General features: G+C 34.9%; 7 protein-coding genes, 1 long non-coding RNA gene and 1 other non-coding gene across 16 annotated transcripts; 4 read left to right on the top strand and 5 right to left on the bottom strand.

The window, feature by feature from the left end:
- Positions 1-12,341: 12,341 nt before the first annotated feature.
- LOC120283981 (uncharacterized mitochondrial protein AtMg00810-like) lies at positions 12,342-12,777 on the bottom strand. Its single transcript, XM_039290806.1, has 2 exons — positions 12,465-12,777; positions 12,342-12,412 (listed from the first exon to the last, which is right to left on the bottom strand). The coding sequence occupies exons 1-2, from the start codon at positions 12,775-12,777 to the stop codon at positions 12,342-12,344; spliced, it is 384 nt and encodes a 127-aa protein (XP_039146740.1).
- Positions 12,778-20,383: 7,606 nt separating this feature from the next.
- LOC120250297 (U-box domain-containing protein 8) lies at positions 20,384-21,899 on the bottom strand. Its single transcript, XM_039259096.1, has one exon. It carries the CDS (start codon positions 21,719-21,721, stop codon positions 20,648-20,650), a length of 1,074 nt encoding a protein of 357 aa, XP_039115030.1. The 5' UTR covers positions 21,722-21,899; the 3' UTR covers positions 20,384-20,647.
- A 5,424-nt stretch (positions 21,900-27,323) lies between these two features.
- Positions 27,324-41,804, bottom strand: LOC120250510 (receptor-like serine/threonine-protein kinase SD1-8). 2 transcript variants are annotated; one of them, XM_039259331.1, is made up of 9 exons: positions 41,367-41,804; positions 40,024-40,938; positions 39,790-39,933; positions 39,554-39,711; positions 39,259-39,466; positions 38,939-39,176; positions 38,697-38,838; positions 38,304-38,585; positions 27,324-27,350 (listed from the first exon to the last, which is right to left on the bottom strand). In XM_039259331.1, exons 1-9 carry the CDS (start codon positions 41,770-41,772, stop codon positions 27,339-27,341), a joined length of 2,505 nt encoding a protein of 834 aa, XP_039115265.1. In that variant the 5' UTR covers positions 41,773-41,804; the 3' UTR covers positions 27,324-27,338. The 2 variants fall into 2 exon arrangements, with proteins under 2 accessions (XP_039115265.1, XP_039115264.1); XM_039259330.1 differs by lacking the exon at positions 27,324-27,350 and having other exon boundaries at positions 38,115-38,585.
- Positions 41,805-43,205: 1,401 nt separating this feature from the next.
- On the top strand, positions 43,206-43,287 carry TRNAS-UGA. Its single transcript has one exon. It is a non-coding gene; the product is annotated as a tRNA-Ser (tRNA).
- A 25,071-nt stretch (positions 43,288-68,358) lies between these two features.
- Positions 68,359-71,652, top strand: LOC120250377 (myelin transcription factor 1-like protein). Of its 4 annotated transcripts, none has more exons than XM_039259185.1 (3): positions 68,362-69,016; positions 69,277-69,459; positions 71,358-71,652. In XM_039259185.1, exons 1-2 carry the CDS (start codon positions 68,495-68,497, stop codon positions 69,457-69,459), a joined length of 705 nt encoding a protein of 234 aa, XP_039115119.1. In that variant the 5' UTR covers positions 68,362-68,494; the 3' UTR covers positions 71,358-71,652. The 4 variants fall into 4 exon arrangements, with proteins under 4 accessions (XP_039115121.1, XP_039115119.1, XP_039115120.1 ...); XM_039259186.1 differs by lacking the exon at positions 71,358-71,652 and adding an exon at positions 69,546-69,815; XM_039259184.1 differs by having other exon boundaries at positions 68,363-69,016; positions 71,399-71,652.
- A 1,812-nt stretch (positions 71,653-73,464) lies between these two features.
- LOC120249660 (universal stress protein PHOS32-like) lies at positions 73,465-80,615 on the bottom strand. 3 transcript variants are annotated; one of them, XM_039258242.1, is made up of 3 exons: positions 79,748-80,615; positions 75,236-75,280; positions 73,465-73,792 (listed from the first exon to the last, which is right to left on the bottom strand). In XM_039258242.1, the coding sequence occupies exons 1-2, from the start codon at positions 80,538-80,540 to the stop codon at positions 75,273-75,275; spliced, it is 801 nt and encodes a 266-aa protein (XP_039114176.1). In that variant the 5' UTR covers positions 80,541-80,615; the 3' UTR covers positions 73,465-73,792; positions 75,236-75,272. The 3 variants fall into 3 exon arrangements, with proteins under 3 accessions (XP_039114176.1, XP_039114175.1, XP_039114177.1); XM_039258241.1 differs by having other exon boundaries at positions 73,465-73,767; XM_039258243.1 differs by lacking the exon at positions 73,465-73,792 and adding an exon at positions 74,675-74,976.
- Positions 80,616-87,871: 7,256 nt separating this feature from the next.
- Positions 87,872-88,839, top strand: LOC120250178 (beta-amylase 2, chloroplastic-like). 2 transcript variants are annotated; one of them, XM_039258964.1, is made up of 2 exons: positions 87,872-88,181; positions 88,266-88,839. In XM_039258964.1, exons 1-2 carry the CDS (start codon positions 87,973-87,975, stop codon positions 88,342-88,344), a joined length of 288 nt encoding a protein of 95 aa, XP_039114898.1. In that variant the 5' UTR covers positions 87,872-87,972; the 3' UTR covers positions 88,345-88,839. The 2 variants fall into 2 exon arrangements, with proteins under 2 accessions (XP_039114898.1, XP_039114899.1); XM_039258965.1 differs by having other exon boundaries at positions 88,258-88,839.
- Positions 88,840-102,831: 13,992 nt separating this feature from the next.
- On the top strand, positions 102,832-104,541 carry LOC120283979 (cytochrome P450 71A1-like). Its single transcript, XM_039290805.1, has 2 exons — positions 102,832-103,764; positions 103,996-104,541. The coding sequence occupies exons 1-2, from the start codon at positions 102,832-102,834 to the stop codon at positions 104,539-104,541; spliced, it is 1,479 nt and encodes a 492-aa protein (XP_039146739.1).
- Positions 104,542-106,051: 1,510 nt separating this feature from the next.
- On the bottom strand, positions 106,052-106,937 carry LOC120250592. The gene is made up of 3 exons (XR_005533043.1): positions 106,492-106,937; positions 106,244-106,396; positions 106,052-106,108 (listed from the first exon to the last, which is right to left on the bottom strand). It is a non-coding gene; the product is annotated as an uncharacterized LOC120250592 (long non-coding RNA).
- Positions 106,938-137,217: the final 30,280 nt, after the last annotated feature.

Raw genomic sequence — 137,217 nt, 5'->3', positions numbered from 1 at the left:
TGCAGAGGATTCTCCAGTGGACGATTTGAGCAAGCAATTAAGCGGGCATTTCGACTTGGGTAAGAAAAGAAAGTTTTCACTTATTACGTGATTGCGGAGGATTCTCTAGAGGAGGAAGATCATGAAACATCCTTTAAGACGGAGTTGATATTTATCACTGAGAATTGTTCTTACCGCTTAAGAACCTTTCGCATGCGAGTACAAATATTACTTTCGTGTTTAACTCTCATGATTTTCGCTAAGTCGGACCACGACACATCGACTAATAGATGTTTTTTTATGAATGTGTTTGCTTAACCTTTTTTAATGTGTTGCGTTCTACATTGTGCAGGTTTAAGTTGATGCACATGTTATGCAACCGCAGTGAGCATTCGAACGTCATGATACTTTATGAGAGTCAAACCGAAATCTTAATAGATCGAACGAGGGTCGACTCACGCAAGCGTCCAAGGTCCGAGAAGATGTTGTAAATGTTGTAAATGTTGTAAATGTTTTATTTTTAAATGAAACAAGTTTATTTGAGTGTGAACTTCCGATATTTAATCGATTCTCCATTGTAAACGCTTTAAATTTTTAAACAAACAAACTTATTTGAGTGTCAACTTGTGATAACTTGTGAAATTTAAACAGAGACATAGTAAAAAAATAATTTGAGAAACAAAAATGGCATTATCAAAACAAAACAAAAAGTTAAACAATAATCGATTTACTCTTTAAACAATCGACAACGGTGTTTAGCAAATACATAAAGATGTTTAAACAAGAACTCCGAGAGGTACTCCATCTTCAACGCGATGTCGGTGAAAGCATTCAATTTAAACAATAACATATATTTTAAAAATAGTTAAATCACTATATTTAAAGCGGTTTTACATATTATTTAAAATGATATAGAATTTATTTAAACAGTTAACTTATTTTTAAACACTATATGTATCGGTTTAAACATAAAAAGCTCGACGTTTAAACAGAGACTCATGATAAGGTGAGAACTTTCATTCGAGCGATGACAATATGGCTTCCTCGCGACAGTGACATATATTTCCTTTTTTGCCCTTAGGATGGAGGGAAAAATATCGTCCAATCACATCACGTCTAGTCTAACCTCTGTGCATACAACTGTACACTTTTTTGTTTGCCTTTTTGATTGTTGTTTGTTCTTTACATCTTCTTCTTCTTCTTCTTCTTTATGTTCTTCTTTTCAATTGGTTTGTACGATTTGGTTTTCGCCCGATTTATTATGGAGAGTTTTTGTGGTATTGCTAGATACAACGGGGAGGGAAGAGTGCTAATGTTCACGGCTCAGACTTCTTGGGAGTTGGTGTTAGCTGAGATATGTGAGCGATAGGGTCTCGAAGTTTCCCTTGTCAGGATGAAATTTATCACACCCGATGGATATAAAACGGTTTGTCCAATAGAAAACGATGTTGACTTTCAGCGGATGTGTCACGTGCACTCCATCTTCAAATGCGCTGTAGTTGATATTGTTGTCGAGACGCATAACGCAGATTGTCAAATCCTAATGAAAACGAAGTTTTACTCGTCAGTGAAGTTCCTTCTCTTTATTCGATCCAGTTGTATAGGTTCATTATTGTTTAAGTATGTCAGTCACTGGTTAAAATCTTGTACTATTCGTTTAAGTTAATTGTTCATTGTTTAACTATTTACTTTATCACTTAAACAGTCTATTCTCTGCTTAACATATTGATCTTTTCATTTAACTGCAAGTGCCGGGAGAATTCGATTCTCGAGCGCTCCCTGCTCAACCCCATAGTGACCACTGGACGGTGTGGGATGTCTTCTTTCCTCGTCGATCATTACGCAAGCGTCAGTATGGATATCGGACAACGCTTTTGACGTGTTGAATATTTCAGGGACGTGCTTGAAATTTTGCAATCAAACGGAATTTCTGACTTCAAATTCATAAAAGAACGAAAAATATTGTTCGATCTGGAATCGCTACCGCCAATGGTTGTCATCAGGCGCCTTCACGCATCAAAAGAGTATAATAAAAAAATACTTTTCAAAAATCAAGACAATCAACCCATCACACACTTGCGGTGGTGGGAATAGGTTCTGCGCCACATCCAAAAAGCGTCCCAAAAACGGGTAAGCGCATCGCGAGTATCTGAAGCTCGCGACCGCCAGTACGAGGCCATCGACATTCGAAGGACATATTGCGGGAACATGGTGTCCACATACCATACAAGCAAGCTTGGTTGGGAAAAAGAGCATGATCGGGTGGTCCTCGAGTCAGCTGACATCTCGAGCTACGACTTGTTGCTTTGGTATGCGGATAAGGTGGCCGAGACAAAACCCCCAGTATCGCCATGCGATCGTGGAAAGAGACGGTGATCGTTTTAAGCGTGCATTCTTTTCTTTTCGGTAGCGTGTATTGTAGGATTCAAGAGGGCTTGCAAGTCATCTGCTTTTCTCGATGGTACCCACCTCCTTGGAAAGTATCGTGGACACTCTCGGGTGCCACGAGGGAAAGATAGAAACAATGAGTTTTTCCATCGCCTTCGATATAGTCGACAACGAGACCGACGCCTAATTGACTTGGTTCATATCCAAGTTAGGCGATGCTTTATACGAGGAAGGAGATTATAATGAGATAATTACCTTCATGTCGAGACGAGTCCAAGGGGCCTTGTAAACGCAATTGCGAGAGTCTTCCTTCTTCGCCACACGCATACCGCCTTCGACATTTTGAGGCCAATTTTTACGAAAGCCAATGTCGGACTTGGGAAGGCATTGAGGGAGAGTCGTCGAGTCTATATGCTTTCGCATTGCGTGGGCATCCACCCGCTAAAGAATTCGATGATACCGCTGAATGAACTACAAGCCACATCACCCAAGCCCATCAATCGTTGATTAATAAATCGGATATGGCACATTAGTCGAATTATCCTGCTCGAGGTAATCGTTGGGGTGAGATGTATTCAAATGTCGCGAGTCGCTCAATGCTTGGATCAAAGAAGCTCGTCATTTACCCGTCGACTGAAAATGGTCGACTCCATAAGGTCTGCGAATGTTGATTTGTACTTAACATTTAGTGTTACCCTTTAAACATTTCCATATTTGTTTATTTAAAAATCGTTCTGACTTTTTAAATATTAATTTAATCGTTTAAATATTTACCATACTTGCTTTAAAACAAGTTTACTCAATTATTTAACCATCACCGTCTTTGTTTAACCTTATTTGCCAAGTTCAAGTTGATGCGCATGTTATGTAAACCGGCAGTGAGCAAGCGAACAAATAGAGACCTACTTACGCCCGACATACATTCGAAGGTAGAGATAATTGTCGAGGATAGCCGAAATCTTCGTGTTGGTCATTGTGTCGATGATCGCTTACGAAGCGATCGACCAGCAGTAGCAACTCGTGAGATCTTGCCATCGTAACTTGTTCATGTCGAGGTGGCAAGTTTATGGTATCCTTTTGCAGAACACGCTTGCCTGCAGAATAACGCATGCATGACACCAACGCTCATCGATTTATTAGCTTCTATTTCACCGTCGACAATTACAAGTCGGGCGTATAAGGAAGCTATATTCCTCATACCCGACGATGACAAGCCTTGCGACGGAAATCGCTCGCCTTCGCTTTTGCATCGACTCGCGACGAGAAGGCACCAAGGCCCTAGACGAAAGAGGATCGAGTCGCAAGCTGCTTGATGTCCACGAGTTACATTCACTGGCCGCCATGGATCCGTCCTCACAATCGTAGATCTTGCAATGAAACTGTATTGTAAATAAACTGTAGACTCGGCATTGTAAATAAGCTGACTTCTAAAGAGAAACAATCTGAATTGAGTGGCAACTGTTCATATTTAAACTCTTATTCTTTATAGTGTTATCATTTATTTAAACAGTAGACGAGTGTTATTTTAAATGAAAAAACTGTAATTTTAAATATTTCAAACCCGATATTTAAACGGTAAATAATAAATTTAAACAATTAAACTGAAATGTAAACAATGACATCAGAATTAAACAATGAAATAAAACGAATCGAATTTAACTCGCTTTACAATTGAAAAACAAACAAAATTTACATTTACATATACAAGTCATGTACTTCGAAAAAACAAAAAAACAATGAATTGAATTTGTCCTGGGTTTTACATTCGAAAACAAAATTGACATTGACATATACAAGTCCTCGTTCTTCGACAACAAAAATTTAACCCTCTTCCCGACGACCCCTTTCTCATGGACGCCGTGCCGCCTCCCCACCTTAAGTATGCGGGAAATATACTTTAATCTCAGGTAAGGAACATCTGTCTGTGGTAGCCGTAACTTCTCACCCCAAAGTAATTGCTCGATAAACCGCATGACATAGACGGCGCAATCGACGATTCCTTATTTTTGGCGTGGGGTTTCCATGTCGTGAATCTAGTGGGTACTTTGCGTCGCCGACTCGCCGAACTCCATATCGACACAACTGGCCGAATAGATTCCACTGCTCGAGATATGCAAGTTGAGATTAAAAATACCGATTAAATAACAAACACTATTAATCGGACATAATTAAAGAACTTACCATGTCCAACGCGTCTTTTTCGTACTCCCGTGCATGAAGAATAACGCCCTCAGATTCTTGTTTATCATTGTCAAGGACGACGACTACATGGAAGTGGCCATTCATGATTATCGAGAGGGACGACAATTTGAACTTCATGCAAGTCTGCGACAAAGATCTCCGATCATAGCCATAGTTGTTTCATGCAAGGCTCATCCTACTTTTGACATAAACAGTCGCCGATGATCTTGGCTCAGGACGGAGGCTTCTTGTAAGGATATGGCACTTTGCTCAGTGACTTTTGTATTATGCATACGAAAGCGTCCATCACATCATCTGTGACCATCTCCTTCCCCTCAAGAAGAGTATATAATTTGTCCCGTGTGGTGCTGACAACGTCATTCTCTTACACGACAGTGCTGAGGTTAAACAATAACATATATAATTAGACCATATTCTAAATATTTAAATGATATTATCAATTTTCAAATGATATTATAAATAATTAAACGTTAGGTAGATAAATTAAATGATAATATATAAACATTTAAACACTATCATAAAAACTTTAAACACTATCATAAAAAATTTAAACATTATCATAAAAACTTTAAACTTACCTGTCCATACGGCAGTTGAGGAAGATCATCATCAACTCCCTCGTCAGTATTTGTTAAGACGCCGATTGCCAACCCATTTTTTTCTTCTTCGAACAAAGACTTTCTCGAGCCGCCTCGTCCCATTGTTGATCTGGGCCTCGATCATCTCTCTCGCTGCTCGATCGGGTCTTCATGGGCACCGCTCGCTGAGCCTCGACGGTGTTCAAAGACCAGCAGAAGATCTTCCTTCGATGCTGGGGATCGGCGACAAGATCAACCGCAGACACATCCTTACATGGTTGTTGTTGTTGTGGGATTGTGTCCGGCTTCGACGCGGGACGACGGTGACAAAGATCAACCGCGATCACATCCTTACATGGTTGTTGTTGTTGTGGGATTGTGTCCGGGTTCGACGCGGGAAGATGACAAAGATCAACCGCAGTATATACCCTTACATGCTTCTTCTTGTTGCAGGGATTGTGTCCTACTTTGATGCGATCGTCTGGCCACGGCCACTGCAAGAATAGAGATCAACCCGGGAGACACACCCTTAGCTTGTTCTTGTTCTTCGTGGATTGTGTCCATCTTTGATCGTCGCGACTTCGGCGTAGCACTTTTGCCCACCGGGTCGGGGATTTCGTTAACAAGAGAGTAAACGATCTTCTTAACCATAGCAACGGCCACATCATCTACGATGTCCTCTATCGTCATGGCCATGTCATCAACGGCGACAAACTCGAGAATAAAGATCGACCCGCCAATGGTATTGCTATTGTTTCATCGTCACCCGTAGAGCTGGAGACAGAGGCGATTGTTCTTCTCTTTTTGCAAGTCTCTTCGAATGTGGCCGTCTTGGAACGGCCACCCCGATGACGATGCGTCGCTCGCCAAATTCCGACGCCTTGTTCATCCCAGGTGCTTCATGTCTTTGGGGGGACGGCGCAGTCGATTGTGAACGTTCTTACAGTGCCTCAACACGAGCGACAAGCTGAAGAAACTCGGTCATCAATATCTAGCACGCCTGCATAAGAGTTGCAATGACATCTTCGCCTAATGTCATCCGGGTGGGGTCGCCACTGCCGAGGGGCTGCCATGGTCGGGGCCGCCATAATCGGGGGACCGCCGTTGTCGTCAGTAGGGGGTTGTTGCAATCGGCGGGGTAGGGGAGGGCTTCTCCCGGCGCCGAGGGAACGCGCGCGCAGTGGGGTCGGAAGTAGGAGAACGACGCTGAGCGCCAAGACGATGAGGGTCGCCCTCTCATCTCGCCTTTCCCGAGCAAGTGGTTCCTGAGCAATAGCATCCATCCGCTCGGTCTGCCCCAACAAATATTTCTTCTTCAAAGATTCACGGAATCCACATTTCAGAAACTAACATATGTAAACCAAAACAATTTCAGTGAAAATCATTCAGCTTTAAACTATAAAAACTATATTTAAACAGAGGTTTTTATATATTTAAACATTATAGAATATATTTAAACGGAGAACAAAAATATTTAAACCTTTATGAATAAATTTTTAAACTCTAGAATAATAAAGTTAAACGCTAAATAATATGTTTAAACATTAAAGACTTCGTTAAACATTGTCCATGATTTATTACCTCTTTTCCTTCGAGCTGACGATAAGTCTGGTTTCTACCGTCGCTTGCTTCCGGTAACTACTTTTACCGTAGCACATCATCCTTGGGATCTTGCCGAAACGGACTTTTTTTCCCGTTTTGGTCAGCTCGTAAAACCAGGCATTAAGCGCGACCGAGCAACCCTTAATATACCCTGTGTTGGTCTTCTTCCCGGCGCATCTATCTTGCAGACTCGAACGGTCGCTGTGGAATGTCCTCCATAAGCCACTTGATGCATCGCTCGCGACCACGCGTGATCGCCCCACGACGGGTAGATCATCGACATAATCAACGATCCGCTCGAACCGAGCATGATATATTTTTGGAAGAGGATCGCACTCCACGAGGTACACCATCAGGAGTTTGACAAAATTTTCTTCTTCCCCCCTTTGTCGAACAAGTTGCACAAGAGTGCTCTTGATGGAGTCTCTGTATCTCTCGTAGGGTTTTGATAAATACCTCCCTTCGAACACTGAGCGGGTTTTATTCTTCTTAAACACGACTGCGTCGCCATCACAATGCAGACCAAGAACGAGGGCCACATCTTGAGGCCTGAAACTGAGCAGGATTTCCCCGATCCTGAATTTATTGGTGCGACTATCGTATCTTTGCAATAGAGAATCAAGAAGGGCGCTCTCTTGGTATATAGCTTCCAGCTCAGTGAATGCTGCAAACGGTATCCTTCGGATGATCTCCCAATGTCGAGGGGTCATGTTATCTTTCAATTCAGCTAAGGTCTCCACTACCGGTGTCAAATAGCACCGCCCATTAACTAGGTTGACCGCCATAGTCACAAGCCTGCGACAATAACAACACATTCAACATGCAGTATTCATAAATGTTTAAGCGGAAATATAAGATTTTAAACGGTAACCTTCAGTTCTTAAACAGAGACATCAATTGTTAAACAGAGACCTAGTTTATTAAACAGAGACAACAATACTTAAAAAGAGACAACAAAATTTAAACTGTAACATCTCATTTCTTAAACGTAAACCTCATTTGTAAAACTGCAACCATATCAAATGAAAGGGGAAATGTACATTATAAATATTACACAAATCATAACAATCGAAAAAACTATTTTGATAGTGTATACAGACAAAAATGCAAAACAAAACAAAACCCTAGCCGAGAAATTACCCTGCAGCCTAACAAAACCCCAACCGAGAAATCCCCCTGCAAACTTCAATATCTTCCAACAAAAACAAGAGCACAAAACAAAACCGAAAAATCTTTCTTTGTAACAGAATAGTTAACATAAAACCATACTCAATACCTTAGATTGCAAACTGATGAAATGCCAACTACTTGCTCGGGACTTCTCCTTCGAGATACCGGTGGAAAGGGAAAAGCTGCAATTACAGAGGTCGTACGTGAGAGACAACTTCGGAGACGACTTGAAATGGAAAAGTCAAGACGCGAGTTGAGAAAAAAACAAGTAAACGGCTCCGATAGAATTGTCTCTTGGGGTTACCCTACTGAAACCCCCACTTCCTCTCATATCACTGAAATGGTCGTACCACGACTCCCCATGCAAGGGCATTTTCGTCCATAAAATTTGAAAAATCACCCACTGCTCACATCCGTTATATGCTTTGGGGGTTTGAAAAAAATATAGAGTTTAAAAAGGAAGGGGTTTTTTTGGGGATTGCAAAACTAACGGGGTGTTTTTGGTAATATTGCAAACTTAGAGGGTTTTTTTGGCAATTTCCACTATTTTAATTCATAGCATAATAATTATGTTGAATTAGATAATTATTAGTTTTTTTTCTAACTCAAAGAAAATTTTAATTTTATTTGTACTTTTAATAAAATTTGGATATTAAAGAATTCTATTGAAATAAATTCTTCTATGAATGAATTGACAAATAAAAAACACAACATAAACAAGTAAAAAAGCAAATAAAAAAAAACATATAAATAAGGATATGGGATGAGTGTCTTGTAAATGCTTGATTAAAATAAAATTAAATTGAAAAAAAAAGTAAAAGAAGAAACTTATGAAGTGGCATTATCTAATTAATTTAAAAAATGAAGGATATTAAGGTTTTTTTGAAAAAATTAAAATTTTTAGAGGGTTCCCTCTCCCCGGCACTTCAAACAAGGGACTCTGACCCTCCAAAACCCTTGTTTTACTTTACTTTTCTTAGTCAGCTCCCAATCAAAACATATATATTTTATATTTTTAATAATAAGTGAAAAATCAAAATAATATTTTTTAAAATATTAAAAAAAAGCTATTACAAATCTCAACTAAAAATAATATTTTTAAAGAATATAATCAACAAGCTATTTTACCTTTAAATATTTGTTAGTTTTTTCAAAATAAGATTTAAAGATAATCTTAAAATCTTTTATATCCACAAAATATACCTACTTTACAATAAGACCTTTATATGATAGTAGATCCCATGAACATGGTTTTGTAGGAGTTGCGATAGAACTGAATCCATTGATTGCCTCAATTTAGTGATTTTTAAAATAAATGTCAACAATTTTTTAAATTTATAAACCCATAGCTAAGAATAAGCCACATGTTGATTATGTGATAATTATCAAGAAACTAAGCCTACTGAATTATTTTTCAGGTGAATATATTATTATTATTATTATTATTATTATTATTATTATTATTATTATTATTATAGGTTCAAATGGTCTTAACTAGTTTTGTTGGCCAACCATTTGCATCATTTGGTCAGCTCTGGTCACTTGAAGATAGGACCCACCGTGATTTCAAGTTCTATTCATAAATAATACAAGAAGTATTATTTTCTCATTTGGATTATAATTAGTTTGATCATGGTTGATAATTTTTAAATATTATATTTTAGCTTGTTATTTTATAGAAACATTAATTTAATTGATTCTCCATTAATATTGTTTTTTTTAAAAAGAAAAAAAAAAGATGAGGATGACCTTGATCTTGTTTGGTACACATCTTTTATAACATGCATGTAGGAGGGGTGTTCTCTGCTCATAATATTATATGATGGATCTAATATGAAATTATTTGCGATAATAACAAGCTTGACTATGGTCGGGCAAAACCCAAGTTTTGCTTCATGATAGCTTACTTAGGTAGTGTTTGTTTCAAGGGATTTGAAGTTACATGTAACTCCAAATCCCTTATCTTTTTAAACTCAAGCGTTTGTTTTGAAATATTTCATTTTTCATGTGTTTTTGAAATCCCATCATTAAGTGATTTTGTATTACGGTCAAAATGACCTTAAAACCAAATCCCGGGAGTTCAAAACCAATGTATATGCATATATATATATATATACATACATACATACATACATATATAAATATATACATATACACATACACATACACATACACATGCATATATACACACATACATATACATATATATATTTATATAAACATATATAGGTATTTTTACATACATACATACATACATGTATGTATATACACTCTCTAGATATATCTATACATAGTAAGTTTACATATACAAATATACATATACAGGTATGTATATATATATATGCATATATGCATATATGCACAGATACACACATATATATATACTTATATACATATATATATACTCATATATATATATATATGCATATTTACAGACATATACATACATATGTGTTTTCCAATTCCAGATTTACAAATTCTTCCAAACAAACATAAAATCTTATAATACAGTAATTCCAGTTACATCCAACCAAACACAAGATTTGACTGCACTGTATTTTGAAAACCAAGTATTTCCAATTATATTGTAACTAGAAATCCACTATATTTAGAATTACATCCAATTAAACGCTACTTTAGTGTATCACTAGACCTGTCCAAGGGCCGGGCTATTAGCTCAAGGTCGAAAGCCCGACCGAAATTTGGGAGGACGTGGACAAATATATGAGACCCGATGACCAGGCTTGGACAAAATATGGAGCTTGTTTTTAAAAATGGGCCAGGTCTAGTTTTTATTGTTAAAAACTCGACCCGGCCAGTCCCGAGTTATACAATATATTTATTAATTGATTTAAAAACAGGTTATAATAGTTTGAATTATAGTTGTTGTGACTGAACAAAAATATACATTTGGTATTTTGATTTTAATTTGTTTTGTAGAATAATATTTAATAGTGTTCACAAATTAATATTATTGTTAATTTTTTTTATAATTTATTTATTATTTAATGAAAAAATCTATTTGTGCGGACTTGAGCAGGCCTTGGTTAAAGACCATAAAATTCATAAGAGCTTTGACAAAAGTGAAGGCCCGGCTGGGCTTGAGCAAGCTTGAATTTTATTAATTACGGACTTGCCTAACCCAGACTCAGCCCGGTCGGTTCATGGATAGGTATATGTATCACTACTAAATTTGGTTAGTCTTCCATGTTCTCTCGCACAAAGTTAAAGTATTAGTAATTCATGTTACCCTGACTCGGCCTGGCCGGTTCATGGATAGGTATATGTATCACTACTAAATTTGGTTAGTCTTCCATGTTCTCCTGCACAAAGTTAAAATATTAGTAATTCATGTTATTGTTTATATTATTTGTATGGTATCAAAACTATTACTTTTTTTTAATAGTGAAATAAATTCGGAATATAAATTAACTTGATAATTGTAACACCCAAAGCAGAGGCTCAGGTAGATTGAGGCCTTGCCGAAGATGGCCAAGGGTGACCTAAAGCATGAGGCGACCAAGTTGATCAGGGTGTACAGGCATGGTGCTGCTTTGTTACATTTTCAATTTAATTTTCTTAATTTAAAAAGAAAAAGAATCGTGCAGAGACTTAAAAAATAAGAGAGAGATAAAGAGTCTATTTGGGTGATTAAATCTATTAACTTTAATTTTTTTTTATTATATTTTTAATAAAAAAAAAACCATGTCGGTAAAATTACATTGCCTCATTAACTCGTGTTATATCAACCCTCAGTTATATTTTGGACTTAATTTTCTTAATTTAAAAAATAAAAAATGACTAAAAATATCAAAATCTGGAATATGAGTTCTATTTTGGTGATTAAATTTTTTTCACAAACTAAAATTTTGAACCATTGTATAGCATAGTCAACTCAACGATGAGTAGACAGACACATGGTCAAAACTCTGCACCTATAGATTAGAATAGAGTACTGTTCACTAGATCCTGGTTCATTAGAATAATGTTTATTCAAGTCCTCTTATGTGAGGAGTCATATTTTCCACCCTTAAGAGTTGTACGGTGGAAATTTACTGTTGAGTAGAGAGAGAATATATGAAACTTAATTTTATAATTACTTGAAATATTTTACAAGACACTCTCTTTCTCTCACTCTAATTTTTCTCCCACTATGCACTCACACTTACTTTTACTTGTAGCTTCACTCACTCACTCAAGTTGCTTCTTGTGCTTTGCTTGGTTAGCAATGACACTAATTTATAGGCTAGCAAGTCGGTTGATGGAAGGATCTATGAAATTTCTAATATGTAAGGAGTTTTCTGGATGCTTAAGTCGTTTGTGAGAAGCTTCAAGGAAGGTTGAAGTCGGTGGTGATATTTAGTAGTTTCAAGCTTCACCTTTAAGATATAGAATACCGTAATTCACAGTTCCTTTCAAGTATCATAGTATCTGTCGAACTGCTTCCAAGTGTGGCTTCTTTGGATTTTGCATGTAACGGCTTGCTACTCCAACTGCATATGCCAAGTCAGGACGAGTAAGGGTTAGATAGATAAGGCTACCTACCAGTTGTCAATACATCCTTGGATCTTAAGTCTTTCCCCTCTTCTGCACGAAGCTTAATGTTTGGCTCCATTGGTGTAAATAGTGGCTTGCACTCCAGCATCCCATATGTTTCTAGTAGATCCTTTGCATACTTTTGTTGACATAGGAATATACCTTCCTTTATCTTCTCAACTTCGAGCCCTAGGAAATGCTTCAATTCTCCAAGCTCCTTCATCTGAAACCAGATTGAAAGATTTTCCTTCATGCGCTGGATTTCTTCAGTGAGATCTCCGGTTAAGATAAGGTCGTCAATGTACACCAGTACTATAGCCATCTTGCCTCATGTGTGCTTGATGAATAGGCTTGAATCTGATGTTGTCAACCTGTAGCCACTTTGTACGAGAAATTTTGCAATTTTCCCGTACCATGCTCTTGGAGCCTGCTTCAAGCCATATAATGCCTTATTGAGCTTGCACACATACTCTGGATGAGCCTTGCTCTCAAATCCTTGTGGTTGATCCATGTAGATGTCTCTATCAAGCTCTCCATGCACAAAGGCATTCTTCACATCCATCTGCCAAAGCTTCCACCCTTTGCTTGCAGCTAGTGCCAATAGTACTCGCACCGTTGTTATCTTTACTACTGGGCTGAATGTCTCATCATAGTCTATTCCATACTATTGCGAGAATCCTCGTACCACAAGTCGAGCTTTGTACCTTTCGACTATTTCATCTGCTCGAGTTTTCACCTTATACACCCACTTACACGAGATTGGTTTTGCTTCTTCTGGCCTTGGTACCAACTCCCACGTCTGATTTTGCTTGAGAGCAGCTATCTCTTCCTCCATTGGTTTCTTCCATTTATCACTTTTAACTGCCTCTTGATAGGATGTTGGTTCTTTAACTTCCATGATTAGTGCAACATTTGCATACTTAGGATTGGGATGTCTTACCCTGGATGATCTCCTTAAGGGTGGAGGCATTTCTTCAGGTAAATATGCAAGGTCTTCTTCAAGTTCCCCATGTACTCCTGTCTTCTATGGGCTCTTGGTCTTTGATGATCTTGGACTTCTGTCTTCTTCAGCTGTTGTTGGTACCTCTTGAGCCTGGTCTTCTAACTGTTCTTCTACTATTGGCTCAGTCTCCTTTATATTTGGTTGAACTGAGTCTGTTGAAGGCCACCAAGCTGAAGCTTCATCAAAGACCACATTTCTGGATGTGTGGATGCGTCCAGATGTCGGGTCATAGCATCTCCATCCTTTTCTCTCATCATCATAGCCGATAAAGATGTATCGTACCGCCTTCTTATTGAATTTGGTACGAAGATGGTCTGGCACAAAAACATAACACACACATCCAAAGACTTTGAAATGACTTACTGTGGGTTTGATTTTCCATAGTCTTTAGAATGGAGAGAGAAAGCTCATCTTCTCCTGCGGAAGCCGGTTGATGATGTAAGCTGTCGTTCTCATGCATTCAGCCCAAAATCTCCCTAGCACATTCTTGGTATGTAACATACTTCTGCATATTTCTGCTATATGCCGATTCTTCCTTTCAGCAACACCATTTTGCTGTGGAGTGTTGGGGCAGGTCAGTTGTCTTCGAATCCTATGCTCCTTCAGATAGGCATTAAACTCTTGAGAGAGATACTCTCTTCCATTGTCAGTACGAAGACACCGTACTTTCTTGTTGAGCTCATTCTCCACCTTCTCCTTAAACTCCTTAAACTTGGAAAATGCTTCAGATTTTTCTTTCATGAAGAACACCCATGCGTACCTTGAGAAGTCGTCGATAAAGGTCACCATGTATTTGGCACTACTTATAGATGCTTGTTTGACTAAGCCAAATACGTCAGAGTGCACCAACTCTAAAGGCTCCTTAGCTCTAAATTTAGATTGCTGGAAGGGAAATTGATGAGCCTTACTGAATTGACACCCAGCGCGTATTGTGTCAGTTTGTACTTCTATGTCGGACAGGCCTTTGACCATTGACTTCTCCACCATCAACTTTAACTTGTGGTAGCTCACATGCCCCAGTCTTGCGTGCCAGAGATCAGACGTCTCGTTCTTTCGGGTCTTGTCCACATAGGCTGATTCCGCAGACATCATCACATAGATAGACTCCAGTTTGCGGCCCTCTATTACTGGTGTGCTTGATGCCTGTAGATTGCGATACACCTTAACTTCTTGTGGCCCAAATACCACATAGTTTCCTTGTGCTGTCAGTTGTGAGACTGACAACAGGTTCTTCTTCATCCCGGGAACGCGATAGACGTCCTGCAGCTTAATTTGATTTGAATTAAAGCGTGGAGAGATGAGTGTCTTCCCGATGTGGGTGATGGGCAGCTTGGAGTTGTTAGTTGTCACAATCACCTGCTTCCCCTTGTACTTCTCCAGGCCCTCTAATTTCTTGATGTCACCTGTTATGTGGTTGGAGCAGCCAGAGTCGATGATCCAATCACTTTCATAATTGATCTTCTTCTGCTTTGTTAATGCTGTTAGAGCTACCTCCTCTTTCTCTTCTTACTCCTCCACTTTGGTGGTGACCATTGCAAATGCTGCTTCAACATCCCACTCTTCTTCGCTATCATACCTTCCTTGATGTTTGATATCTTGGAAGCTTCTTGATGTTGCTGTATTTCCTTGGCCTTTCTTCTTATGCCAACAGTCTCATGCATAGTGCCCTTTCTTTCCACAGTTGTAGCAGCGATCATCTCGACTGTCGCCCTGAAAAGTTGGTCTTCTCCTTCAATCTTGTTTGCTGATTGGGTTTGTTCTCCGATGTGGGCTTTTGACCTTTTCTCCGGTTGCTAAACAATGCCTCTTCTTCCTGCTTTAGCGAGACACCAGCCATCTGCTTCGCTAAAGCTTCTTGATTAGCGAGCATATTTTCTAATTCCAACAAGGTTGGTTGAGTTGGCCAACCTCGAATGGCAGCCATAAACCCACTATACTCAGGTTTAAGGCCATTGATAATTATCCTCTTCATTCGCTGCTCACTAATCTTCTCTTCAGGGGCGACTTGTGCAATCTCACTACATAGGGACTTTACCTTAGTGAAGTATTGACTAATCATCATACTCCATTGCGAGATTGTCATCAGCTCACTTTCAAGTAATTGGAGACGGGCATCATTCTTCTTGGAGAATAGTGTAGCGAGAGTGTCCCATGTAACTTTTGGTGTAGCAGCATCTCTGATATACTCCAACAGCTCATCTTCAATAGCTGTTCTCAGAACAAACATTGCCTTACCGGCCTTGATGCGTTATTTTCGCAAAGTCTCATCTTTTGACTTCTCTGCCACAAGAGCCTTCTTCTCCTTTGATTTAGTATCACCAGCAGCATCTGTCACTTCTTCAAAAGTGACATCTGGTGGAGTCATTTCCGACCCAGCTACGACCTCCCATAGGTCCCGTTCTTGTAGATAGGACTCTATACAGGCCTTCTAATTTATATAATTATTATTGTTTAATTTTTTTAAACCACCAGCCGTACCTGTGAACTCCATCGCTATGTCTAGGTCACCTGACGTCCAGCAAGCCTCCTCGGTAGAATACCGGTACTTCACTTACTTCGACTGGCGAACTTCTTGCAGCACTAGTGAACTCCTGATACTATGCTCGACCACTCATCGCCGATCTGACAGAATCGTCCCGGCAACCTGGTTCTGGTACCAGAATTGTTGAGTAGAGAGAGAATATATGAAACTTAATTTTATTAATTATTTGAAATATTTTACAAGACACTGTCTTTCTCTCACTCTAATTTTTCTCTCACTATGCACTCACACTTACTCTTACTTGTAGCTTCACTCACTCACTCAAGTTGCTTTCTGGTGCTTTGCTTGGTTAGCAATGACACTAATTTATAGGCTGGCAAGTCGATTGATGGAAGGATCTATGAAATTTCTAATATGTAAGGAGTTTTCTGGATGCTTAAGTTGGTTGTGAGAAGCTTCAAGGAAGGTTGAAGTCGGTGGTGATATTTAGTAGTTTCAAGCTTCTTCTAAAAGCTTTACACTTTATCATTTACTATTATGGGGTTGTGGTCGGTCTCTGATATATTATCTTGAGTACACATTGTAAATTCTAATTGCCTACATGTTAACTTATTTCATATAATAAATTTGTAGGGGGTCGTTAAACCACCGTAACTAGTGCACCTCTGTAGTTATCTATTTTTTTTATGGTGTTTGTCGAATTTGTAAAAATAAAATAAAATAAAATTCTGAGATGATAATGATACAATAGCCTTTTAATTTAAGTTATCGATTTGTCTGTGGTTGTAATGGATCTTAAAGGATCTTCATTGTCTTGGTTTGATTGTGTGTTTATGTCCTTGCATGGCTTGATCATCTTGCATTATTTATTTATTTTGACACATGATTGTTTGCAACTTGGAATTTTATACTTTTGCATTAGATTTTGATCTATAAGTAACATTTTGTGTGTACATAGATTTGCGTATTAATATTGTAAATATATGGTACATTTAATTAAGAAATAGTCAAACAAATAATGATGTGATTTAGACTTATTTTAGCCACTATTTGAGGTTTTTAAACTAACTTAGAATTAAATGATGCATGATTATAATCTAATGATGATAAAGTATGTAAAATCCATACATTTAATCACAATTTACACACCTTAAAATCAAATATGCATTAAAATTTTAAAATATTTATAAATTACCACGTCAAACTTTTTTAGATGGCTGTAACTTTGTTTTACTGTATATATATATATATATATAATGAAGCCATCTTGCATAGCTTGTTAATATATTCAAATTTAGGTATTTTAATAAATAGAGTAAATTAAAATAAATTTAATAGATAACAAGGAACAAGTATATCATCAATTGAAATCAATTGCTTTATTTTAAGATCTTGTTGGTCATGAGCACTTTATTAAAACATCAATTAAAAAATAAACACTGATATTAAAAACTTTATAAAAAGAAGGGGACCAAATACATTGGAGAGGAATGAGACAAATGGCCACAAATAAACCACCTTTCCTTCCGTTTTTATTTTTTAATTTTCACATCTTCAACTTTTTTTATCTTCATGGTGGCTCCTTCTACTTTTTATTTGGCCACTATCCAATTGATTTTATATATTTTTAAAATTAATTATTTTTTCTTTTGATAGTGATAAGGAAGAATATTTACTATATTTGAGTCATGTGAACTAGAAAAATCATTTCCTAACTTTAATTATTTACTTTAGTGACGGTGTCATGAGGTGGATGGAAATCAGTATGAGAACAATAAAATAATGAGTTTATTGGAAAAATAATGGTGTGATTATGCCAAAAACTCATGATTTAGAAGACTAGTTTATTGCAATTAAAGGGCATTTAAAAGAATATGATTTTTATTTAAAAACTTCAGAAAATTTACCACTTATTTTAGTGTAATTATTTCTTTTTATCATTTTAAAAAAAATTTGTTAACTAACATGTTATTAGAATACATTTTAAAGCTTAATATAGGAAACACAATCTTCACCCTTAACACACACACACACACACACACACACACACAAGCATTCTAATAGTAATTACAAACAAGTTTGTAATAATTCCCCATATTTTAAAAAAAATTTCACTTAGAAAATATACATTTTCTAATTAACTGGAGTATTTCCATATTAATTGAGATCTTCAAAATTTTATTATGGATTAAGGTATAGGAGCAAATATCACTTTTTATAATTATAAAATCTAATTAATTAAAAAAAATTAGTAAGAACACACATAGATACATGCACACACTATCTACTATACTAATCCAATGGCTTAGCGCAATAAACAAAGTTTAATTCTTATCCATTAATTTCTATCAAAATTTAAGTGACTATATATATGGCTATACCTTTCCTTACCTTTCTCTACCGACATTCAAAAGTAAGAGAGAGAAACATAGACAAAAGTGAAGAATAGTACTAAAAATTGTACTCGATTCCGAGGATGAGTTGCTTCATTAGTTTTATATAAATTTTTCCCACCCTGATAGTAAATCAGATTTAACAACTATGATTAACAGATCAGATGATTGAACGGTTATAATACAATCATTGTTTATTACACTTTTATTTACTATTCATTTCACTGTTCACATTGAAAGATGATATGCGACTGTTGAATTCAAATCCAAATCCAATAACTGATATAAGAACATATGTAGAATCCAGACGTCCCTAGAAGGGTCCTCTATATATATATATATATATATCCCTACAATAGGTAAATTGATATTTCATTTCTGTCTCAAACATGGCTTGCTTACATTATTCAAATATATCTATATAAATAGATATAAGAAAGAAAGGTTTTGGAAAGGCTTAAGCTAAAAGACATGGACAAGTGGAGATTCCTACAATAATGTTTTGAAGATGTCCCTAACTATGCTTGATAGCTACACAATTGTTTTAGATTTATGGAACCCAAACAAAAAGAGGAAAAAGTCATACCAAAAGGGGGGCCAACACGGTTCATGCATCACTTCAAAACAAAAACAATCCATTGGTCCAAAAACCCTTTAATTTCAGCAAGAAGAACCCTAATTTTTGGTCATCAAACATCCAGTTTATCAGGCAAGCAACAGCACGATTTTCATCCATTCAGTCTTAAGCCTGCCGTCCAGCATCCAAATAATTTAAAAAATCACATAGATTTCGGTTTCAAAATAACTTTCATGAGATTTATTATGACATTTCTAAGATGAAGATATAATCATGTACGCAACATGGATTTTCATCTTTGTTCTGTAATCAGTTTGATTCAATTACTGAATCAAATAATTGAACAGAAAACATTAATTTGCAGTTTCATACAATATTATACAGTACTGAGCATTCTTGTATTTTTGCATATCATACATTATGATTCTTCAATGAAACTGACAATAAGCAAATTCTTGAATAAGAGAAACTATTACTGTTACAAGTGTCAACATTCAGAAATCAGATCTTTACCATTCTTTGGTGAGAGAAAACACTAGATCAATGAATCTCACCTAAAATTCTCAATTTTTCACGTAATCCAAACATTAGTAAGTGAATTAAGTGAAAGTAAGCATTGAATGAACATTCTTGTATTTTTGCATATCATATATTATAATTCTTTGATGAAATTGACAAGCAAATTCCTGAACAAGCAAAACCATTGCTGTCACAAGTGATGACATTCAGAAAGCAGATCTTGATCTTTCCTTAGTGAGAGAAAAGACTAGAGCAATCTCACCTAAAATTATCATTTTTTTTTTCATGTAGCTCAAACATTAGTATATGAATTAAGTGAAAGTAAACATGGAATGATAAGTAAGAATCTAACAGGACATTCTTCCTCACAATTCTCATGTTTAGAAAGTTCATAATATGATGGTGACATTGTAGTAAAATAAAACAAAAAAATCAAAGCAAATATAGAATGACACATCTACTATTAACTTAAAGCCTTCTAAAGGTGTTTCTGCAAAGAAATTAGCTTGAGTATTATGTGCTAATTTGGAAGTTCATCGTTTATGCCTACCACACCTACGAAGTTTAAAGTTCATGATATGGCAGAGGAAACAGTATTCAAAGACCTAAATGAACAAAGAGACGCAAATACGGTATCAAATATCTTCACTATTAAAGCTTTCTATACATATTTCTCTCTTGTTCTCCAAACTATAGCTCACCAATCAAATTGAACTTACCTTTGTTTCTATCTGCATGGAAACCACGAGAGAAACATGCTGAAAACCAACCCTTTTTTCATTGGCACAGTCTTCTCTCTCCTCTTTTTTTTCACATCATACTGAATCTAATAATAATGCTTAAAGCATTCAAGCAACATTTCTAGATTGAAATAAACAAGACAAGCAGAACTTTCAGACAGAACTAATCACACATTTCAAAGAGAACAATGGATGCAGTAACAACAAGAATCAGTGATGAAAAACTATTAAACTATTAGAACTTCATTTCAAAGAGAAAGAGTTACAAATTAAGTTAACAAAGTTGCAGACCTTTTTTTAATTTTTCCTTCTTCTTCTTCTCTATATCAACAAGACTAGTTATTTCAAATTATACAGACCTAGGAAACTCTCAAAAACAAAATAAACAAGGAAAGCAAGAACATCATCATCATTAACATGATCACCTATTTTTACAGAAAACAAAAGGAACTTACCTAGGAATGCCCAGCAATGGAGTTCACATTTCCATAGTTCTCACAAATTCCACAGCATTCTCCCTGATCTTTCCTGTTTCCTCATTCATCAAATTGATGCAAATCTCCACCAATCCTTGTTTTCTAACCTCCAAGATGATGTTTTTATCGTCACAGCATAGGAAATTGAGAATCACAAGAGCATGCTCCGTGGCCCTCAAGCTCCCACCTTTGATGATTCCAATTATAAATTCTACAAACCCTTTAATTCTTTTCATCGCTTCTCTTCCTTCCGAGCACTTCACCAGCATGCCCAGAACCTCCACTGCCCTATCAGAACCCAAAGAAGCCAAGGAAGCCAGAGCCGGCACCGCGCCGGAGATCGCAGCGCGTTTGCGGTTCTCCGGCAGGGAGCAGAGCACGAAGAGAGCCGTGGCGGCCTCGCGGCGTTCCCGGCCCTTGCCGTCACGGAGGACGGCGACGAGGGAGGGGATGGCGGAAGGGTGGGCACCGATGGAGCACTTGTTCACGTCGACGACAGCGAGGCTGGTGAGAGTTGTAGCGGCGAGGGCGGCGACGGAGCCACCGCAGCGGAGGGCGGGGAGGAGGAGATCAACAGCGCCGTCAGCAGCAAGGCCGACGCGGGCATGGTCGCCGTCGAGGCTCAAGAGGAGGAGAACGCGGAGGGAGAGTTCCTGGAGGTCGGGAGGGTCGGGGGAGGCAGCATGGCGGAGGAGGACAGACGAGGCAGCGCCGGAGTCGGCGAGGTAGCGGCGGAAGGCGGCGTCGAGCTTGGCCCGGCGGAAGGCAGCGGAGAGGGTGGCGGCGTCGGAGGGGAAGGAGAGCAACTGGGGATCGGCGGCGGAGTGGCAGGATGGTAGTTTCGAAGGGGGATCAGGGGCAAAATTGGAAATTAGGTTTCGGAGGGCGTGGTTGGGGATGAGGCGTGGGTGTGGTGGGAGAGGGAGTTTGGTCACCGGGCAGGTGCGGTTACCGGAGTCCAACCAACGTTGGATCGATGAACGGTCGAAGGTGTGACCCGAGGTTAAGATCACCGGGTCCGACATCACTTCCAACGAGATCGGGCACCGGAAATCGTCCGGGAACTCCACTTCCATATTTTATCTCTCTACTTCTCTAACAAACTATCTGTGAACGACGACGACGAGGAGGAGAGGGAATAGTTTGATGGGTTTTGAGGGGGTTTCTCGGAAGAAAGAGGAAGGGGAAAATATCTTTCCCGGAATGCCCCTGAAAACGGGTGGTGAGGATTGGTGTTGGATTCTCTGGGCTTTTGTTGTAGATGATCTTTATCTAGAGCCTCTGATGGTTCTGGTCACCGGTAGGTGAATGTATGACTATATATCTAATATGGTTGTGTGTGTATTTTTAAATGACAAGCACTATATACAACAGATCCTGTATTCATGGGTTAGAAATTAATTAATCATCTAACCTGCACACTCTCAGTTAAGAATCACCCAAAACAAGCGATTCATTATTATTATTATTATTTTCAACAAGTTTTGAATTCAAATTTTTTTTAATATTTCACTTTTATTTTTCACAGTAAAACCAAATATCACTAAGTTATAAAACTTTTGGTTTTAAAATTATATTAATTTTTTATATTATTTTTATTTAAAATATATTTTAAATATATATAATTAAATATAATTTAATGAAAATTATAAAAATATATTAAATATAAAAAATAATATTTAATACTGAATAAAATTTTTATTGTGAAAAATAAAAAAAATTGAGAAAATTTTCAAAACGTGACAAAGTAAAAACGTAACCTTTGAAATAATTTTTAAAAATTTGGAAATTTTTTTTAAGAATGTGGAAATTAGGGGTAAGGTTACCTGGGAGTACGGTATTGATTTGATTCATGGTGGGGGACACGTGGCGTGAATGCGTAGAAGGGTTGGTTGGTAATTTGGTGAAGGGGAGGAGTGAATGGTTATATTTGGAAGTTTTGAGGGGCTACTTCATAAATGTAGTCCTCTTGTGCTGTGAATTTTGGGTCTTTTGAATTTATGAGAGATGATGACAGAGTTATTATTATTTTATTTTTTTAGAATTTATATACTGTAATTATTTTTAAAATAAAAAAAATTGTTTTTTATTTGTATATGTGCATGTTATTTATAAAATTAATAAATAATTTGAAGTAAAATACATAAATTCTTCATCTACTCATTGTTCTTTTTCTGATTTTTAAAGTGTGCTGACCTAACTCAGCCTATAAAAATATAAAACAATACAAATCAAACTTTTGCAGAGTCTATCTTTTATTTTAGTATATCTACCTCATGTTTTTCTTGAGGACAAATATTATTCCCCAACCAAATGTCTTCTAATATTTTATAAATTATAAAAAATTTTATTTAATATTGTATAATTAATATTTATTATCATTTCAACTAAAATTTGAATTTGAGAATATTTAATTTTGATTGGTATTAACTAAATCAAATCCTATAATTTTTTTTTAACTACTTTAATAGTTAAAGAGATTTCTTTCAATCCAGTACTTTTATTCTAACAAATATCTTGATTATATATATATATATATATATTTTAACAAAGTGAATAAGCACAACAGAGACACAAATATAGAGTTAATATTTCAACAAAACTCTATATGAACTAAAGTTTGAACTTAGTTTTTTAAAAAAATAAGATCACCTATGCATGAAACCAGTGTCAATGAATCAAAAATTTTAATAAAATCAAATAAAGCAAACACAAAAAAATCTAATAAAACTAACGAAAATAATATATATAAATATATTCCAATAAACAGTGGCCAATGTAGACATGCACTAGATTTTCTCCATGAGAATTTAAGTCTATAATTGGGGTTTGCGGTAGTTGAAATAAAAGAAAACAAAAAAGTCAGAGTTTGACATTAAATGTTAGAGGTCATGAATTTGAACACAGACTCTAATATTAAATTCCCAAATTCAAACATTTCACCCCCATGTGAATATTTTTATTAATATGTAACTTTCATAAATATTAATATATAGTACCATAAAAGCAAATTAAACTATACTTTTTAGTCTTTATTATTATTATTATTATTATTATTATTATTATTATAAGATAGATAAATTACCCAAAACAACCAATATTATTGTTATGCCTCAACTATACATCAGGAGGACAACTTCTCATATATATATGTATATATATATATATATATAAGTCAAGTGTCTTAATAACTAAACTATTACTATTTTTTTATATATATAATTTTTTTTTGCATATTAAAAAAATATTAATTTATATCAAGTTAATGACTTTCTCATTCTTTTAGTCTAACTTCAGCAAATTTATTTCAACTTACATGTTAAACATGATTGCATTTGTATTATAACATTTTATAAGCAAAATTCACAAGATTTATATTTAAAATTAGTGTTTTCTATGGAATTGTATCAAAATAGAACTACATAATTCATCGAAAAATCCGGCAACATCTGAATCAAATGAGAGGCTAGGCCACTAAATAAAGTAGTGAAAACACAATCCTTAGGCGGGAATTAAACCCTCATCCTTCGATTTGTAGGGAAATCAAATGCCAACTTTTCATTGTTGGAGTGGTCACTCAGAGGAACTTGATTTCTTGATTCTATTTCTATTAATGTAACTAAAGCTGAATTAACCATTTGTAGATCTCAATTCCTCTCAGCTGCAAATGCATGTTGTTTGGGTGATTAAAAAGTTTTTTCTCTCTCCCCAAAACATTGAAATAACTCCATACATTGTTGGAATTAGCTCATTAAGTTATTTTTGTGTTTTACTAGTCTTCAAATCAGCTAGAGAAGCATATTTGGCAAGACAGTATTATTAAGCTCATGGAAATTTTGCCATAAATGTAATTTTTTTTTTTTTTTGAAGTACAAAATTGCTTTGTCTTTATTAAAAATAGAAAATATGAACTAGATTAATGAGAAGGAATGTGAATGTTCAAGCTACCAGTCTAGGTGGTTGAGAAGATAGATAAAATACAACAGGAATTTCTCTGGAAAGGCCTTGAACTAGGCCCAAGAGGCATCGGCCTTGTGGCATGGCATAAGATATGCGAACCATGTAAGGTGGGTGGGTAAAGTATTCTAAACCTCCAGGATTTCAATAAGGCTTTACTTTGTAGATAGTGGTGAAAAATTTGTACTAGCCAAAAAGGTTGCTTGTCCAAAATCATCCAGTTTAACTATTTAAACAGAGACCTCCATGGCCCTGTCTGATTCACCATTCAAGAAGAACTCTTTTTTTTTAGGTAGTATTACCCCTATCTCTTGGCTTTTTGAGCCTATCTTTCTCAAATTATCAAGGATGGCACCTTTACCTAGTTGTGGCATGATAAATGGCAAGAGGGTAGTGCCCCTAAAGATATCTAGCCCTATCTCTATCATGATTGCACCACCCTGTGGATCTCGATAAATGCAGTTTGTCTAGAGTTCTTCTTTCTTAGAGACTTTATTCAGAATTATTTCTTTCCCTTAAATCATGCTTCTCTTGTCTTCCATTTCTGGATCGCGTCAGCAACTAGGAAGACACGAAGATATGGACACTAGAAAGTAATAGGATCTTCACTGTATGTTCTTTCTACTAGTTTCTCTCTAATGGGGAGGCTTCATAGTTCATTGAGCCCTCAATTCTATTAAGTTAGTTGCCCGAGTAAGATAACCTAGTTTTGTTGGTTGGCTTAGAATAATAAAATCCTCGTCCTTGTAACTTGGCAATGAAAGATTGTAACATTTAATGCCACTAACACGTGTCCTTTGTCATTGGGCTTCCAAATCAATAGACCACCTCTTCTTTAAGTGTAACTTTAAATAGCGCATTTGGGATTTCTTTAGGCAAACCTTAGGTTTGCATTCTTACCGACAGGCCCTATGCAAGGTCTGGACTCCTTGGCTCTCTACTATGGAAGCCCATCAACGTTTTTGAAGGGATTCACTTTTAAGAGTCATTTGTTGGAACATTAGGCTTGAATGAAATAGAAGAATCTTCAAATTGCAAGTGCTTCCCCTTTATCCTATCATCTTTAAAATTATTTTTATGCTTCCATCTTGAATCTCTACAGCTCGAGCCCCTTAGTAGCACTTCCCAGGAGACTTGCTCCAAAACTTCAAAGGCTCGTTGGATTTCCTGAGCATTAAACTAGAAAATTTCACCAACATCTCGACTTCACAACCTCCCTCGGAGTGAGCCACTCTACCTCGACAACTTGAGCATGCCTCTTGTTACAGTACAGTGGATTTTGCATGTTCAGTTGTGTTTCCTTTTTGTATTTCTGCTAATCTTTTTTTTGTTTGTATAAGAGAGTTTCACCTCTAGTGATTGCCTTCTAGTTTCTATGTTGTTCTATTTTTTATTTAATTTCTTTTTTTTTGTTGTTCTTTTTCTTCATTGTTTTATGTTTTTCGATTTTGATTGCTTCGTTATTTTGTTATTTATTTTGTAGTATAATTTGACTTTCTATTTAATAAAGTAGTCTATTTTTTTATAAAAAAATATATTAATGCAACTATAAGAGAAAAAAATTATATAAAAGTAGTTTATCTATTTTTCTAACTGAACTCCATACTTTATAAAAATTAACTATTTAAATAAGTTATTATGTCTAAAACTAGTCACATAACCCGAGTATAACAGAAGAGATCAAACTGAAAAATTTTGAGTTAATTAACAAAAATAAATGTTTCAATTAACAAAAATAAATGTTTCAATATCGTTAAAAGTAATTTTTTTTACTGTCGCTTTTTTATAACTTTAATAGCTAATTAACTATCAATATTGCTTAGAAAAACATGTCATATTATTTGATCATTAATGTCGGCAAATTTAAATGTGCATAGAGTTTGACTAGGACCTTTTTCCCAAAAAAAAAAAAGTTTGAGTAGGACTTGAGATAAATGGAAGCTAAGAAAGTCAAACAGTTTGACCTTGGAGTTATACTTATTGCATTTGAACACTAACTTACCGTTTCTTAGAAATTTCCCTACTCTAATGTTTCAACTCATGTGATTATGCCCGTTATTATAAAACTTAATGAAACATTAAACTTATATTATAAAAATTTAAGCATTATTAATTTGGCTCCACAAAGCACAAATGAGTTACATATCTCCACAGTCTAGCCCTCCCCAAATTTATATTCTTATATTAACAAAAATAGATAAATAACATAATATTAAAAAAAATAAAGAAATAAAGAATACATATAACAGACTTCTCAAATGAATAATGCATATTGTCAAATATATAGACACATAAAACCCATGGTGTTGGACTATGTCTCCAATTTTGATTGATCGAACTCTAATTTTGCGCTCTTTTTATAGTGAACTTGATGGTTGTTGAGGCAGTAATTCAATCTAGATTGTCTTCTTGAATTTTAGTTGTATTTTTGCCTTGTTTCTTTAACTAATTTAATTCTTTTTTTGCAAGAAAAAAAAGGAAAAGAAATATATAAATGACAAGCTCATTTATGTCTACTTCATCTAAGTAACATCAAGTTGCAGAAGATACATGCCTAAATTAAGATACCATTGGGTTTGGGATTGTAATGATTGCAAATGAACTAACCCTTTTAGTCCCACATCGGCTATGAGATGGACCCGTTGTGTGCATATAAGTGGGGGGCAACCTTCCCTACTAGGCCGGTCTTTTGGGGTCCGCTCTTCCCTCCACTTGTGTGCATTACAGGGATCCATCTCATATGATTACCTATTGACTCACAATTAACTAAGTCACTTAGATTTAAGGGAAAAAAAAATACAAATACAAATAATAATAAAAAAAAAAAAAGTTTATGTGAACAAGAGACTAAAAGAGAAATAGGAGAATATGAGAAAAATAAACCAAAGAAAGAGAGTTTTGTATCATTGATCAATGGTCATTTAATGTTTGATCTTAAGAAAATTTTAGCTACATAATCCTCTCAACAAGCTCTACACATTTACATATTCCGATTTTCAAATATATCTTCTATTGGTGAATTCTTTTCAAACCTATTTCATTTCTAAGTTAAAGTTTGGGGGGAAAGAAATTCAATGTTGATGTTTTTATTATCTAGTGAGCCAGAGAGAACTATGTATTCTTATTATTTTCACAGTGGATTTAGATGAAGTCCCATGGTTTTCCTTGTTGGATTCATTGTTGATTATTAATATTGTTCCCCAACCCATTTATTAGGTGTAATTTATCAAGAGTAAAAAATAATAATAAATCATGGTATTTTTTTTTTGAGGTAAATGTGGATAAACCACCGATTTTTTGAAAAACTAAAGGACAACAGAATAGAAGGAAACAGTATAGAGACCCCTTCACCAGAAGTGAGAAAAGACAAATATTACAAAACAGAGGAGCAGCAAAGAACAATACTGAAAATAAACACTGGACCGACGAAGGTGCCGTCTGGAGCTATAGGTCCGTCCAGGTTAGAAAAGAAGGAGGATTACTCCTGTGCAATGTCAGGCGACGAGTTGCCGATCTGGTGGGAAATTCTTTCGTTAAGGAAGTTGAGTGAGCGCTTGATTTTCTGTGAAGCATCGGTGTTGGATTGCAGATGACTGTCTGAATTTGTAGATAACCATGAGAGAAGCATGTTAGCAGATCTAAAGATGACAATGTAAGACGGTAAAGCTTTTAGCTGAAATATGAGGGAATTTCGTTCTAGCCAAATGTTCCACAAAATAGTTCAGGAGATGAGATCCCAGATGTGTCTGGAAGGGGAATCAAGAGATTGTAACCAGGATGTCCAAAGGTTTTGTATTGAATGAGGTGTGGTAAAAGGATTAAAAATGTGTGAAAAAAATTCCCAAAAATGACTAGAGTAGGGGCACTCAAGAAAAATATGATTTAGATTCTCTGAGGCTTGATGACATAGGACACAGGTATCAATGGAATTTTGGAAGTTGCAACCTCTCTTGAAAAGGTTATTTAAAGTGAGAATTTTATCCTCCCCAGCAAGCCAGCAGAAAAGAGTGATTTTGTTAGGACAGTGGGATTTCCAGAAAAGTTTGTGAAGGGGACTTCGAGTACCACCGTCAATAAGGAATTTGTAGAAGGATTTGACTGTGAACTTGCCATGTTTATCTTGGGACCAGGAAGGGGAATTATCCTGATTAAGGGTGATGCGGGATCGAAAGAGGTGCAATGTGGAGTTCACTCCTGCCCAAAAGAATGATTTATTTCTGGGTGGAATGTGAGAGAGCACACCATTTGGGCTCCCAATTAGGTAGTTGATGTGAATGATTTTGGCCCAACCACAATTAGGATTGCAAAGAAGTTTCCACCACCATTTCCCGAGGAGAGCTTTGTTGAATTCTTGGAGATTGATAATCCCCCAGCCTCCCATGTTTCTAGGTCTGGTGATTCTGTTCCAAGCAACCAGTCTGCTGCCTTTGGAACGCAAATCAGGTCCTTTCCACAAAAAATCACAGTGAATTTTGTCAATTTCTTTGATTACCCAGACGGGAAGTTTGAACACTGACATCCAGAGACTGGAACAGTAGAGAGCACAGAATTAATGAGAGTTAATCGACCACCAAGGGATAAGTAGTTTGCTCTCTAGGGAGTGAGTCTAGAACGGACCATTTGGATGAGTTTAGCCCAATCTACTCTTCTAGGTCTTTTTCCAGATAATGGGACCCCTAAGTAGGTGAGAGGGAGACAATTCCTGGAACAGTTTAAAATTTTGGCAGAAGAAGGGTGAGGTTGGAATCCAAGATTTGTGGAGTAAAGGCAACTTTTCGAAAAATTAATGGTTAGACCTGAAGACCCTTCAAAAATGTAGAGAATTAGTTTGATAATTCGGAGGTCTTCATGTCCACCGGCAGAGAAGATTAAAAGGTCATCTGCATATTGAAGATGACAGATGCTATCTGAATGGTCAAGTGAAACTCCCACAATAACTTTGGATCTAAGGGCGTGTGTGAACATAGCGTTCCAAGTGTCAGCAGCCAAAGCGAAAAGAAAGGGAGAAAGGGGGTCACCTTGACGGAGACTAGGGGTGGCAATAATCTGTCCGGACCCGCCGGCCCGATTTTATCCGGCCCGGAATAAAAAGGGTTTGGACATAAGGTTTGCAAATGCGGGCCGGGTCCGGACATGGCTTGGTTGTCCGGATTTAAATCCGGGCCGGGTCCGGACATAGAAATTCGGACAACCGGGCCCTTTTAACCCCTAAAACTTTAAAAGCCCACAACCTTAGGCCCATTTGTTTTAAGGCTATTCTTCTAAAAACTTTAAACATATATTGTTTTTTCTATTAAGACTTAGATTTTTCTATAATTTGAGTTGAGTTTTGGATTATTGATGTTTTTTTTTTGCATTTAATGTGAATTAAATTATTTTTGTATAATTTAATATTTGAGCGAACTTAAAAATAGCTTATAGAATTCGGACAAATTTGGACATCCGGACAACCCGGTTTTAAAATAAACCGGGTTTGGACATGCCAAGTTTGTCCGGATTTAAAACCGGGCCGGGTTCGGACACAAGTTTTTCTATTTATATTAGTAGTTGTCCGAACCCGGTTTTGTCCTGACCCGAATTTTTGCCACCCCTAACGGAGACCCCTTTTGCAACGAATATATCCTTATGTGGTCCCATTAATGATGAATTGTGCCTTCGCAGAACAGAGAATAGTATGGATCCAGGATATCCATCTAGGTCCAAAGCCTCTAGCAGCAAGAACTTCCAGTAGGAAGTTCCAGTCAAGAGAGTAAAAAGCTTTGGCAAAATCCACTTTGAAAACATATCCAAGGGATTTCTGTTAACTTGAAAATAACTTCTTGAGCCCCAATGATATTGTCTGCAATGCATCTACCCTTGATAAAACCAGATTGAGCCTCATCAACCAGATCACTAATCAAGGTGCTTAGGCGGGATGCAAGGATCTTGGATATAATCTTACATGTGGAGTTGATTAAACTTATGGGGCGAAAATCGGAGACCAACCCTGGATTATTGTTTTTGGCAATGAGAGCTATGTGAATCCAGTTTAGTCACTCAAAGTTGAGGGATCCATCATGGAAATCCTCGCAAAGTTTGACCAAAGAGTCCTTAATGGTGGTCCAGTGTTTTTGAAAAAAGAAGATTGGAAATCCATCTGGGCCAGGAGCTTTATCTGAATTTAAATCGAAGACAGCTTGTTTTATCTCTTCAATGGAAAATGGGTTTTCAAGCTGAGAAAGGTCAAAATGATCCTTATAGACGAATAAATGTTGCCTATCCAGAAGGAATCTGTTGGTTAAAGGGGTGCCGAAAAGGGATTGATAAAATTCATTGAAAGATTTCCCTATTTGCTCATCACCTTCAACCCAAATGTCATTATGAAGAATTCGAGGGATGTGGTTTTTATTTTTCCTAGCATTTGCGAATAGATGAAAGAATCTGGTGTTTGAGTCCCTCTCTTTGAGCCAAGTAATTCTGGATCTCTGTTTCCAGTAAACTTCTTCTTGGTTTAGGATAGAGTAAAGATTAGCGCGGATTTGGGATAAACGACTGGATTCATCCTCGGATAAAGGTCTACTATCTCCGATAATGTCAAGGGAGTTTAAGTCTGAAAGGAGACTTTACTTATGTGAATTGAAGTTGTTGAAAGTGTTCTTGGACTAGGTCCGCAGTTTAGCTTTAACATGCGCTAGTTTTTTGGAGAAGATAAACGCACCGCAACCTACGGGATTAGATTCCATCCACCAATCTCAAATTAGCGAATCCAGTTGAGAGTTGGTGTACCAGAATTTCTCCACACGGAAAAGTCGAGAACGAGGGGAATGATCCCCAAAATCTAGACAGATAGGGGAGTGATCCGAACCAAGTCTAGGAAGTGCAAATTGAGTGGATCTAGGAAATAAGGATGGCCAGTTGTGGGAATAAAGGAAACGGTCTAATCGAATACAAATGGGATCATTTTGACCGTTGGTCCAGGTGTATTTTCTCCCGTTAATGGGTGGATCAATAAAGTTTAAATCACTTAAGATCTTTTGGGAGATGGAGATGTCCCTTGAGTTGAAAGTACCTTTGTTTTTGTCTTCGAGGGTGAACAGAGTATTTAAATCACCACAAATAACCCATGGAGATGAGATGAGATTACTTAGGAGGCGGATTTCATTCCAGAAGTCAGCTCTGAGGGGTCTAGAGTTTGGTCCATAAACACTGGAACAAACCCAGACAGAGTTGGATAATCTATATATTGGAAAATCTGATAGAGATGGAAAAAGAACCTATATGGATTAAGGTTCCAGAGACTAGAGAACTGTCCGAAGCAGTAATAATGCCACCGGCAGTTCCAAGCGCAGGTAAGAATTCGAAAGAATCAAGGCGCTTCCCGCCAATTGATCTCCAAATGGAGTTATGAAGATCTTGAATTTTGGATTCCTGAAAGCAAACAATGTCTATATACGAGGAAAGTATAAAATCTTTAACTAGATAACGTTTAGAGGGTCTGCCAAGACCACGAACGTTCCAACTTAGGATTTTCATAAAAATAAATGAGTCTAACAAGTGGATCTCGAAGGAGACCCAGTGACAATAGTGGGATTAGTGTCACGTTCTTTTTCAATAGATCGAATTTTATTTAGGCATTTAAGTTTATGATTGGGAGATACTAGGAATTTAATGCCGCAAGAATTGCTATAATTAATCATTTGAGCATCAGTCCAGGAAGAAAATACATAAATAACAAGGTTAGGGATACCTTCTCGAGGGTCCTCTATGATTTTCTTCTTTGAGGATCTGGGAGGATGTGGGACGAAACCAGCATCTTCATTCCAGCGCCCGGAGGGTTTCTTGGGCCTGTCATTGCTTCTTATTTGCTTCGGGACAGTGGGGTTCATGTCTGGGATTTGCTTTGAAGTTCCTGGGCCCATCAGATCTGCGCCAGAGATGGTGGAGTCCGGGAGAGTATCAAGCATCAAGTCAATATCAGCTACCTGATCAGGTAGAGGAACGTCATGATCCGGCTGATTGATGTTTTCATTATCTAGAAAAGTGTCATCATCTATCATGTCATTATCTGAAAGGTTCTCATCCTCACCCCAGTCAAGGAGTTCTTCATCAGAGGGATCATCAGTGTGTTCTTTTTGTGGTAAAGGATCCTGTGCATAAAATTTTTCCGAGTTGACACTTGGAATTAGAGTCCAACCTCCATAAATAAATATCCATTTATACCCATCAAGAATTGGTATGGTTGGAGGGAGGAGTTTCAGGTGATTGGGAAGTTTCCCTTGTGATAGAGGATCATTTAGATTGGTAGACTTAGCATCCAAGTCTGAAGGAGTAGAAATAATTCCCTGAGTAATAGAGTCAGTTGATGGAATAGAATTACTGGTTTTAATGGGATTCTTTGAATGTAAGGAAGAGTGTGCATCACCAGGTACTTTGATGGGTATGGATTGCTTATCACGAGGCATAGATTCTATAGAAATAGAGGGATTAAATGAATCAGGAGAGGGCTGATCTCGGAGCATTAAGTCATCATCTGTTGAACGATCAGTAGGAGGATGATCACAAGGCAAGGATCCTGATTTTGGAGTGTCATTTGGATCGGGATGCTGATCACGAGGCAGTGAAATATCAGAAATAGTCTCATCGAGAGGACTAATCCGGGATTTACAAGAATCTCGGGGAGCCTACATGCGAAGCATGCACGACGTCTGCATGGATCCAAAATGGAGTTCCGGATACTCATCCCGAGGCAAATGGTCGGCCGCATAGTTACCAGATTCGTTAATCCCCCCACCGATCTTTGATCTAGATCGCTCGTACCCAATCGGAGTTCGTTTTCGTTCTGAATCGGTTGGGTACGCGATCTGAGTCGATGATAAGGGTGTATCAAAATTATTTAAGTTTAATAAAAATCTATCTAACAGATTTTTTTTTAAAAAAAATAGTTATAGATAACATTACAATTTATTAGTTTTTAAAAGTTGTTATAGATAGAATCGCTATCTATTTTTAAATAGTGTATATTTTTTAAACCCGATGCATTATCGATGAAAGAGCATCTAACCAACTACTAAAGTTAATATCACATCGGAAATAAAACAAATCATTAAATTACTTTACCTTAACCGAAATTACATTAATTAGACAAATGGTTGCTATAACCTAGGCTGAATTAATAAGAATTCTAAAAGATAAAAGAAACTCTTTTAAGTAATGTCTCCAAAATCAAACCAACATCCCAAAGTTTATCTCCAAGTCTCCAACCAACATTTCAGCTGGTTCATCGTAGGTTTTCTCTTAGTCTCAATTCTCAATATTTTTTATTCATTTTTCTAGTCATCTAAGTCTCAATTTTTTCCTTTTGTAATAAGGTTTTTCAAGTTATTAAACATGGTGTTTGGCAAAAGGAAACATGGGTTTTTGCAAGAATCACAAGATTCACAACACTATCAGGCGACTAATGTGCAAGAAGATTCATGTGATGAGATTGAAGAAGTTGATGTTACTTCAACGATATCACAACGGGAAAAGACTCAAACATCTTCAACAGCAAATTCAAAACAAAAGCCACTACTCAATGAGGTCTCTATCACAAGCGCAACTGTAGCACAAGGAAAAAGTTCAAGAGGTTCAAAACGTTGGACTTGTAAACATTGCAAACAAGTCTTCACTAGTTCATACACTAGAATTCATGCTTACTTCTTTGGTCCGAGCACGGGAAAAGATGTGAAATCAACACTGTCCAATTATGCTAAAAGATAGAAAAGAGATGGAAAAAAATTACGAAAAAAAGAGTCCAAGAAGCGAGAAAGCGAGGGGTGTCATCTTCTTTAAAAAGTTCTACCATCACCAAAAGATTGACCAAGTACCTATAATGAAACCTATTGGAGATGCTTTTTGGTATTATGGAGAAAATGATGTTGACTTGAAAGTGATAAGAGGGCTAACTACTAACGGAATCCCATTCAATGTTTTGAGAAATCCTCAGTTTAATGAGATGGTGGCGGCAATCAATAAGGGTCCAAAAAGGTTATAAAAGCTCCTTCATTTGAAAAAAAGCAAGAACTACTTTACTTGATGAATGCAAAAGAAGTGTTGAAAAGGACTTAATACCAATCAAAGACACTTGGTACACTCAAGGGGTTTCAATTGTCACAGATGGGTGGACGAATGTTAAGAACATGCCATTAATCAATGTCATTGCAGACAAGCGATCGTGGAGCGATGTTCATGTATCTTTGAAGACTTCTCGAGAATTGAAAAAAAGCAGGGGCTGCCATTGCGAATTTTTGCTAAAAGGCTATTGAAGAAATTGGTGCATCAAATGTTCTACAAATTATAGCCCGACAATGCTGCAAATTGCAAGCTTGCTGGGAAGGAAATAGAAAAGGTACACAAGCATATTTTTTGGACTCTTTGCGTTGTGCATACTCTAAATTTGATATTCAAAGATTTTGCTAGAAGTTATGAGTGGTTGAGTAGCACATATAAAAGGGGGAAAAATATTGTGAAGTATATACTCAACCACACACATGCTTTAGCAATGTTTAGAGCTCATTCAAATATGGAGTTGTTAAAAGTGGCTAAAACCAGATTTGCTTCTCATTATATTCTGTGGAAACGATTACTTGATTGTAGAGAAGCTCTTGCCATGATCACTATTCTTAAGACATGGAAAGAATGGGTAAAAACAGGGGATGAGAATAATAGAAAGGTGGGGGCTTTAGTAAGCTGAGACAATAGCCGATGAAGAGTTTTGGGATGAAGTTGAAAAATGTAATTAAGATTACCAAGCCCATTTTATTTGTTAGTCAAATTTCTTTGATGGAGAAGGTGCCAAAATGGGGGAGATTTATGAAAGGATGGACAACATGTTGGGAGAGCTAAGAGATATAATGAGCTGCAACAAGTATAGTGCACATTATCCTACAATGGAGGAAATTATAATAACTAGGTGGGAGAAAAATGAACATTCCCATGCATTGCCTTGGGTTTTGCACTAACTCCACGATTTTATGACCCTCATTATCTTGCTATACCAGCTCCTGGAGGGACTACAAGGAAGGCTCCAAACTTGGGACGAGGGAGGTTATCATGGGTGTTCTAACAGCCTTTGAAAAAATTGCAGAAAATGATGAAGAAATGAAGCTTTTGCGTGAACAGTTTGCAAATTTTTCACATGAGAAAGGGTGTTTATGCAATGGCGGCACTCAAAGCGATGCATTTTCAATGGATTCAATTGATTGGTGGTCAACATATGGGTCAGAAACTCCAGAGCTAGCAGAGGTGGCAAAGAAGATTTTATCCCAACCAATCAGTAGCTCTTCAGCTGAAAGAAATTGGAGTACTTACTCTTATATTCACAATGTCAAGAGAAACAGGCTGAATTGTACAAAGGCTGATAAGCTTGTCTTTATCCACTCAAATATTCGTCTACAAGCACGTTTTAGTGAAAGCTACAAACATGGGCCTTATAGGAAGTGGGATATCAATCCAGACAATACAAATTTGGAAGATTCTACCATGAAACTTGTTGACATGACATGGAGCTCATTGGAGGAAGATGGTTTTGAATTTGCCAAGACTAATGTTGTTGATGAATGATAATCTATTTAGTTACTTAATAACTTTAATGTTTCCGCTTTTTTATATGTTATGTAGCCAAACATTTACATTTTTGGATCTATTTGGTATCTAAGAACATCTTTTTCTTTTGAATTAGCATTAAAGTTTTATAATGTTGTATGTATTTTATATAACCGACTCGGATGAAATTTTGAATCGTATCTTGACTCGAACTAATCGTACCAACTAAGCCTACCCCCCACCGTATCGGATACAATACAAGTATCATTTCTCGTATGCGTACCCGTCTCGCGACTCGAAGCGTACCGCGTTTCAGGTAACTATGGTCGGCCGTGGAATGGCCTGTCTTCTTGTTGCCACTGCTTGGCAACAGTTTGTCGCCAACCTCGGAAACCACACGAGGATCTGGCTAAGAACCGACGACTCCGGCCAGCTGCCGGTCGCCGGGAAGCTGGGGAGTAGCTTCCGAAGAAAACATGCATTCAATCTTCGTTGTATGGCCAGTACCGGAGCTACGCTCAACAGTGCTGCCTGGAATTTCATCAACGATAGATTGAGAAAGAACCTTTTTACCTTTGTCCACCTTGTTAAAGTTCAAAAGAGAGGGCCTGTCCTTGGATCTGAGCACATGAATGCCGTCGTCCACTAGCTTAACTATGAAACTTCGGACTCCGACGTCCATCGTGACCTCCAGTGGGAAGTTGATCGGGTTTTTTAGCCTGACCAGGGTTCGAAGATGTTCAAGAGAGACATGTTCTTTTTGTTGAACATAAATGAGGTCTCCGATAGGCCTGAGCACATCAACAGTCGAGTCCTAATTCCAACAATGAAGAGGTAAATTTGAGAGTCTGATCCAATTGTAATTCCCGGCGGTAACTGCATGCGAGCCAAATTCGGCTGTCCAAAGGGAAAGACTGAGCTTACAAACACCAAGATTGGTGTTAAGAGATAAAGGACTTCTCTTGATTGCGGTTGCTGCATCTCATTATCGGAGGTGAGGAAGTGAATCGTGGAGAGATCAAACACTGGCGTTGCCGTTCAAGACTCGGATGGTGATCATTTTTTTGAGTTCTTCTTTAGATTTTAGGATGGCTTTAGTAATGGGCAGAGAAACACGGTAAGAGGATGATGAGTGTCTGGTTGGTATACGGAGGAGGGGTTTGAGCTCTGAGCAGCTTGCTGGTGGGGTGTTCTTTGTTCTGACTCTTGGCTTCTTGTTTTCAGGATGATGAGGAGTTCTCATAGGACAACGGGCTGCAAGGTGGCCAACTCCAGAACATCGCCGACAATTAAGTTGATGTCTACACTCTTCGATCTTGTGACCAGGTCTTAAGCATTTTTTGCAGACACTACCGGAGTCTGGTGAGTGGCGACGCTTGAGAGGTGGATGATCTGCCAAGGCGGGGCGGTGGGATTCCACAACAGGAGGAGATCGGACTACCTCAGCGAAAGTTACACCATCCCTCACCGGAGAGTCTTTGGGAGCCGATCTCTCCGGTGGAAACTCATGGAAGGTGCGAGGATTAAGATTCTGGTGTCTAGAAGTAGCGATGAGAGGACGAGAAAGTCTAATATGAGCACCACGGTAGCCACCACAAAATCCTCCACGAGTTTGCCGAGAGTTGCCGGCGCCATTATGTGAAACTCCGAAGCTATCACGGGAGCTATTGAGAAACCTCATTCCGAAACAGTCAAACACCGGAACAGTCAAACCTCATTCCGATCATCCTTCCTAACCCAGCTTCTACCCACATTCTAGACACCATCCCTCACAACTTCCCAAATTCAATCTCACTGGGATACCCGCGTCCATTTGGTATTTTTTATATTGTTGTTTTATATTGTAAATAACAAACTCATGTCAAAACTAACCTAATATAACTCAGATATATATATATATATATATGTAACAATAACAATGTTGAAGCAGTCCACATTAAGCTTAGTTGACTTTTCTTATTCTTTTATTTAATAAGCAGCTAATTCAGCCTAATTACATATTCTTAACTGCATTTCTATTCCAAAACTTCATAATCACAGATTCACATCTAAGAAATCACATTGAAATTCATGTTTCTGCAGAATTCCAACAGATTAAAACTACAAAAATTACCGTGCATCAACAACACTCAAAGTTACCTCATTTACAGATTCTATTGATGCAATTGAAGCTGAATTCACACTTTCTGGATCTGGATGCCTCCCAACTGCAAATGCAGGTTGTTTGGGTGAAGGAAGTGTAATGTTATCATTGGTCAACATTGAAATAACAGCAGACATTGCTGGCCTATCTGCAGAATTTTCCTGAATGCACAACAATCCAATTTGAATGCATCTCATCACTTCAGAAGCACACAATGAGCTCCCTAATTCGTTGTCGAGAAGCTGGAGACCTCTGCCTTCTTCCCACAATTGCCAAGCCTGCAATGATATTTCAGTTGCCAACTTGAATATATGTATATATAGTTGTATTCCTCTGTTCTACGTAATTATGTACTAGAGCTATTGATTTTTTCTAGTCTTAATACTTACATAGCCAAGAAGGTTATTGTTTGCATAAAACCCAGTACTTCTTTTTCCGGAGACAATCTCAAGAACTATTACTCCGAAGCTGAAAACATCGGATTTCTCTGAGAAAACACCATCAAAAGCGTACTCCGGTGACATATATCCACTGCAAGTGATCATCCACAGAAATTTTTACCATTTTTCTTGTGATGAACTTTTTTTTGGATACAAATACAACTGTGAAACTGAAAGCATAGATCACTTACTATGTTCCGACCACTCTTTTAGTATTAGCTTCTGTTTGATTTCCTCCGAAGATCCTTGCCAAACCAAAGTCGGAGATTTTGGGGTTTAATGCACCATCCAAGAGTATGTTACTGGTCTTCAGATCTCTGTGAATTATGCGCAGCCTCGAGTACCGGTGAAGGTAGAGGAGCCCTTGTGCGATGCCTTCGATGATTTGATACCGTTTCCGCCAATCTAAGCTTGCGGATTTGGCTGTATCTGATGAAGAACTCCGTATAAATATACATGAATTAGTCACAACTCAATGAGGGAATTCAGATTGAGTGTTGCAGAATCAAACCAAATAAGAACTTGTCCAAGCTTTTGTTCGGCAGATATTCATAGATGAGTAGTTTTTCATCCTCATCCATGCACCAACCCATAAGGCGAACAAGATTTGTGTGTTGGAGTCTAGCAATGAGTTCAACTTCATTCTTGAACTCTTCATAGCCTTGTCCTGAACTCTTAGACAGTTTTTTTACTGCTATCTCTTGTCCTTGCAAGTTTCCCTTAATTGATTACTAAAAGTGTTAGATAAGCTCAATACATTATTGACTTTGATAACATGTTAAATGAGTTCGATATAAATACTCTACCTTGTAGACAGGGCCAAAGCCACCTTCTCCGAGCTTGTTTACAAAGGCGAAGTTATTGGTGGCAGCCATTATTGTGTTGTAGTCTAACAGAGGAATCTCCATTTCATTCTTGCCACTTAAATCACCAAACAACAATCCCTTCTTTGCTTCTTTCTTTCCTGTTTTTTCAAGCATTCACTCAATTAGACTCAATTCAATTCATTTAAATCCAAACTAGTAATAGAACAGATACATACCTTTAATGTACATCCTTCTTCTCCAAAGAAAACAACACAAACACCCAAAAATGAGAATCAAACCAGCAACAATTGGCAATACAATGACAAGTAAACTCCGACTCTTCTTCTCATTATTGTTCAACTCTGTTGAGTTAGTAAACACTACAAAACAACAACAACAACAACAACTCATAAATAAACATTCATGTACTAAGGAAAATCAAACAACAAAATGAACAAAACAAATCATACCAAGTTCAGAAGCCACAAGACGAACATTTAGATCTTCTCCACCATTAGAGACATGCTCAAGGTCCATCAACTCATCTACCCAAACTAAACACCTCTGGCTACTCCCACCTCCAGTCACAGAAGAATAAGCATAAGCAGTACAAGTGCATGAAGTCAAACACTCAGATTGGCATTCCATCAAACTCTTGTTGCTCAACAATGTCAATCTATCAGGCAATTTCATCCTCTCCATCTTCCAAAACTTATCTCCATTATCACAACTCAATGCCACTCTCCTCACACACCCTTGAGAATAATTCCCAAGCTTCCACTCCTCCTCATCTCTTGGCTTAAATCCTGGAAAACATTTACACTGAGGCAACAAAGACAGCACACTACTATCACAGTACCCAGAAGGACCACAAACATCATAAGAATCACAAGGCTTGCTTGGCCTAGACCAAACCAAACTCCAATTCTTCACAGGTTCATTCCACACCACCATCTTCAGTGTACCAGTTGGTTCAAGCACATATCTTGCTTGAGCTGTCCCTTGTGTAGGACTAAACATGATAGAGATCACATTGTTGTCCACTGCCACCTTGAGAACATACTGTGAAGTTGCATTTGTCTCACGAGTTCCACTCAATGACTTCCCATTCCATACATGGCTTCTCCAATGAGGAGTGTTTGATCCTTGCCATATAACTATTTGAAGAGAATTCTTTGGATCAATGCCGAAAGAGAAGTTCCCTGGTGCCGGGTTATCAAAGCTCATCCATGAACTTATCCTCTGCGCTTCTCCGGTCTTCATGTTCGACCGGAGAAGCATGTTCGGTAAGAAAGTATCGGTGGGCATGTCGAAACTCTGCCATATATATGTGCTATTTTGTTGGAGCACAAAGTTTCCAGAGTCCAACAGCACCGCATTTATTTCTGTTAAGAATAGAGAAGACAAACTATGAAAATACAGAGAATACATGATCAAACTAAGTAAATTATTAGTAAACCAAATTTTATAATGAAATCTCTGCTACAAGAGAGTGAGAAAAAAAAAACTTTTTCTTTGTCATTGGCTCAAAGAGCGGGATGATAAGATTTGAACTTGAAGTGATTAAAATTTCTACTGTCATTGGTAAAAATATATGTTTCTTTTTATTCTCTGAAATATAATTATATATTCCTTTTGGCCAAGAGAAACTAGCTAATTTGGTTTCTATGAATCAAAATGAATTCAGCTACCTAATTCTTAAAAATAAACATAAGCTTACCAAGACATACTTGAACATATATATATATATATATATATAAAAGATGACTTTGTCAGAAAAAAAAAAATATATAAAATAAAGATGAGAGAGTACCATTTGAAAGAGAAGAAGGATTGACTCTGGATGACCAGAGAATGTCACCATTGCCATCTACTACAGCAAGGTTACCATCTTTGATGAATGTGAGTTTCCCTCTTGAGTTTTTGAGAGGCTTATCTCTGTTTGCCACCCAAACAATGGTTCTGACTGGGAGATTATGGTACCAAATGCCAAGGTAGTAAAGAGGTTGATGATCAATGGTGGTTGAGTTTGAAGAAGAGAAGAAACCAAGCTCAAAGACTCCTCCATGTGAGACTAGAGTTTGGTTCACTGTGATTGATTGGCTTGGTGCTATTAATCTATCATCAATTGCAACAACTCTAAGAAGAAGAAGAAGATGATGATGCTGAGATGATAATAACAAGAAGAAAAGAGAAAAGAAGAGCTTTGATTTGTTCATTGGAGTTTAAAGAGATCTCTCAAAACCATTAAAAAAAAAAAAACTTTGCACATAGAAAAAGGAATGGGGGGATGAATGAGGGAGTACTACAAGTACAAGGGGAATGTGCAAGGAAAATGAGGGTGTTGACTTGTTAACTGTAAAAGTTGTATTCAAAGTCTTAAAGGAGCAAATGTGGACAAGTGGATGTTGGAATGTAGCAAACGTCTACGAGCAGTTAATTGAAAACAACTCATGACGCGGTTTTGAATGTCTATTTATTTATTTATTTATTTATTTATTTTTAATATGTTGGAATATTAAGCAGATTTTAATATTAAATATATTTTTTTTTAAATTTCAATTATATTTTTTTAATATATATTTTGAAAGAATCGTTGTATTTTACACAATAAAATGCAAGTTGGAATAAGATCCGAGACCTTTGCATGTGAAAGAACCTAGTATTTTGCATGGTGAGATGCTAGTTGGAATAGGAATAATTTTTTGAAGGTTTGAGATGGGTGAGGATGAAATCAAATTAATAACTCCCACATATATATATATATATATAGTATTAAGTGGAGAATAATGGAAGGTTTTTCTTTTATAAAGTGTACATTATATTTTTTATATGAAAAATATCAAATTCTTGGTGTCTAAAAAACCATAAAACATATTTATTATTAAAGAAAATAGCTTTGTGAAAAAAAAGAAATATCACAAAACCTTCAAAAAAAAAGAAAAAAAAACTTATAAGTCACAATGAACACATGATAAACATATTTGCATGTGTTTTTCAACCAAAAAAAAAAGTATAAAATCCCATCAAATAAAATGCATTCAAAATGGCTAATTCTTGAAAGAATCAAAGAAGCAGAGTGTGAGAAGCCTGTTGACCATTAGAGTCTAGTGCCATGTCAGATTGGTTGTTTACTGTTTTGTTTGCCCAAACATGTCAGCATGGTTGTTACAAAGCTGTTAGCCATGTCAACATTTCTATTAGACAGTTATAATTGAGCACTGTATAAATAGAAGTTATTTTTTTTCATTAAATATTGTCAATATTCTGATTACAATAAAAAATAAGAAACAAGTTTTTTTTCTTCTTCATCTTCTTCATTTCATTAGATGGAAGCCATGGGATTTGAATGTTTTTCTCTACAGTTCTCTTTCAAGATTGCAGATTCAGAATTGAAGAAGGCGCAGTTGTTGTCTATCAAAGTTGGAGGTTCAGAATTGGAGTAGAAGGTGTTCTTTTGCTGCTGTTTTGTTGGTTTTATTGAGCTGATTTCAAGAGAATTTTCCAGTTTCAGTCAAGCAATTGGATTTTCTTGGGCTTAAATGATGTTCACGTTCATGATAATTCGTGCTATGATTTGAATATGGAAAATATAAATACTGTTTTTTTATATATGTATAAGACAATTATATTGGTTACCTGCCTAACAATGGTCGATATGTCCGAGTGGTTAAGGAGACAGACTTGAAATCTGTTGGGCTACGCCCGCGCAGGTTCGAACCCTGCTGTCGACGAAATCTTTTTTTTTTTAAATTTTAAAACGTATTACAAATTAAAAATATAATTTAAATGACAAACTAAAGTTGCACAAAACTTTTTCCTAATAGTAAAAGAAAATAGCAATAAAATAATTTTGGGATTTTATAATGATATATATATATATATATATAATTAATCAATTAATTAATTAATTTTTTAACAACCTGAATAAGCCGTTAATAGAGATAGCAACTTGTAGGATATATCAAAACCCTTATCCTTATCTGTAACCCGTACCCTCCAGAGAAAAAAATATCATACCTTTACCCGTTATTTAAACTACCGAATTAAATTTAAATAATAATAATAATAATAAATTCATTAATACAACTTTCATGAGATAATCTTATGTAAGAAAGAAAAGTCAACTTCACTGAGGATAATATTTAATAATGTTTAACTTTTTAAATTTAATTATGATTCTCAATATAAATCTAAAATTCAATTTTGATAATATTACACTCTATTAAATATAAATATAAAAATTAAATAAAATCTAAAATAATATATTAAAAAAATTTAAAATATTATTTTCAAATTAATTACCATAAAAATAGATTTTGGATAAATTGTGGGTAAATATTTAGCTTATATATATATATATATATGTGGGCTCCTTTCTTTCCACCCGGCCTTTAATTAGGATATGATCGGTTAAAAAACATGGATCACAAATCAAATTTTAATATTTTGTAGACTTCAAGGATTGTGGGTTCATGACTTCCATTAGGGGCAAGCCCCTAATGTTAATTACCTGAACATTATCACAGAAACCTCCGATTAAGAAAATAAGTGTGAAGAAAGAAACAGATTTTGACAAATAAATTTTATTCATGAATTCATAGACTTCGTTGAAAGTACAAGAAGTTTGGAATTTAATCATCTTGACGCAACAATGATGGTAGCATTTCATTCCCTTCCGACTATTTTGCCGAAAAGCGCTTTGACTTTTGTTGACTTTTAGTCTTCGTCAACGGTTGAAATATGCATCTTAACATGATTTAGAAACTTATGAAGTTGTATCTTGGATATTTGGATTTGTATCTTAGACTTGATTTGGAACTTGATTTGATTCTTTATAAACTTCGGCCTTCAGGCTTATGAAACGTTTTTGCAACTTGTGAACTCTCCAACACTTTAACTTTGAGGTTGTTGAGCTCATTTGTTGATTTATTTGGAACTTGGAACTTGGAACTTGGACTTTGAACTTGCATCTTGGATTTGATTTGAAACTTGATTTGACTTTTCATAAGCTTCGGCCTTCAGGCTTGTGAAACTTTTTGCAACTTATGAACTCTTCAACGCTTTAGTCTTGTGGTTGTCGAGCTCATTTGTTGATTTGTTTGAAACTTGGAACTTGGACTTTGAACTTGCATCTTGGATTTGATTTGAAACTTGATTTGATTTTTTTATAAGCTTCGACCTTCAGGCTTTGCGAGGCTTTTTGCAACTTGTGAACTCTTCAACACTTTATCTTTGCTGTTGTTGAGCTCATTTGTTGATTCATCATTTTTTCAATGCCTTGATTTTGATTTGATTTTTTTCCTCTCTCTTTTTTTTGTTTTAGAATGCTTGGCTTTTGAAGATCTTGAAATTTCTTCATCACTCTTAAGAGAGTCAATGGCCTCAAACAGGGTCCATGAGCTCAAAAAGAGTTTTATGGATTTTTGAAATTTTTTTTCATCACTCCTAAGTGAGTCAATGACTTCAAATAGGGTCCATGAGCTCAAAGAGAGTTTTATGGTTTTTTTTTTAGAATTTTTCATCACTCCTAAAAGAGGCAATGAGCTCAAATAGGGCCCATGAGCTCAAAAGGAGTTTTATGGGTTTTGGAATTTTTCATCACTCGAAAGAGAGTCAATGACCTCAAACAAGGTCCATGAGCTCAAAGAGAGTTTTATGAGTTTTTTTTTGTTGGAATTTTTCATCACTCCTGAGAGAGTCAATGACCTTAAACATGGTCCATGAGAAGAGTTTTATGGGTTTTGGAATTTTTCATCACTCCAAAGTGAGTCAATGGCCTCAAATAGGGTCCATGAGCTCAAAGGGAGTTTTATGGTTTTTTTTAGAATTTTTCATCACTCCTAAGAGAGGCAATGAACTCAAATAGGGTCCATGAGCTCAAAAAGAGTTTTATGGGTTTTGGAATTTTTCATCACTCGAAAGGGAGTCAATGGCCTCATACAGGGTTCATGAGCTCAAAGAGAGTTTTAAAAGGATCTTCAATAGCCCATCCGCTTCCGTGACTGTTAAGAGGCAATGAAGAGGCCCTTCAAAAGAGAGCAATCGACATATATTAGACATCACGGTAAGCTTAAGAGGGTCTTGTGAAATTACCAAAATACCCCTCATCTTCGCTTAAAAATCCTTTTTTTCTTTTTTTCTTTTTTTTTCATTTAAATCCTCTAACTTTTCATTTTTTTCCACATTTTATCAAATTTTGCAAATAAACCCCCAAACTTTCACATTTTCATTTTTTTTCATGGCTTTCGCCGTTAAACCCTCGAGCTTTCATATTTTCACACATTTTCACATTTTTGCATATATGTCCTCAATTGTTTCATCATTTTTTTTCTCAATGGATTTTGCATAAAAGCCCAACTTTCTACAAATGTATTTTTTACCACGACAGAGCCCTCTTTTTTTTCTTCTCTTTTTTTTTCAAATAACGAACAATTACATTTCTAAGCATTTTTGAACTAAACATGTTAAAAGTTCAAAAAAAACTAACTAGAGGAAAATCTACGAGCCAAGGCATGAGATGGAGATTTTGATTGAGAAAACATGCCACTATGGATACATAAAAGCATGTTGCCAAAAATACAATTCATTACTCACTTAATCAAAGAGTGCATGGTTAGTAAAAGCAATCCAAGTTACGGATCCTACCATGGCATGGATTGACATGGGAGTGAATGAAGATTTTTTGTTTTTTGTAAAATAAAATCCAGACATTTTTTCTTTATAGCATAGATGCAACCAGAACATGTATAAGTATATATATTTTGGATGGAACTCTATAAGAGCATCTACCTCTTTCAAGCTATAAGCACTTGATGAGCTTCTCAAGCATGCCTCGAGATTTGTGCTAGGGTTATGAACATCATCTTGCTTGCCGTGGTGGAGCAATTGATCTTTTTCTTTTGGGAAACATCAAAATGCCAACAAGTCAATTTGATGAAGAACTTCATCGATGATCTTTTTATGATTGAATGTTGTCTCTCACCATTGATCTTCTCATTGCCTCAGGATGGAGATCGAGATTTGGGATCGGAGAAGAGAACAAGCAACAAGACTTCTTAGGTTCTGCGAGGGTGGTGACGGCGGCAGAAGCCGTATATATCGTCACCACCACCACTAAGTTGTCCTCTGTCTTTGTGGTAGTGTTTGGAGAAAGAAAGAGAGAGTGGGAGAGGAACTAATAGAGCCGAAGGACCATTATCAGACTCCGACGATGTTTGGATTCTCAAGTTTCTCTTCACAAGAATCGGTCATTATTGATCTCCTCAATGCCTTAGAATGAAGATCGGAACCTGGAAATTGAGAAAAGAGATAAAGACGAGGAGGAGCAAAGTCTCCGATGAAGCCACGACCATCACCACGCCAATTCTCTTAGTCTTCTTCTCTTTCTTTCTCTTCTTCTTCTTTCCTTTTTTCTTCTTTCTCAGTCTCTCTTCCTTCTCTTCTTTTCTTTTCTCTGTCTCTCTTGTTTTTTTCCTTTTTGTTCTCTCCGTTTTTTTTTCTTTTTCTCTTCTTTTTTTCCACAAATCCTCAACTTCCCCCCAAAAATCCTCAACCCCCGAGAGATTTTTTTTTTATTCCTTTTTTTTTAAATTTCAAATTTTATTTCAAAATCCCTTCTTATCCATTTCTTTTTATTTCTTTTTTTATTCTCACTCATTTCTTTTAAATTTTGATTTTAATTTATTTTATTATTATTATTTTTTTCACGTGACAATTTGTTTTTTTAATTTTTTTTCATTTTAGCCCTCATATATCTTTTTTATTTGATTTTTTTCTAATTTTTTTCATCTATTTCTTCTTTTTTTTTAAAGTCTATATAAACAATATATATGAGGGTACGGTTTACGAATACCTTCTTTAATGGGTAAAGGTACAAGTAAGGGTATGAGCATACCCTTACCCGATTTGTGTCTGTTTAAAAAATAATAAATAATATCTTTACCCGTACCCGTACTTATTAAAGAGGATAATATCCTCTTTGACAGAGTACGACTATGGGTTAACTGCCGAGTAATATACAGATTACCATCTCTAGCCACTAACACATATCCTAAATTTTTAACTATGTTTTGAAAAAAAAAAAATTGAATCTTCAATTTTGAGCATAAAAATTAACGATAACATTACTCATTTATTGTAATTACCAAAAAAAGTTATGTTATTTATATAACATGTAAGTCAAATCATCAAAAAAATAAATAAATAAATAAATAAATATTAAAGATGAGATGAACGGGACGTTATGGAAGTTTGATGTAGACCATGCATAGATAGATAAATAAGATGGTTGGAGTCACTTGCATTGAATCTAACCTTCCATCCTAATCCAAACATAACCAAAAAACTTTTGGATGGGTTTGGGTCCAAACCAAACAAACTTGGACCACATCCCCATCTCATAAGCCCATGCATCACTTTCAACTTGTACTCTTCTATTCAATCATTCCTGAGTTTGGGTCGGTGGGTCCTACACAAGCAGCACTTTACATTCCTCACTACACGTTCATGGCCCCACCAACATCGCATGATGGTGCATCCTATCAACTTCTTTGTTCATTTTGTCAAAAAGAAGAACCCCACTTCATTTATATTTAATAAGTTCTCGTATTAGTTTTTTTTTCATATATATATATATATAAGAAAATACTCCAAAAATATTAGTATTGCTTATTAGTTATAATTATTTTAAATGCCCAAATTATACTTATTCATTATAAAATATAAATAAATAATAAAAAAAAATTACTTAAATTATTCTTATATTATTAATCAGTACAAGCTAACGAAAATAATAATTATTTCTGTTATTATGAGCTAAGCAACTTTGATCAAATTTAGTCTATAAACTCTTAATCTAATAAATTAAATGGAACACTTATGTATAGTTCTTGATCTAAGAAAAAAATAATAATAATAATAACCACTCAACATTTTTTGCTATTAGTTTTTTAGTTTATTGATCCAATTGATGCATTTTTCTTTATTATTATTATTTTATTAAGTTCAACCATGTTTTGTTTTGTTTTTGTTTTTTTAAAATACTATATCACCTTGAATCAATCATATACATGATAATGTAATATTGAAGGGAAATTTGTATATTTGTTCCACATATATAAATGAACTAATATTGGAGGCAAATTTGCATTTTTCTATTTCATATATGAACTGTGAATAAGAATGGTCCATATATATAGATGGGAAGCATCCTGAAAACACAAATGAATGATTTCAACTTAAATCAATCCTCATGTATGCAAAATAGTGCAATATATATATATATATATATATATTTGATTTTTGATTTTTTTATATAAAGTGAATAAACCATAATTACATTAAAGAAAGAGAGATCAAATACAAGAAAACTCATACAAAGGGAAAAAAATCCACTAGCAATGAAACAAAGAGAATAACAAAAGGAGGCAACTAAAAGGAGGGAGGAACTCCTCCTAGAAACAGCAGCACATACAAGATAATATTTTTCCAATTAATATGTGAACAATAAACAAGAAGGGTCCATATATAGATATAGAACATCTAGAAAATGCAAATAATTGATTTTAAAAATACTAACAAAGCTAAAGACTCCCAATAGAATGTTAGTTGGGAAATAAAAACTTTGACCCCCTTAAATTTAAGGGTAATGAAGTTCAACTAGACCCAATTTGGACAAAATGAATATAGAGGTCGCAGTTGTCACACCCTGAACTTGGCTTGCTGAACCTGGTGAACGGCCGCACACCCATAGTGCATAACACAATAGGCATGCAAGGCCTCAAAACTTATTATAGAGCGAAAATTTCAATCTAAAACAACTATAAATTTCAAAAGTCAAAATCCAAAATATTCAAAATTTACAAAATCTAAATCTAAAACTTTACAATACAAACATAAAAATTTAAGATCACTCCTGCTAAGCTATTACAATCCTGACCTGAAAAAAATTTACAACCAGATTATGAGCTTGACAACCCGGTAAATAACCCATTAAAAGTAATGGGATCATGAGAAATTTTAAAAATTCAAAACCCAAAATAAAATCATATCAAATAGTACAAATATTTATAAAAAAATATAGTTCATATATAAAACCAAAGTAGTTTAACAAAATACAATTTAATAACAATAAAAAAAATATGTCTCCCAATTACTATAGGCAAAACAAAATATCAGAAGTCATTTGTTTAAACTCGGTGACTCGAGTCAGATTTTCAGATGTCATTTGTTTACCCTTGGTAACCTGAGCCAGAATATAAGAAAATATTTTTCTTTCACTGACGGTACAATGCGACACTATAGTCTTTTATCATAGTTTCATGTTGACATGGTCAATGTTTAACCCCAAGTGATAGAGTTAGTGGCTAGTTAATTGGAGACTAAACGTATTTATGTTAAAATAACCTTTTTATCCGAAAACCAAGCAAAATATCATAATTTCAGACAAGTCAAAAGTTGCAGAATAATTCGCCAAGCAAACATATCAACATACGTATGATCCGATTTTTTTGTAGCAAAATAATCCAATTATATTAAAAAAATAATTAGCAAACTTAATATTTAAATAAAGTCAAAATGTGGGAGTTTATGTTTTAGGGAAAGAAAAAAAAAATAAAAAATTTAATAAATATTTAATAACTGAAAATGAATCACAACCCAGCAAAAGCTTAATTATTATATAAACAAAATTAAAGAAATTAATAAATAAATGTATAAGTTCATGATTGTCGGTAATCAAAAACTCTCTCTCTCTCTCTCTCTCTCTATATATATATATATATATATATACACACACACATATATATACATTTATATGTGTGTTACTTACCTAATTAATGCCCAAAAACTCCGAATCCCACATTGGAACAAGTTTCCTCAGAATACCCTCTTTTTGAAAGTAAATTCCAAGGATATCAAAAACATTTTTAACACAAGCAAGGAAATTAAAAATGAGTGCTAATTATTCTAACCTAACTTCTAAAGCTTGCAATAACATCGAAAGGGAGTGCACATTAACACTAGATTCTTAACCACCTAGAGTGATCAATTCCTCCCTATGTTAATAATCAAAGATTCTATACATTAACAAAGGAAACTCACAAAAATAGATATATATATGTAAGAAAATTAACCAATGCATGACTCAAGTAAAACTTATACCTTTACGAATAAATCTAACATAACTTTTCCTATGCTTTCCCAAATCACAAAATTCGAGATTTTGACAAGAGTTTATGTTAGTGCAAAAGCACTTTAATTGACATGATTTGACACCAAGTTAAGGTGACATGGCAACCATTATGATGTGGCATAAATGATGATATAGGAAGCATGGTGATGTGGCAAGGAGTCTTGGATTGGAGGCAAATATCTTGGGATATCTTGGTGGAGCTATTTTCGGTATGTGTTACAACTTGAAGGCAAGATCTTATCAAGACCATATTTAGGAGATTTGATTGAAGACTAAATAAGGATGTATGCTAATTGAAGAAATGTCTGACAGTGGTATGATTGAAGTCTATTGAAGGTATGATTTTGAAGAACCTTAATAAGTATGATTGAAGATTATTAAGGGTATGATTGGAGACATGCCAAATTGGAGAGATACCTATTGTTGGTATGATTGACATGATTTATTGAAGATTATTAAGGGTGTGATTGGAGACATGCCAAATTGGAGAGATACCTATTGTTGGTATGATTGGCAAGATTGATTGAAGATCTATTATTGGGAAGATTTGAAGGCCAAACTTGGGTGAATTGAAGATCAAGTTTTGATAGTTCATGAAAACGCACAAAGTCATGTGCCTCTTGCGAGAGGACTGCGTGGTGAGGAACTGAGGAAGTAGGCTAGTTGCTGGCAGTTGGGATCGAGAGATATGGCTGCATCGACTTGGACTAAGCATGATCGGGAGGTTGATGGGTCTTGAAGTCACTTCGCAACGGAACTAGAACTCAGTCAAGTCATTAGTTAGGGTCATGTTGCAAGTTAAGTTACAATAGGAGTTGCAACAGCTAATTTTGGAAAGTTCTAAAGTTAGTAGTTGCGGAGATTCTTAAGAGGTATGTGCTATTTTTGGGACATTGAGGCGTTTATATAAGCTACCTTACTCTGAGATTGTAGGTAACATTAAAGTTGAAGATAGTGTGCGTACTAAACAATCTAGAGAGAGTAGTGATCTTTATTTGTGAGTGTGAGTGACAAAGTATTTGTACATATGTATTTTCACCTCTTTTAGTGGATTGTTTATCTCTGGACTTGGCCCCCCAAACGTAGGCGGGTTGATGCTGAACTGGGTTACTAATTTCGTGTGTCTCCTTTTTATTTGGTTTGTGTGAGATTTTTATGTGTTTGAGTATTCTTTAAACCCACAAACCACACTAGCGGAACTAACAGTAGACACCTAAGACTATGACATATCCAAAATTCACATGGTTTAGAATACTACTCAATCTATGGCATTCATTTGAATTTCCAACTATTTCTGTTGACTTGCAATTCAGATATATTCTTTTTAAACATGTATATCTCTCAATATTCAACCCCAAAAGTAATGATATTTTAATGACAATCTGGTAACATAATAAGGAACAACTTTCCTATTTCTCACCTTACTCAATTCAATCTCTATGACCATTAAAAATGGCCATTAATGTCAAACTTTACAATTTTCTATTTTAATGTCAAACTTTACAATTTTCTTATTTTATTATCCTCCAAATTATGCTACTAAGACACCTAAAATTGAAGAGGGGTTTCTGTATTATCAAAAACAAAAATCTGAAACCTATCAAATGGAACCAACTAATAATTCCTCTCTCATGGCGAAATATTGTATTTCAATCAACCACACATTACATTACATCAACTATATCACGCAAAACCTCATCCTTGAGATGTGGTTAAATCTGTAAGAACATCATGGTCAAAGATCCTAAAAGTATACTTAGGTGCACACATTCGAAGAGAAACAAAATTCCTTCAAACTACAAATTGGGAACACGCCTTAGAAACTCTTGGGCTAATTCTAAGGTTTCAAGATGAATCACAAAATAGGAACAAATTGTAGTTCTGAAAGAAAGGAACCTCACAGAGCCAATAAGTATCAAAAGCAAGAATTAAAATTCTGTATAAAGCTCCAAGATCCTATCTACAAACAATTTTGTGGATGAACCCTAGACACAACTTTCAAATCCTCACCGCCAATGTCACCAAGGTGCAAGTCTTAAAGAGAGCTCTCCTTGGTTTTTTTAAATTTAAAAAAAAAAAAGAATAACGCAATAGGGGTTGAAGAGATCATTGCACATTGCACAGGATGATATTGAATCAAGTTTTTTTTTATAATAACAAAGTCAATTAATTATCGTTCGAGGGTTATGTGATAGGATCATCTCATCAAGATTTGGAAAATTGCTGAAAAATAAGAGGAAGGATTATTTAAAATTTAAATTCAAAGCAAACCAGAAGATTAAAATTAACACTAATATTAAATATAATAATATTATTATTAAGCATAAAGGGGTGGGGTCCACAGTAGTAGATAGAGATTTGATGAAAGATTAAAGTGTGACAAAATGAATATTAGCCCGTTAAAGTCGTAAAAGTGTTTTAATATTGTGAAAAAATCCACTATTTATGTTGTTATGAATAACATGGCAGTTTATGTTAGTGTGTCTCATATGTTTATGGAACATTGGCTTATTACTAATATGATTTGCTGCTTGATTGACACATTGTAGTAGAATAAGAATATAGAAGAAAACTTGGAATCATGATAGAACATAATCTATTTAAACTTATAGGGTGTCATGGGCATTTTCTAATATTTGGCTTTAGTTTAAGAACTATTATTTAATTTGTCTCTTAGGAGTTGTTTTGTTGTTGCAAGTGAAATTATAATGTAAGTGAAAATGTTACATTTCAAATTATATTACCGGTGTTTGGTTTGATGCGATTGAAAAAGTTGTATTTACTTTTTTATTGTTTGGTTTGATATAATTTAAGAGATATGGTCATCATGCAAATGGAATGGTAAAATTACCCAATTATTTATCATTAACACTAGTTATTTAACATTTCATAAAATCCTTTAATTACGTAATATGTTTTGATTTTATGCTTAAAATTAAATATTAATTTAACTTTCACTATCTACCATTAGTGTTAATTAATTAATTAATTTAATAGTCATTTATTAAATTTAAAAATATGTAATATGCTTTAATTTTATGCCTAAAAAAATAATTAATTGATTTAACTCTCACTATCTACCATTAACACTAATGTAAGAGAGATAAATAAATAAATAAATAAATAAATAAATAAATAAATAAATAATTTAACGGTCATTTATTAAATTAAAAATATGTAAGATTATTTAATTTTATGGCTAAAAATTTTTATAATTAAAATTAAATAACAATTGATATTTTTTAAATACAATATTAAATTAAATAAAACATAAATAACTATATATTTAATTATGTCAACAATTGATTACTATACAAGCTTCCTTATGCTTTTAATGCATAATGTGGAGAGTTGAGAATGGTAATTTTAACCTAAATATTTTGTTACATTTTAACGTGCAGTAAATTTTATTGTAAGTTAAAATGCTGTAAAAGTACATTAAACTATAAAACTCTTTACATTTAAAAATCATTTCACAGCAAACCGAACAACATTTTATATGTAAAACTAGTTATATTATAACTATTTGCAACCATTTACACATAACCAAACAACCCCTTAGATTTCTATGAGATAATATTAGACTTGGTTTTCTCCTTCTATGTGGAGAAAGCCTAAATTTATTGAGGCTTATGTTAAGTTAGCCCATTAGCGTTTTGATAATGTTGTTTCATCATTTTTTTGTGTGGGTTATATGTGTTGCTTATTACTGTAACTACTTAAAGAAATAAAGAAAATGAGAGATTTTGAGAGAACTAACTCTACAACTAGTTTCATTAAGCTTTCAAGTAGAAGATCATTTGTTGTCTGATCAAACTAATTTTTGAGCTTTTTGTACAAAAGCTATTTTGGATAGTTTTTTTGTACTAATAAGTTTGATTTAACTCCATAATAGGAAAGACATATATCGTTTGATTAGGCTAATTTTTTGTTAAAATTTAGAAGACATTTGGAGGTGTATATTAAATGGTGGAGATTGGATTTTGAGCTAATTGTTGCTTCTTGTATTCATTAAACTAGGAACAAGGGTTTGACAAAACTGAACTTCCGGTGTTTCTCCTTTGCCCCTCCGCTCAACAAGTGATATATCAGAGCTATGGTTTAGGGTGTTTTGCTTGATTGAATAATGGAGGCGAATTTGAGTAGAGTAGTTTGTTTGGATGGGACAAAATATCACAAGTGGAAAGGAAATATAAAAAGATCTGTGTAAAAATTTCTTCCCCTTGTTAATTTTTAGATGCTCAAAAACACTAGCCTAAAAGAGATAAAGCATGAGAATTTAATCACCACCAACTTTGTGTTTTTATAATGTAGGGGGTTGAAAATAATGTGTTAAATCACATTAATAATGAAACAAATACTAGTAGCTTTGTGGAAAAAACTTGAAACTTAATTTGTATGCTTCAAAGACTAGCAAAAACATATTGCTTTTGTTTAAGCAATCTATGCACTTGAGGTATCAAGAGGGAAGCTCCATATTGTATCACTTAAATGAATTTTAAGTGTATTTTGGTCATATATATGGCATGGGTGTAGATTTTGATGATGAGATTCTTGGACTTTGCTTACTTAATACTCTTCTTATTCATGGGAGAATTTTCAGGTATCTTTGATGAACTTAGCTTGTAATGGTGTGATGACCATGCAATATGTCAAAAGTAGTGCCTTGACTGATGAAGTAAGATGAAGAACTTAGAGGGCATCAACATTATAGTTAAAGATTTTAATTATTGAAAATAGAGGGAGGAGTAAAACCAAATTCAAGATCAAAAGAAAGGCAACAGTTGGAGTAAATCAAAGTCAAAGTACAAAAATTTTGAGTGTAACTATTGTGGCAAAAAGGGGCACATTAAAATATATTCCTCTAAGTAGAAGAAAGAATGGAAGGAATTTGAGTTGGTTATGCTTCAACAAGGCAATAAGAAAACTACTTTGGATCATTGTGTTTTTGTATAGAAATTCTCTAATAATGGCTTCATCATTTTGTTACTCTATATTGATGATGTGCTCATTATGGATTCCCATTCTTCTCAAATAGTCAGTTTGAAGGAAAAGTTAAATAATTTTTTTGCAATAAAAGTTTTGGGGAAGGCAAAGCACATTTTTTGTGCGAGGATTATCCATGACTAGAAAATGTAAGAAATTATATATTTCTTAAGAAAAGTATATTGAGAAGGTACTTTAGCTACTCAATATGGCAAAGACTAACCTTTGATACATCTTTTAGAATGAGTGCTAATTATTAGTCTCCTTTCAATGAGTAAGAGAGAATATATGCAAAAGGTTCCTTATGCCTATGCAGTTGGGAGTTTAATGTTTGCAATAGTTTGCACTCATTTAGATTTAGTTCATGCGGTTGTCATACTGGGTAGATTGTTGTTGAATATGTGAAAAGAACACTGGAATGCAATAAAATAGATTTTGAGATATCTTTGTGGTACTTTTAGTTTGAAGTTTTGCTTCGGGAGTGAAAAAAACCAATTCATATTGGCTATATTAATTATGATTTAGCTAGAGATGTAGACTCAAGAAAGTTTATTTCTGGGTGTTTGATTACTTTTGCATGGGAAGGTGTAGCATTGCAGTCAAGACTACAAAAGTATATTACATTGTTGACTAGTGAAGCTAAGTTGAATACAACTATTGAAGCTATCAAGGAATCGTTTTGAATGAAAAAGTTCATAAATGAGCTTGGTTTTATACAAAAGAGGTACATGCTATTTTGTGATTGCCGAAGTTCAATTCACCTTGGCAAAAATCATACTTTTCATGGTAGATCGAAGCAATATTGATGTGAGGTATTATTGGATATGTGAAGCTTTGGATTTTAAATGTTGTGAGGCCTATGTTATGTAATCCCATCAGGGTTTTGATAATGTGGCTCTAGTAGTTTTTTGGGGTATGTGTGCCATCTCTTACTGCATCCACTTAGAGAAACAAATAAATAGACAGATTTTGAGAGAACTAATTCTATAGCTGGCTTCATCAATCTAACAATGATCAGATAGAGCTAATATTTGAGCTTTTGAATAGAAATTGATCTTGGTTGTGTTCTTCACTAACAAGTTTAATCTAACTCCATGTTTTTTGGTTAGTATCAAGAAGACATTTAGAGGTGTGTTCAGAAAGTGGAAATAGGATTTTGAGCCATTTGTCACTATTTGTATTCATTCAAGTGGAAATAAGGGTTTAGTAAAACTGAAATTTTGGTGTTCCTCTTTTGCCTCCTTGCTGAGTGAAGCTTAAAAAGGCACAAAATCCTATGATTAATCTATAACTTGTTAGACAGGAAGCCCAATTAGCATCATAATAAGATTAAAGCTTGAAAGATGATGTGTCTGGGAAGAATACACCCAAAGAGGAACATTCTTGTAGTTATTTAAGAACTTGAACTATGTCTTGCTGATGAGGAATCCTTGGTGATTGGAGAAATTAACTAAATAAAGTAGGTGATATCATATCTAGAAATGCTTAAGTATAATAATTTCCTGATATTGTTTCAATATATCTCTAGATCTAATATTAAATCTCCTATATTTGGTGATAAGAGAAGAGCTTATTTTTGCTTTAGACATTAAAGTCTTGTAGATAAGTTGTTGTTAGTACAACTATAATATTTCTATGAAGAGGGGTAGCGGTAGGTACAATAGGTGGTGTCGGACAATGTCTCTTGGTGTTTTGACATAGGTGAACATTTAACTGGAATATTGGATATTGGAATCAAAATATCATTTTGTGTTTTAATGGGTACAATGTAATGAAATGGAAAACACATGTTTATAAAGAAAATATTCTTATGGAAGACTTTGTCCTTTGACACAGACGCAGTACAAGAATTTATATCATAAAGTTTATGTGCATTGTGCCAGATGCATATCCAAGGAATAAACATTTTGTAATACATGGTACAAATTTGTTTTTATATGGTTTAGTATTAATGGCAAAAGTAGATAACTAAAGATCTTAAAATGTTCACGGTTTGGTAGTTTGTGGTACAAAAGTTTGAAGAGTATTTTCCAATTTAGGATTGTGTTTTTCAATTTAAAATCACGGAAGGTTATCAATTTATTAAGTATGCAATTGTTAGTATAGCCTTACCCGAAAAATGCTTAGGTAAATTAGAATGAAACACAAGTGCTTTAGCTACTTGTAGCACTATATGCTTAAGCTTCCTCTTAACCACATTATTTTGTTGAGGATAGTGAGAACAATATTTTTAGTATAGGATCCCTTGGTTGTAGAATATATATTGGCAAGAAGCATTGAGGAATTGCTAGCCATTATCCATGCAAATAGTTTTCACTCATTTTTTGAAAATTTCTTTTTATTAAATTAAAAAAATATAAAAAAAATATAGGAAGGTGAGATAAAGTTTGAGTTTTATCTCGTATTTGACAAGTGTGAGTTATTTTGCTAAAGTCATTTATAATGGTTAGAATGAATTTGGCTTCAACGATTGTATGATAATGATATGGGGCCAGTGGCGGAACCAGAAGAAAAGTAGAGGGGGTGCTGACTCAAAGAATTAAAAATAGGTTTTGGAGATTTATTAAAAGAAATTCAAAAGAATATATAGTCAGATTAGTTAAATGACATATTCATTGTCGCTTAGCCAATCTAATGAAGTAAACAAAAAAAAGAGACTATAGGATACAGTCAATAATTTTTTTATATGAGACTTACTAAAACAATTAAGGGCCAAACAATAGAATGTTAAAAATATTTTTCTATATATATATATATATATAATATCCTAGCGTATAAAAATCACTAGGTCAAACAATACATTTTTACCATTTTTTTCTAAAATTATAATTTTTATTCCATATAAATTGATTTGTAATAAATTGAGGGCCAAAACAATAATTTGTTTTTTAAAAAAAAGAGAATTCTTTTATACTATGGGGCTGTTTGGTTGTCTGTAAGTGAAATTACATGTAAGTGAAAATGCTGCATTTCTATTTACATCACTGCTGTTTGGTTTGCTGTAACTAAAAATGCTGCATTACTTTTAATTTTTTGGTTTGATGTAAGTTAGAAGATATGGTCACCATGTAAGTAAAGGGGGTAAGATTACCTCCAATATATTGTATTATTATTAATTATTTAATGCATTTTAAAAAAAATAATTTAAATTAAAATAATTAATTTAATTTAATTTTTAAATTAATTAAATGATTTAATAAAGTATTTATTACATTTAAAAATAATAATCAGAAACTCAAATAACTAAGCCAAATAATACTAAGAAACTTAAATAATTAAACACTAAGTCAAAATAATTAATTTAGTTCTCCCCTTCTACTCTTAACACTAATGTAAATTAATTAATTAATTAACTTAATAATAATTTTATTTAATTAAAAATATATAAAATTCTTTAATTTTATATAATTTTTTTTAATTAAAATTAAATACAAATTGGTATATTTTAAATAAAAATAAATAAATTTAATAAAATATAAATAAGTATAAGTTTAATTATCTTAACAATTGATTACATGTAAGTTTTCATTTTTTTTTAATGCATAATTTGGAGAGTAAAGAATGGTGATTTTAGCCCAAATGTTTTGCTGCATTTCAACTTACAGCAAATTTTGCTGTAAGTTGAAATGCAGCAAAAGTACACAAAACTGCAAAACTGTTTACATGTAAAACTGATTTCACAGCAAACCAAACAGTCTTTTACATGTAAAACCAGTTACATTACAGCTACTTACAGCTAGTTGCAGGTAACCAAACAGCCCCTATATGAACCAATATGTGAAATATCAAAATAATAAATTTTTATTTTTTTTTCCAAACATTTTTTTAACTATCGGTATTCATTTGTAAAAACTTGTTATTTTTAGAAAAATAAAATAAAATTCAATGTATATATATATATATATATATATGCCATTGAAGATATTTGTATTAAGACATTTTATTTATATAATACAATCTTGTTACTAATAAATCTTGTGATGGTATTTTTAATAAAATTTAAACATTATAGTCCATATGTTTTAAGTAAATCTTCTACTCCTTATGGGGTAAGAAAAATGGCACCAGAAGAGTTTACTATGTATTCACTTAAATAGTTCTCAAAGTAGAATAAAGATTTGTATGGTATATACTTTGACAAAGAATGCAAGTTGAACATTATGGGATAGTGGGATAATATGCCATAGCTACATCAATGAGATTAGTGTATTCGAACATGACTTGCTATAATCCAATCACATGGATTTTACTCTTTGACTTTCAATAATTGGGATTGTTAATTATGATCATATGAGTAGATTTTAGGCATGAGGTATATGATCATGGTGTGTTTGTGATATCTAGTCTGTTACTAGAGAAGTTAGGCTGAATTTACCCTTTGGTAGGGCCAACCTTGAAGTGCGGCTATATTGGGCAAGTAGCAGTCGTGAGTGATCATCAAGAAGAAATTCATTCTCTTGGAAGTAAATTAGTAAGTCTCCTATAAAATCATGAGTATGTGAGATTAGAAGACCTTAGGAAAGGCAGTTAAATTAATTATGTGAAATATGAAGAGTAGTTTAGTAATCTTACTTTATTATGGTTATTAGCATATGATTGAGTTTAGTGAATTTGAAGTTTTTCATAGCTCTTACTCTATTAGGATATAAGAACGAAGGCTTTATACACATATGGTAATTATAATTAAGAAACTTTACAATGATCTATTCAATCATGTTCGATTGGGCTATGACATGGTGCCATGGGGCTTGCTAGGTGTCACCCATGTCCTTTTGTATCTTTCCACTGCCAATAGAAATGAACCCAGAGAGTTATGTTTACAAGAATTGAGAATCGTCTCATTTTGAGTGTAGGGGTAAAATTGTCAATTATAATTTATCTCATGGGATGAAGTCAAATTGTAAATTGGGTTAGGGTTTTGTTTTGAGTTTAAATTTTGATTAAAGTTCAATAGATTATAACGGCTTGAAGACAAAAGTTACTTTAGGATGGGATAATGTTTATCATGTTTTATGAAATTTATATAAATATGACTCCTCTCTAATTCCAGGAGAACAAATCTTTTCCCTTGTGGGATTAATTCCCTGATCTCTCCCTTTCTAACCCTAGGAGATAGACGAAGATGAGGCTGTTTCTAGATTTTAGTGTTCGATCTAAAGTGGGGATTTTGTTCGAGGTCAAGAGATATAGATTTAGAACATCTAAAGGTAATTTTTTCAGATATGTATTTAATTGAAATTAATTAAATTAGTGTTTATCAAATCATCTAGTTAATGTTGCAAAATTTCCTTGCTTTTGTTGTATTTGATTTTATTTTATATTTTGCCATATTTGTCTTACAGATTGTATATTATTACATCTTATTTGGGAATTAAACTGTGAAGAAGTATGTGCAAATGATGATGGGTCAAGCTCATATAAACTTTCATGATTCAATTAGCGATTGTCTTTTTCGTTTAGTAGTTCTACAAAGCACTGTGAGAGGGAAAAGATAAATCATAGTGTTAGTGGTTTATCAAACTTCTTGACTGAAAGAAAGTTATATTTAAATGAAGGCATATATAGCCATTCTTTGGGAATTTGATGACATGTATATCGGATTCGCCAATTTAATACTAGTTCAATCCTTCATCTACATACACGAACATGACACATCATTAAAGAGAATCACATGACCACTCTTATTGACATGGCACATGCCACGCTAGCTAGATGAATGAGTCAATAAGATAGTCATGTGGTTCTATTTGATGATGTGGCATATCCACATATACAGATGAAGCGTAAATTGGTGTTGAAATGACAAATCTAGGATGCATGTTATCGAATTCTCCATGGAATCTCCTCAGTATCCTTCTAGTGAACACAAATTGAAGTTGTGTGACCAAAATTATACAAATTAAAGTTTGATACTTACAATGAAAAATGATTATAGTACAATATCCACCCAAAACATTTACTCTCAACCTAAGTCATGTATGCCTAATTTTATGGATTAGCATGCTTTGCTTTAGCTTTATGAACCAATTTGGATATATAGCCATGCAGTATGAAACATGTGGCATGCATGTAACCTTGTACCTTGCAATGAGTACAAAATCAATCCACTTTTTAACATATATATATATATATATATATATCCATCTTCTTGTTATTGTCATTGCCAAAATTTTGGATCCTCTGAACATTTTCCTTATTTACACCTCCGGCCTTGTAATTTTTTTCTTTAGTTATCATTGCTTTAGCATGGTGCATAAAACACAATAGGATATACCTTATTAATAGTGGACAATTTTTAAAGCCATACATGTACATATTCCTCAAGCAATGCAACTCATCCCAAAGCTTTTCTTTTAATATTTTATAAGGAGTAGTTATGTGTAAGAAACACTAGTATTATGACTTTAGAAATAGAGAATGATATCAATAATTTCATCGTGTTATTAACTCGTTACCATTTCTGAAAAAATAGAGATTCAACGTCAAACATAATATATCTTCCATTTTACAAAACTAGGTTTATCCTTAGCCCTGAGTGCAATGTTCATGTTAGAGTTAGGCTCTATATTTGGCATCATTTGACATGTGTCAACGGTGATGTAACAAAATATGATGACAAGACAAAAGATGTGACAAATCATGTGTTAGTATAAGCCCTAGCCCCAATACATAGTATGAACTCTTAATATTTGGATAATTATTATGAGGCATCATTTTATCTATTATTATTTTTGTGCATAGTTAATAAGATAAAATATTCTCGAATATTGGTTTTGCTCAAGTTATCAAATGCCTGATTTGGATAGTAAAACCTTGAAGCATAAACTAGAACAATATTATAAATGTCCCTAGTCAATTATTTTCATGGGAATAAAAATAAATTAAGACTAGTATGCCTTTCATGAGATGGCCTTGTTTTAAGAGTCATAGGATATGGGATATCAATCAAAGGACATAGATACATGTTAGGGAACAGTGTACCTGGATCGATCCGCTCTTGAGAACACTACATGGTTGTAAAGTCATAAGTGTTTTCTCAAGCAATTCTTGTACTCGAATCCTTTGACCTGAAAACACTATAGATCTCGGATGAATCCTTACATGCTTTAACTTATGCCTAACGTCATTCGTAACTAAGTGGCAAGTACGGGTATGTTTGGGCATGTCGCAGTTCATGCTGAGAGACATGAATGAAGTGAAGGGATTGTCTCTCTCTGTAGAGAGAGTGAATATCACCGGCCACTTGATTAGTGAGACTGAGTAGTGCATGGCTACACCCAAGGGAAATGTTAAGAGTTATCATTTATTTGACCTAGTCAGTTCATGAAGAGATCAAGAAATTAATTAGCAATAAAATAAGGGTGACTCGCTCCATGCATTATGCTAATTAAGATATTCAGTAGCAAAGGATTGTATGAGGTTGCGATAGGTTCCGTTAATTCTCGAAATTGACCTTCATTTAATATTGGGTAATCATATTATATTGCTAGAGAATAATTATGGTTTATGAGCATTAAAATTATTTAAGCTCATTGCCAATGTTAAATGGACCTACAGGATAGTACACTAAGAATACCAGGATCAAGATTCAGTATTTGTTACTTATTGGACCGCCTATTTAGGGTTTTGGTAAAAAACCTAAATTAGGTGGACCGAATAGCTTATTTGGTTGGGTCTTATTAAATGTTGATCCAATATAATCGATTTGATTAATTAAAATGGTTTAATTAATCAAGTAAAGAAGAGATTCCTAATTTGATTAGGAGTGAAGGGTTTTTTTCATAAATTAGGGTTTTGGGTTTCCAATATAAATAGATGGTCTAACCCTAATATGAATAGAGAGAAAAAGATAGAGTGATTGAGAGATTGTCTCTTAAGAAACCATAGCCGTCACCCACTCTTCTTCCTTGGCCGCCGCCGTCTGATCCCGTCCCCGAAACCCGCCGCCGCCGCGCCTATAGCCTCTTTTCTCTTGAATCTCGGGTGCTTGTTATTTGAACCAAGAAACAAGTATTGTTGCTTGAGGTACTAGCATACCTGCTTGATTCCCAGAGGCGTTAATGTGTACATGATAGTAGAGAGGAGTTGTGATTCATAGTCTCTTTCGATTTTGGTGAAACAAGGGTGCGTTCAGAATCATCATCAAAAGAAATGTATAACTTTTAATTATCTATTTATTTAGAATTTAATCCTAGTTCTGGCATGCGTTAGGGTTTTATAGTGTTTACTTGCCGTTAAAAATTTATACACTGCGTTTTGGCATGTATTTTTCGCATAATAATTCCCTTATTAGAGTGATAATATCCCAACATCATGATGATGTGGCAAAAATGACACGCAGATATAAGAAAATGACATGAAGATATAAGGCTATCTTTGGAGAAACTATTTTTGGCAAAACTATTAACTTGGAGGATCTTTCTTGAAGTGCAAACAATGGCCATATGAAGACACATCTATATTTGGCAAGTAAATCATGCTTGTTTGCAACTACCTTGGATGTCAACTTTGTTGAGAAGATAAAAGAAGACACAATCTCTAAATTGGAGATAAGTTATTTATGGGATGATCTATTTGAAGGCATTATCATATATGGAGAAAATTGAAGAATTAAGCTTCAATGAATAAAAGATCAAGTTAAGTAACAAGAAGATTGTGAAGACTGAACTTGGATGACTTGGGAGATCAAGTTTAGTGAAAGATTTGAAGATCATTTGAAGATTCTTTGAAGACTATCTTTGGCATGATAGAGACACATCATGTGGGGTGCGACCCTTACTAGGGTATTGCTGATAAGACGTAAGAGGAGAGCTAGTTGCTGGTAAGTAGAGATCAGGAGGATTCGACTGCATCGACTTAGACTTGGACATCTTAGGAGGACTGGAGGCGTATGCAGGTCACGTTGCAATGTAAGCTGTGACTTAGTTAAGGTTAGCAGGTGGGCCTCGTTGCAAGTTCGGTTACAATAAGAGTTACAACGTCTAAATTGTAAAAGTGACCAAATTAGGAGCCTAGGAGATTCTAAAAGAGAAATGTGTTATTATTGGGACGTTGAGACATCTATATAAGAGGTCAAGCTCTGAGATTTAAGATGAGTCACAGGAGAAACCCATGTGTGTGGGTGAGAGTGAGTGTCCATCAAACAATCTAGACAGGATTCTTGTTACCTTTGTGAGGATGCGTGTGAGAGTTGTACTAATATTTATTCCCCTCTTTTAGTAGATTTTTATCTCCGGGCTTGGCCTCCCAAACATAGGTAATTGTTATGCCGAATTGGGTTACCAATTTCATGTGCCTACTTTTCCTTTGGTTGTGTGTGATTGTGTGAGTGTTTACATAAGAGATTGAGTGAATTCTAACACACAATACACCCATCGGAACTATCAATTCACATATCAACTCTATGAAAAATAACATATCTTATTTAAATGAGCACTTACTACAAATATATCTAGATGATCAAAGTTTTGGAGTTTATAAGAATTATCAGTAGTAACTTCATTATTTTGAATATCTGATAAATCTTTCTTTTCATGAGTTCTCAGTTGTTTTCCTAGAAACTTATAGTATCTTAGGCCACCTGATCAGTGACTCTAATACCATGCAAAAGAATCTAATATTGACATAAAGTTTGTACTCATCTATGTCATATGTGAACTAGGAACATAAATAAGAAGGATCCATATATGTAGATAAAGAATATACAAATTAACAAATACAATAGAATGATTTAGAATATTAATAAAATTAACAAATTAACAAATACAATAGAATAGAATGATCCAATTTAACTATGGAATTTCCAATTGGAATTTGTTCCCTAGGCTGACACCTGATGGGGAGAATTTCATTCTTTTAGAAAGGGGCATCCATTTGCTTGCCATCACTTAGGGGATGCATCACTCAAGGAGTTAATTCTGGTACTGAGTCTCTTTTCTTGCAAGACCACTAGCTCATTGGTAGGGCCCCAATGTTTTTATAGCCAAATGCTTTTAGGGATTTTCAGCATCCGAATGGCACTATTAGAGTTATGGCTCCTCTGCTTGATGAGGCCCCTTTTATCTGATTATCCAGAGATGACCCTTTTCCGGGATTGTTGCTTGTCAATTTTGGGAGAAACTAGGGGCAGGAAGTGTTGGAATTTCACGGCAAATGGGTCATTTACAGTGAAGTCTTTTTATAACTTTCTGAATGATAGGGGCTTGCTCTGTTTGAACTCAAAATGGCTTTGGCACAATAACTGTCTGCAAAAAAACAATATCTTCAGCTGGCTAGTTTGGAAAAATAAAATCCTTTCCCTAGATAATCTTGCGAAACAAAGATGCAACAAACTCCCGACTGTAACTTGTGTGATGTGTCACTCAGGGATTGAATCTGTTGATCATTTGTTTCTCCATTGTTCTTTGCCAAATTTGTTTGGGAGTACTTTATTAGATTATTTCAGCTCCCTGAGCTGCCCCAGTCTATGTGTGAAATTTGGGGATCCTAGCGATCACAGCTAAGACATGCTGTTAAAGATATGAGGGATTGGGTGGTGAAAGCTTTTGTTTGGAATATTTGGCTTGCTATGAATGATCTCATTTTTAATGCTAATGTTCTGCCTGCTTTTGCTATTATTTTGAAAAGCAATCGTATGATTTTGTCTTGGTTTTCCGCAGTTACAGAGGGATCTAGAGAGAAGTTTGATGACTCTGTCACTACTATCAGACATAGCCTGGAGTTTTTAAGCCAGAGTTCGGGGGTGGTTAGTGGAGATTTGATAGCCGAGGAAGCGTTCCACCAAATCTTGGGCTAGTTCTGTTTTAACCGTGTTGGGCTTGTTGGTGGCCCGCTTAGTGTTTGTCGTTTGTTGTTCGCTTTTTGTCTTTTTTGGCATTTGGTCGTTGTACCACATCTACTTGGCTGTTGTACTTTCTTGCTTTGTTGCTGTCTCTTTTATTTTAATTGGAGTAGTTTATCTGTCTTTGCAAAAACAAATAAAAATAAATAATAATAATAATAAAAATAAAACTTAGGACTTTTAATAGAATGTTAGCAGGTTGAAAAAAAAAACAACAAACTTTGATGCTTCTTTTCTCTAAACCAAACTAGTTAAACATTAGACAAAGTCTTCATTGTATATCAATTGTATTCAAAGTGGTATCTTAATTATTTTTCACAAATCTATAAAATCATTACAAATATTCATAAGAATAAAAAAACATTGTAAATTTTACTCTCAAACAACAGAATTATTAAGTAATTTAAAAAATATACAATTTTGAAGAAGTAAATTCATCAATTAGTAATGGTTGAAAGTATTATCCATCCTTAAAACAAGTGATTCCATGCCATTGATTATTGCTTTCAAAATAGAATTTCTTTTCTTTAATTTTCATTTCTCAATTATATCATGAATTTCTTACTAATATCTAATTCATCAATTTTATCTCTTATATCTAACTATACATTTTGTTATTATAACTTTTGACCTTTTTTTTTTAAAAAAAAATAACTTACACATTACAAAAATAATAGTACAAGAAAAATAAAATCACAGTTTGAATGAACCAAAGAACCTCCTATTCAAGAGACTAAATTCAACACCTTAATATTAATAACAAACTAAAATACTATTTCTCAATTGTTTAAATAACAATTATTATTTTAAATTTTTGGTGTTCTATATCCCAATGAAACAATGAAGGTTAATATAAATTTTAATCAATCTTATTAAATAAATATTTTATTTAATTATTAATTTTTTTTATAAATAATTTAATTATTTAAAAAATTTAGTGATATGTACAAATAAACACCAATGTCAATAGTTCAAAAAACTGTTGATTAATTAATTAATAAATTATAAAAATATAAATAAGAATTAAAAAAAAAAAAAAATGAGAAAGAGGTGAACCACATGAGTCCATCCAAGAACCACATCCGGCATTAACTGTGACCATACTTCCCACGCGTCCGCAAAACCCAAACGTGGCAAACCCATTCCGACGTCCACAACGTGACACGTGTACACAATCGGATCTCACAGATCGCCCTTTCTTGGCCTCTATTTCTCCCTTTCTTCCTCTCTTCTTTATTATTACCATCATGCCACTTTCGTCATCAACCGCATCATCCACCCTCCATCCTCCACTCATCTCAAAGCAAGTTCCTGATCCCAAGAAAAAATCCCACCAGCCGCTGACTCGGAACTCTCTCCATCCTCCACGTGACGATTCTTGCGTCTTGGCGGTGGCGTCGCCACGACTCGCCGAGCAATCCCAGCCGCTCATTCTCCTTAAATCGGTATTTAAAAGTTTATTAATTAAATTAGATTGTTATTATAATAATCCCACTTGAATTATTTTATATTCTTAAATTTAAAAATTATATGTATATATTTTTAAGTAGATCAGGGCTGGGGGAATGATGGGCAAGGGGTGGGGTCGGGGCCCAGTTTGTTCCCGGTGGGGCCCGAATTAATCCGGTGGATAATCTGGTGCCACGTAGGACACGAGGAATCTCGACCGCCAGCCGGCGCCGCGGAAAATATCCTTGCGAATCAGGTGACACGTGGCGGCTTGAGGGAGGTGCTGGTGACGGTAAGAGTACCGTGGTGGTTTGGGAGGTGAGTGGACCGTGGTGGTGGTGGTGGTGGGGGAATGAGAAAGAAAGAGAAGGGCATAAAATGCGGTAAAGGCTTCGATCGAGGGTTTTTGGTTCGCCATTAATTTGGTGGAGCGTGAGCTTCGAGCTTCAGAGGAAGAGCAAGAGGAGAAGAGATGAAGGAATGCGAGCTCTGTGAGAAGGCGGCGAGGATGTACTGCGAGTCGGATCAGGCGAGTTTGTGCTGGGAGTGTGATGCGAGGGTTCATGGGGCGAACTTCTTGGTGGCTAGACATACAAGGAGCTTGCTTTGCAGAGGATGCCAGGAACCAACGCCGTGGCGTGCCTCTGGTGCTCGGCTCGGCCAGACGGTGTCCGTCTGCGATCGGTGCACTGGGATTAAGCAGAATGGAAGCGATGCTGACCGAGATGCAGCGGTGGAGGACGGTGGAGAAGGTGATAATGAGGAAGATGAAGATGAGGATGATGATGATGAGGAGGAGGAGGAGGAAGATGACGACGATGGTGAAGAAGAAGAGGAGGAGGAGGAGGAGGATGGGGAGAACCAGGTGGTGCCGGGGACGATGACGCCACCTCCACCGCCGGTGGCGAGCTCGTCGAGCAGCGACGAGTGTTCAACCCGAATCCGCAACGGAATCCTCAAACGGATGCGGGAAAGCACGGATCTCGCTCCTCAGGTCCGCTAATCTCTCCGATTTTTCCTCGATTTTTTCCCCCAAATATATATTTATAAATTTTTTTTTATCTCAAATTTTTTGGAAATCAAACCCGCATTAATTTCTCAAAACCTGTAGATCTAATCCAAGAGAAACGCATTTCTGTGTCATTTATTCAGCCAAAAAAATCTATAAAATTCTCAATTAATCGGTGATTTGGAGCCAAAAATTTCGAGGGATCCGAATCTGATGGTTGGGATTCCATGGCGTCTTCGTCGCAGGACGATCTCCACAGCTCGTCTTCGCATCATCAACCTCGATCCTCACCGGACGACGAGGCCACGTCACTCCGACCATCCAAAGACCGGAAGACGGCGGCAACGATCACCGACGGATCACCGGCGACCACCCGCCATCTCCTCGATCTCCGTAGCCGCCGGGGCTCTCCCAGCCGTCCGATCTAGGTAAGCATTTTTTTTCCCCAAAATTTTTTTTCTCCTATTTATTTCCTATAAATTTAGAACCGTTGATTCTGTTGATCCGATCTCAGCCGTATAATCCGGCTTAGATCTCATCGATTGACGCACGGCACTGCCTTTGGACGTGGTACGGCCGTATGCTTCCGCGAGTATTGCTTTTGGATTAGAACAATAGACAATGTGACGTGGATTCTTCTCATTGGTTGATAGCATAATATATATATATATACATTCTAATTAATTAGTTAATTAATTTTTAAATAATGAAGTTGCTTGTTGGAGGAACTTGATTTCTTGGGATGTATATATATATATATATATATAATTAACACGCAATATATATTATTTAGGGACGTTTGTTTGTTGTAAATAGATAAATGTTTAATTTTTATGTTTTTATTAAAACTGTTTATTTTATAAAATAAATATTTATAGGAAAAATTTAGTTTTGTGGGAGTAAGATGTTTATTACAAATTATTAGTATTTGATGGGATTATAGTATGGACATTTGAGATATAAATGTACACATGCATGAATCTAGAGTTATTTGAATAAGTCTAGCCTTTATTATTTTAGAATCTGTTGGAAGTGTATTTAGTGAAGCAGCTTAGGATTTACCATGTCATTCCCAAACAGTTTTGAAATCAGTGATATGCGGGATTATGATTTTACTTTCTCCGGTCCTATTTATATATATCCCGTTTTAAGGGAAGGGAGTGATGTGCGGGATATGATTTTACCCTTATCTATATGTTTCATTTTAGAAATTTTTTTATATGTTCATTAAGAATTTTATAGAGTAATAAATAATTTTTTTTTAAAATTTATTTATATATATATTTTTTTTTTAAAAACTAACGTGTAACATATCGTTAAAGGATATAAAAGATATAGTTAAAGTAGATAGAAATTAATTAAATAATTTTGGAAAGTTGATGTGCTGTTTATAAATTTAAAAATATCCACTAATTATAACTGATTTTTAGCGTGAACTAGTTAATAAAGTGGATGGGATATAATTAATTAATTTTAATTTTAATTTTTGCATATATATTTCATTTTTTTTTTGGAAAAAATTGAGATAAAACAATCAATATATATTTCATTGCGTGATAGATACTTTGCTTGAAGGTGTGATATAGAATGTCAATGCAAACAGGGGGGGAATTTATCTTTTTTAAGCAGGAGAGAGTTGGAGACATCCAATTCCTTTGTGAGTGTTAATTGGTTCATGACGTGGCTGAATTCCAGCTTCGTATTTGATATGATATTTTTATCAGATACTTCATGAGTGAGAGAGAGAGAGAATCCTCACCAAGAGTTTGATGAGAGGTCCATAAGGTTCTTACTTTTAAAAGGGGGTGCTAAATGAAGGAGAGATGTCGGTAGTTCTTATTGGTTGGTTAGATTATTATGAAGGGAGGGGAATGATTTGTGGCTTGAATTCAACTGCTTCTGGCTGGCTTGACTTCATTGAAAAAGTAGATATTTTTGTGGCTAATGACCAACACCTTTGGGAATTTATATCTATCTGACATAGCACTGAGTGTCAAAAAAATTGAAAGGGGAAATTCTGTGCTAGTGGCTGAGGGGGACATCCTTCTGTGCTCTGTATTGCTTGATGTATTCTGTTTGATGATTTTTAACCATATGTTTTGGATCTGACTCTTCAACTAGCTTATTCGATTTTTTTCTTTTAATATATATATATATATATTTTAGCTTAGATTCTCTCTGTTAACCATATGTATGTTTAGAGACTGATAGTGATTTTAAAGAATCATTATTGTTGGATGATAAGCTATTTTTGGTGCAATATACATATGTGTGTGTGTATTTGTTTAATTAATCTAGTGGATTAAAAAAAAGTACTTTATTTTAGTGGCAGCAGTGATTGAAGCTGTGGTTGTGCTTGTGATGCAGATGGCTTTGAGGGGGGACATGTGTTAGCTCCAACTCAAAATTAACAAGAGACAGACAGGAAAAAAAAAAATAGATTTCTAACAATTTGTGGTTTAGTTTTGTTGTCACTTGCTGACAAAGATTGGTTGTTTTAGTGAATAGAATTTGGTATTATTACTCTGTATATGTTTGGACTTTGGGCGTTCTGAGGGTTGTCTTGGAACTAAAAAGAATACATGTATTTTCTTTTCATGCCTTGCTCTCCTCTTTTCTTCTTCTTGTCTTTTGATGTTTTTTATCTTGTGTTTATACATCACTCTATTTCTTGTGACAATTTTTAGGCTTTCTTATTTATTTATTTAGTATATTATGGATAAATCCATATACATGTATGAATCGAAAACTATGCATGGTCTGTGTAGGTTTCCCACCTTGATTAATTATTGAGATATTTTTATGACCAAAAAATAAAAATAAAAATGGGTGGGGTGAAATTGGGGTGTGCAATCCCTAAATCTTGTGGTGTTGGGTTTCTTTGACTTAACCGGGCCAAATCTTCAAATTAAGTATTGTCTTATACCAAATTAATTAACATTATTTGGTAGGTCATAAATATGAGGGGTTGAAGTCTTACTTTGCTACCAGACAAATGAATGAAGCTGATGCGGCCAATCAAGCCGTACTGTGCCATATCAGTGCATCACCATCCATATTATTGTAATGCATTATTATATATTAAAATAATTGATGAGAAGCATCACGTATATATATATATATATATATTGCTTGAAAATAATTAAAAATTTATGATATGATAAAATGTGCCGCATCCTTTTTTGAGAAAATAATAATAATAATTGAGGATGCAAAGTGCGGCTTACACTATAATTAATTTTAAATAATCAGACATGAACAAAACTAAATACTAATGTTTTTAAATGAAATATAAATAAATATAATTTAGATGTGAAACTAATATCTCAACGCATAATATATATATATATATATATATTGTATAAATTGAGGTTTAATTTCATTGTTTTTGTATTTATTTTGCATAAGTCAAGATCTAAATTTATTGTTTTAGTAAAAATACAAGCACCCTATAAAAAAGACAGGTGTCAACAAATGATTAATCTGGCACTTTAAATCATTAACAATTTTTTAAAATAAAATAAATAAAATCGACCATAAATAGTTTAAAAAATAAAAAAAATATATAAGAATGTGTTTTTTTAAACCCGGCATTGCGCGTACTCAATGCACTTATTTATATTTTTTAATGAATTATTCATTAATTTATTAAAATTAAACATAAACTCCCACACAAGAACATTGACACAGTGTACATTTGGGGGAAAAATTGAAGTCGCAGATTGGAAAATAAGAATTAAGAGTTCCTAACATGGTTGTTCAAAAAACATTTGAGAATACTTATTATTCTTACAATTGCAAAATAATAATAATAATTAATAATAATTCAAGGGGAGACAATTTATTGTTCTTATAGTTTCCAAAACAAAAAGAAATAATAATAATAATAATATTAATAATAATATATTATTATTATTATTATTATTATTATTATTATTATCATCATCATTTTAGTGGCAACAGTGGAGAAAAAAAGTCAAACCAACCAAAGAGCTAATAACTCAACAGCACAAACCAACTTGGTTAAAATAGAGAATTTTTATTACTCCGAATTTAAATTTTTCCAACAACAAAATAATAGTAATAGTAATAGGTCTTCAATGTGGGCTTAGGCTTAGCACCCGAGTCTCACATCCCAAGTGAAGGTACGAAATTGATTGTTCACTTTCCAACCCTATAAATGAGACCCCCATTTCCGGTACTTGTCCACTTTGTTATTAAAAAAATGGAAGCACCATACCAGTGGGCATTATCAATTTCATCAACTTAACAGCATCAACCAGACAGGCACCCCAAGCTCTGTCTCACATTTAGCATGAGAAAACCCAACTGATTTATCAGAAGTTACATGTAGAAATGTATAGATGCGTGTTAAAATGTCTCACAATGCAGAGCTTGATAAAAGGATGAAATCCACCACCAAGGGGCAAGGATAAATAAAATCAGTCTTATCATAATATTTGCTAATATATCTGAAGAAACACACAAGTTTAAAACATTAAAACAAAACAAAGAAAAGAACATGGAGTAACCAGGTCTGCTTTGTGCAAACAAGCATCACAGAGAAAGCAGTAAGTAAACCTCAGATGAACTGCAAGCATAGTACCCCCAAATACCTCAAAAGATATTCGGTCCTTTTTTTTTTTCCTACTATCGACAGGCAGAAAGATGCAGCAACAAGAACAACAACAGCATCTGATTTCAACATGTCTTCAACGCATTAATTCCTTCACGGTCTGAAATGAAAAGAAAAACAAGTTTCTGCATCAGCGGAGAAGGATGTTAGTCAATTCAATGCTTTTCATTATTATGGGGAAAAAAGAAATATTATGACTTATAACAAGAACTTATGAAGTGGCTGATCAATAGCTGTTAAGAGATGATCAAATTGGTTGCAGGTTGTTGATGACATGAAGTAATATTCTTAGCAAATACAACATACATTTGTGTGCAAGTATATATATAGTTTTGGCAAAGAAAAATGAAATAATTGAAAATTAGCAATTGGAAGGCATAATAAAAGAACTCATCATACAATAACTTGAGGCAAGACAATGGGCACAAACCAATAGTTACCGTACCAAATCAAACCATTTTTGTTATTGTTATATTTGGGCATCAAATTCAAATTCAAATTCAAATTCAAATTCAAATCCAAATGAAATGGATCAAGCTTACATCCAAACACAAACATTATGTTCAATTAATTGTCAGCTTCTATCTAATTGGGTAGTTTGATATATTTCCTGTCCATTTGAATCTAAATATGGAAACTGATAAGCTTGATCACATGAGATATATTTGGTAAATTTCAGCAGCTGAGCACTTGATTCAGACCAAGGTACATGGTGATCTTCGTCATAGGTTACAGTTCATATCTAATAACACATTCCATATATGAACTTTATGAATATAATTCTGACATCTCCATTTCTGCAAATTAGATATTCCCAAAACCTGATTTAACATGATTTGTAAATGAGGAATTGATCGTTAGATTATTAAATCATGTACCAAATTATTATTTGTATCTATAAAAAATCTAGGGTTGACTTCCTAAACTCTGCTGTTTTACTTTGTCCATTACAAACCAACGGAAACTGTTGGATCACTGTTCTGAGACAAAGATAAAGAGCTCCAAAGAGAGTAATAGGGTGAACATCTCTTGGAGGTTCCTTGATTGTCAGATCCTGATAACAGTTATACAACTTGAGCTCAGAAAGGATCAGATTTTGTTCAACTCCAAATTTTAACGGATCAATTCCAAGTGATCCCTTAACCAGCCTATTACATATTCAAATAGAATATATCAGAAATTTCCAGTGTGATTCATTTCACTAGGTGCACACGGACATGCGTGACCGTGCGCACACACATAAAGCTTTTCTCCATGAGGCCTTTGACCGAACTCCTCAAATATCAACTTTGACACAAAAGCTGGAACACTGTACTTCACCAAAAAGAAAAAGACAAAAAAGTACGTTTCACTATGAAATCCTATGGCAGGCTATTGATGAAACTAAATCATAAGACCTCCTCAGAGCACAAGCACATGCAAAGAGATAGAAAGTATTCAGAACTTATAAAATGCAGAAATTTTAAGAAAGCAATATGAGATTGTTGGTATGAAGAAAATAAATCGTCGGAGGATGAAGAATGAAACAAGTCATTAAAAATAATTCATGCACATTATAATCCTCTTACCTGGATTATTAAGGACAATCTGGAACTTAGTTATCTCTCAAGCATCTGCCATGTAAAAAAGGGAAAATAGTAAGAAAATCAATAGGAAAAGATCCAATTGCTACTATAATCTAGGCAAAACCATCTAGGTCACATGCAAACACTAAAGCCAATCCTTCCAGTTACAACAGGCAGTGATATTGGTCTCCAAGCCTACTTCTGAAGGATCATAAACAAATAGCATGCCATAAAAATATTTCGACCGTAAACCTAGAATATCCAGCTGTCCATAATTCATAGCCAACTATATGGCTGATTGTAATCCTCCAGAAGCTAAATTTGTTTTAGTCTAAAAAAGAGAAAAAAGAAAAAAAACCCACTCGAATGACATGATCAAGTAAGTTAAAACAAGAAAGATACACAAGAATACAAGAAAAAACAAATTTTCTCGGAAATCGACAAAATTTCCAAAAGAGCAAAGTACAAAAATTCTGATCACTATTGTGTGACAGCTTTTGAGTAAAGAGTAGAAAAGGACATATGAATTTTAAGTTCATTACAAAGTTCAAACATACACGTCTTAACATTAAGCAGTCATCCTCACTAAATCTACAAAACTGACAACATTATCCCATTAACTTAATAGGCACTTCTTATAGGAAAAATTACAAGTTCTTCACAAAGTTCAAACATCCATGCCTTCACATTAAGCAGTCATCCTCTGACTAAATCTACGAAACTGACAACATTGTCCCCTAACTTGATAACACATCTTTTAGGAAAGATGACAAAAGATAAATCTTCGCATCCTACAACTAAATTTTTCTCAAACTATCAAGTTGTATTATACATACATTATAAATAAAAAGGAGAAGACATACCTAGAACATTAGCTAAAAGTCTTTCTAAAAATAAATGAAATTAGGCCACATCACATATTAGCTATAACTTAAAATTATGGCAAATTTTCAAATTGTTTATGGATTTTGAATCTGAAAATAGCATGAATAAGGGACTGGTAATTTCTTATGCCTTTTTGAAATTGAACACACGTAAGCAGATAGTTTGGGAAATCAGAATAAAACTCAGACAAAAAGACCATCTCTTATGTACCTCATAGCACATATAGTATAAACTTCATAGCACAACCAAGGAATGCACTTGAATATAAGCTTCTAAACTTGAAAGTTGCCCTATTTAAAGAACAAAGATGTCAAGGAGATCTAGGTCTACCGCTTTAATAGAAATTGGCAGGAGAAGGCAAGTTGCAACATAGGTTTGTCTTAAAGAATTAATGATGGTTTAAACAGAGCCACTCTATGGCAGAACTTGTCAGCCAGAGAGGAGCTGAAATAGCATGCCTGCTTCAACTCTAGGTTCTCTTTCCCAGACTAGGCTAACTATTAAGAAGTGGAAATGTTCCAATCTCAATCCTTGGAGCATGCTTATTGTTATAAGAAGTAGGAATGAGTATTTTCTTAGTTGGGCTAAGCAAGGTCCACTCTCACTTCAAGTGAGAATTGATATACACATTTGCAAATAAGTGAATATACATGTACAAAAAAGGTTTGGGTAAGCAGTAGCTAGGAGGTGAGAGCCATAACCTCCAAGGCGTAGCCTAATGAGATAGGTGGAAAGGAATATGACAAGAAACAAGAGATTAATTTTTTCTACTTTTAAAAACATTAAAGTCAACCTTCACCTATATTATTCAAAACTAAAAAAAAATTGTTCAAAGATAAAAATAAAAAAAAAAGTCAATAATCTATACAACAGCACATAATTAAGTTTACTTAATGGATTTGGATTTGAATGTTTTTAAGTTTGTTGTACAAAAATTTTGTTAGGTATTGGATTGGGACTGATTTTTTATTACTCATAATCGATTTCTTGGGTTAGGTTGAGGTGGATTGATTAAATCAGGTTTAGCCAGAATAAAATAATTATGGCTAATTGGTCACCCAACATACCAGGCAGAAATTGATTGGCTAGTCACCACCTACAAGCTAACCTAGTAATTCAGTTAGCCAATTGTCTTCATTGACAAATCAGCTAATATCTAGGCAATTACATAATCAGCAACATTGCAACATGCACAGTGAGTGTGTCAAAACTTATATGGGTACCTGAAGGATTTCCTGTCTATATTCAGCAAATCCATAACCTTATCCAAATTTATTTTACATGTCACGATATTGTTAACCTAATTCACTTACATACCAATTATATATATAAGAATGTCTGCTAGCTAAGTGCACTTGGGTATGGATATGAATTCTTCATAAATTTTAGGTTTAAATTTATCTTATACCTTCATAATTTAGAATATCCATGAATCTAGTCTCTAGAGTTTCATTTTTGACAGATCCATTCAAGTTAATGCTTACACGGATGGTAAAAGCTGACTGCAATCGACATGAAAGACAACTGGCATTGGTTGTTGATGAGTCACAATACCATATCAATAATTGCCACATTAGCTTATACACATGGACTATGTTGTTGGCAAGACAACTTCCTCACATACATGACACGTACACAGAAAACTGAAAATTTAGAACATGATTCACTTAATGATGTGGGAATGATGTAAAAAAATAATATAGGATCAATATCAAGGATTCAAGATTGAAAATCAATGTAGAGGTGTGATTTTTCTAAATATAATGTAACAACATGAGGATCCATTTGTAAGCATAGTGTCTACCTACATAAGCTCAAAATTTTCAATCTTCAACCAAAACTTAGCAACTTCCTCAGAATGATTATCATAAAGTTTATTTTAGGTTAGAAGAATAACATAGAAAATTCAATATAGGTTAAAAAATTAACAAAGAAAAACTCAGTAAAATAAACATGTAGTACAAAAAGGACACTTTAATGAATAGGATTGTGTTGCACTGGCTCTTTATTTATAGGTCCAAGAGATTCTAAGCGTAGGATGTTCCTAATAAAGAAGCAGTCTAATTACAAGATTAATGGGTAAGAAGCCACTCATAATATTAAAAATAAATATATAACAATCTCCTCAATTAGTGAAAAGACAATGCCATATACTGCCTCAGTTAAGCATTTTCCTTTTTGAGTAAGTCCTACAAAATTTAGGGTGATCATACCTCTCCAAATAAGATACACTGGCATCTTCGATATTGATATTGATACTTCCTTGATTATCCATATTATAGACATTATATTTTTTTGAGTTTGCACCATAACTTAACCGGTTTCTCAAAAAAGTAAATCAACTCAAATCTTAGGATGCAAAATGCCAAAACTGAAACTTCAATGATCAAATATCCAAAGTATGAGGGTTTAAGATGAATTTAATCATAAACTTCGATAAATTATGTTTCAAACTCTCTACTACATACTGTCACAATATAATAGAGCATAGAGACATAATACTGGAAGTCAGTCTGGAACCAACAATATGATCAAACGTTTATGCAGTCAAGTTATTTGAGGCTAGAAATCTTTCCAATCTCATGGACAAATGAGTATTGTTGGATGAACAGAGTAAAACATGTCTTTTTTGGCTTGCCTACCTAAACTACTTTGGGTGTTCCGAATAAGAAGATGCCTGTGATGATTCAATTTTATATTCAATTGGTATTGAGATGAATGAAATAGAGTTTTATCATGCAGCACAAACATGTAGATGCATGGTACTCTAGATGAATTATTGTAGCGTGATTTCTATAGCAAGATATCAGATGTATTGTGCAAAGAAAATTTTTAACGCATGCCATCAGTTGCATCAGCCTAGAAATAAAAGATAAAACAATCTACAGGATAACATTCTCTAAGTGAAAATAAACATCTAAGATTGCATAGGCAAAGTTATGCCAGGAAAGAAGTCAGGTCCTGAATCTAAATAATACATATATGCATCACTAAACTTGCTATTACAATCAAAATTATGAATCAAGCATATGACAGAAAAGAAGTGCTTGGTGAAAGAATAGAATTGTCAAAACCAAATACAAAAAACTTAAGAATTTCTCCAATGCATCGGAACAACAAAATAAAAATAAAATAAATCAAAGGACATGCAAATGAAAGTAACATATATCATGTCATATACAACAATTAGCATATCCAGTAAGAAGAAATTATTTATTAGATACCTGCTTATACAATAAAGAACAAATATGAAAAAGATAAACATATGTTCATTGCAACCACATAGAAAAGCAATGTACATTCAAAACATAATTATCTCACAGAAACATAAGAATCATCATCACCAAAACTTAAGTCAACTTCACAAGCCAATAAAGAACAAAGCTATCCTTCACCAAGATAATCTAGATGACAATAAGAACACATACCAGACGTTGACATAATAAAGAGCAAGCAAGAGGCTACCAGGATAAATGCAGGTGTTACATGCACATCACAAGTTCATCAAACACACATTACGAACTAGAATACTAGTAATTTTGGAAACACAAAGATTAGAGCAATTTGAAACAAAATAAAGGTCAAACCATGCAGTAATTCAACGAAGGAAGAGTTAGGAAAAGCTACAACCTTTATGCTCATCGGTGGCATCAAGATACTCCTGTTCCTCCTCCGGCACCGGGTGGAGCTCCGCCTCGTTGGCCAATACGCTCCTCCTGCTGCTACCATCGGATCCAGCTGCTGCACCTTCCAATCCAGCAACCACGCCATCATCTGGGAAACGAACCACAACAACAGGGCAAACGCAGTGATGAACACAGTAATCACTGACACTCCCAAGCCTTCCCTTGCTACCCCTCCGCGAAGCGCCGAAGCCCCTGCTCCCCATGATGACAGCGCTGAGCCCAAGCCTCTCCACCTCCAAGCAAAGCCTCTCCTTCATGTCATGGTCCTTGACGATGTGGATCTTGAAGGGGATCTGCGCCTCCACCAGCGGCTGCGCCAGGTCCTGAGCCTTGGTGGTCGTGAAGGTATCAAAATCATCCTCCAGCTTCCGCTGAGACTCCTCCGAGGGGTCAAATCCACCGTCTTCCCCCGCCGATTCAGAGGCGAGGGAGAGGTCGATGGCACCCCAATCAGCGCCATATAAAACGCTTGTGGGGCGTACATGGAGGAGGATCACGGCATCGCCAGGGCGTAGGTAGTTCTGGACCGCCCAACGCACGGCGTACGCACTCTCATCGCTGAGGTCGACGGCGATGGCGATCCGACGGTGGGAACCAGCGGTGGGGTTAGCGGCGGCGACTGAGGAGAAGAAGAAGCGAGGGGATGAGGGCTGGATCGTGGCATGGGTGGCGGCCACGACGGCCTTCACGGCCGGCGGTGGCGGTGCCGGGAGGCTGGTGTCCGGCGGCGTCTCCATGTCGCTGAAGAAACGATAAAGAAAGATCAACGCTCGAAGGAAAGAATGAGTCGAGTGAGAAAGCAAATCAACGAAAATTATGAAAAAAAAGGGGCTTTTTTTAATTTCTCTTGCCTTCTTTTTACAGAGACCTCCCCCAACTTTTACATATTTATATAATTAGTAGTCTTTTTTTTTTTTGCACATACATCCCTGAGTGAGATCTTTCAGTTTTGCAGTGGATTCCCTGATTTTTTTCGTAATTTCAAATAACTGCTTACTTATTAGTGGTAGTGCGCTTGATAATGGGCTAGTTTGGGACAACCTGCGGCCCGGCCTGGCATGGCATGACAAAACCCAAAGTTGCTGGGCCGTACCCACATGGAATATATATATATATATATATAATATAAAAATTATGAAAAATGTGAAATTTTTCATAAAAGAGATAGAAACTATTTTAAAGAATATAACATTTTTATTTATGGGTATGGGAGGACCATCGACATTATAATTTAAAAAACTCACATGAAATGGTTAAAAACAAAGGTTTTTTTCTTTTTTATAATATAATTCCAATGTATTACAACAGTTTCTTAATATATATATATATATATGACCAATTACATTTTAAATGATAAATTTAATTTTAAAAAATTATATTACATGTTTGATGCCATGAAATACATGGTTAATTTTGAAAAGAGTAGTATTATATCTGCATAGTAAATTTTCTAAAATCCCAATGTCAATGGTGTGGCATCCAAATCACCACTCTCCCTTCCGTTGTGGATTCTATATTATCGTTAACAATCATTCGGCTCTGGCATCAATCTCAACATCCGCTTCAAGCGATTATATACACCTTCACCAATTCTTAATTCAATTTCTTTTAGTAATTGTTCTTGGTATGCCATTGATCATTGTAATTGATCTCTTGACAATTGTTTGGAAGCCCAAACCTCTTCCTCCCGCAATCTATCCGCAGATTTGGAAAGTTCAACAAGGAGGGGTTTTATACTTTTATGCCGTTGCACCTTGGCTCAACCAACGATCACCATCCAAAACCTTAGCTCTCAATCTCAAATCTTTAGTTGAATTCAAGTACTCCTTCAAAGATTATCTTAATTAAGATTCTTTGCATCACGTCATTTAACTTAATACTCATATTATCTCAAAGAAAAAAAATCTCCAATTCACAAAAGATCAAATAAATGCGGAGATTGACATCGAGAAACAAAAAAAAACAGTAGCTCAAGAAGCAAAACAAGTTTACGATCAGTATACCAAGTGGCATCATTGAGGAGAGAGAAAAACAGAACGAGTTTACATGTCAGTTTCGTGAACCAATATGCCACGTGGCATCATTGAAGAGAGAGATAGAGTGTGTGTGAGTGGGGGTGATAGGGATGCCACTTCTTTTGAAAGAGGTATTTGTAGAAATTTTTTGTATAAGTATAGTGTTAATTACTCCTTTGAAAAGCTGCAAAGATATCAATAATAATATAGTAGACCCGATTTTGTAGTAGTTACCATATTATCGAGAGGTGGCTCATTCTTAATTATACATGAGTTTATAAATTTTAGTGTTTGTTTATTATGTATTATAAGGATAGATTGATAATTATTTTAAAAAATTACTTCTTTTTATTCTAAAAATTACTAAATGAAGGCAATTAATTTGGTGAAGATGAGCCACATCTCGGTTCCGTGTCTGTGGGATCATTTTTCCCAATATATTGACTATGTCCAAAACTCTAAAACTTTTTTTTCCAATAACAATCTATTATTAAAAAAAAAAATTATTATATAATAATATAAAATTATCAAACCACTTATAAAAGGCTTGAAATAAGTTAATTTCACTTTATATATATATATATATATAAGTTCTTTATAATAAAAAAAAAATTGATAATTTTATACTAAACTATTCAACTTATTTGACATGATGTGTATATAAGAAAATTTTTAAGGTTGTTAGGGGTATAGAATAAGTAGAAGTTAAACACATAATTAATGATGTTTAGAGAGGTATATAACTAAAACACGAGGAATTAAATCAATGAAGTGGGCTAAATTATATTTGTAAAAGAAATATGGTGGGGATGGGGTCTGAACGAATTTAAAATTTTAATATCCTTTCAAGTAAGGATGGAGATTAATGAAGCACTCGGATTCTTTAATGGCCCCAATTCTCAAAGCTAGATAATTTCATGTCACGCTCCGAACCCGGCTTGCCGGCCTTGGTGCGCAGACAAAAAGCCGCAGACCCATAAGGCGTGAGCCCATAAGCCTGCAAGGCCTCGGAATCTGATTCAGGACAAGAAAATATATAACAAACCAATTGAGTTATAGGATTACAGACTCTACACAGTACACAATACCAGGGTACAAGTAGTCCAAATACAAAATACAAAAATACAGTGATAGAAAAAGACAACAACTCAAATTTTACAACAGAATCACACCTACAGACAGTCTTTCAAAGTCCACACTGGCCTACCATTCTTGATCTGAAAAGGATTTAAACAAATCCATGAGCTTACTAGCCCAGTAAGTAATCCAGAAGTTTGTTTAAAACAATAGGGTTTATAAATCTCGATTTCAGATATTGAGAATAATTCAAAGTTTAAACATAATTTAAACAAATACAAATTAAATAATTTAACAGAGGTATAGTTCTCAAGTTCTACCACTATTCAAGATAAATGTAATAAAAAAAATACTAGATTACAAACTGCAAACAATAATTCGCCAGAAATGAGCATAAGTCTTCAAAACATAATTTAAACAAAATACAAAGTGAAATATTCTAATAAAAGAATATTTCCAAATATGATTCACCGAAATTCAAAACCCAGAAATACGTTATAAAAAATACAGAAACCTCAAGGCAGAACAAAAATTTGCATATGAGATATACACAGAAATCAATAACACATAAATAGTGCAATTGATAAAAATCAAAATCAAAAGTCAAAGCAGAATGTAACAGATTCTAGTGTATGTCTCCAAATTCACTATAGATGCCAGAGGTCATTTGTTTACCCTCGGTGGCCTAAGCCAGAATAGCAAAGGTCATTTATTTATCCTCGGTGACTCGAGACTGAATATTAGATGGCCATTTATTATTTCACCGAACGAACACGGTGTGAAACTGCAGTCTTATTTTTCCAGAATTTATTGTCGACAAGGTTAGGGTTTAACCCCCCAATGACACGGTTGCATATCGCTCATTTGGAGATCAAAGCATTCAAATAAAATCTCAAAGTTGAAGTGCAGAATATATTCATGAATTTTCCAAATATTCAAACAAACAGAAATACACAATTTCAGAATCCCACTTTAGGAAAAATAACTGAAAATACAGAAATTACTTACACAATTAAATAAATAATTGCCCAATCACTGCTAAAAACTAATCACTCTATACATTTACCTCACAAGCTCTGCATATTAACACCTATAACATGTCTCATTTCAAAATGCATAACTCCCAGAATTTAACATCAAATGCAAAGATATTTTGTAGTAAGAAACTTAGGAAAATTCTGAATCTTTTCGTTGTTTAAAACTTCACAAAATTTAGTCTCCAAGAGTGAGAAAAATCATGTTAAATCTAAAGATTCTGCATATAGATGTCATCATGCGTGAGTCTTTTTAATGGGTCATAACTCAAAATCTACAAATCCAATAAATTTAAAATTTTGTAGGCTGAAAAATAAGGTTATAATGAATATTTTCTTTACTGAGCACTTTGCTTGATTGCATTTATTAAATCCGGAATTTGCCTCTAAATCTGCATGTCTACACAGTATACCTCCAAGACATGTCAACTAGAATTGATCATATCTTATAGAATGTATATCCAATAAATACGAAATTTGGCAGGTAGATAGATCAAACAAACCATTACAACTTTTCAATTTTAACCATCTTAAAATTGTGCTTCTATGACTTCCGAATTTAGGCCCCAATTCCCATTCAACTATTTATCATAACTTAAAAATTCATTCTAGCAATTTCATGCATGAACATAAAATGTCGAAGTCTCTAATTTGTAATAATCCAGCCCAATAAATCTTGAAATATTGACTCTAAACCACCAAATCATTTAATTTATTTCCCAAGTGCCAACCTCACAATTTTAGTAAGGATACCATCAAGGAAAAGCTATAATCTCCACCCTAGATAGTAAGTTAAAACCTGAAATTCAAGAGTCAACCTTGCCTCAGGGTTGTAGTACCACATTTCTCTTGATGTATTCACTTCTAACATTCACCCACATTAACATTTTCTCTAAACACATATATGCCTAGTGATGTCAAACGGGCTGTGCCGGCCCGAGCCCGACACGATTTGGGCAGTGCCCAGCCTAGGCACGATACTACGATGATGTGCACGGGTGGGCATGACCCGAACTCCGGCCGTGCCGGGCCGAGGGTTCGTGGCCCGTGGGCGGGCCCGACGCGTGACCCGGCTCGGGCCGTGCCGACCCGTGCACGCTGGTCGGGCTCGGCACGCTGGTCGGGCTCGGGCCGTGCCAGCCAGACCGCTGGTCGGCCCCTAGACGGTCCATTTTTTTAATTTTTTTAATTTTTTCTTTTATGAGTATTAAAAATTTTAAACTTTGAATTTATTTTTTCTTTTTGCTTTGATGGAAAGACATCTTTACCCATCCCAACAACTATCTAATGGCTAGTTTTATGGGTATTTTAGTCTTTTTGGTGTAAATGACAATTTTGCCCTTTACAACAACTATAAACGGCTAGTTTATGAGGGCATTTTTGGAATAAAAATATTTTAAAAAATTATAAATACCCCTAAATTCAAACTAAAATTTTCACACCAAACTCTCTCATCTCTCAATCTAATTCTCCCTTGGCTTCTAAGTGCAAATTCCAAGCTTCAAGTTTGCAAATCCAAGTTTCAAGTTCTTCATCAAGCATTTCAATTGCACTCAAAAGAAAATCGGCACCAAAAATTGACTTTCTAAATTATTTGTTAAAGCAATTGAGGTAATCCGTTGTTCTTAATTTTTAATTTACATAATGGCCGGTTCTTCTCCCAACTTTCGCTCCGATAATTCTCCGTTTGGTTTTTACGAAAATACCCCGTTCAATTCTCCGGATGATAATGTTGAGCATGTTATTGAGACCCCAAATATTGGGCCATCAAGTAACAACCCTCAAAGCTCTAGAAAACAAACTTCCGGGGTTTGGCAATTTTATGATACTGTTGATTTTCCGAACAAAGGCACTCGGGCGGTTTGCAAAAAATGTAAAAAAGATTTTTCTTGCCCAACTTTGGGGGGGACGGGGCATTTAAAAAGACATGCCGACAAGCATGCCGCAAAGCCACACGATCCCACCCAAACGCAAATTAGTTTTACCGATTAAAGCATGGGAAATTTTATTTTTAATAATGAAAATGCAAGAAAAGAAGTTGAAAAATTTATTGTTCAAAATGAGCAATCTTTTTATCTTGCCGAAAATCCCGCTTTTATAAAAATGCTTATTCGAGGTTTTAATCCTAATTTTAAATCAGTTTCAAGAAATACTATAAGAAAATATTGTCTTATTATTTATTATGATTATAAACAAAAATTAATTTCCGAATTATCTTCTTGTTCTTTTAAAATTTCTCTTACTTCGGATTTTTGGTCTTCTCAATTTTGAACAAATTATCTTTGTGTTACCGCTCACTATATTGATAATAATTGGGTTTTGCAAAAGCGTATTTTAAGTTTTTTAAAATTAGAACACCGCCATACCGCAAGTGTTATTACAAGTTATATAACTCGGGCTATTAATGAGTATAATATTTTGAGTTCTATAATTTCAATTTCTTTGGATAATGCTTCGGCAAATAACAATGCGGTCGATATTTTAAAAATGAATTTAATGCCTTTATTTTCCGGGGCTTTTTTTCATGTGCGTTGTATATGCCATGTTTTAAATTTATGTGTTAAAGATGGTTTAAAAATAATTGAGCCCCATATTAAAAAAGTTCGAAATTCTATTTTGCATGTTCGAAATGGTTCAACCCGAAGACATGATTTTCAAGCTTATTGTTCGGAAAGAGGGAGAAAATGTAAAAGATATATCATTGATGTTGAGCATAGGTGGAATTCAACATATGAAATGTTGGAGTGTGTTTATAATGATAGAGATATTATTTCTATGTTTGTTAATGAGAGATTTCCCAAAGATCATGTCACTAATTATGATTGGGAAGTTAGCCATTTAATTAAGGATTTTTTGGAAATTTTTTATGCTTCAACTAATATTTTGTTAGTGTTTATTATTCCACTTGATCTATTATTATCAACCAAATATTTTTTATTAGTGAGGTTTTTGCAAAATATAGAGAAGACCCTATTTTTGCTCCTATTATTGCTCCCATGGAGGAAAAATTTTAAAAATATTTTGGAAAAATTGAACCACTTCCTATTTTAGCTATGTTTCTTGACCCCCGTTTTAAAATTGATGGCACTTTTTGCATAATTGATTCTTATGATAATAATATGGGTCTTGATCAATCTTTTTTGAAAGAAAATTATCGTTCTTTATTTTATGACATGTATAATGAATATCATAGAAAATATGGTGATAGGACTTTCAATATGCCTCAATCTATTGAAAGTTCCTCTTCAAGCACCAAAAATAGATCCCCCACTTATGTTGTAAATATAATTAAAAAAAAATTTCCATGGGTGCTTCTTCTTCTTCTTCAAATACTAGTACTTCTTCTACGTCTCATGAAATAAATCATTATTCAAATAATAATATTAATAATTTCCTTACATCAGAAGAAATGGATAAGTTTGATATTTTGGCATGGTGGAAACAACCGACGCATAGTTATCCTGTACTTACCGCCATGGCTCGTGATCTGTTAACTCTACCGATGTCTACAGTAGCATTGGAGTCTTGTTTTAGTGCAGGAAAAAGAGTATTGGATGATAGGAGGAGTAGCATGAATAATCAAACAGTGCAAATGTGCATATGTCTGAAGGATTGGCTAGATGTTGAAGATAGATTGCAAGGGCAAATAGAACAATTCACCCCTGATGATGGCGGAGAAAGCATATATACTAACGTAGAAGAAATAAATTGATGAGCCTCAAGCTTGCAAGATGCCAAGATTTATCCTTTATTCCTTTTTATTGTTTCAAATGTTCAAATAAAAAAAAAAGATAAGTATTTTGAGTTTACTTCAAAATTCAAATGATATTAATTGTTATATTTGCAATTTTTTATTTTTTAGACTTTTATTTAAATATAAAATATATATTTAACTAATTTAAGACTTTAAGCATCTAATATCTTTCTCTATTTCTCATTTGAGTCATTTCTCATTAGGGTTAGCCTTGGTCCTTGGAAGCCTCCCAGCCCTCCCCGCACGGCCGCACTTGGTTTCAACCGCAGCGTCGTTTCCCTCTTCCTGAATGGCTGATCTGAAATGCATTTCTGACTCTGATCTTGATCTCTTCATCATGACCAATCGATCTGGCCGCCGCCGCGAGGGATACCTCTCATTCGCCGCCGACGAGCTCCCTATCCTCTCCGGCAAGACTCCATTGCAAGCCTTTGAAGCCTTCTTCGCAAGCTTCCACGATTCCTTCTCCGATCTCTTCGGTTCCATCATGTCATCACGGTATTCTATCGATAAGTTTTTAGGTTTCTACTTTTTCTTCTTCTTCTCGATCTCTTCCAATCTGATCGGTTTCTTGGATTTCAGGATTTCAGGATGTGATGATGACCGGACGGCGAGCTCTGGTACTCATCGATCCTGGCGAAGGATACTAGATCAAAGATAGCCAATGTCCCATCCAAGGTGTTTGACGTTTTGCCTACGAGAATCTCCGGGAAGAACTTGCTCGTGGATGCGTGGCACCGGAACCGTGCACTCCCGGCAGAGCTCATGGCCAGGTACCGTGACTACGACACGATCGCGGGAATGTTCGCGAAGAACTCGTGCGGTTGTGGTGCCAGGAATAGGATCCGGAGAGGGCCAGGTGGGAGTTTCTTCTTGTTGTTGATTTCATGGTTGTGGTGCCAGGAATAGGATGAGAGTGGGGATGAAGGAGTTGGTGATGAGAATGAAGAGCCAGAGCTCCATTGTTGCTGCTGTTTTTTCTTCTTGTTGTTGGCATGGCTTTTCTTTGATTTATTTAGAGTTCATCCCCATGGTTTTTTCTTCTTCTTGTTGCCTTGTTGGCATGGCTTTACACTCTAAATGACTGAATTGGAATGTTTATGTATGAATTTTGTTTAATTCATCGCGTTGGACCATTGGTATTGATTTTACTCAATTTTGTGTTCTTAGATTTGTATTAATAAATCTCATGCTCTCTTGATTCTGTAAACTCTTCATCTTTATGAGATCAAGTTCTTTTTTTTTTTAATGTGATTTTCTTCCTTTTTAATTTTCTTTTGCTTGTATAGTTCCTCACTTCCTCTTTACTGAAAATTGAGAATGGTTCTTGGGTTATTTGAATATTTGTGTTGATTGAAGTCATTGAACTAAGGATTTAGTCATTTAGGAAATGGATTAAAACTCAAAAAAGCCCGAAGGATTTGATTTCAAAGATAAATAGATAATGATAATATAGTTTTTCAATTATAGTAAAATTTAATTTATATTTATATTATTAGATAATGTTTGTTATATTTTCAATTTTTTTTTTTAATTTTTCTGATTTTTTTACATATATTTTTATTTTTAATATTTTATATTAAAAAAATATTAACAGGCACGGCATGAGCCCGGCCAAAGTGGGCCGTGTCTTCTGCTGTGCCGACCCTCCACCATTTGTGGGCCGTGCCATGGGCTGCCATGGGCCCGGACACGCACAGTTCCCGGGCTGCCATGGGCCCGGGCCGTGCCGGCCCATTTAACACTCTCATAATATGCCCATCAAACCTGCATATCAACTCAATATTATTAAAAATTAACATACACCATTTAAAACATAATAGCATCCACTATACATTAACTCAAAAGCTTTGATCTTATCACCATATCATAAATATGATCATAACCCCATCGTATAAGAACAAATAGATAAATAATGAACTAGTTACAAGTTACAACCAAATATTCTAATACATATGATGCATTAACGTTTCAAAATTAGTAGTAGTCATTTTTAAAAATAACATACCAAAGCATAATTACTAATTCTATAACTAATTAAAGCTATAAATTAGAAATACATGAAAATACCTATTTGACAATAGATAATTTTATAATTAATAACAATAAGCAAGAATACCATAATAAAATAATAGATAATAATTTTGCCCAAAAAAAAATCTTCAAATAATGAAAACATGAGTTCTCGGGGGATTACTTACTTAAAAGAGAATCCTTCACTTCTAAGATTCCAGTCGACACTAAAGAAACTTCTAGGGGTCCGTAAGAATGGCTTTGACATGCTATATGTTGGGGCATTAGAAGTTATCCATCAAGAGAGTGGCATTACCAAGAGGAACAGAGGCAAACATATCACCACCAACATACTCAATAAGAATAATGTCTTCCTTCACAGTATTAATCTCATGAGGTAGATCAAGAATAGTGCACTTAATCTCAGGGGAAAACATGAGTTATAGCTCTTGCCATAGTTTCAGTCTCTCCACCAACTTCAACTAATGACTTCAACCCCTTAAACAAGTCCCTACAAGTCATCATGACAACATCACCAACAAGCACCAAATCACTAGCCATACCATCATTGAACATCTTGTTAAACTCCAACTTCTCATCAGCCACATCCCCCAACCGATTGCCAAAATAAATCTCAAAAGGAGTCTCCTTTGAGCTCCTGAACCATGGACTCCGGACATGTGAAGAGTCACGCATGATTGGGTCTAGGAGCAAGCTAAGGGAAGGGATGTTGCTCAATGTTTAAGCTTTAATCAAGAGATAGGATACCAGCGTGAGTAGATGCTTTGTGGCTCCGGAAGGATCTTGTGTTTTGCCAAAAAATACTAAGCAAACTAGAGTGGTCATGAAGAGACCAAAAGCTTCAACCTTTTATGGAGGGATAGAGAGAGCATAAAGCCAGCTCAATGACTCCATCTCAGCTTTTTTTTGTTGGAGGTTTCTAGAGAGAGGGAGAGTGAGAACTAGATGGCTACCAAATAATATAAACAAGCTCTTCCTGGTTTTCAAGGTTTGCATGGAAATGAGGCCAAGAATCCCAGCTTGAAAGGTATTTACAAATGAATGGAAACAAAGCTGAGGCCCATATTTCATGATTGGATGTTTTGCATATTGGGTTAAGTAAGAATCCAAGCTATTATAATTGGAGCGTTTCGAAGTATATAGAGTTCTCAAATTCCATTACAAAAGAGGTGTTGATAACTTGATATATGGAGAATTGAGGATGGTATGTACGTAGTTGGGTTAATTATGATTTGGGAAGATCCTTGGCTACTTGACGAGCCAACCTTATATTATGATTATTTCACATTGGTTGATGGTGTTAAAGATTTGTGTTCACATGATTAAATGTTGGCAAAGGAGGGAGGTTGGGGTGTTGCTAGAGTTAGGGATTGGTTATGGAATAGAGATGCTTAAATATGATCTTTTACAAAGGATAGATCATGTTGGGATGTGATTGAACCCATGGCGCACCAGCTAAAGTGGCAGCAAGGGGTGGTGCGCAGTGTGGAGGTTGGCATGAAGGCATGGAGCACTTGGTGCTGTTCACGTACACAAGGGGTGCTGCGTACTGTGTATGCTTAGTCAATCAACTGAGGAGTTTTGCAATGGGCTGCATTAATTCTACCCATATTTCTAAGCCCAACCAATGGGCATGGTTTTTAAGGTTAAGTATGGCCAATAGAAGCATGGGAGCATGTATGAGCCAACAGGAGATGTGTTTTATGCTGTTTAGTTTATATATATTTTGTAAAAGAGCAGTTGCTCATTGGTGGAATGAATATCTTTGACTAAGTCTTTTTATTCAACCCGTGTCTCTGCCAATCACATGGTCTCTTTGTTTCTCTATTATCTCTATCTCCCCTGACATTTCAACAAACACTTTCATCCAACCCTGATCACTACCTGAGTATTGCACCAACAGATCAATCAGGAAGTGTAGCTCAACTTGAAGCTGTTTGGAGGGCTCTATGGAGTGTGAAAGCTCCTCATAAAATGCTTAATCTCTTATCGAGGATTATTGATGGCATTCTTCCCATTAAGTATGCCCTTCCCAACAAAAATATTCCTATGATTCCATGTGTCCAATGTGTGGAATGCGAGAGAGGACTACGTTGCATGCTCTAGTTTCTTGTACTTTTATAAGGGAAGTCTGGGTGAGATCAAGAATTGGTTTCTTTCTAGGAGGAATTAATAAATTCAATGAGTGGATCAATATGATGTGGTTAAATATCGACAAATTTCGGTGGTGTGGAGAAATAAAAAAGCTAATATTGATCATGTGATTGGGTTAACTTTGAGTTGCTTAATTAATAGCTAGAGAAAGGTTTACGCTGGTGCTAGATGTGAGGATTCAGTATTTAATCGGGGGTGACAAGTGGATTAAATTAGATATAGGGTACTAGACTAAAATCAATGTGGATGCAGTAATATTCACTATGAATCAGCCAATGTTGTTTTGAGGAATTGGAATGGCTTTTTTCTTGGGTGGATATGTAATTTTAGTCACAATGGTATAAGTGATAAGTATTAGAGAGGCATTTAGTTGGTTAAAAAAGAGAAGAATGGGCATGCCTGTTGTTGAATTGAATTGTTTAGTGGTGGTCAAAGCAATTACAATTATTTTCTTCAGTATTTGTAGTTTTGATTCATTAGTTACTAATTATAAATCATTGTTAGCAACTCTTTCTAATGTTTTTTATCAAAAACTCTTTCTAATGTTCGAGTTGATTATGTAAATGATCGATATATGAATATTGCAGTTCATTTACTTGTTAAGGAGGAATATTGTATATGAGGTCCTCATATTTGGAGTTACTCCCCTCCATATATTTCTTCATCATTAGCGGATGATTTGAAGTAATGCAGTGAATTTAAATTAAATAAATAAATACGGGTATGAACTACCGGCCAAAATGGGCATGGAGTGGGCTATGCCAAGCTCACAGCCTATCATGGGGTGGCCCGGGTGGGCTAGGTCAAATTAGCTCGAAACTAGTTCTATCCTAACCTATGATGATTAAGATAGTCAGACCTGGTTCAGGGATTGATCCGACCAAATCTAGGGGTCAAGGGTCGATGGGTTCGATCTGTTTGAATCGGGCTTAAACCAGGATCAATAATAAAATATTTAAAAATATATATAATAATTAATAATGATAAAAATAATATAACCTATATTTTAATAATTAAAAATCATAAATAATTAAATATAATATTTAATTTTTAATTATATTTTTTTAAAATATCTTAAATAAAATCAAATGTAATATTTAAAATTTTAATTTTATGTATCATCAATCCATCCTTGATTTTTAAAAAATATAAAATATTAAAAAACCTTAATGATTCTCATCTCACCGTAGCCTTCCATCGGGACTCACAGAAAAAGAAAAAAAAAATCACATGCCACACACACACTCTTCTCTTTCTCGTCTTTCCCTCTCAGCCAGGCAACTGCTCCCTCGCTCCGTCGGCGCAACCTCATCTTTTTTCCTCATATCCTGATCTCCTCAACGACACTCTCTTTTTGTTTTAAAAAATTTATTTTTTTGATCCGAGTAAATCAGCGGTCAACAGTTCTTGAGTAAATGGGCTGGGTCACCCAGTTTTTGGCTGGGTTGCTTCCAAGCCGAGTCAGAGGGTATAGCAAGACAGGCCTCATGACTGGTTCTCGGTTTTTCCGGTTGAACCGCCGGGGTTGGTTTGAGTTTGACAACATTGATGATGATTTAACTAAGGCAATGTTATGAAATTACATTCCGACATGCATGTTATGCTATGAAAAAGATGGATAAACCATTTCGATAAAATATGAAATAGGCAGTACATCACCGCTACCCAGAGCTGTTAAAAGTACAACAAAAATGAGAACATAGGATCACTAGATGTGGTATACCAACAACTACAAAAACACCCACAAAGAGGCCTCCAAGGCCCAAAGAAGCTCCAATGGGAGCTCAATCAGAAGTACCCCCCTGACAAGACTCGCTTGTCAGGGGTTTGAATTGATTTGGCACTAGAGACCACAATCCGGAAACAAAGAGCCAATTCAGCCCTTGAGGAGGTGGAAAAGTTATAGCTTGGTTCCCATTACAAAAATCCACATGTGAAAAATCTAACAGTGTTACATGAGGCCATCTCCATGAAATCAGCCTTTCGAGGGACAGTCAGATTGTCCTCCGTAGCTTTGGGCTTTAAAGGTCCAAGTGCTTCAGTAGGGATGTCCATCCCTATATTTATATCCCTGTGCTGCTTTTGATGGGGTAATGGGCTGAGGTTTTGGCCCATCTGCACATGCCTCCTTGAGAATGGAAAACTCTCTTTGTAAAACCTAGCCAACAAACTCCATTTGGTCGCCTCCTCTTTTTGCATCTCAATCCTTGCAAGAGGAGTGGATCCCACCATTGCTTTTTTGCTTCTCATCCCTTGTATGATGAGCGGGTCCCACCAAATTAAGTGGGTGTTTCTCCACGTGATTGGGCTCAAGTTGGTGACAATCCGCATCCAAAATCTTGAAATTTCTGCTGGCATATGGCCCCCAACTCCCTCATGCTTCCCCAGCTTTACATGTGTTTCCGAAGTGATGGGTTCAAGAGCTAATCCAACCAACTAATAGGCTCCACATCTTCCTTAGAGATAGAATTGGACCTCATTTCATCACGTGACACAATCCAAGCATGGAATTGGAAATCACGTTTTTTTGCGCACACAATGAAACGTTCCCTTCAACACTTGGATGATCGACATGCTTGTACCTAAGCAGTCTTTGTCCGCCTGTGCCACTACCACCCATATGAGTCCCATTGCGACCAATGGTCTATCCTGATGATCTAATGTGTAGCGACCTCCTTGATAATGGTGACTGGCGGCACCTTCCGCCATGCCGGGAGAAAACCTCAACTGGCCAGGGAACATCACATCAAGGCGGACAGACGCAGTCTCCATCGCTTGTGTCTATATGGCGGGAGCTGGAATCCACTACCATTATGAACCTTGCCACCTAGTCAACTTCCAAACTTTGTTCACCCTCCCTCCATCCTACACCAACGCGGGAGCATATCTCCACCGTCGTAAGAGGCATTTCCTTCATTTTCATTGTATGCTAGTTTTTTTAATCACAGATTTTACAAAATGTTTTTAGTGCTAATTATGTTAAAAAAAATACTTCAATCTTTTTAATTTGGGGAGGTGTTGAGAATGCTTGAAAATGTCAGTTGAAGATGGTGTTGACTTGTCAACTATGAAGAAGAGAGGGTGCGACTTTGTTGACCACAGCCAAGAGGCAATGGAAGCCTGGAATCTCCACTCAGCCTGATTGCATTTTTATATTCTCCTTGTCATTATGTCAATCAATTGGTGAATGGGGACAAGATCTACTTTATGTCTCATCATGCATCCTAGGTTTAATTTATTGTACTAGGTTAAGGCAAAAGTTTTTTTTTTTTTTTGGGTGTCTTGGAACTCTAGTATAATGATGTTGTACCTTTTTATTTATTTGCTACTTAATGGAGTGTGGGCTAGCCAATAGGAGATGAGCCGAAAACTCTATTCTCAAAACTAGTGCTCATGTTGTTCTTCTAAGTTTTCTCTTCTTCTTTCAAATACTGTATCTTTCTGGTCACCCAACTTTGACAGATTCTACTTCTCTAACAGTGGTATCAGAGCTAGCACTTGTTATAGCAATGGCATCAAGCAGTAACCAATCTACAGGAGTTTTGGGACCAGCTGTACCCATTTTTGATGGTGAAGACTATGATCTTTGGTGTCTCATGTGAAGACCCTGTTTAGATCACAGGATCTCTGGGAGCTTGTGGAGAAAGGCTTCTCGGAGAAAGAAGATGAAGCTAAGGTGAGGGAGAACAAGAAGAAGGATGCCAAGGTGTTGTTCTTCATACAACAAACCCTTTTGACACATCCGAATATGCTTGTGAACCGCAAGTGCATGGCTGTCAAAGTAAAAAAATACCCGGTGAGTCGGGTAGTCAAATCCACAGGGAATAGGGCTACTAGTACTAACTTCTTCTCTGCTTTCTAGCCTAATGATAAATGGAAAGGTGTGGTGATCTAATGTGCGAAGAAATGAATACCGGAGATGAATATGCAAGGGTGAAATGGATGGAGATCTTAATCAGTAAAAGTGGGGTATTCGGGCAATGCTCCCCTAGGATTCAGGTATTAGGTACCGGATAAGCAAAGTGTTTCTATGATGAGTAAGTTAAGTCATGGAAATCCAAAAATAATCGGATCCGGCCTCCAGATCACTGATACTAGTCAGTTACGAGGTCCCGATGGAGAAATCGCTCAATCTCAACACCTCACACCACATATGACGGCAAAGCACTCTAGGGATTCCAAGAGGTGTATCTGATTCCTAAAGATTGATCCAACCCTAATTCCCGGTGAAGGATCTTAACCCCTTACAAGGTCCCGGCGGAGAAATCTCTCAATCTTACTCCTCACACCAAATATGGTTGCATAGAGCTTAGGGAACGGAGATAAAATACACCAATCGGAGGGGAAAAGGGATGCTCACTATCTCATGACTCACCCTCTCAACCCTCTTCAATCTTGAGATTCTAACCCTAATGAAGACCTCTCTCTCACCAAAGTAACAAATCATGCAAACCAAATAACCAAAAGATCAATAAGGCAAGAAAGCATTAGACAATCAAGATTAAAATTTAATCAAACTCGGATTAAATAGAAACACTAAGCAAATCCACAAAAGATGAGAATCCTAGGGTTCACAAGCCTAAATACCATATAGGGTTTTAGCTCTCCATGGAGCAACATACAAAACACACCATCAATGAATGAAAGTACATTAAAACCATAGAAATAAACCCCATTATGTATGAACTGATGGCCTTGATGGAGAGCTTCGACGTCTTGAAGGACCCATTCGGAAGCTAGGTTCACTTGTGGCTTCCTTGATGCTATAACGGAGGAGAAATCGATCAAAGTTGATGACGAAGCACTTCCAAAGCCTCAAAGACCTACTCTCCAAACCCTAGCCGTCTCACCCCTCAAGAGCCGCACAAATGATGAGATAGAATAGGGCAAAACGGCTATTTATAGGCCTTAGACCGCGTCTGTCACGTGCCCCCACACGCCCATGTGGATTTTCCACGCACCCGCGTGGGCTGCAGGAATTTCCACGCGGGCGTGTGAACAGTAATTTACTACAGTACTGGTCCAGTAAAATTGGTACGGTGTTTTGCTACAGTACTTTTCACAAAAAAGGCGATCCAAACACTATTCTCTTGAGGCCACATATCCGGGCACACGTCCATGTGGTAGGCTATAAAACTTTTCTTCATCGACGTATCTTTGAGAGGTCGTGCAATCTTCACAAAGAGAAGGAACATGAAGATGTGGCTGCTTTTGTGCCCTTCCAACTAGTGAATTGACTTGAATCTTCTTGGAAGTTGGCACACATCTCTACGTTTATGAACTCCTCTCGTGTCCTGGTCCTTGAATTGAACAAGAACTCCTAACATTGTGTCTTTATAGCCTATCTTTGCTTCCTTTTTACTCTTCAAGGCATTCACAACCTATATGCATAAAAAATACCAAATACATAATATGAGACATAAACCATGGTAAAAATGATGCTCAATGCATGTAAAACATATATAAAAATATGTCTACTCAAGCACTTATCACCTTTCTCGGCCCATGCTTGCGCGAATTGCCTCTACAAACACAGCAAATGAGGTATAGGTTACTTTGAAGAAGGTGGTTCATGGCAATCCCAAGGTAGTGGCGGTCAAGCTTCAAGCACTGAGGCAAGACTTTGAGAATCTCAGGATTAAAAACACAGAAACAGTTCAAAATTATATCACAAGGGTTGTGGACCTTGGAAACCAGATGAAGAGCTTGGGAGATACTATCTTAGAAGCTATGGTTGTTGGGAAGCTGTTAAGAAGCTTAGGACCCAAGTTCAACCATGTGGTCACTGCCATTGAAGAGTCCAAGGACCTCACGAAGCTCACCATGGAGGATGTGAGTGGATCTCTAATCGCTCACGAAGCTAGGCTGGTAAGACAGGCCGATGATCAAGTTGGGAAAGAAGAGAAGGCTTTCCATGTCAAAGGTGAAGTAGTGGGAGTCAGAGATAAGGAGAAATGTGTCTCCAGAGGTCGTGGAAGAGGTTACTCTCATGGGAGATTTCGAGGAAGAGGAAGAGGTCGATCAACAGAGAATAGACAGCAACAAGGAGACCAAAGAAGTTATAGAGGTAATATGCAGTGTCACATATGCAAGAAATTTGGGCATATGAAGATAGATTGCTGGTACAAAGATAGAAATGGCGAGAAAGAGTCAACAATGGTTGCTGAGGAGAAGGATGTGAGCAATCTATTTATGGCTCAATATGAAGATGAAAAAGGAAATGCAACCATGTGGATAGTTGACAGTGGCTCCTCTAATCACATGACTGGCACCAGGGAGCTGTTCAGTAATTTTGATGAAACTCAAAGAATTAATGTGAGATTGGGAGATGACAAGGAGATACAAGTCCAAGGAAAGGGAACGGTATCTCTTACAGCCTCAAAAGGAAGAACTAATCTTCTATATGATGTTTAATATGCCCCAGGACTAGCGCACAACCTTCTGAGTGTTGGGAAGCTGCTGGCCTGTGGATATTCCGTGACATTTGTTGAGAATTAATGTGTAATTCGGGATAAAAAGACTGGGGCTGAGCTGGTGAGCATATCTAAAACTAAGAATACCATGTTTCCTCTTGATATCTCCTGGGTTGAGAGAGTAAATGTGGCAATGAATGTGAAGGAGAATGCCCATCTATGGCACTTGCGGCTCGGCCATCTAAATTTTGAATAATTAAGGAGCATAAAGAGTAATGAAATGGTGACTGGTTTGCCTAATATCATCAAACAGTATCATTGTGAGACATGTGTGATGGAGAAACAAGTAAGGAAGCCATTTCAATCTAAAATTTCTGGAAATGCTCAACATCCCCTGCAGCTAATTCATGCGGATATCTGTGGACCCATGCAAACTATCTCTTTGGGAGGAAGCAGATACTATTTGTTGTTTGTAGATGACCATACACGCATGTGTTGGATATACTGTTTGAAACACAAATTAGAAGCTTGTGAAATTTTTCAAAAACTCAAACAGATGGTGGAAAATCAGTCTGAGTTCAAAATCAAAGTATTGCGCACCGATAGAGGGGGTGAATTCACAAGCAATGAGCTTAACTCATTATGTGAGAAGCAAGGCATTATAAAGCAGATCACTGCTCCATATTTGCCTCAACAGAATGGGGTCTTGGAAAGGAAGAATCGAACCATCATGGATATGGCTAGATCAATGATGAAGGAGAGAGGGTTGCCAAACACTTTTTGGGGAGAAGCTGTGAATGCAGCAGTGCATATTATCAACATTATCCCAACCAGTGCCTTGAAGATCATAACTCCCTATGAAGCCTGGCATGGATACAATCCCAAGGTGAGTCATTTACGGGTATTTGGATGCATTGCATACTCATTAATTCCTTCGGATAATAGACAAAAGCTTGATACAAAGTCTGTTAAGTGTATTTTTATTGGGTATTGCCTTAATTCCAAGGCATACCGATTATTTAATCCTGTTACTTCGAAGGTAATTGTAAGTAGGGAGTAGGGATGTAACATTCAGTGAAGCTCTGGGTTGGAATTGGAACTGGAGAGGAAATGCTGAAGCTTCTCCACTGATCGTGTATGAAGATGCATCAGAAGATCTTGACGGGTCATCTGATAAAACTAATAAAGGGTTGGAGTCCTCAGTAATAGATGATTCATCTCAAGCTGGAGAAACTATGAGGGAAGGCAGTGGTGGTAAGTCCTCCTCAGGTGAAGAATCGCCTGCATAGAAGATTAAATCATTGAAGGAGATCTATGAGAGCTGCACATTTGCTCTAAATGTTGTAGATCCTTTCTCGTATGAAGATGCAGTCAAAAAGAAAGTTTGGAGGGATGCCATGAGAGAAGAGCTGGATGCTATTAATCGAAATGACACCTGGGAATTGGTGGATCTTCCATTTGATAAGAAGGTTATGCAGCTAAAATGGGTTTGCAAGATGAAGTATCATTCAGATGGGACGATACAAAGGCATAAAGCTCGATTGGTGGTGAAGGGGTACACTCAAGAAGCTGGTATTGATTACAATGAGATCTATGCTCCAGTCACGAGAATGGAAGTAATGAGGTTTCTTCTTGTGTTAGCTATACAGAGGAGGTGGCCGGTGTACCAATTCGACATCAAATCTGCTTTCCTAAATGGAGAAATATTAGAGGAAGTTTATGTTGAGCAACCTCTTGGTTGTGAGATGAAAGGTGAAGAGATGAAGGTTCTCAAGCTCAAAAAGGCATTGTATGGGCTCAAGCAAGCCCCCAGGGCCTGGTACACGAAGATTGATGGATATTTACAAAGAAATGGGTTCGTGAGAAGTGTGAATGAGCACACACTATACAAATGGGTTAATGGTGATGATCAACTGTTATTGGTGTGTATATATGTGGATGACATTGTATATTTAAGTTCCTCACAAGTCATGATAGAGGAATTCAAGCAAGAGATGAAGAATGCATTCGAAATGACTGATTTGGGTCTTTTGAGCCACTTTCTGGGCTTGGAGGTGAAGCAAACTGAAGGAAGTGTGTTTGTGTCACAAAGAAGATATGCTGAGGAAACTCTAAAGTTGTCAAACATGCAGCATTGTAAACATGTCTGCACACCAATGAATTGTAGTGAAAGGTTGCAACTTGGGGGTGATTCTAATTCTGTAGAGCTGAGAAGTTACAGAAGTTTGATTGGTCGACTTCTCTACTTGACCCACACACGCCCAGACATTGCATTCACTGTTAGTATGTTGTCAAGATTCATTAGCAAGCCAGCTAAAAGCCACCTTGGTGCGGCTAAACATTTACTGAGATATATTGCTGGAACGTGTGCTTATGGGTTGAGATACACTGAATCAGAGGACTACAAACTGAGAGGTTATACTGACAGCGACTAAGCAGGCTTGATTGATGATAGGCACATCACATCTGGTATGGTTTTTGATCTGGGTTCTGCAGCAATCTCTTGGGGCTCCAAGAAGGAAGATGTCACTGCACTTTCAACAACCGAGGCCGAGTATATAGCTGCTACTGCAGCAACTTTCCAAGGAATATGGTTGAAGAGGTTGATGGAAGATTGTGGAATGAAACAAGATGGTCCTGTTGAAATATGGTGTGATAATCGATCAGCAGTTGAAATCACTAAGAACCAAACACATTGACATTCGTTTCCATTTTATTCACAACTTGGTGGCCGACGGATCATTAACACTGAGGTACTGTAAATCCGATGAACAGAAGGCCGACATTCTCACCAAGGCTATGACAGTGAAGAAACATAACTATCTGAGAATGTTGTTGGGTGTTGAAGATTTTCAAGCAAGGGAGAGTGTTGAGAAATGCTTGAAAATGTCAGTTGAAGATGGTGTTGACTTGTCAACTATGAAGAAGAGAGGGTGCGACTTTGTTGACCAGAACCAAGAGCCAATGGAAGCCAGGAATCTTCACTCAGCCTGATTACATTTTTATATTCTTGTTGTCGTTATGTCAACCAATTGGTGAATGGGGACAAGATCTCCTTTATGTCTCATCATGCATCCTAGGGTTAATTTATTGTACTAGGTTAAGGTAAAAAGTTTTTGGGTGTCTTGGAACTCTAGTATAATGATGTTGTACCTTTTTATTTATTTGCTACTTAATGGAGTGTGGGCTGGCCAGTAGGAGATGAGCCGAAAAATCTATTCTCAAAACTAGTGCTCATGTTGTTCTTCTAAGTTTTTTTTTCTTCTTTCAAATACTGTATCTTTCTGGTCACCGAACTCTGACAGATCCTACTTCTCTAACAGGTATATATACAGGAGTACAATTATAAAAAAGTTGGAAAGTTTTTTGTTCTTTTGTTTTTTTATAGAATTGAAAGGTTTGGAAAAAAATTATGAAATTTTTCTTTTATAAAACTAAATTTACATTTGAGAGAGTTTTCTTTGAATAAGATAATCTGAGTGAGTGAGGGCGGAACTTTATGCTTGATAAGTAACACGGAAGGATGATGTTTTTGAATTTTATTGAGAATTAGACGTTTTTGAACCGTAGATGTATCCATGGATAGGTGAGAAGAAGGTGATGAAGATGTTTTTTTTTCTTTTTATAAAAAGTTCCTAAAATTTTTAATTTTAATAAAATAATATATTTTAGAGTAAATTACTTGAAAGTCTTTAAAGTTTTCATTATAATCATTTAGTTCATTAGATAGAATTCATGTCCTAATGAGCTAAGTCTTGTTTAGTCATGCATCTTAGCAGGAAATTAACAAGATATCAATTTGTGTGTAAGGTTGTAAATTTATCCTGGACCAACCAATAGACGGGCCGGTGCGGGGCGGGGATATGAATCCCCATCGGACATGGGGAATCTTTCTCCGCCCCTCTCCCATTCTAGAATTTATAATTTTAATATTATATATAATATTAAAAAAATATTTATATTAAATAAAAATATATATTATTAAAGAATAATATATTTGATGTATTTAATAAATAAATAAAAAAATTGAAGATGGGGAATCTCCAAACCCGATAATCCCCACGAGGACGGGAAATTTTTTTTTTCTTCAACCTAGTGATTGGGTCAGGGATGGATTTAGTAAGTCAGGGTTGGGACCGGAAAATACATCCTAGTGAATCCCCGCCCCTTTTACAGTTCTATTTATGTGAGCGTCGTAGCTTGTCCACATTGTTCCTTAAAAAAAACTAGATACCAAATTAAACCTCAACAAATACCGTCAATGAATTTGTGGAAATTTTTGTTTTAATTGAGATGATTTAAAATTACAAACTACATAAAAAACAATTCAAATCTAATTAAAATTATAGGAGCAAAATATCAAAATCTAATCCAAACTAAATTGAAAGTAATTTACATCCAAATTTGGGCTTGGGTTCAGTAAGAAGGACAAGACACACAAGTTGGATCTTCAGTTGAAAAGGCCCACACATAACATTACAAATAGCAATGTAGAGCTATATATGTCTTATGACATACAACATTTGCATAACACTTTGTAAGAGATAATGGATGGGATATTAGACTATCAATCCTTTGTGATCATTGTACTAGTCTCAATAGTAACTCTTCTCCTAGCTCTTCTAGTCTTCAACTTCAACTTGAGATCAAGAAGAAGGAGAAGGAAGCTCCCTCCAGGTCCACAGAGACTCCCGGTGATTGGAAACCTTCACCAGCTTGGCGAGCTACCTCACCGATCCCTCCGCCGCCTTGCAGAGAAACATGGCCCTCTCATGCACCTCCAGCTAGGCCAAATCCCTGCTATCATTGTGTCATCTCCTGAGGTTGCTTCTGAGGTCATGATAACTCATGATCTTGCCTTTTGTAGCAGACCTGCCACACCTGTCTTGATGAAATTCTCTTACAATGGATCGGATATGGCCTTTTCCAAGTATGGTGAGCATTGGAGGCAACTCAAGAGACTTGGAACACTGGAGATCCTTAGCATGAAGAGAGTGCAACACTTTAGGAGTGTCAGAGAAGAAGAAGTCCATGTCTTGATCCAAAGTATAAGACGTTCTTGCTCTCAAGAACCAGTGAATCTAAGTGAGATGTTTCTTTGTATGTCGAATAACATAATATGTAGAGAAGTGTTTGGAAAGAGGTTCTCTAATGATGGAGAGTGCAATAGAAGTGAGCACCATGATCTTGTTTTGGAGATTATTGAGTTGATGGGAGGATTCTTTCTGGCAGATTTCTTTCCTTCTTTCAAGTGGTTGAGTGTGGTCACTGGTCTTCAAGGAAAGCTTGATAGGAACTTCAAGAGAATGAATGAGTTTTTTGAGAGAGAGATTGAGGAGCACTCTTTGAGTTTGATGAATGATAAAGGACGTGATGATAAAGAAGAAGAAGACTTCGTTGATGTGCTGCTCAAGTTACAGAAGGATTCCACTAATCTTGGCTACTCTCTTACCAGAGATCAAATCAAAGGAGTTCTCTTGGTAAGTCACACTTGTTCACTAATTTTAGAGTTGTTAAAGCACTAATATTTAACATTGAGCTTGAACTTCAACTAAATTTGTTTAATTAAGCGAAAATGGATTTTACTAGGATTGGTTATAATTAATGATTAATTAATCAAATGCAAACTGCAGTTTGAGGTTGGTAAAAAATGTAGGGACTAATACAAAGCATGCTTTATTGTAACTAATATATTTTTTTACTATTTATAGAACATGTTTCTCGGTGGAACAGACACATCTGCTGCAACTCTAGAATGGGCAATGACAGAACTTATGAGACATCCATCAATAATGAAAAAAGCACAAGATGAAGTTCGAAGCGTTGTGGGAAATAAAGGAAAAGTAGATGAAATCGATCTTCAGCATGTCCAATATCTCAAATTAATCATCAACGAGACTTTGCGCTTGCACTGTATTATTCCACTTCTACTCCCTCGAGAAAGTAGACAAGATTGCACATTATTTGGTTATGATATCCCCAAGAACACAAGAATTTTTGTAAATGCATGGGTAATGGCAAGGGATCCAAAATTATGGGAAAATCCTGAAGTCTTTATGCCAGAGAGATTTGAAGAAAATGCTATCAATTTTAAAGGCCAACACTTTGAATTCATTCCTTTTGGTGCTGGTAGGAGAATTTGTCCAGGAATACAGTTTGGTGTGGCTGCCATAGAGATTGCACTTGCTAATATCTTGTATCATTTTAACTTGGAACTGCCTTCTTGGTTGAGTTATGAAGATATCGACATGACATAAACATTTGGTCTTGTTCTTCATAAAAAATCACCACTAATCCTTATGGCAAGACCAATAAATATCTTATTTAAAACTTGATTATATATATATGTATTAGTAACTTAATGTCAAGTTTTACTTGTCATTATGCACTATATTTATAAGTAAACTTCGACTTTGTATATTATGAATAAATATTCGATGGATAAGTGTTTGCAATTTTAGGAATATGGAACATGTTGGAGTAGTCGGCTCCTTCTAGTAGCTTGGGCAGGCCTGTGATTTCAGATGATTATCTTCGCTGGCTCAGCCATTCTCTTGTCTCCTCTCTCTTTTCCTCCTTTTCCTTCTCTTTCCCTTGCTTAGAGTGCCTCATCGCTGGTGAGAGCTTCAGTCTGTTTCTTTTTCTTCCTTTGTTTTGTTTGTTCTACTTTGTGTGCTTATCGTGTTCCCTTTTCTTCTTTATTAATAAAATTATAGTTTATCTATTTTTTTTTTAAAAAAAACATGTTAAACACGACATGGACGATCTTGTATTTTTCTAACCCAAGTAAAAGGAAACAAACAAATAAAAATGAAATAAAATAATAAATTTTTATCATAAAATACAAAAATAACCTTTTTATTAAAAAAAGGGAAAAGTACAAAAAAAACCCACGTGGTTTTCCACTTTTGCAAAATGAGGCATGTGATTTTTTTTTTCCGATTCCATAACATGTGGTTTCCCAGATTTACAAAAAAAGGAAAAATCGTAACGGCCGTGAACTCGTGCTGACTTGACAAGGGCAAATTCGTCAATTCAAGTAATGGTCCGGTGACATGGCGTAAAGACAAGTTTTTGAAGGGCAAAAAAAACCCTATGGTTTCCAAAGTTTGCAAAATAAGGCCAGAGGTTTTTTTTTTAAAAAAATTTATGACATGTGTTTTTTGAAAAAATGGAAAAATTATAGGTATCTTAGTGATTTCATCTAACATGTAAACTAATCATTTATAGCATACAAAAAATTAATTTATAAAATATGAATTACCAATGATAAATACAAAATACATGCATAATAACCACAGAGTTCCAATGAGGAGTAGAAAATGCATAATTATAAACCAATTATTTACAAAACACAGAATACCCAATTTAATAAACACAAAATATATAACTACATAGTATTTACTTACAAAATACTAGAGACTGAAGTGTAATGCACATCTAAATGCATATGAAAATATAAGATGATATTTTGCAAATCAAAATGCACGCAATATTACATGAGAAACCCAAATACAAAATATGCCTTCAAAGTCATTTACATAATATGCATTCCATAGTGCATCCCCAAAAAAACGTCAACAAAAACATGGTGAAGATTTAGATTGTCCTTCTCTTTTTGGAAATTGGATGATGCATCTCTGTCTTCACTTGCAAAAATCAACAAGTTGGCTAGCCCTTTTTGAAGTTTTTTTGAAAATTGATGGTGGGATAGGTAGCCTTGGTTCATTTGAAGATTGAATGACCCTCTTTTTGTGTACTTGAGATGGTAGGTGCTTGCAAGGTTGATACTCTGCTTGGCAGTGACACATCATTCCTAGCTTGCTATGAACATATATAGTAAACAAATTAATCAACTACAAATAGATTATTCAAAATTAATCAAGCACACAATATGTATGTCTAATTCAAATTTATAGTTAAAAAAAAAAAATCAGTGGATATGAATGTAAAACACACTCTTGCCAAACTAGCTTGTTCAATGGTTGTTTGGCTATGAATTACATCATCTTGTGTACTCGCAGTAGAATTAGCCTGTAAACCAACATGTGAGTTACATACTTCTGTTGTGTTTTTTCTCTTCCTTGGTCTCCCTCCCTTATTTGGTGGGTTCTACAATCCAATGTAACACACATCAAAATATGCATTTAACAATATATATATATATATATATATAATTTGAAATAGAAATAGCAAAGACATTATACCTCGCTTGGAACATAAGTTCCACTTGCCTTTGCTTTCTGAATTCTAACTCTCTTTTGCCATGCACTCTCTCCAGTGACAGATGCTTTACATCCTTGTATATTATGCCCAATTTGATGACAATTGCCACACACCACACTCTTACCTGCCCTGGAAACCTTGTAAGGATTTTTTGGCTCATCTGGTTTCTTCGTTCTTTTTCTTCTAGGCCTACCAGGGGGCTTCTTCACAGTCCATGGATGAATATCAGGATGCTCTGTTCTTTCCCAACTATCTTGGCTAGGAACAGGTTGGATTGAATGTTACTATCTTGGCTAGGAACAGGTTGGATTGAATATCAGGATGCTCTGTTCTTTCCCAAAATAATCCCACAAGCTGAAATAAGATAAGTAGTCAATATCTACTGATTCAACCTTCACAACTTGACCACCCTCATACACCATCTCATCTTCACTCCTCCACTTACCTCCATAGTGCAGGGACAAGGTCCACGATGAGACTCCATGACATTCTATTATCAAAAATAGGATATTAAAAAAATGATGCTAAGTATACAAAAACATCTCTAGATTAATTAAAAAAACCATGTTGGTAGTAAACTATAGATCAAAACAGGACACCAGTAAAACATGATGCTATAGCAATGATACTATGTTAACTTAATCACAGCTTAATATATATTATCTTAATCAAAAGTAATGGCAAGATAATGTAGATGTTGCCAACCTTTAATGCAATTGGCATCATCACAAGGAGAAAAAAATAATGAAGAACATAAGGTTTCATATTTAAGAACACTAAAGTAGATGACGACCACAATTATATTTGACAAGTAATAATTATTAAATGGACATTTTGGCATGAAAGCATAACATTTGACAATATATTTTGAAGTATTATATACAGAAAGGATTATATAGCATAACTTAATTGCTCTTGGTTTAAGTAGATGCAAAAAAATTGAATAATGATCTGGTAACAACTATAGTGGTATTATTCACTTCCAAGCTGACATAAAAAGTCAAGCATAGATTAGTGTCATGTGTACCACCTATCTAACAAAGATTGTAACTTAAAATACACAGTACTTAGTCCATTCATAATCATATAAACTTGGTGATTTTTTACAAAGAGATTAATAAAGATTTCCTTGATCTTAGTGAAAAGAGGCCATAAATGTATCTCAAAGGGAGTTGATGTTAAGCATTAATCCTCTAGCATGAGTAAAAAGAATGCTTATATGTATAAGCATTAATCCTCTAGCATTGCAAAACACATACGTACAACTTATTCCCATGATTTAAAACAAGATTTAAAACAAAGGAAGGTGTTCTGTCATCAATGCTTAAATATATAACAAATTAAACTATTTGTGAGAGAAAAGAAGCAAATAAAAGGGGTATTGTCTTTAATGCTTAGCAACAGAACATTTCATACTAGATGTAGGAGAAAAGAAGCATTGCTCAAAGGGTTTGCAAAAAATGAAAAAAATTTGAGAAAAAGAGTCAAGAAGGAGAATAATACCGAGAAATCTACGCTTTGCTATGAGTAAACTAGGAAAATTCGCAGACTCGATGTGAGGGCTTGGAAGCTAATGCATACAAGTGTTCATTGTGATGCTTGAACACCATGAACCCTAAATCTTCATCCCTAAATCTTCAAAGTCTCAGGAAGGAGTGGATGTTCCTTTTTATAGAAATTTGGGCAACTATCGAGACAATATCATGGAGGCAAATTGCAATTAGTGCTTTAATCCTAATGCAACACAGTTCTTTAAAAAAAACTTGTCTTTGCGCCATGTCACCGGACCATTACTTGAATTGACGAGTTTGCCCTTGCCAAGTCAGCACGAGTTCACGGCCGTTACGATTTTTCCTTTTTTTGTAAATCTGGGAAACCACATGTTATGGAATCGGAAAAAAAAATCACATGCCTCATTTTGCAAAAATGGAAAACCACATGGGTTTTTTTTGTACTTTTCCCTTAAAAAAATACAAAAATATTATGAAGATATTTTGGACACAACCCTAAATATCTTTTCTTTTTCATCAAAGCAAATAAAATAAATAAAACAAAAAAAAATGCTATGTGAGAACTATATATTTTAAATAAGCTTTTATTAATGATCTGAAAAAAATTTATTTTTTAATTTTTGGCAACGTGGATAAATTACTCCACACAAATATTTTAAAATTATTTATAAAATTTAATTTATATAAATAATATATTTTTAAACGGTATAATACCCGAATTGGTCCCTCTACTTTTCTCTCTCTTCCCTTTTAGTCTATCTACTCAGAAATATTTCCGACTAGTCCCTCTACTTTTAAAAATGTGCCCATTTAGGGAGAAATGCTCCCGACTAGTCCCTCTATTTTTGAAAATGAGACTGAGTGGGTCCATTTTCAAAAATAGAAGGACTAGTCGAGAATATTTTTCAGTAGAGAGAAAAAAAAAAAGAGAAAAGTAGATGGACCAATTAGGTATTATACCATTTTTAAACATACAGTAATTTCATTCTAAGTGAATAGATTATTTTATTTACATGATTCATTATTATAATTTTTATAAAAAAATATATAAATCACGTAAGAAATTGATGAGATGTTTGAAAAAATAAAGCAGAAGACATTGACCCTACCGATTACAAGTGGTCCTTAATATATACATAATTTATTTGTCACATGCGGAACAATGAAACCAAATTTTTACATCTGACAGCGATTGAATTGTCGTGATGTATTTATTGAAAAAATGGGATTATCAATCATACATTAAAAAGAAGGGAAGAAATAAAGAGTAAGCAATATATATATATATATAAGTATAAATGTAAAATATTTTATTAAAAAAATAATAAACAAATAAAGAGGAATTACTTAAAAATTCCAAACACCTTTAATGTTGGGTAAAAAAAAACTTTTGATTTTTTCAAATCCCATGGAAGTTTTTTATTTTTCCCATAATCATTTTTAAGTCTAATGGCTAGATAACCTCGGTTTTACTATTCTTACATCATGTTAAATTTTTAGTTTTATTCTTTGAATTTGGTACTTTGGATTTATTATTTGTACATCACCTTCAGTTTTTAGTTTTGCTCTTTGGTTTTTTGTATATCCGCTTATTATTTGGCAAATCTATTCAAATTTGTGTATTATCGAACACAATTTGAACTTGCAAAAGTAACGGGAGGGATGAAATGAAACTCATTGTAAAAAAGAGGACTGTATAGGATAATATTTTGTCAATAGAACTAATTAAAACAAATAAAAAATTCCATGAACTAACACGTAATTTTCCCATAAATAAATGTAAGCTATGTTTAATGATTATATTTGCAGGAGCCCAATAACTATGAAATGATACTTTGATACTTATCTGGACCAATCATTCACACAAAATATAATTAGTCAAACTTTTTGAAAAACGAAAAAATTAACAAAAACAAAGACAAATCATAATAAAAGCTATACTTGGATTTTTTTCTTTTTCCTTTTTGTCTGTGGTCCAAGATATTAAATAAAATAATAAAAAGTGAAAATTACCAGAAAAACCCCTAATTTTTAGTAATATGCATAAAAACACCCCCTAACTTTGTGTATGCCTAAAAACACCTTCCTTTTAAACTCAATGATTTTCAAACCCCCAAAGATTGTAACCGGCGTTAACAGAGTTAATTTTGAATTTTATAGACGAAATTGCCCCTTGCATGAAAAGTTGTGGCAGTGCAATCATGTTTTCAGTTTGAAAGGAAGTGGGAGGTTATTTTTTTGGGTAATCCCTAGAGACAACCATTACTGGCGCCGGTTATACTTTTTTTCACTTTTCGCCTCTTCAGCTTTTCTTTTCACCTGGGCATCCTTGTCTCGAAGTTCTTCTTCACTTTCCACCATTGTCTCGAAGAAGAATTCTTGCTCAAGTATTCGGCATTTCATCAGTTTGCAATGTGAGGTGTTGAGCCGAGGTGGACGCCGTTGAAGAAGTTGTGTTTATGATTTTTTTTTTTATAAACGATTATGTAATTAGAAAAAGAGATTTTCAAACTGATAGAACGATATGCATGGGACGATATGCATTGACGCAAGCGACGCACAAGTGGCTGATGGAGGACGTCCCACAAGCGGCCGCTCAAGTGCAAGCGAGATGCGCCTGGAAGAAAGCAAGCGACGATAGAAGCCATATTGTCATCGCTCGAAGGAAAAGAGGTAATAAATCATGAGTCTCTATTTAAATTTCAAACTTTTATGTTTAAAAAACGTGATTTAGTGTTTAAATTATCGGTTCAGTGTTTAAATATTTTGGATATCGTTTAAACACATATGTAAACCGTTTAAATATTTGAGTTAACTTTTTAAAACTATTTATTATTGTTTAAATTGAATGCGCCCTCGACGCCATTCACTTAATGACACCCCCTCCCCCGAGAGCAACATCCCTTTTATTCATGCGGTTTATCGAACAACTACTCAACGGTGAAAAGCTACAGCTACAACAAGCGGACGTCCCTTACTGGTGCTTAAAATATGTTACCCACATACTTAAAAAAGGGAGCGCATCCGGCATCACTGAGAAAGGGGATTCCTCAACCGGGGTGAAAAAAGTTTAATATGTAATTATGTAAAACAGAATTACCGTGTAAATAACATTGTAACTCATTTAAATATAATTGATTTTGTTTAAATATCATTTTCATTGTTTAATTTCTAAGTTTCTCTATTTAAACAACATTGTCTCACTGTTTAAATATCATTGTTTTTGGTTTAAATACCATTGTCTCTGTTGAAATACTAAGCGTTTTTGTTTAACCTTTTCTTTATTTACAATGCCCTTTTTGTCTCTGTTTAAATATCAAAAGTTGACACTCAAATAAGTTTGTTTCTTTTAAAATATTTGTTCATTTATAATGCCTAGTCGGACCTCGGACACTTGCGACTCGATCTTTTTTCGTCTATTAAGATCATCGACTCAATATGTATCTCTACCTTCGAATGTATGTCCGGGCATAAGTAGGTCTCCCATTTGTTCGCTTTCTTACGGCGGTTGCATAACATGCGCATCAACTTGAGCCTATACAACATAGAACATGAACTCTTAAATAGAAAAAAATATATTTAAATGGTAAGATTAGAAATTAAATGAAGAGCCAGACAGTTAAACACAGACAATGATGTTTGCAGTAAGAAAAAGTTTTTAAAGGATAAAAATAATTCTCAAGTGATAAATATCAACTCTGTTTTAAAGGATGTGTCATGGTCATCCTCCTCTGAAGAATCCTTCGCAATCAAGCAATAAGTGAAAACTTTCTTATCTTGACCAAGTCAAAATGCCCGCTTAATTATTTGCTCGTTATTATCTGTTGGAGAATCCTCCGCATTCAAGCAATTACGCGGGCTTTCCGACTTGAACAGAAAAAGATAGTTTAACTTGTTGCGTGATTGCGGCTGATTGATTCTCCAAAAAAGGATGATCATGACACATCCTTTAAGATAGAGTTGATCTCAAAAATGTGGTCTGACTGAAGCGAATATCCTGGACACATGAAGAAGAAACTCATCTGAGAAGAAGCAAAGGAGGAGGAGGAGGAGGAGACGGTGTCCATGGGAAGGGGTCTTCCTTCTTATTTATGGTGTGAAGTCCATAAGCTGGTTGACGCTTCAGATCCGAGAAAAAAAAGGAAAACGCATGGGGGACCGAGCTTGACTGATAACGAGGAAGGGGTCTTCCGATATTTATGTTAAATTTTAGAAAATTTAATGGCGTCATTAATTCTTGTGCACAGGATACCATAAACTTGCCATCTGTGGCCTTGTACAAGAGCCAATCCTTGATCTTCTGAATTCCAACGATAACACTTCAGATTGATTAGATAAGGAAGGAAGGCATTCCACACCGTCAGGGTCGCCATGGGGTGGGACCGGGGCTCTCGCAGAATCCCAATTCTTGCCAACACTTCAATTTAAACGATAAAGATCAATATTTTAAGTAGAGACATAAAGTGTTTAAATGATAAATTAAAAATTTAAACGTTATGTCAAATATTTAAAAGTTAAGACAAATATTTAAATAAAGACGAAATAAATTAAACGGAGAAGACAATACTTAAATGGAAAAGTAATATATTTAAAAGGAGACGTGCACAGTTAAACAATAATTAACTTATATAACTAGATAAAGATAAAAGAGAAGAACTTTACAATGGAACTAGTTTTTAGTAGGATTCGACAATGGCACATCCGCTGGAAGTCAACCTCGTTTTTTATTGGACAAACCATTTTATATCCATCGGATGTGATAAACTTCACCCTGACATGAGAAACATTGAGACTCCATCGCTCACATTTTTATAAATTGTGTTACTCCCTCCTTTCCGCAGAATGATCAAAGAGAGAGCAACGAAGAAATTCTCACCTTATCACAAAAACGGCATAACTCAAATCAAATAAACCAAAAGAGAAGAAGAAGATATGTGCGGCTTTCTAAACTTTGCCTGATAAAAAACAAACAGGAAGGAAAAAAATTACATAAAGTGCAAAAGATGATGTGATTGGGCGGTTTTTTACCACTATTTGCAAGGGCAAAAATGGAAATTCATAAACTTAACCTAGTTGAAGTGACCGGGAGGGGGTGAAAGGGAATTTAAATTAAAACTGAAGGGTTGTCCGGGGTGTGCAAAAGTTGGAGTGACTGTTTAGGAATTTTTGAAATTCATGAGGTGTGAACAATAATTGATGGAGACAGGTAAAATCAACAAAAACTGGAAGATCTTAATAAAATATTTTAAAAAGTCCTTTTAGTGAGTGAGACAATAGAATAGGCACCAAAATATTGCACCAGAAACAATTCAATTCTTGATAGTGATATAAAAGTTACTTATTTAATTAATTAGGGTTAAAAAAGAGTTATTTTTGTATGTGGAATATCGAAGTAGTTCATAATATATACAATAAAATTTATTTTAATTTATAATACATGATAATAGGAAAGACTTGACATTACATTGCAAATAGACACTCAAGCTTAATTAACTAGATTATTTGCCGGTTTTACCATAAGAAACAATGGTGATCTTTTATAAAAAACAAGTCCAAATGTTTTAGTCATGATGATATATTTTTAACACATAAAAAAGTAGTTCCCGGTTGAAATTATATAAGATATCAATGAATGCATCTCTATAATAGTTATTTTTGCAATTTCATTCCTAGACAAATCCTTTGATCAGTGCTAAAGGGGCTAATTCAAAGTGTTGGTATTTATAATTAATAACATATCCTTCAAACTTCTAATACACATTTAGATTTTCCCATAATTTTAGACCCTTTACCATTGGTCACACATTTGCAATGTATGCATTTCAAAGTGTTACAATATACTCAGCTTCGGTTTTTCTTACTTGTCCATTTTAAAACTTTCTTTGGTCATTTTTGTTGGGGAGAATGAGACAATCATGGACACAAAATCGGTGTTTTCGGTGACACTGTAGCACTTAAGTACATCACTATAGCAACCGTGCTATTTTTAGAAACCCCAACCCAAATCAGCATGACTGTGTCGCTACCTATGCAGCTCTCAGGAATATCTAGTATTACAGTAGCTATATTGTAGCACTATAACTGTAACTGTAGCATTGTAGCACAGGTGAAAGATAAAAAACCTAAGTAGTCAGAACCGGACAAGACCTTTGAACCGGGGAAGGCCAAGGTTCAAGGGTCAAGAGGTTCGATCGTGGTTGAACTGGGTCGAACAGGATTTAATAAATAAAAATATAAAATAAAATACATTAAATATTATATTAGTTTTTAAATCAAAATACACAACCTATATTAATTTTTAAATCAAATACATAATCTATCAAACAAAACAAGTCTTGATTCCATATTCAAAACATAACATTTAAAACACTAAATAAAATTAATCTTATCAAGTTTTTTTGAAATTAAATTTATAAATTAAATCCATATGAAATACTAAATAAAATGAACTCATAATTTAAAATCAAATCTCAACAAAAGATACATTTAGATAATACTATGCAATAAACATAGTAAACAAATAGTTTCAATGAAATTTCAATTACTGTTAAATAATAACACAAGGGTAAAAAGATATGATGCTGCTGATCACGTCCATTAGAGTAGGGCATGACTATAAAATTACATGCATGCATGCATGCATGACTTGATAGAACAACAACACTGGGAGTTCTCATCCAACAGTAGTACTACAAGATAACCACCCATGTTCCCAAGAACCCAGATTGGTCCGCCGTTGATGATCTCACCCTCTCTATGATCGCCGGCTACCTCAACGCTATTGGCCACATCCATTTCCGTTGCTTCTGCACCTCATGGTTCGCGGCCTCACTAAAGCGCCCGGAGATCCCTCTTATTGTCACCTATAACATCACCTACTATCGCCATTTATTCTCTCTAGACTTTTATAACGGTATAACCTCATTCACAAGCAAAACATCCCCCAGGCTGTTATTGACGCCAGAGATTATTGGCAGTGCCGATGCTTGATGAGAGGGGCCTCACGGGTGGAGAGTCTGGAGATGGAGATTGGAAAAGAATGCTACTTTGACTTGATTCAATAGCACTGCTTTTTTTAATTAACTATTGAACTGTGTAAACCAGCCCGGTTCATGGTTTGATGCGGGCGTATTGAGGAGCTAGCCTGTGCCTTTCTGGAAAAATGGGACATGTCCTAATAAGGGTATTTTGGTAATTTTTCAAGCGGTAGATTTGTGTTGTTTTGGGGGTCTCACTTGATGGAAAATGTGTCAACAAGCACAAATCACTGGCTTTGCATGTGAGTCACGCCGGTTTTTTTGCCAAATTCCATCATCTTGGCCTTGAAAACAAGAATTTTGCCGTTTTAGGAAAGATTTGATTTAATTATATCTTTGGTTACAAATCTTGGATTTATACTCCGTTTTAGGCATTAGCTTTATTTTGTTAAATATTTTATTTCCTGTTGTAAATTGAAAACTTGCCGTTTTTGGCAAATTTTCGATTTGGCTCCTTTTTAGGGTTATTTTACTGTTTTTTTTTGTTTATTTATTGTAAGCCCTTGGGCTAAGTTGAGTAGTTGATCTTGATGAAATAAAAGTATTTAGTTTGTTCTTTTCTTTAAATCTCTGGGTATTCTTAGACTAAATAGGATTTAGGTTTGTTACTTTGTTATTGACTTGGGCATTCTCAGACTAAACAAGTCTTCAACTTTATCCCACTGCGTCACGGTTGAACTGACCGGTTCATTTGGTTTAATGCTGGTTTTTAATTTAACCGGTTTTGTATCTTGAACCGGACCGTTCTAGTCCCCGGGTCCTGTCCAACTGGGTTGGATCAGCTGGTCCAACCCGATTTTGACTACTTAGAAGAAAACCTGCAATTTGCACGGAATCTGCTCAGGTGTGTTGCTACTAGTGCAACTCTCAGGTTTTCTCGATACTGTAGCACTAACATTGTAGCACAGTGAAAATTTAGAAATTTGTAATCTGCATGACCTAAGCATGGTTAATGTAGTAAATGTACTGATTTCTGAATATTCTTTAGGACCTCTTTTTTTCCTCTCTTTGAGTATAAAACTCGATCAAAAGGTAAGATATTAACAAAGATCAATCAGTCACAAGAAAGATACACGATTTAGAGTGAAAACCCCTTCAATTTAGGGGGTGAAAATGCACGGGACCTTTTGGCCATTTAAAACTCTACAACAAAATTAGAGTTTAGAAGCAATTTTTTGAATTTATAATCTGTTGCTAATTGAGTAGGAATGGATTCAAAATGAAAATTTTTAGTTCCTAAAATCCTCGCTACTAATTCGATTAACAACTCAAATAGTGGCCCATTTTTGAAATTAGAAATGGATGTGCAATGGAATTAGTTAAGTTGGTAAATTCAGAAAACATAAAAAGAATTTTGTATGTCTATAATCAATTTCTAATTCAAATCCGATTCCAATCCAATAAACAAATTAGTAATAAACTCATATATGTTTCAAATATTAGAAATGGATTAGAAACCTAACATTATATTTTAAATATGGTTTTTCATTAGAAACAGAAATAATTCAATTTCTAATCCATTTCTAAATTTAAAATTTTAAAAATAAAGTAAATTCAGAAACAAATTAATCAGTTTCTAATCTGTTTCTAAATTAATAAATAAAAAAAGTAAATAAAATTTTGAAACTGAATGATCGGCTTTTAATCCATTTCTAAATTTCTAAAAATTTAAATAATAAAATAATATTTGGTTCTTAGTCATCCCTAAACATATTTGTCACAATATAAAAACATCCAAATATATTAGCATCTACTTGTCTTAGCACAAAATACTAGTTTTAGCACAACATACTGTAAAAACACACATTTATTTAATACAAAACACTATAAAAGATATAGTACTACATGATACTAGATGTCATCTAAATGATGAACATCATCATCACCTTTGAATGAATGTGGGCCTGATTGGTAAATTGCGAGCGCTGAAGCATCCTAGTCTCGAAATTCATCATCATGTCTTTCATCTAGTCCATCATCTCCTCCTGATATTGGTCCCTTTCTTCTCTCATCTCGCGCAGACTTTGTTGAAGCTCTTTGTTATTATCTTGTAACTGAATAACTATCTAACACAACTCTCTTATCTCAATATTTACCGCCTTTAATGATGTACTAGTAGACAAGCTTTAAGATGACTGGGTGATAAAAAATAGATCCATGGGATCCTACTCCATATACCCTGCGTTTTTTTCTCCCCCCATAGCTTCATAATATATAGCTACTTCATCAACAACAAGAGGCTCAGTATTCTCTTCTTGTGTTTGAGATGCTTGCTCCATAAGTTTTATAGGGACGAACACAAGTGTACGTGCCGATCATGTAATAAAGTGTGATTGAAGTGCAGAGTGTCGGCCAACAGGAAAGAAGATGAATACTAATGATGACTCTAAATCTGAAAATTATCCTGAATAGTGAAGTGTTTGTATGTGAACAAGATTAAAAGAAAACAAAAAAATATGGGAAATAATATGAGAAAAATAAAGGAAGAAAGCGATGTTCAGGCATAGTATCCCTCTAGGGTTGTGAAGTACAGGACGATGGTCATCTAAATATGCAATCCTATTTGAACCGAGAGGTTTCTAGAATTATACTAAACCCCGATTTCTTAGGCAAAAAGAAACTAAATAGGTACAGAGTTAATACAGACATTCACACAATCGCATTAATACTCTATGAAACTTCATTGTGAGCTTATGACAATCTCTTAAGTAAATAATCTCCCCCAAAAAGAGAGAGATTACCCCTAATCCGAAGATAGAACAGAAATACATTTTCTTGTAAAATCCACTGTACATAATTGCAAAGAGTACGGAGATTGTTAACTACTCACTCAAGAGAATTGAGAGAGATGGAGTCTTTAAAGTACCCTATACACAGGCTTACTCACAATTCCCTCTAATCATGACATGTCTAGGCTAGGTGGGTATTTCTATTCGTCACGTAGCACATCAAACAAGATAGCCAGGGCTTTCGCCTCGTTAGAAACCAAGCATTCAAACACGCAATCAGATTCAAATATATATGATTGCAACTATGAAATCAATTCAAGCATCAAAGGTCCAACAACCAAAGTCATAAAAATAAACCCTAGAGATGCCCAAACATCTACAAATTAGCTCTCTATTAATGGAGGGCAAGCATTTAAGATACAAAAAATAGGAGTAGACATAAGATCCATGAAAACCTCCTTATAATCCCTAGGATGGAGAGCGTTGAGGTAGCTTTCACACACGCCTCCAAGATGAGCTTGATGGTTATGATTGCCAATATCCTTGAATGCGGGGTCAAATCCCTCTTCAAATCTTGCCTAAGGTGCTGGAGATTCGGCCCTCTTCTTCCTCATTCTCACCTCTAAGAATTGCCCCAAAGAATAGAGATATAGAATAAATGATGCCCTAGAAATCCTCTTAAGTTTTATTTATATCTGACTGTTTATGGGCGTAAGGACTAGGCCATAAGGGAACTAGGGAAGATTGTCACGAGCCTTAGGTTATGACTTATGGTCGTAAGCCTCATCAGTAAGGTCTTTTGATTTCTTTATGGTTCCGCTTATGGCCGTAAGCTTCTCTGTTTGTTTCTTACAATTGCCCTTACGGGTGTGCATTATGGTAGTAAGCTCCTTTGGATGGTCCTTATGGACATTATTACGGGTGTAAGCCTTGTCCGTAAGGTCCTTTGAATTGATTTTGAATCCTCCTTATGGGCATAAGCATACCCACAAAGGTCTTGTAGACTATACTTACGGCCATAAGACTGACCGTAAGCTACTTGTAAGTCACTTAGTTTGCTTGTCCTTGTTCTAATGGTGCCGAGAGAGTTCCAACTTCATCGTTTTTGGTCTGAATTGCTTCATTTGGATCTTCCTCACCTTTAAGTACTGCTCTAAGCTTGTTAATACAAAACACATGATATTTAGCATCGAATTCCACATTATGGTTCTAATGTATACCAAATGAGTGTATAAATAGCTATGAAATACATGAACAATGTACACTCATCATAGCTTCAAATAACGATCCTGCATCAATGGATTTCACTTGTTGAATATTGATATCAAAGTAATGAATAAAAACACAAGTAGTGCAAATAAAATTTATGGTTTAAAAACACAAATAAAATTGGCACTAACTCACCTTAATAGCCTGAGATCATGCATCAATGAGCTCTAAAGTACCCTTCTTCGTATGTGTTACTTTAAAAAGCTCATACAAAAGAAGGTCATTGTCAAGCTTCAATTGCTAAAATATTACAATAGATTTATTGAATTAAGTTCCACTTAGCACTATAATGAGTCTTTGTACTATAGAAACATATTCAATCAAATATGAATAACTTACTAATGGCTCTGTGTGGGAGATGTGGGAAATTGAGCCTCCTATGTGCCGGGATATACCACATCCATGTCTTCCCATCTCACTGAGCCTATTTACAGCAAATTTCTCACTCTAGACTTTAAATTTTGGTGAATTCCATGTCTCCCTCCATATTTGCCATGCAGAATCACTCACATGCATGGTTTTTTCGTTGCCTTTTCTCAAACTACATATCAATACTCGATAATGCTCTGCAACCTTACGTTACCAGACCATCTTAATAAATGATGAGATTGACTCATCCCAAATAAAATATTTTTGAATTCAGATTTGCAAAGTCATATAATATGTATTTCTATCTTAATATTTTCTAGAGATTAAATATGGAATTTAATTCAATTAGCACAAATGCATTAGTCTAATATAAATACAACCAATTGATTAATGAATCTAACTGCAAACAAGCAAGGACCTTAAATTGTGGGAGATGAAGGACATGGCACATCCATAGATTGTTTACAGAATGGCAACATGACAAAAGTAATTTGGAGCAAAATCTACCAACTGATGAACACTTAATTTGGCAGATTTTACACACAAAACCCAAATGTATGTTCCTGCTCTTCTAGTTCACACTCCCTTGTTTAGTATTTCTAATTATTATTATTTAACTCTTGTGCAAGTTTAATATTGTTGGACATGTAATATAAATTTCATACTGATGTGAAGTTCAGACCCTTTTGTTATTCATAAATAATATAAAATAAAAAAATCTTGTTACCATAGATGCTGTCAGTTATCAAGTTCCCCCCTAAGCTTTTAAATGGGTTAGTTCTACTTTGGGTTGTCACTATCAGTGCAGATTTCTCACTGGCATAGCTAATTCAACTAATTATCCTGCTTAGCACAGGAAGAAACAATGGAGGAGATTACCTTGCTTGAAAATATTTCTACAACTATTACAAAAATTGAACTTAGATTCTCTTGTGTAAGCGCTAAAAGTAGTTTGTGTGTTTCAAGCCTCACCTAACCTGAAAATAGACAGTCTAATTAGGTCATTTACATCACCATATAGTAAGTTGTTTGATTTGAACATTCACTAGTGGTTGTAGAAAAAATCTATACTATCATGTGTGATTTTCAAATGGCAATAGAAAAAAAAAATTATTATCTTCCAGCAGTGGGCTTCCTAAAGTATAATATTATACTCTGGACAATCTCATGGTCATGGTTAAGTAAAACATTGTTAATTGGCATGTTTTATTAATTTATACAACTTTTTGTTTGCTAATCTGACTTTAATTATCATCCATTTGGAGTTTTAGAACGTATCCTCATTGAAATTAATTTGGCTAGGGTACAAGGGTTGTTAATTCTTGTGTTTCTTTAAGCCATTATCAGTTTGTCACCATAGTAAAACTTCTTTATATTGACTAACAAAAATACTTATATTTGAAAAATATGATCAGGGATTAACTATCACATATTTTCTTCTAACCTAAGACAGTTGAAGAAAGAAAACGCATATCATTAAACATGGGGTACCAGAGAAGGCCTTTTGAATCAACTTACAAGGCAATTTCTACAAAAGTTGACTTGTCTACATAACAAAGCTCAAAAGAAAATTTTAGTTTCTCTTTATTTAATTTAAAAATTGAAAGGCTATTTATGAACAAATTAAACAATAACTCGCTAATTCAAACAGGAAAAGAAGCTATACTACCTTAGAAGCCTAGTCAATGGGACACCCCTTGCCTATAGGAAGTGCTATGGTTTTATTAACAAATAAAATATAAATAAATAAATAGATAAATAAGAATGCTATTGCTGTGTTACCCTTGACCCATAGGCTAGCACATGACAACCACCATGATAACCCGAGGAGGGATACCCATACCACTCAACCCTCGAGTCAACGCAAGGCTAACAAAATCACTACAATGAGTAATACTGAACAGAATGTACAAAGTGGAAAACAGAAAGGAGCAATAATATAATAATCTAATAGTAGAGTTCAAGAAATATATTGGTCTCAAATACAACAAAACTTCCAAGAAACTAGATAAGCAAACAATCCATGCAAACAGAGTTCAAACACACTAGTGGATCCATATTCTATAAAACATGTTCATGCTCAAAGGATAACATACATGATACTAAAAAATGAGTAAGGAAAGGAAGATACTGCCAGTAGTTCGCCCTGCCACCACGCTACCGCCACACCACACTACTGTTTCATAATCAAGCTTTTACAAAAAATACAAAAACTTTGAATGATACAACATTTTGCACAATAAATTTATATATATGTGAAATTCATAACCATCATAAATGCTTCATTTGATTCAACAAGGGTTTCACATTCAAAAATCATCCTAAAGAATAATATGAGTTTTAAAACATCAAACCATAAAACTCATTATAAAATTCATTCTTTTCCCCTTCAAAAGTATATGAGCGATCAATGTAAGAGATTTCAACATAAGAACCTTGAATTCTCAAATACAATAATGCATCTTGATAAATCAATGAATGGTCTAGAAAACCCTCTAAACTATAGTCGTGGCCGCGGCTAAGTTTAGAGCAATTAATACCCTCATTCCTTGATGTTGATTGATAAGTGCTTGTGCGATAAGGATGTGAAGTGTTCTTTTCTTATGATGAGCATTACTTTTATCAGGTTTTAACACTAATACGTGTGTATTTATGTTACTTTCATGCAGATAGGGTTGTGAGGCTAAGTATTAGAGAAAGAAGCCAATGTGAATTGTAAATGCACCATTTGGAGGAAATCTTGAGAAGGTTCAAACGCAAAGACATAAGTCGGGTTCAAAATGCGGGAATGTGTGCCAATCTCCTCGTATTCAAGTTAGCACAACAATTTGGATGGGCACAAAGACAGTCACATTCAAGCATTCCGGCTTGTGCATGTATAGCAAGATCTCCATAAACATGTCCGTTATTGAAGAAGCAAAGCGATCTACGACGTAAATGTGTGCCGTTTATGTTACCTCGATGAAAGCATGGATTCGGGAGTGTTTCGGGTTGGTACTGTAGCAGGGCAATGCAGTAAAATACTGTAGCAGGTATTGTTCACAACCGGTCGAAGAAGGGTGAAAACAGAGAATCCACACGGGCGTGTGGAAATTTCACACGCCCGTGCGAAAAATCCACAGGGGCCCACATGGCGTGTCGATTCCCGATTCCAGCCCTATTTAAGGCTGATTTCATCCCCGGTTTCAGGATTATTTTCTCCATCTTTGCCCCAACTTTAGAGAGAGCTGCGGCTACGGTTTTGAGAGGTATTGGCTAGGGATTGGGAGAGGTTCTATGGCTCTAACATCGCGCTCCGTTTGGAAGAAGGTTAGTGGGAGAGTTTTTGTCGGCACCGATCCGGCGAGGTGTATCCTAGGCCGGACAAAGGGACCAATGGACGAGTAGAGGACTCTCCACAAGACCATCGCCACGATTATCGAGGGGTTGTCTTTGGATTCTTTGCTTTTACATTTGATTTCATTGATTGTAATTAGCTCCATAGAGAGCTAAACCCCCTAGTGGGTACTTGGGTATTTGTGAACCCTAGGATGTATTCGTTTCATTGAACCTCTTTATTATGCTTTCAATTAATTGATGTTCTATTTGAATTCCAATCTTGAATGCTTGATTGTATGAATACTCCCTTAGAGTGACACTAGAGTTGAGAGTTCTTGTTGGTAGCCCTTGTGAGTGAGTGACACAACACGAGAGTTAGACAAAGATAGATTGGAGAGGGCTGAGAGAGTAAGTCGAGAGGTAGCGGAACGTCCCTTTCCCCTCCGGTGTAATTTATTCTACCTCAATTTCCTCAAGTTCTTTGCGGTTATAGTAGAGTGAATGGGCTAAAGGATGACCTTCCGCTAGGGCTTAGTTGCCGGTGCAACGAAGTGAAGCGTTGAAGTGATTTTAGCATCTAGGGCTTAATTGTGGCTAGGGACCTTCCACCTGGACCAAAAGGTTAGGTCTACATCTAGGAAGAGGATTTATCACTTGGAATCCCTAGAACTCATTGCAATTCTATACGAGTGCGAGGTTCAGAGGTTATTCAATTTCTCCTCCGGGACATGTATAGAGTTAGGCATGGTTGACCTTAGATTTGGGACCATGTATTTAAGGATCTCCATGACTCATTATTGCATCAATTAGAAAGTATAATAGAGGGTTCTTGCACTTGAAATGATTGCCCTAGACGGAACAATATCCGGGTACCCCATTTATATCGATTGCCTTACCTTCTCCTTTACTTGTGCTCTCTTTCTTGTTCCTTTTCTTTTATTATTTCACATCTTGTCACACATATCACTATTCATCTTTCACTTAGTTAAGAAACAATTTAAGTATTTTTATTCTCTACTCCCTGTGGATACGATACCCCACTCACCTGGGATTTATTACTTTGACACCCGTGCACTTGCGGGACATACGCAAGGGGCGTTGTCATTGACCCACCGATTTTGTATGGTGGCTCCAGACTCCCGATGTATCATCTAGTCAGGACTCCATGCTCCACTTGAGGTGGATAAATAAAACCAGGTCCTTCACACCATCTCTATAGGCTAGACAGTGGGGATCCCCACTGCAGTGGGCGGGTTACAACCCCATCACCATCAAAACCACCCATAAGTGTAACAATAATATAAATCACATCAAGCATATCAATTGGTCCATGTCTAGGACAACATTCACATGCCAGGTATGAGCATCGTTTCCACATAAATCAATGTCACAAGTATAATGTGGGTATAATGTGTCATACTTCAATTCAAACTTGATATATTAATATGACCATAAACATTTTCATCAAATATCAAGAATCTTGCTCATAATTCAATAATATAGAAATTCACTTCTATATCGATCGAAGTATCATTTCATAATGATAAAACCATGGAAAGCTTGCACTTAAAACCATGAAGATTTATGAGTAATATTCTAAAAGAATTATGCAGCATAAAACCCCACTCACAACGAGAAAAACCATAAGTAACTCATTATAAGAGTTAAGATTTTTAGTGACAATTTTTTGTGTCACTCGGTTATTTTGCCAAAAATATTAGATTTTTTGTGTCAAAAATGTAACAGCCACTATTGTTTAATTTAATTGTGATAATTTATATTTTTATCACTATTATAGTGATAATTATGACAATTTAGTATATGCCACAATTAAATTGTCACTATTAATATATTAACAGTGGCAAAATTTCTTTTGTGTCCAATGTTCGTTACTAAAAGCATACAATATTTTATGTTAAACATTTTTTGATAAAAATGATGTGTAATTGTGACAAGAAATATTATTGTCACTATAATGTTTTATTTATTGTGATGAAAGAGTTCTCCATCACTCAACATATCTTTTTTGGTACAACAATTTTGTCACAAAAATTCAACCATTTAGTGCCCACTAAATATTGCCACAAAAAATTAAATTTCTTAACCATGTTATTGGCTTTTTTATGCTAAAAAAGTTAACTAACACAATAATTTGGATTAGTTGTGATATCTAATTATTTTGTCACTATTACAATTTCAATTTTGATAATTTAGCATCCATCACAATTATACATCTTACTTTTTGTGTCAATAATTTTGGATAAAAAAAAAATCCAAATACGTAGTCTATATAGTTGTAAAATTATATTATTAATAAAATATTAAAAACTTCATTTTTTCTACCCAAAGATAAAATTTAAAAGGGTTTTAAAATTAAAATTTAACATGAATTTATCTAACAAAATTATTATTTATAAAAACCTATTAGATACTAAAATATTTTGTTTTATTAAGCCAAAATATTAACCTATTAAAACATTTAAAAGTAACTATGCACAAATACTAAATCATCATCATCGCATTGGTGTAGCCTATTTATCTACAATACAAAGAAAAATATTGCATATATATATATATATATATGTATTTATCAATCATCTACGAAATAAACAATTATTTTCACATAAAAATACTAACAATAACCAAAAAAATATTAAAAAAGAGCATAAATATAGGCCTGGCTTTCTCAAATCTAGTTTTAATATACTAAGTAAATTATGCTTGTACTACAAAAATTATGACATCATGATTTTTTTTGTAACTATCAATCATTTTGTTACAAATATGAAGTTTTTTGTGATAAAAAAATTAATTAACACTATTATTTAAATTAATTGTGATGATTTTTTTTTGTCACGAAAACTATCATATTTGTGACGATTTAGGATCTCTTACAATTATGTTGTCACTAGTAATATACCTATAGTGTCGTAAATAATATTTTCATTTGTTGTGATGAAAGTGCTCTTCACCAATGGTCATTTTATTTTTTTGTGATCACATTTTTTGTCACAAAAAATTCAACTATTAATATCAACTAAGTATTGTCAAAGAAAAAAAATCTAAAGTATGTTTAATATATTTTAGGATCAAATTCGATATGTGTGTGTCTATATATATATATTTATATAAACTTTTTTCAAAGAAAAACTATTCTAATTTTAAAAATATTTGTAAAAATATGAGATAAAAATCGATGTAAAAAAATATTCTCCGAATTCATTGTTTCGCAAGTTGTTATTGTTTACCCAATCCTCAAAATTGATATTTTAAGGGATAGAAAATAAGTTTTTAATTTAGATTATACCTAGGATTTATAGTATTAGAGAAAGATTTTAAAAATTGAAATTAAATAGAGATTTACCAAATCTCATAAAACAAAATCTAGATAATATACTTTTTTAAAAAAAAATTTAAAAATTTAAAAGATATATATCCTCAATGAATTTAACATATTAAAAGAGTGATGGCTCGAGTAATTATGTGTCTATGGTCCTATAGAGATTGATGGCGAGGGTTCGGCTTCATTTGATTCAAAGAATTAAAGTGACTCAACTAGCTTTTGATGTAAAGGTATATGTTATTGATGGCCACAAGATTTGCTTATTTTTATTTTCTTAAATTCTTTTGCTTATTTTAGGCAATGGATAGGAGATAATTATATTTTTTTTTTGTTTTATCTTTTATAATCTTTAAAGTTAGGTTTATTGAATTTTTTTCAATAATGATTGTTTGTTAGTGTTTCTTTTTCAATACTTTGAATCTTAGGTTCAAGTTCCTCATAGGAATATATTATTTAGATTTTGATTATGTGATTTTTCTTTTTTTATGATTTTTTATCTATTAAAAATCACAAAAGCTAAATGCAACATGGAACTTGTCTCAATTGAGAAGAAATAATGATATGAACGTTGTAATTAAATTAGAATTTTTAAATTTTTAAAATTATTTCATTAGATTCTTATTTTTTTTCTTAAATGTATAGAATAAGTATCAAGGAAAGGGAATAATATTAAAGTCCGCGTAAAGGAGTTAAATTCTAGCAGAAGTTGAGGCTGAAATTTAAAAGAGAAGATTTAAATACATAAAGGAGTACTTCTTCTCCAAATTTAGGATAATTTTATAATCATTTTTCTTTTTTTTTTAAACGGTAATTTTATAATTGTATTTTGGATATTAAAATTTCCAATTTTATATATTCAAAATTTGAATTTTGTATATTTTGATGATATTTATTTATTTATTTATTATCATATAATACTAAATACTTTATTTGCTTGTGTGACAATATTTTTTCTACTAAAATTTGTCTTGAAAGAAGTATGTACAATATAACTTTATATTTATCACAAATAATTAATTATATTAGTGAAAAAATTATAGTAACATAAATTTTATTTGTGACAATATAAACACATAATAATATCTCAAATTAATATTTGTGATGAAGTATTGGTTACCAATAACAATATTTCTATTGACAAAAACGTTTTCCCACTGTTAAATTTTTTTAGAGTCAACAATTTTGTCACAATAAAATAGATTATTGTGACGCCTTCTGTGTCACAATTTAGCATTTTTTTTTTTTGTCAACGAAATTGACACAATTGAACAAATTATTGTGAGCACTTTATTCGTCACAATTAAAATTTTTTTGTGTCAACAAAATTGAAATAAATAAATAAGGTTATTGTAGCCACATCGTTTTGTCACAAATATTAAATTTGTTAGTGTCATTAAATTGGTCACAAAAATATGGAGTAATTGTGACCATTTGTCTAAAATGGTCACTCTTGTATTAGCATTGGAGGTATTTGTGACGGGAGGTGACGACTTCTACAATTTACTGCTATTACTAATTGTGATTAAAATTATTACTTTTAGTAATAACTTTTGTTATCACTAAAAATACAATTTGTTGTAGTGACTACTCTTCCGCCGGCTACTTGTCTCGAGCTGAGCTCTTACTACCTAACCAAAACCCACACACACACACACACACACACACACACAAACAAGCAAGAATTAAACAAAGGAAGACAAGAATGAAACTCTAGGTTAAGAATGTCATGCAACCCTAAATCAATCCAAGGTTGGCTCAACACTAGATTTAAAGGTTCCTAATGAATTCCTAAGGGTTTGAGCTTAACTCTAAACCAATGAATCCAAAGAAACACCCAAGTTTTACCGGTACTATAGTAATGCTATAGTAGCCGAACTACAGTGTTCAAGAACCCTAGTGAAGATTTAGTTTAAGGATACAACAAATCAAGGAAGCATAGCAATTCAAATCACTCATTCAAGTTCTCAAAGCAGTAATCAATAAGAAGAACATGGATCAAGCCAATAATCCTAAACCTAGATCATCCTTTCTCCATCAACAAGGGAGACAAGGAGACTGAAGCTTACCTCAAGGTTTCAAAGAACAATAGGGATGGATCTTGGGCTCCAAAGTTGGAAGGATGAGGCTAACAAACCTTTTCTCTTGTTCCAAAGAATGCTTAAGGAAGAGGAGAAAGAATGGAGGAAGAGAGGACCAAAGAGAGGGAGAGGAGAAGCCAACAAAAAAAGGGTAAAAAAGGTCTTCAAAACTAGGTGGAGAAATCATACCCGATAGCAAATTTAGATGCCTTTCTTGGCAATTATACTAGCAAATATAGTAGTGTACTATTACTAAGAAGACAACATAGTCAGAGCATTATTGCATGCTTTTTTTTTTTTACTTGAACTCATAATAGTTTTGTAAATTAACACCATGAGAAATCTTACTTTCTATCTTCAGCACCTCTAGGGAAAGGAATCCGAAGTTTTAGAGTACTTCCTTGGAAACCAGCCTAAATAGAAGTGAACTAGCATTTATAAACCAAGTTCGCAATCTCAGTTGAGGGGAAGTTAAGATCATCATGTTGAATAATACAACTGAAGCCATCTATTAAAAGAATTGGAAAGTGAAACCAGGTTTATGAACTGATTTACCCTGGTGACCTTCACGACCTCACCGTCCTTAGCGGTTTGAAGGACTGAGGAATGAGTGAGAATCACTTCTCAACAATGATGACCTCTACTTCTACTCTCGAAGCTAGCCGGGAAACTCTCTTGGTCACTGGAGAGCCTTGTTTGATTTGCTAGGATTCGGCTCCTCTACTTTTCCTCATCAGGACTCGTCTTTGAAGCCTTCGTTTGGCGTGGGCATCTGGTTGTTGGAGATAGGGATCTTGAGGATTTTGTTAGTTTCTTGATTCGAGGATCGGTGGAGGGGGTCATGGATCGGGGATCAGATTGAAATGGTGAAGGGCTTCGATCTCGTCATGGCAGCATCAGTCATCTTTTGGGGATAAAAGCCTTAACTTTTTGATCTTTGAGGATGAAAAGGAATAAAGAAACTGATATATATATATATATATAACATACATTTATTATAAACATTGTAATTTGTAACTTTAATACCTAAATTATATCATTTAAAAATAATTGTAGCTTACAAAGATTGCTTAACTATCTCTACAACATTTATATCTATAAAAAAAATAATTATAAAAAATTTGTATAAATTACTATACGTTCCCATTATTTCTCACCAAATTATAATTAAACAATATTATGTCCTAACTTTAATTATTTCTAAAAAAATTATAACTTCAAATAAAAATATCCTGATATGATATTATTAAAGTTATTTATAAAATCATAAAATATCAATATATTTTTAAACTATTGATAAAGAAATTTATAATTATTTTAAATAAAATATATTTCCAAAATTTAAGAAAATAATATATATATATATATCCAATTTTATTCATAAAAAAATCTATAAGGAAATAAAATATTGAAAAAGAAAAAAAAAATGAATTGATGCCAGAAATGGACAACCGGCCATTTCTAACATCAGAAACATACAATTGGTCCGTTTCTAAATCAGAAACGGATAACCTCTTAAAAAGCATAAACAGACTATTTATCTGTTTCTAATTCATATATATATATATATATATAAGCAAAGATTTATTTTAGTTATTAAATAAATAGAAAGTAAATATTTGCACAAATTTTATAAATTGCTATAAATATTCAAAATCATTTTATGGATAATCTTAGAATTATAGATAATATATATATATATATATATTAATAGATTTTTCAACCAATTGTAAGTTATTATAAATTTTTAAAATGGTTTTAAACTAAAATACAATTTTTTTTATGAAAAATACATTTAAAAATATATTAAAAAAACGTTTTAATTTATATAACTTAAAAAATAATCATAATTTAAGATAATATTATCTAAATATGTTATTGACAACAATTTAATAAATCACATTCTACCTAATTAGATTTGGTATAATTAAATAAAACATCTTTTATATAGTTCTATACATGATTATTGTACACATATAGATTCTAATTTATTTGCATATTTTTAAGTAATGTTAAAGTTGAAATGAATTTTTCTAAAATGTAACATAATTCTATTTCAAAATATTGTACATACAAAATACTTAAAATAGAATTAAATTTAATAATTTAATATATTTTCTAAATGTTATACAATGATTATATATATTTTTTGGACTAATTATTGTTATCATGTTTAAATATGTAAACAGGATAAGTATAGATTTTTTAAATAAATTTTTTATATATTATATTTTTTATATATTTTAATTTCAGAAAAAAGAATTTTGGTCCGTTTCTAAATTAAAAAGGGAATAGAAACATAGGGCATTTGCATTTCAAAATTAGAAACGAATTAGAAACAGAAGAGGCAAAGAAAAGGGGGGAGATGGAGGGAAAGATGAGGGTGGTGATGTGGCAGCCACGTGGAGGGAAAAAGCCACCATGCATAAGTCGGTGAGGTGCCAAGCTACTGACGGAGTTTCTGGGCATCTATGTCACATTTTCAGCGTCCATGTTATTGGTTTGTGACTGGAATCCCCCAATTGCATGCCTCGCCGGAGAAACAAAATTAAAATTTTGTGCTCATTTTGATACAAATTGAAAGTTAATGCTCATACGACAAACATGACAAAGTTTGGTACCCACTCAAAAAATTTACTCAGTGAACCCCTCTTCCATTATGTCAACAAAGGGTAACAATGTCTTTTCTAGATTCAACTAGAGACATACACCACATTGACATCAACAATAACAAAGGAAGCTCTCAAAGTACACAAGCATTATCACCATAGAAGTGAATAACAAGAACACCAAGAAGAGATTAAATGAAGAATCAAATTGGATAGATAGGATGAGCTTCTTGCAAAGATTCTTTACCCAAAAATTGAGTGAAGCTCGATGCCGCATCAGCATCCGATTGTCGTGCCCTAGCTCACTTTCTTTTCTCTCTTATTCTTGGTCATATTGTCACACCCACCCCTTCTACCGAGGTAAATGTGGCACCCATCAGTTAAAATTCCCTTTTAACTGGAAACTGACACCCTGTTTTAAACAAAATCAGACCTACAAATCACAATTTACAACTTTACACCAACTACAGGTTCAAATACATAAATACCATGAATACAATAACTCAAATTTGCGGGTACAACCGCTACAAGATCACGACACCAATAAATAGAAAGAAAGGAAGGGGGACCCACTGCAATCCTGGACTCAACCCCCGACTAGCGCTATACTCAATCAGTGCAATCAAGGGTCCCCGCCTCCCGCAGCTTTACAAAGACATTCATTTGGTCAGTAGTGGCTTAATAATTTCAAATACTTAAATACAAGATATATAAAAATATATAAATACCAACTCGCTCAAATAATTTTTCCAATTTTTTTCCAAAAATACCGTAATTCTAGCAAAAATACATCTTTAAAGAACTCTTGAAACATAAATTCAACATAAATCAACATCAATTTGATTTTCTCGAAAACACAATTTTTTTGTGAGAGACCCGCCTCATCACAATTCAAAAAAATAACATAAATCTCAAATTCAAAAATACAAAGAATACCCAACACTCACCCAAAGATAACATGGTCTAGAAAACTCTCTAAACCCTCGCCGTGGTCACGGGCTAGGTTCGAGCAGTCAAGGAACTCATGTCCTCACGCTGACCCATCGGGTTCACCGGTCGCTGACCCCGGCCACTCGATGAATATCCGACTGTGGCTCTACACTCCCACCGAACCGCCCTCGTAGTAATCAATACCCGAGTCCACCACGCCACCTCTAAAGGTCGGCCCGTGGGGACCCACTATCGCAGAGAGTCGGGCCCTTAGCCCGTCACCATCAAAACCATCAAGTAAATACAAAGAATAATACCATCTCAGATAAATCATAACACATGATCCTTTTTCCGTGACAAGTATTCACATCACGGAAATAAACATTATTTTCCACAAAGCCAATGCCAAACGTATAATAATGCATAATACCAAGAAAGCTCCAGATTCATCGATACCATTCCTATACCAGGAATGAAAACCAATTCTATTAACAATGCCGATAAAACATCTTTAATATGCTCACATGGTTTCGCAAATCACTCCAAATCAAAGCATATATACCCATCAAAAATAAATACATGAACCGAATAATTAAATCACATATACATGTATTTTTACTATTCACAAATACGTATAATTATACAAAACGAATGTATCAATACGGTTATCATGAACATCAATGGCAAACAAATATACGTATATTTCAACTATATATGGAATCAAACATGATAAAATGAAATACTTAAACATTTATTTCCAAAATACTAGCCATTAAACAATTATTTCAAAATAATAATAATTAATCAATTATTTAAAAATAATAGCCACTACCAACTCACTCCGGTGTCCTTGAGTTCCTTGCTAGACCTCGAACTCCTCCCAAGCCTAATCAACACCTAGCATGATAACATAATAAAAAAATAAATAAATACGACAACTAAAAAAATATAATTTATCCCAATAGAAAAATACAAGAAATCAATAACTCGACTCTAATTGGCCCACTCACTCCAATCTGGGTTCAAACCTCGACCTTGTATAACCAAATTGGTCTCCAATTACAATTAAGCCAACTCAATTTGGGCTAGACTATTACGAACCAACCTCGAACCAAATCTCAATTCCACTGAACCAAGATCAAATTCACTCGAACCAAACTCAAATTCACTCGAACCAGGTTTAATTAAACCAACCAGCCTTTGAACCAACTTAATTCTTATACAAATTCTGTTGAACCAACTTGGTTCGCCCAAAAACCCGTAGCCCAACATCCAAAACCAAACCCAAATCAACTTCAACCAATTTAATTCAACCAAACCATTCAAGTCCAACTACACTCAACTTGATTTGATCAAACCCTGCACTGCATCAATTCAATTAAACCCAACCACTTCAATTCTCATCCAAACCCAATTCCAATTCAATTAAAATGAACTTGGTTAAACCAAATCAAACTCAACTCAATCAATTCAATTCAACTCAACCAAATCAATTTTGGCTAAACCCAACCAATTTCAATCCAACCATCATCATTAACACCTTAATCATCATAATCATCAACTTAATTAATCAAACCAAACCCTAATCTCGTTGCTACAAGAATTGCTACATGAATTCCGTAATCTCATCTTTGATTTATCATGGATACAAGGTTTTTTTTGACACAAATTTCATCTCAAAACAACACCCTCATCATTCTCATTAATATTTCTTCAAATTCATCAACATTTTCATCAAATCCAACCATAAATACATATATATACATGCATACATATACATGCCAAAAACAATACAAGGAAGCCTCTTACCAAGCTAAGTCCATCCCTCCCATGAGCTCACTCCAACGATCTCCAAGTCCCTCTCCTTAAAACCTCCAATTTCTTCCCATTTCTTCATCTTCTCGGGTTATCAGAAAGTGTATGAAGGGAGAAGAAGATGAACCATCAAAATCTAGAGTTTTCTCCAACTTAAGTTTTCAGCCGAAATTCAATTTTAGTCCCTCAAAACATAATTTCTTACACAACAGTCCCCTGAAAAAACTCCCAAATGATCCTTGAATTATGAAATAGTATTCTCAAAAAGGTCCTTTTCAAATTATCCAAATGGGTCCCTCGGATTATAAAACAACATTTTAAAAAGATCCCTTCCATCCTACCTTTCAGCCCCTCGGTTTCCATAAACATTTCATGTCCATCCTTTTCATTTATTCTTTAACCCAAAAATCTTTTTAAAAAAACTTTTTACACTTAGGTCCTTATTCTTTTCACTGGGGTTTCTCAACAAGATTAATCAGAGAAAAAAATCTTACTACCACTATAGTAATACTCCCCGAGTATATTTTCTAACAGCTATCCACAGTGTTCGTGGTATTACAATCCTTCCCCTTAAAAAAATTTCGTCCCTCGAAATTTCTTAGCATTTATCCATCCGATATCATCGAATTTCACTTACTTGTTCCAAGACCCCTGCTTTCTCGCTACAAACTCGCTCAATAGTAAATAATCACAATCAGAATCACTATGTATCAGTCAATCAAACAACATGCCAAACACACTTCTTTGGCATCTTCAAGTCAACTCATTTTGATAAAAACAATTCCGACAAATATCTCACCCATGATCCCCGATCACAAGACATCGCCACCTCTTTGTCTCAAAATGTCAAAACCTACTATCACCCCTCAATCCCAATACGCAACTTAGGTTTTTAACCCGACTGGAGACTCTAAATACTTCTATCGGGCCCTTAACTTTCTGCCTAATCACTACTAAACCCTCTAAGTCTAGACACGACTTCTAAGCTTTAGGCTCGATCACAACCCGTGATCTCTACCAAACCCTGGATATCTCAACCCTACACTCGATACCAAAAGATGTCACACCCACCCCTTCTACCGAGGTAAATGTGGCACCCATCGCTTAAAAATTCCCTTTTAACTCGAAACCGACACCCTCGCTTTTAAACAAAAATCGACTCTACAAATCACAATTTACAACTTTACACCAACTACAGTGTTCAAATACATAAATACCATGAATACAATAACTCAAATTTATGGGTACAACCGCTACAAGATCACGACACCAATAAATAGAAAGAAAGGAAGGGGGACCCACCGCAATCCTCGACTCAACCCCCGACTAGCGCTATACTCAATCAGTGCAATCAAGGGTCCCTCGCCTCCCGCAGCTACAAAGACATTCAATGGCTCAGAGTGGCTTAATAATTTCAAATACTTAAATACAAGATATATAAAAATATATAAATACCAATCGCTCAAATAATTTTTCCAATTTTTTTCCAAAAATACCGTAATTCTAGCAAAAATACATCTTTAAAGAACTCTTGAAACATAAATTCAACATAAATCAACATCAATTTGATTTTCTCAAAACACAATTTTTTGTGAGAGACCCGCCTCATCACAATTCAAAAAAATAACATAAATCTCAAATTCAAAAATACAAAGAATACCCAACACTCACCCAAAGATAACATGGTCTCAGAAAACTCTCTAAACCCTCGCCGTGGTCACGGCTAGGTTCAGAGCCGCCAAGGAACTCATGTCCTTAATCGCTGACCCATCTGGCTCACCCTGGCCGACGACCCCTGCCACCCGATGAATATCCAGCCGTGGCTCTACACTCCCACCCCGAACCGGCCCTCGTAGTAATCAATACCCAGTCCACCACGCCACCTCTAAAGGCCGGCCCTGGGGACCCACTATCGCAGAGTCGGGCCCTTAGCCCGTCACCATCAAAACCATCAAGTAAATACAAAGAATAATACCATCTCAGATAAATCATAACACATGATCCTTTTTCCGAGACAAGTATTCACATCACGGAAATAAACATTATTTTCCACAAAGCCAATGCCAAACGATAATAATGCATAATACCAAGAAAGCCTCAGATCCACGTATACCATTCCTATACCAGAATGAAAACCAATTCTATTAACAACGCCGATAAAACATCTTTTAATATGCTCACATGGTTTCGCAAATCACTCCAAATCAAAGCATATATACCCATCAAAAAAATAAATACATGAACCGAATAATTAAATCACATATACATGTATTTTTTTACTATTCACAAATACGTATAATTATACAAAAACGAATGTATCAATACGGTTATCATGAACATCAATGGCAAACAAATATACTGTATATTTCAACTATATATGGAATCAAACATGATAAAATGAAATACTTAAACATTTATTTCCAAAAATACTAGCCATTAAACAATTATTTCAAAAATAATAATAATTAATCAATTATTTAAAAATAATAGCCACTACCAACTCACCCGGGTGTCCTTGAGTTCCTTGCTAGACCCTGAACTCCTCCCAAGCCTAATCAACACCCTAAAGCATGATAACATAATAAAAAAATAAATAAATACGACAACTAAAAAAATATAATTTATCCCAATAGAAAAATACAAGAAATCAATAACTCGACTCTCAATTGGCCCACTCACTCCAATCGGTTCAAACCTGACCTTGTATAACCAAATTGGTCTCCAATTACAATTAAGCCAACTCAATTTGGGCTAGACTATTACTGAACCAACCCTCGAACCAAATCTCAATTCCACTGAACCAAGATCAAATTCACTCGAACCAAACTCAAATTCACCGAACCAGGTTTAATTAAACCAACCAGCCTTTGAACCAACTTAATTTTTATACAAATTTCGTTGAACCAACTTGGTTCGGCCCAAAACCCGTAGAGCTCCAACATCCAAAACCAAACCCAAATCAACTTCAACCAATTTAATTCAACCAAACCATTCAAGTCCAACTACACTCAACTTGATTTGATCAAACCCTGCACTGCATCAATTCAATTAAACCCAACCACTTCAATTCTCATCCAAACCCAATTCCAATTCAATTAAATGAACTTGGTTAAACCAAATCAAACTCAACTCAATCAATTCAATTCAACTCAACCAAATCAATTTGGCTAAACCCAACCAATTTCAATCCAACCATCATCATTAACACCTTAATCATCATAATCATCAACTTAATTAATCAAACCAAACCCTAATCTCGCTGCTACAAGAATTGCTACAAGAATTCCGTAATCTCATCCTTGATTTATCATGGATACAAGGTTTTTTTCGACACAAATTTCATCTCAAAACAACACCCTCATCATTCTCATTAATATTTCTTCAAATTCATCAACATTTTCATCAAATCCAACCATAAATACATATATATACATGCATACATATACATGCCAAAAACAATACAAGGAAGCCTCTTACCAAGCCTAAGCTCATCCCTCCCATGAGCTCACTCCAACGATCTCCAAGTCCTCTCCTTAAAACCTCCAATTTCTTCCCATTTCTTCATTTTCTTCTCGGGTTATCAGAAAGTGTATGAAGGGAGAAGAAGATGAACCATCAAAAATCTAGAGTTTTCTCCAACTTAAGTTTTCAGCCGAAATTCAATTTTAGTCCCTCAAAAACATAATTTCTTACACAACA

Source organism: Dioscorea cayenensis, chromosome 19 (genome assembly GCF_009730915.1).
Source record: "Dioscorea cayenensis subsp. rotundata cultivar TDr96_F1 chromosome 19, TDr96_F1_v2_PseudoChromosome.rev07_lg8_w22 25.fasta, whole genome shotgun sequence".
In the NCBI taxonomy this organism is placed as follows: Eukaryota; Viridiplantae; Streptophyta; class Magnoliopsida; order Dioscoreales; family Dioscoreaceae; genus Dioscorea; species Dioscorea cayenensis.
This window is presented reverse-complemented; position numbering and strand designations above follow the sequence as displayed.

Bases quoted from the DNA above. Each gene is read 5' to 3' on its own strand.
- LOC120283981 (XM_039290806.1), bottom strand. From the start codon at position 12,777: ATGGCTATAGTACTGGTGTACATTGACGACCTTATCTTAACCGGAGAT. The intron at 12,413-12,464 runs GTAGGTAGCCTT...TGGCATATGCAG, and splicing joins CAAGGATGTATTGACAACTG to TTGGAGTAGCAAGCCGTTAC.
- LOC120250297 (XM_039259096.1), bottom strand. From the start codon at position 21,721: ATGGAAGTGGAGTTCCCGGACGATTTCCGGTGCCCGATCTCGTTGGAA.
- LOC120250510 (XM_039259330.1), bottom strand. From the start codon at position 41,772: ATGAACAAATCAAAGCTCTTCTTTTCTCTTTTCTTCTTGTTATTATCA. The intron at 39,467-39,553 runs GTAGAGTATTTA...TAATCAATTAAG, and splicing joins GCTTTGGCCCTGTCTACAAG to GGAAACTTGCAAGGACAAGA. The intron at 38,586-38,696 runs GTAAGTATTAAG...ATATCATTGCAG, and splicing joins ACAATAACCTTCTTGGCTAT to GCTTGGCAATTGTGGGAAGA.
- LOC120250377 (XM_039259185.1), top strand. From the start codon at position 68,495: ATGAAGGAATGCGAGCTCTGTGAGAAGGCGGCGAGGATGTACTGCGAG. The intron at 69,017-69,276 runs GTCCGCTAATCT...TCTTCGTCGCAG, and splicing joins GCACGGATCTCGCTCCTCAG to GACGATCTCCACAGCTCGTC.
- LOC120249660 (XM_039258242.1), bottom strand. From the start codon at position 80,540: ATGGAGACGCCGCCGGACACCAGCCTCCCGGCACCGCCACCGCCGGCC.
- LOC120250178 (XM_039258964.1), top strand. From the start codon at position 87,973: ATGGCTGATCTGAAATGCATTTCTGACTCTGATCTTGATCTCTTCATC. The intron at 88,182-88,265 runs GTATTCTATCGA...CTTGGATTTCAG, and splicing joins GGTTCCATCATGTCATCACG to GATTTCAGGATGTGATGATG.
- LOC120283979 (XM_039290805.1), top strand. From the start codon at position 102,832: ATGGATGGGATATTAGACTATCAATCCTTTGTGATCATTGTACTAGTC. The intron at 103,765-103,995 runs GTAAGTCACACT...TACTATTTATAG, and splicing joins AAATCAAAGGAGTTCTCTTG to AACATGTTTCTCGGTGGAAC.